Here is a 144,179-nt window from a genome sequence, read left to right as displayed (position 1 = left end):
ACACCAGTGACACACACACTGCAGACAATCCAAAAATACATAGGGTAAATAAACACCCGATCCTGTTAGTTCAATTTGTTAACGAATTAGGAATCTTGCTTCTTGAACTCGTATGCGCCAAGGAGGACACGGTAAGTAGGCAAAGAGCCGAAAAATGTTCATGGATGGTAGCTGGAATGAAGAGATGTTAAGGCCACATGGCTTTGTCCTAGAGGTAGGGAGCAAATGCAAAATAAAAAATACGTGTGAAATGTTAAATCAGGAGATTTAAACCCGAATGCCCTCCGTGGAGGGAAAATGATATCAATAGGAATAGGAACCGTAGATAAGGTGATGGACTGGTGAGCAGTGTTGGAATAGTGAGCGTGAAATGAGGTGGAAAGAGGTGAATAGAAAAGAAGTGAAAGAGAGAAAAAAAGAGAAAGAAGAAAGTGGGGGTGTGTGTAAAAAGAAGAAGAATAAGGAGTGAGGGGGGGATGTGTTGTGTGAGGGGAAAAATTGATAATAGTAAGCCCCGGTGGATAGAGCAATGCTGCCACCCGATGTGGTGTGTGATGGGAGAATAGATCGACGCCTGTATTATATAGTGAGTGCATATCCGGAGTGAGTGAAAGTGGGGGTTGCTTGTGCAAAATTGTGCCAAGTAGGGTAAGGGTCAAAAAGCAAAAAGATGACCAGTGGTGAAAAAAGTGATGCACACAAAAACAAACAAAACTTGTGAGAGGAAGAAAGATATAGCATACCTCCGTGGAGGATTGTGAATAGATGTATTCCGTTCCTTTATTTCTTTATTTCTTGTAAAATCCGGAGAACAGCATATCCTCATTTATCCCATCTGGAGCCAGGGAGGTGAGATCAAAAATCCATTTTGCCTCTAGACGCAGAAGTGCTGGTGTGACATCACCACCTCGTATATTTTGTTGGAACTTATCCAGACCCACGACTCGTAAGCCCATTGGGTTTCCCCGATGGACTTGAAGAAAATGTTTTGCCACTGTGGATAGTTGTTTCCCAGTAGAGGCATCCTGTGCCGCATGGTTGATAGTTGAAACATGCTTTTGAATTCTCTTACGTAATTCTTGGCCAGTCTGCCCCACATACAGTTTTGGACACGGACACATTAGACCATAAATGATATTGCGTGATCGGCAGTTAGTGTACGACCGTAATTGTATCTTTTTGGAGTTTGCAGGATTCACAAATTCTGTCCCACATAGGATGAGGGGACATACAGTACAGTCGCCACATGGGTATGAGCCCACTAGCCGCTGTCCACGGCCCAAGGCTTTGGCTGGTCTCTGGAAATGACTTCTGGTCAGGTTGTCACGTAAATTTTTGGCTCGTCTGGCTATCATCCTGGGCCCAGATGTAATATGTAGCTCCAGTCTCGGGTCACTTTTGAGGATCCCCCAATTCTTGTGTAACAACTTGTAAACGTCCGACCACTGATTGTGGTAAGATGTTATGAGGCAGGGCTTGCCCTCCGAAACTCTGGATTTGGGGATAAAAGTGTCCTTCCTGGGGGTTTTTTTGGCCCGCAAAAAGGCCTTAGATATTACTCTCTTGGGATAAGCTCGTTCCCTGAATCTCCAAGTTAGCTCCTCTGCATGTCGTGCGAATTCCTTTTGTGTCGTACAGTTTCTTTTGATTCGTAGGAATTGTCCAATCGGTATTCCGTCTTTCAAGTGATGGGGGTGGAAACTTTTGTAATGTAACAAACTGTTCGTTGCAGTCTCTTTTCTGTAGAGCGTTGTCTCCACATTCCTCTGATGAACTGATATCCGCAGGTCCAAGAAACAAACTTCTGCTTGAGAGAAGACTGGTGTTAACCGTATCTGCCAAGGGTTGGCATTGAGTTCGTCCACAAAGGCTTGACAGGTCTCGAGTGTGCCCCTCCAGAAAACGAGCACGTCGTCGATATAGCGGAACCAACCGACGACATGTCGCTGGAAGGGCCCGGATGGGTACACGCTGGTCTCCTCCCACCAGCCTAAAAAGAGGTTGGCGTAGGAAGGAGCACAGCGTGCACCCATCGCGGTACCCGAGACCTGTCTATAGTAGGTTCGATCGAAAACAAAGTAATTGTGCCTCAGGACGAAACTCAAAAGATCCAACAAGAACATATGATGTCGTTCATCCCCCACCCGATCTTGTTTTAGAAAGAAAGCCACCGCATTAATACCAACCTCGTGGAGAATGTTGGTATAAAGCGACTCCACATCCATGGAGATGATCCAGATTTCTTCTTCAATGGTCGCCAATTCTAGTTGTTCCAAATGATTGAGTAGATGCGAAGAATCTCGCACGTACGAGGTCAATTTCGTGACGCGTTCCTGAAGAAAAAAATCAATGTAAATACAGGCCTTCTCAGACAAACTGCCGATCCCCGCCACGATGGGTCTACCTGGGGGGTTCTGTAGGGTCTTATGCACCTTTGGTAGCATATAAAAGGTAGGTGTTACTGGGGTTCTCACTGTAAGAAAATCTCTTTGCCGTTTGGAGATGATGCCCTGTCTCCATGCTGCTTCAACGAGACGATGAAATTTGGCCTTAAAAGTGACAGTGGGATCTGAAGGTAAAGGAGAATAGTAACGTTGGTTACATAATTGTCGCTTAGCTTCCAGAATATAAAGATCAGTAGGCCACAACACAACGTTCCCCCCCTTGTCCGCCTCTTTAATAATAAAATTATTATTATTACGTAAGTCCGTAATGGCTTGGCGTTCAGATCTGGTCAGGTTTTCATGTGTCCATGGTTCTTCCTTCAGATCCCGAATATCCCGAACCATACAGTCAAAGAAGATCTGGACTGCTGGGAACAAACGTAGGTTAGGGGTAGCCTGGGAGGGAGTACGAAGTGTGAATTGGGGCCTACCTGTTAAGTCTCCCTGATCTTGTTCGTTTTCTCGGAGTAGATCCATTAAATCCGTAAAAGTCCTCCGGTCCACATCGGAGAGTACATCGATGATTGATGGTTGATGGTAAAGTAATTTAAAACATAACTGCCTGCAATAAAGATAGATGTCTTTGACCAAAGTAAACTTATCCAATCTTTGCATAGGAGAAAAATTTAGACCTTTACTCAAAACGGATCGCTCAACATTGGACAATTGATATGCTGAGAGATTAATAATTTCCAGGTTTTCCTTACCTTCCCTTATTGATTGTTGTGCTTGTGGCGCTGTGGGTCTCTCTTGTAGTTCGGCGACCACCGATTTCGTAAACCCCTTTTTTTGGTATTGGGGGCGTCTCTTCCTGGGTCGCCTTCTGCCTCGCTTATGTCTGAGGATAAAAAATCACTTGAGGACTGTTCCCTATCTGCAGTTTGCGTAGTCATGCGTCTAATGGGTCTCCTCATGTTGCCCCTATGTGTCCACTTGTATACCTTCTTCTTTTCATAATCACTTTTATCTCTACCAAATTTGTCGCGTTTCTTTTGAATAATATCTTTTTCATACTTATCTATAGTGTCTTTCAGTTTGACTTGAAATGGCTGGACTAATGATGCTTGGTCAAATGTAGGTAATTTAATTTCCAATGGCTTATCAGCGCTCACCTCTCCAGCTGAACTAATAGATGTTATACCTGAGTCCTGCCAGGGCATAGCATTAGTTTGTGGTATTGGAGCCCTAATGCACGTTCATATGTGGGATTAGTGTTGGGTTTACATGTGGGCCTCAACCTAAATGCTAGTGTCGCATGTGAATCTGCGCTGTTTTACTGCTGGAAAGCAGGGACTCCTTTTGACTATGTATCCTTATGATGCATGAAGTCCTGTTCCCTGAACTAAGGTTGTTAGCTGATTCACCTTGCTTGTCTGCTTTAACTCCTTATACACATAGGGGCACATTTACTAAGGGCCGTGCACCAGTTTTCTGTTGGACTTTGCATGTTTTTTCTATGGCAAACTACTTGCACAGGTATTTAAGAAGTGTCCGAAAGTGTCACTGAAACGCTGTTAGCTCCTTTTAAGGCGCGTGCAATGAAGTTGAAACAAGTTCTTTTTCTAGGCAAAGATTGACTTTGCAATTAATTGCTGTTAAGCTGCTCACTCTTTATAACATTCTGGCAATGGCAATTCTTTGTGTATGCAAATTGCCATTATAAAACCTGATGCAGGTGTGAGGGAATCTAATCCATTATCTGAATCTGTTCTTCTATCATGTATCTATACAAAGATTTTTGGTTCTATTGATAGAAAAGATCCCTATGAATAGCACCATCCCCCCAAGGACACTGATCATCTTTCAGTTACATCCTGTTGGCTATTGGAATGTGGGTATGGTCAATAGGCTCCTTTGTCTCAAGAACCTATAAAAACTGTCTGCAACCTAAATAAATGGGAATTCTCTCAAACATGTGAAGGTCTGAGTGATTCACCGAGCAGCTCGTACTATACAATGATTTGGACCACCATCACATCGAGATAAAGGGATATTTCCCTGACAAAACATGGCGCTCGAACAGCGACCTGGGTTTGCATGACGCCTACCGGAGAATTTAGGGATAATCCTTTCAGGACAGACAGACCATGCAGCTGCACAAAAAGGTAAGAAGCTTTTTTCTTACAAATTGCTCTGTCGCTCCTAGTTTGGATTTCCCACATCCGGTGAGTTGCATGCCTATATTGCCCAGTCCAAAGAATCTTGTTAGTTTATTTGAAAACTCCATGTGATGTGTGGTAGTGTATATGGGTATTGTGTGAGTTTGAACATGTGTGTTTGATAGCGCTATTGTGATACTGTATTGTACTGGTTTTAAGAACGTGCTGGGAATTGCCCCTACCTAAAGAGTTCCCTAGGCTAGCTGCTTTTTGGAACGTAATTCGCTTGAGACAAAGTAGACTGAGTTTGGACAGTCAGACTTTATAAATTTATTTTGTGTGGTAGGTTCCAGAGCTGCTTCATGGAAGGGGACTGCAGTCATCTCTTGACGGGCAAACGGTTTAAAAAAAAAAAAAAAAAAATTTTAGAATTAGTAGTGGTTAAAACTGCCCTAAGGAAGAGTGGGGGACTGCGAGGGTGTGCCGGCACTAGAGATATAATATAGGAAAATGATGGAAAAAAATTGCTAGGTAGGATGAGAGGCAATTCAGAGGGAAAACCAGACGTACGGATCTTGAATGATAAAATAAAAATAAAAGAAGCTGTAAAATGATGTCAGAAAATTTTGGAAAAGGGATAAGGATATCAAAAGATGGTTGTTTGTATGTTGGTAAATGGAAAGGTTCTTAAAAGAACAAAGGCTGGTTGCATGATGATGATATGATGGAAATTGCAAGTGGATAGAAGAAAGTTACAGAGGAAGTGACCAGAGGAGGTTATAAAGAAACAGCCATAAGAAATTGTGTGTTGTATGAGTGTTATGACGATGACGGACAAAAACGTTGGACAGACAAAAGACAAAATTTCGGCCTCCACCCTAAAATGGTGGATGAATTGATGTATGGAAACAAAGAAACAGACTGGCGGAGACATGTGCATGCAATGTGGTACCTAGACCCAACCCCCACACTGGAATATATCCGGTCAAGACTAGATTTGAAAAAGTGCGGGCTCCAACAGGACAAAGAAGTAGCGTTCAGATGTTTCTCCTGTAGGGGGCAGATGTTTCTCACTTTGATATATTTTAGTAGACCAGTGGTATGGGTAATGATGCATTGCCTAAAGATCTTTGGATTTGCATCTTACAGTCCGCTCAGCTGTATTTAGCTGTATTTGGATATTGTTGTAACTTTAGAAGACAACTAAGATATAGTACCCAGGGAATAATTGTAGGAGACTGTGCCTGCTTATCTAAGAGTCACCTCTCAGAACTTCAAAGTCCAAAAACCCGGGTAGTAACATATTTGTTACGGATTTTGGTCTTCTGTGGGGAGAGCTCCTGGACGGTTGTGCAGTCCCAATTGGATTCCCTGAGCTGACCCTTGCCAGATACTGTAGGTGTTCTATGAGTTTATTCCTTTATATAGTCCTGCAGATTATGGCAGAGATATAAATATGTGTTTTGTCTATATGACGTGTAGTGCTAATGGTATTTCATCAGTTACCAGATGTGAGGAAAGCACAGCACACAATTGTGGACATTGTTCATTGCAGGCTTGGACCTGAGACCTCCTGTGATTTATGTTTAAAAACATCAGAAATGTAGTGTAAAACTTTATAATACACCTAAAGTCTGAAGGGTGTGGTCAAAAGTTTTTGAAATTTGTGTAGGATGATGGAGTGAACTTAGATGTTACAATGGTGTGTTAGATTCTTTCTTTGTTCTCCTGGTATGCTGGGACACTTAGTACTACAGACACCACAGGGAGAAGGAGGGGGCTACCTCCCCCCTTGTCTCAATGAACACAGGAGGGAGAGGGGGGGAGGGGGAGCACATGTTGGAATGTTAAGAGAAGAAAGGAACAATGAGAATGTGTGTTCATGATAAGGTCCTTAGCAGATTTTGGGATTGATTCAGTGCAACATCTGTAATTTTAATGTTTTAACCAGGAGTAAAACCTCCCTTTGATCCCTACACTATTAGTCCTATTCAGCAGCTATGACTGAGATTATTATTAGGAGCTTTTTAGGCAGAAGTTATAACATCCCTAGAAGTCTCCTACGTCACTGTCTCTAGTGATGCTTCTGCCCAGTAACACTGTCTCCCAGTATGTGTCCCCGGTATGTGCCCCCAGCATGTGTCCCCAGTATGACTCTATAGTTTTATATTTATACAGCATTGATACATCGGCATTGGTCCCAATACTGTGTTTTTCTGGAGTATATTGCTCATTTTCTATTGTTCTCATTTAAGTTTAAGCCAAGCACCTCAGAGGAGAGGACACAGGCCGGAAGCTGCTGATCGTGTGTCACATGACAACCTGGATCCTTCTTGGTTTTGTATCCTATTGCTGCCTGTGTATATAAAGCTTCTGTAGTAGTTTTGGACTATCCTGTTATTATTTCACCTCTTCATAACTAGAAACCTTGGTTACAATGTGCCCTCTTTATTACATTGAATCCAGCTCCACTATTTTCGCTAGATTCAAAGGGGGGAGACATGAGGTAGACGGGTTGTATTTAAAATTTTCTATTAACTTAATGATTAATGAACCAGTTACCTTTTAATATATCATTAATCTGCATTTTGAGTCTTTTGTAGATTGCTTTAGAAACCAGGAATGGGGTTAATTCTACATCAGATGTGCAGAGGTCACACAACATGAGGTAACAGAACCAGAACCACTCCTGACCTACCTGTCTGTACAGGAAGCGGAGGTGAAGGCACTGATGGAGGAGTGTAAAGTGGCAGAGGGGAAGAATGTGAGTCTTTTGGGATTCCTTATGATTCCTGACCTCATATAGTAAGTATATCAACAACTATGAGACTTTGAAATAGCTGATAGAGACCTTAGTGTTACATAAAGGTCCATCCTAGAAGGTAAAACCTATAAAGCTCTAACACATGAAGTGACCATACTGGTTACCAGAAAGCCTAGGGGAAAGGAGCCTGGATCAGTACAGTCCGTGACCCTCGCTGGCCCAGTAGGGTTATCTATACTCCTGTCTTTATAGAAACCGGCTTCACAGGTGAGGAAGCAAGACTGGAGTAACACTGGGACCCCATGGATGGAGGGTGGACTATGGCAAAAAGGTGACAAGCAATGTCTGCCAAGGGCCCTTTACCCTATGATGGTTCAGTGCACCCACAGGGTGAGACACCAGGCTAAGACTTTATATGCTCCGTGGTGGATAAGTATTGAGTATCACTTACATTCACTTTTGCTACTGTCCATTTACACAAGTATGTTTATATGTACCTAGTACAATGTAGGAAGAGTAGTGCAGACCCTCATATATACACTCCAAAGCCGCTTTACCCCTTCCAGAGGTTGCAGATTGACTATATACAGCTACCAAAGGTAAGTAGCTATGAACATGTACTTGTGTGTGTGGACCTCTTTTCTGGGTGGCCTGAAGCCTATCCTGTGACAAAAGCCACAGCAAAAAACACAGCACAGAAGTTAATGAGGGAGCTAGTCTGTAGATTTGGGATTCCAGAGACCATAGAGAGTGATAGAGGTTCCCACTTTACAGGGGAGGTGATGAGGGAGGTAATGGGAGCACTTGGGATTGAACAGGCCTTCCATACCCCCTATCATCCACAGAGTAGTGGGAAGGTGGAGAGGTTAAATGGGGCTCTTAAGTTAAAAATTCAGAAAGCCATAGAAGAGACAGGGAAGAACTGGGTTGATTGTCTTCCTTTGGCCTTATTTTCTATAAGGTACACTCCCAACAGGAAAACAGGCCTCACCTTTTGAGATTCTCTTTGGATCTGCTCCTAGAATGGGCTTATATTTTCCACAAGTTTTACATATGTACCATGGAGAATTGAAAGGATACGTCCAAGCCCTGCAAAAACATCTAGCTATGGTGCATAAACAAGTTTTTGCTTCTATTCCAGACCATGATGCAGTAGGAGGATCACATAATCTACAACCTGGAGATTGGGTGGTCTTGAAGCGACACGTGAGAAAAAGCCTTGAGCCACGTTTTGAAGGACCATTTCAAGTCCTTCTGACCACATCTACTTCCATGAAGTTACAAGGGAAGCCTAATTGGATTCACGCCAGCCATTGCAAAAGAGTATTGAATCCAGCTGCTCATGAAGATGAATCTGTATCTCCAAATGTTAATATTACTTAAGATACTATTGATATTACCCCTTGGAAGAACTTTCAACGAGATGTTGAGCGGGGATTGGGATAACTTGCTCATTAAGCATCAACAAGTCCTTTTAAAAGATATGGGAGATGATGTATTACCCAAAGATTGTTGGATTTGCAGGTTTCCTTTCAAATGACACCTTTTTCCAACAGGAAGTGAGTGAAATCCTGAAGGTGAACATGCTAGTCAGATGGGTAGCAGAGCTTTTTAATGGCACTGTCGTTGGAATACCGAAAAACATATATGTTGCATGTGGCCATCAGGCTTATAAATGGCTTCCTAGCAATTTTACAGGAGTTTGTACACTGGCTCGCTTACTCCTGCCACTTTTATTGTCCCCAATACCAATGTAAATGTAAATCTTATTCCCAAGCACACATTACACAAGAGAAAAGCAGATAATCTTCCTAGACCAGACGGACGCCCACATGTGGTGGAGATGGGAACAGCTAACACAATCTTCAGCACACTTTTTATTTATCCTATGATAATGCAGATGTGGGATAAATTGGTAGAAGCCACAGATTATCTAGATCAACAAATTTTTCAGATTTTGGGGGCTGTGAATAAGACAAATGTCATCCAGAGACAGTTAATTGTGGTAACCAACCAACATACATTAGTTTTAGATGACATCACTGCGTCCCAGGGTGGCATGTGTCAAGTCATAGGGCCAACATGTTGTCATTACATCGATCCTCAAGGCAACATGCAAATTAAGACGAATTTAGCAAAAATTGCTGATTTTAGAGATCGATGGCTCAAGGAGCATGATAGTAATAAGGACAGCTGGTGGTCTGACACATTCGCATCCTTAAACCCCGCCAATTGGTTTAAGGGTATTTTTGGGTGGCTCATGGGAGTTTTGCAAGCAATATTTCAAATCATTTTGTTATGTGTATTTGTTTATATCTGCATAAGAGTAGTAATCTGGCTTGTTGTAAAACTGTGGCGAAGGAAACCAAGGATTGTGCGATATCAACCTAGGTATACACCTAATTCTACAGAGGGAGTGGTTATACCTATGTACAAATTTGGCCAAGAGAGTGTAGAGAACCTACCATTAATATTAGGACCGAATTAATTGTGTTGTGATATAATGTTCAGGATGCTCAGGAGGGAAGCAGGTGAAGAGGTCAGATAAGTCCTGGATGTGTGATTAGCACATGTCAATGTACCACCTGAGCAGTACCTGAAATTACTCACAAAAGGGAGGAATTGTGAGGGAATCTAATCCATTATCTGAATCTGTTCTTCTATCATGTATCTATACAAAGATTTTTGGTTCTATTGATAGAAAAGATCCCTATGAATAGCACCATCCCCCCAAGGACACTGATCATCTTTCAGTTACATCCTGTTGGCTATTGGAATGTGGGTATGGTCAATAGGCTCCTTTGTCTCAAGAACCTATAAAAACTGTCTGCAACCTAAATAAATGGGAATTCTCTCAAACATGTGAAGGTCTGAGTGATTCACCGAGCAGCTCGTACTATACAATGATTTGGACCACCATCACATCGAGATAAAGGGATATTTCCCTGACACAGGAGACTTTGTAAAAATTTACTGTACATATACAGGTATTGCAGATCTAGAAATGAATGGCGCTTGGTTGCAGTACCAGGTACAACCCCTGGTCCGATGTGGTGCTGTTTTTGAAAGAAATCAGCCATGTCTTGCAGCCCCCAGACAATCCCTTTAACATTTCTCTACCTGATGCCATATTTACATTGTTAAATTTAAAAAAAGTTCACTTTTATGTACTGCAGTGGCCAAGACAGTTGTTTTTGTAAGATGCGCTATAATCAACATGTCCATATTGAGAGGCATAAAATAGATATGTAATATTTCCATGAAGCAGTAGGTGGGCCCTCATAATCAATTTCACTGGTGGGCCCTAGGCAGCCCACTCCGACACTGCTGATTTATCATGATGGATTTTGTTTTAATATTATCTAGAACAAATTGTTAGAGAATTGTACAGCAGTTTAGCTTTGTTCTGTTCATGTCATGTGCTACATGTAACATTTACCAAGCAAAATCCTGTGCTGATGTCAGAGCACCATGGTTTCATTAAATGTTTAACTGAACACTGTACTCCTGAGCTTAGAGCCTGTTTATGTCAATTGGGAATTGCGCACTGTGGTTATAATCTCGCTTTTAGTGCCCAGTATAAGTCATAACTATTGTACACAATTCAGCAGAAATAAATTGCAATGTACATTCATAAAGAATAAATAAACCCGAGCATTATACAAGAAATGTATAGAAAAATCCTTAACATAATGAAAATCTTTAAAAAAAAAATTTTTTTACAAAGATGAATTTCACAAAAGATATTTAATAATGTCATTTCTAATGGAGAAATCACAGTGGGGAATTCAGTCAATTATTCCCTTTATGGTGACTGACTGAATTGACTCTCCTGTTACGTGACTCTAGAACAGGATAAGATCTTTAATTAGCATTTCATAGACAGCACCTGCTCTCTGCAAGGAGCGTAGGTGAAGGGACCGCATTTTTTATAAGCAAAAAGGATGTGTCCAAAGAGTCTTACATGCATTCAAAGTCTAAAGAGCAAAGTTAATGTAATTTTAATTCTAGAATGTTTTTTTTTTTAGGTTACAAGATAGCTTTAAAGGGAGGTTATCGCATGTTGAACTTTTCCCCTTTTCCCGCAAAGTAAAATACTTTTCTATATTTTATTAAAATTAAGTACTTGGAAATGATTATTGTTAACAAGCTGAATGAATTTTACATTACAAATAAAACTATAAATCATTGGTTCTAAGTGATGGAGGAGGTTAGACTTTCTCAATGGTTCTGTACTTGCTTTAAGATGGAAATCAGCCATTGGCGGTAAGTGTTGCAGTGGTTGAATTTAGTTTACGGTTTAATAAAATCCTAAATATATTCTTTGAAAAAGTTGGTTTATTTTATGTTAAATACTGCTTACACTGCTCAAAAAAATTAATGAAACACTGAAATACCACATCCTAGATCACAATCATTACATACTGGAATGTGTTGAGAACAATAAAACTTAAGTGATTACTGTCCCATGGAGACCTGGATTTGGAATGATACTCAAAATCAAAGTGGAAATTCAAATTTCTGACTGATCCAACATCAGTGGAAATGGCTCAAGATAAGGAGATGCGGCTCAGTAGTGTGTGTGGCCTCCATATGCCTGAATGCGGGATCTCCTTCTAGACCTGGACTAAAGCTACACATAACTTCCCAGATATGCAGGATTGGATTCAGGCCTGGGGAACAGACAGGCCAGTCCACAGCATCAATGCCTTCATCATACAGGGATGGCCGACACCCTACAGCCACGTGAGGACTAGCATTGAGAAAGGACACAGGGTCCACTGCACCTGCATATTGTTTCAAAATGGGTCTGAGGATTTTACCAGGCACCTAATGGTAGTCAGGGTACCTCTGCCATGAACATGAAGTCCTGTATGGCCCTCTAAATAAATGCCCCCCCTCCCCCCCTATTATTACGGACCCAAACCAGTCATGCTGGAGGATTTTGCAGGCAGTAGAATATTCTCCACTGTATCTTCATGCTCTATCAAGTCTGTCAGATGTGCTCAGTGTGAGCCTGCATTGATTCTTGAAGAGCACAGGATGCCAACCTGCTAATCAAGTGTTCTCTGGCAATCGCATGGACATTGGGTGGGTCCTCATACCACCATCATGGAGTCTGCTTTAGGCAGTTTGAGCAGACACATGGGTATTAGAGGTCATTTTCATGGCTCTGGCACTGCTCTACCTGTTACTCTTTGCACAAAGATTAGGTAGTGGTCCTCCTTCTGGCTTGCTGGGCTCTTATGACTTCTTCCACATCTTCTCGTGTACTGGCCTGTCTCCTGGTATCTCCTGGACACTGTTGATAGGCACAGTTAACCTTCTTGCCACACCTTGTGCAACACCTCTGCCAACATATAGGCAAGGTGGTTGTTGCAAATAGCGCCCTCTCCATGTCAGGATGGTGATCCTTTGCAACTCACCCATAAGATAATGCTAGGGTAGCTTAGTGTAAATTGCAGCTGTAGATCCTGCCTGGAAAGGCAACAATTAAATTGGTGTAAGTAATTATCTTATTATGTGGCTGTATTGTTAGCTTAGAGATGTGCTACCACCTGCCCAGGGGGAGTATAAAACCCCTGTGCAAGGGGAGCACATGGTCTGTCTCAGGATTAGGAGTCAGGAGACTCTAGCCTAGAGCTGCAGCTTCCACATTTTGTACACAGCCCCACCTCAACTATCATTTACTATCAGGCTGGTGCCCCATTCTTGCGGACCACTCTCCATGACCACTCCAGTAATCCGAATCTGCTGTTTGATTGTTTTTGGCCCGTTGCCTGCTGTCTGAAGATCAAATAAAGAACTGTAAGTTGATTTGCACAATGTTTCCTCCATCTGATCCCTGGATTTGGCTGCTTACCACCAGGGGCTCCCCAACCATTACCTAGGGACTCATCCTACCGACACTCAGGGGTTTCCACATGGAGAAACCAGTACATCAGCCTCTCCCTCCATATTTCTTGAACACACCACCTGCTGCAGACCTGCCAGGCTGTAGGACAGCACTCCGGCCCCCATACCAAGCACCATGACAACAGCTTGTCCAAGGCACACTAGCCAGCCACTCCGGTATTCTGGACTTCAGCTGCCTCCAGGCCCATAAGAAAAGGCTAGGTCCCAGAGGGGGATGTTGCACTTGTATCCTGGATGAGCTGCAGCAACTTCATTGAGACAAAGGCTGTAACCAACTGAAATGTGCATCAGGCTGGTGTCATCCCCGGGACCAGAGATCATTTACTATGAGTTGTTTAGATTTATTTCAATATGAAGCAATGTTTTTCCCCGGTTTGTAGTTACAGCTTTTAATTTTTAGTCCTCTTCATATATATTTTCAATCTTCATGGCTGTCACGCTAAAGTGTACAAATTAATCCGTATTATCTCCGGATGTTCCCTGTTTGAATTATTCTTGTGTTCATATTAACTGTTGTAATTAATTGTTATTAAATAAAGGATTCTTTATATATGCGCACCCTGCGCGTACCGGAAAAAAAGTGCCTATTGGCGTATAAAACGACTTTTGAAGACAGAAAAATCTTCTGTCTTCTCTGGGGTCGTCTTATACACCGGTAATCGTCTTATACGGCGGCGGCAAAGGCTGCCGATGGCTGCCGGCAGCCTCAAAAAGACATCGGGGCGCATACTCACCTTCCGTTGGCCCCGATGTCCGCGCGGCTCGTCTTCAGTCTTCCGCGACGTCTTATTTCTTCTGCTGGGCGCCGCCATGCTTTTCCCCGGGGCGGCGCCTAGTATGACGTCAGCAGCGGCGCGTCATACTAGGCGCCTGTCGGGGAAGATCAATGGCGGCGCCCGGCAGAAGAAAGAAGACGGCGCGGAACACTGAAGACAAGCCGCGCGGACATCGGGGGAGCAGCGCAGCACATCGGGGCCACCGGAGGGTGAGTATATAAGTTTTTTTTTTTTTATGCTGGGCTGGGCTGTATACTACTGGGGGCTGTGCTGTATACTACTGGGGGCAGTGCTGTATACTACTGGGGGCTGTGCTGTATACTACTGGGGGCTGTGCTGTATACTACTGGCGGCAGTGCTGTATACTACTGGGGGCAGTGCTGTATACTACTGGGGGCTGTGCTGTATACTACTGGGGGCAGTGCTGTATACTACTGGGGGCTGTGCTGTATACTACTGGGGGCTGTGCTGTATACTACTGGGGGCTGTGCTGTAATGGTAATGTTGTTGTTGTATGCCTTATGTTTATGAGCGACAGTTTTCCTGCTATATACCTGCATGTCATAAGAATTTACATTAAAAAAAGGACCATGTTAAATTCAAATCTGTTTTTTTAAAAATTTTTACCGTTGTTTTGTATGCGTTGGAAAAGGGGTAGTCTTATACGGCGAATATATCTTAAACTCTATATTTTAAACAGGAAAGTAGGGGGGTCGTCTTATACACCAGGTCGTCTTATACGCCGGAATATACGGTACTGCAAAAGAGGGTGTTCTTCTATAAAAACCTTTACCAAAGAATGCCAAACCATTAATTTCAGATTATAACAACAAAGTTATCCTAAACCCATTCTAAATAGATCGAGGAAAGTAGCAGACGGTAAGGGCCGACAGATGTAATTATTTACTGACAAAGACTGCAATTTATCTGTGTCTAGTCCCACATTGGTATTTTTTCACCCCTTACAAGATTTTGATGACATTAACCCCTTCCCGACATTTGACGTAATAGTACTGCATGGCGGGAGGTGCGTTCCCGCAAAATGCAGTACTATTACGTCAAGCTTCTGGCGCCGGCTCCTGAACGGAGCCGGCGCCAGAAGCTGCGGGTGTCAGCTATATATTATAGCCGGCACCCGCCTCTAACACCCGCGATCGGAGATTTCTCCGATCGCGGGTGTTAACCCCTAACACGCCGCGGTCGCGCTGACCGCGGCGTGTTAGAGGCATTTAAAAGGCATTGCAAGGGAATCGGACCCCCCCGCGACGCTTACCGGGGGGGTCCGCAGCTCCGATCGCAGCCCCGGGACTGCCGGTGCCCGGGGCTGCGCGATCTTGATCCGGAAGCCGGGTCCGTGCCTCCTGGCAGGACCCGGCTGTAAGACACTGGGCATGCGCAGCATGCTCAGTGTCTTACATTACACAGTGCAATACTTCTGTATTGCACTGTGTAACCTGTATAAGAGCTTGAACAAGTGATCAGAAGATCACTTGTTCAAGCTAAAATGTCAGTTACTGTAAAAAAAAGTTAAAACAATAAATAAAGTTTTTTTTTAATAAAAATAAATAATAAAAGAAAGTGAAAGTCCCCCCAAACACCACATTTCCCTGTACACAAGTATTAAAGTATAAAAAACACTAAATCACAAAAAAACCCCACTTATTTGGTATCGCTGCGTCCGTAACAATCTGTACAATAAATCCTAATCATAATTGGACCCGCTCGGTGAACGTGGTAGAAAAAAACCCCAAAAAACTTGCCAAAAATTAAAACTTTTTATCAAATTGCTTTACAAAAAATGTTCTAAAAAGTGATCCGAAAATGTTACAAGCACAAAAATGATACCACTGAAAAGAACTACTTTTTACGCAAAAAATAAGCTCACAACCAGCTCCGTCAATCAAAAAATACTATAGTTATGCTGCTATAAAAATGGAAATACTAAAACAAATGCAATTTTTTCTATTCTAGTTTTCCTTCAATAAAATTGGACAAATATAAATAAAACTATATAAATGAGGTATCACCGTAATCGTAGTGACCCGTAGAATAAAGATAATATATCATTGTTATGCTACAGTGAACACCCCCCCAAATAAATGCTAAAAATCCAAAACAAGAATTGATGATTTTATTTTCCTCCACATGTAAAAAGTTAATAAAATTGCTTCAATAAACTAAAAACCCACTAAAATGAAGGTTTTTTTTACAGTGCATCTCGTCCCGCAAAAAATAAGCCCTTATTTGTCTAAATTGCTTAAATTCCCAACGCGCGTTGTTATAGAACGGTGCGGCGGGTTGTGACTTGCCAACACTGTTCAGACACAGTGATCGGGGTAAGACTGCGGCTGTTCCTGACAGCCATCCATCCTGCCCCATGGACCAGAATGGTTCCGTCCCCCCCACACCCCCAGTTCATGATCGCTGCTATTGGCTCATCAATTCAGACCAGCCAATAGAAGCGAATTTACTTATGACGTCAGTAATACCGGTCACCATGTCTGTAGACACGGTGATCGGGGCAGGGTGGCGGCTGTTCCTGACTGCCACCAATTTTGCCTTGCGGTCCAGAGGGTTTTGTTGCCCCCTCTGTCCATGTTTGCCGCTATTGGCTGGTCGATTTGGTCCAGCCAAAAGCAGCAATATTCGTCACAATGGGCATCGCTAGGGTGAATAAGAGCAACACTTGGCGATAATTTCCATACGAAAACGAAGATATGGTACAAAAGCGCTGGCCGTGCACATTGTACAGATTACACTGTACAACTCTTACGAGCTGTTCCAATGTGCATGTCCTGCCGTATCATTTCTCCGTTTTCTAGAGGAAGGTATTAGGAAACTAATATTGGGACAAGAAGGACGGGGCCCCAGTACCTCTGGTTTAGATGTTCTAGGACAGCATTTTCCCGGTGAATTCTGCTGCTTCTAATGGTAGGACTCAATAAAGAGTCTGTTCCAAAAGAGGAGTTAGGATGGACACTACATACTACTAAGAGACCCACGACACCTCCTGAGTGACAAAAGTTTAGTTGGTCCCCTGGTATATTCTACCTCCTTATACACAACACATTCACAATTCACGCCCAACCTGTTGTGAATTCATTTAGGTAAAATGAATAATTGTAACAACTGTTAGGTTACGTTGCTCCCTATACCCCTCCATTATTTCATAAGGGGCGCCACATAGCGGGCACTGAACTTTCCAGAAATAATTGCAATTTCCATCTTGGACTCCATTGCACATCATATTTGGAAACCACCTGTATGTTCAAAATGCTCATTTCACCACGTGTATTACCCTACACCACATATTACACCTTGCTAAATTCCCCAAGGGGTGTACATTCAACAATTAGGGTCACTTTTCGGGTTTTCCTCTGTTTTGGTACCACTACAGCTCTCCAAATGTATCCTGACACATGTGAAGGATTTCTTGCAAATTTGGCCACTAAAAGACAAACATCCCTCTTTTCCTCTACTGTGCGCCCATAAAGCATTTTATATGCACATGTGGGGTACTTCTACACTCGGGAGAAATAGTTTTACACCTTTTTCGGGGTTATTTAATGTATTATCCCTTGTGGCTTACAAAAATTAGGGGTAAAGTGACATTTATAGGAAAATTTTCACCTTTTTAATGTTTAGTGCCTAATTGGATCATTCACCTGTAGGGGCAAATACATATATTACACATTGCAAAATTCTCTAAGGGGTGTGCATTCAAAGATTAGGGTCACTTTTCGGATTCTTCTCTGTTTTATACCACTAGGGTTCTCCAAATGCATGTCAAACATTTCTGTCAAATTTGGCTTCTAAAAGGCAAACATCCCCCTTCCCTTTTACTGTGCGCCCATACAACATTTTACATACACATGTGGGGTACTTCTACACTCGAGAGAAATAGGTTTACAGATTTTGGGGGGTTATTACATATTTTTATCCCTTGTGGCTATAAAAAATTAGGAGTAAAATGACCTTTATAAGAAAATGTTCACCTTTTATCTATTTAAGTCCTAATTAAATCAAACAACTTTACGGACAAATACACATATTACACCTTGCTAAATTCTCTAAGGGGTGTACTTTCCAAAATGGTGATACTTGTTGGGGTTGCGCTCTGTTTTGGTACCACTACGGCTCTCTAAATGCATGCTGACACATGTAAAGGATGTCTGTCAAATTTGGCTTCTAAAAGGACAACGCCCCTCTTTCCCTTCTGAGCTTCACTGCGTACCCATACAACATTTTATTTGCATGTGTGGGGCAATTTTATACTCGGGAGAAATGCTAGTACACATTTTTTGGGTTGTTTTATCTTTAATGCCTTATGGGATACAAAAAATAGCCGTAAAAGTGACTTTTTTGGGAAAATGTTCATATTTTTCCTTTTAGGGACCTAATTGAAGCAAACACCTGTAGGGGAAAATACATATATTACACCTTGCTAAATTCTCCAAAGGGTGCACTTTCCAAAATGGTGACACTTGTTGGGGTTCCCCTCTGTTTTGGTACCACTAGGGCTCTCCAAATGCATCCTGACACATGTAAAGGATGATTGTCAAATCTGGCTTCTAAAAGGCCAACGCCCCTCTTTCCCTTCTGAGCCCTACTGTGTACCCATACAACACTTTATATGAAAAAGTGGTGCAGTTCTGTGCTTAGGAGAAATAGTTTTACACATTTATGGGGGTTGTTTCATCTTTTATCCCTTGTGGCTTACAAAAATTTGGGGTAAAAGTGACTTTTTTGAGAAAATTTTCACCTTTTTTCCCTTTTGGGGCCTAATTGAATCAAACACCTGTTGGGGCAACTACACAAATTACACCTTGCTAAACTCTCCAAGGGGTGTACTTTCCAAAATGGTGTCTCTTGTTGGGGCTTTCCTCTGTTTTGGTACCATTATGGCTTTCCAAATGCATCCTGACACATGAAAACGTTTTCAGCCATATTTGCCCTGCAAAAACGAAACAACGCTCTTTCCATTCCAAGTGCCCCCCTGTGCCCGTACAGCAGGGTACAGTGACAAAATGGGTATTGGCATACTCAGGAGGAATTGCCCTCAACATTGTAAAATGCATTTTCCTTTTTAACCCATTGTGAAGGTGCAAATTTTAGTGTTCAATGAATCTATAGTGAGATAAAATTACATTTCTGTGATTTCACTTTCATTTATCTTTCACCCTCATGAAACGCTCATAGGGTTAACAAAATTCCCAAAGGTTGTTTTCAATATTTTGAGGGGTGTAGTTTCTGAAATGGTGTCATTTGTGGGGGTTTTCTGTCATGTAGGCCTTATAAAGTCACTTCTAACTAAATTGACCCTCCAAAAGTAGGTTTTGATGATTTTTGTGAAAATCTGAAAAATTGCACCTAAAGTTATAAGCCTCCTAACATCCAAAATAAAGGAAAAGATGTTTGAAAAATGATGCCAAGTTAAAACAGACATATGGAAAATGTTAGTTATCAAGTTATTTTAGTGATATGACCAACTTTCCAAAAAGTAGAAAATTTAGAATTTGGAAAACATTGTTTTTTTCAAAAATTTTGCCAAATTTCCATTTATTTCATAAATAAATGTTAAATATATTGATTAAATTTCTCAACCAACAGGAAGTACAATGTGTCACGAAAAAACAATCTCAAAATCAACTGGATATGTTAAAGCGTTCCAAAGTTATAACCACTTAAATAGACACATGTCAGATTTTAAAAAATGGGCCGTGTCAGGAAGGTGAAAAGTGGCTTCAGCGTTAAGGGGTTAAAGGGGTTTTCCCACAAAAGAAAATTTTCACATTTGAATCCCCTAGTAATATTAACACAATGAAGATCATTATAACCCCTTACTTTACAATTTTACTCAGTTTTATTGCTGTTTTAGCTCCCATCATCCCCTAGGCTGGTCAGTGCAAAATTACAGGTTGTGAGCAGGGGCTCTCTAAGCATACACATAATGATCTATCTAGTTCTGTGGGGTCACAATGTGGTTAGATTATAAGGGTAGAGGCATATATACACATTCATCTGGCTTCTGACATTGTACCAACACACTGACACATAGAAAGAGGGAGAAGAGACAGATCAGAGATGATGAGATGCATCAGATGCCTGTTACACACATCAGTTCTGCTACATCTCACAGATATGTGCCTGCCTCCCCCTTCCCCTGGATCACTTATCTCCTTGTAGTTTGCAGCTCCTCTCTCCTCACAATGTGCAGGCAGTTAGTGAGACTGCGCATGTCTTCATTCACCTGTTTGTTATCATACCTTCTTTTTAGTATAAAACGTTGTGTTGTGGCAGATAGACCATGACTAAGGACGACATGCCAGTATATGTCCGAAACGTGTAGGTCTGCCGATTCTGTATTTTATAACAGGGAGCATTTCAGCTCATTTTTAACTATGGCATTTTTGCATAAAAGGGATTAAATAAAGAATGTGCAATTTTAATATACCTACAACGAGTGTAGGATCCATCAAACCTTTTTCCTGCATGCTATACCTGAAGATGTACAGGCTTTTTCTCGAGTGTGACACGAGCACTGTGCACATCAAGAAGCAATCTACCTGCTGAACAGGTGAGCTGGAGATCTATTTGCAAAGTATTTTTACTTGTTAGTGAGACTTAGTGAGTGCCTCTGAGCTCCTTACAGGGGGCATGGCTACAGGATCAGAGCAGAGAGAGACACAGAAAATCAGCAAGCAGGGCAAAAATCCAAGATGGCAGCCCAACCCTAAAGTCAGAAGTTACAGGTTGGTTGAGTGTCAGCCCTGATGGTGGACTGACATGGTATCTCTCACTGTGTGTGCTCAGGTAAATGATCTAGATGCTCCTCAGTCAGGAGCTGGATCCCAAGAGCTGCTCATGAGGTGAGAGCTCCGCACTAACTGTCAGCACTAACTGTCACTTCTCCTCAGCCCCTGGTCAGGTGGTCTCACTCTACAATCACACTCCAGTTACAAAGGTGGAACATCATTGGATGACATTAGTAAAACATTAGTAAAACAGATTAACCCTTGCCTATCCAGGCAGTATCTAACGCTGCATATTACCTCTTGGTGTACTGAATGGTACAAGGGGCTTATTCGCAACCACTCCTCTGCCATGCGCATTGGCAGGGATGTTGCACTAGCATCAAACTTCTCCCTTCTGCCTAATTTCAATCTATGGTTTTTTACCTTCAAACGTGCTAAAATGAGTGAAATCCCGAGTGCAGGAATAGATGTACAAGGATTTCAGGAATGAAAGCTCTTCTCAGTATGAAATTTGGTGGGTGGTTTGGGTGGCCATGGGCCCCTTGGAAGGCTTGGGCCCCAAGCTACCACCCCAACCGCCCATTTTATAATCCACTACTGCAGGCTCCTATTCCTGCATTCTCCCTTAAAGTAAGTTCGATCCAGACTCATATCCCTATTTTCTGCCTTAAAGGGTATTCCCATCAGGGCATTTACATTTATGAGAAATTATTTTCACACAGGAACATATTTTTTTAATAACATCCAATTGTAGAAATGTTTACATGTGGCAGATTAATGAAACTGAATGTAAGTGCCCAGATGAGAATACCCCTTTAACACACAGCACTGACACATCAGCCCCATGTGTAGAGTTTTTTTTTTATATGCATTAAATAATTTGGGAATACACGTTGAACACATCATTTTGAATTACTACATCAAGTGCTAATTCCCCCATGGCTCTGTCCATTGGAAATGTTTTAGTTATTGCCTTGGCAGATCATGATGATGTGTTACCTCACTTAGTTTTCTTAATACACCAAGATTTCAGTTTTTCATTTTTCCTATTTTTCAATCATAAAAGCAATATATGATTAAGTATAAAAGATCTGGCTACATCCCAATGGATAAACACAGGTGCAGAGAAAACGCTCTTTTCCCTTAGTAACTCTGCTACATGTAGACCAAATATGATTATTACATGATATGCATGTGTTGAATGAGGCTGCTAATCATTAATGTTTGACTCTCTGATTAAACCGGAAAGATAAGAGACTTGTAGCATTATCTTTCAAAGGCTGATGTAAATAGAAGGAAATATTGTGTTGCCTAAGAGTTGTCTGTAAGCCTGGTAGAGGAATAGGTACACTTTAATTCCCCCCCTTTAATTTATTCATGATTTAAAAGGTTTCACCTTGGAATGTGTATATAAGATGGCGGCCGATGATGGTTCAAGCTGCAGAAATTTTATTCATTAAATTATTTTTTACTGTTCTCTTATAAAGAATCGCTGGACCATTATACAAGCCGTATAAAGGCTCTTGTGTCACCCCTTTATCCTCATAGACCAGTGATGGCTAACCTATGGCACTGGTGCCAGAGGTGGCACTCAGAGCCCTTTCTGTGGGCACTCAGGCCATCACCAGAGAGGACTCCAGGTATCTTCCTGCAGTCCCAGACAGCCCAGGACTTGCTGTGCACAGAGCTATTTTAAAGTGACAGCTGTACCTGGGACTATTTTCTGCTTTATTGGTGTCCTCAGGATGCTGGTATCAATGAAAACTGTGACAGAGAAGGGAGTATAAATCACAAATTAAATTTCTGTGTTGGCACTTTGCGATAAATAAGAGGGTCTTTGTTGTAGTTTGGGCACTCGGTCTCTAAAAGGTTCGCCATCACTGTCATAGACTGTATGCTCTTGTGTCACCCCTCATCTTCATAGACTGTAAGCTCTTGTGTCTTGTCACCCCCTCATCCTCATAGACTGTAAGCTCTTGTGTCACCCCCCTCATTCTCATAGACTGTAAGCTCTTGTGTCACCCCCTCATCCTCATAGACTGTAAGCTCTTGTGTCACTCCCTCATCCTCATAGACTGTAAGCTCTTTTGTCACTCCCTCATCCTCATAGACTGTAAGCTCTTGTGTCACCCCCTCATCCTCATAGACTGTAAGCTCTTATGTCACCCCCTCATCCTAATAGACTGCAAGCTCTTGTGTCACCCCTTCATCCTCATAGACCGTAAGCTCTTGTGTCACCCTCTCATCCTCATAGACTGCAAGCTCTTGTGTCCCCCCTTCATCCTCATAGACTATAAGCTCTTGTGTCACTCCCTTCATCCTCATAGACTGTAAGCTCTTGTGTCACCCCCTCATCCTCATAGACTGTAAGCTCTTATGTCACCCCCTCATCCTCATAGACTGCAAGCTCTTGTGTCCCCCCTTCATCCTCATAGAATGTAAGCTCTTGTGTCACCCCTTCATCCTCATAGACCGTAAGCTCTTGTGTCACCCCTTCATCCTCATAGACCATAAGCTCTTGTGTCACCCTCTCATCCTCATAGACTGCAAGCTCTTGGGTCCCCCCTTCATCCTCATAGACTATAAGCTCTTGTGTCACTCCCTTCATCCTCATAGACTGTAAGCTCTTGTGTCACCCCCTCATCCTCATAGACTGTAAGCTCTTATGTCACCCCCTCATCCTCATAGACTGCAAGCTCTTGTGTCCCCCCTTCATCCTCATAGACTGTAAGCTCTTGTGTCACCCCTTCATCCTCATAGACCGTAAGCTCTTGTGTCACCCCCTCATCCAAATAGACTGTAAGCTCTTGTGTCACCCCCTCATCCTCATAGATTGCAAGCTCTTGTGTCTACCCCTCATCCACATAGACTGTAAGCTCTTGTGTCACCCCCTCATCCTCATAGATTGCAAGTTCTTGTGTCTACCCCTCATCCACATAGACTGTAAGCTCTTGTGTCACCCCCTCATCCACATAGACTGTAAGCTCTTGTGTCACCCCCACTGCTTCTGTGATATTTTTTGTTTGGGAAAATCTAATGGAAACTGCAGACCAATTTTTTTTCTGTCTGAAGTAATGGAATTGGTGTAAACAGACACTAACAGAAGCCATTAAAAGTCCATAGACATCAGTGGACATTTTAATAGATTTGATAATCCTATTAGCATTTTTGTGACAGACGTTTATAGCAGAAGTCCAAATGCAGGTCTTATGGATGTGGAATGGCTATAACTTAGCTACACCATTTGTATGCACCGCCCTGTCATGTAACAGAGGTCTATTTACAATAAATTAATCTGAATCTGCAGCGGGTATAACACATATGTTTTGACTTTGGTCTCTGAGCTCCCCTGTTCCATTAATTCCCTTAAAAGTGTCACAAGTCAACCCTAAGATTTATCAGAAGTGTCTGAGGTAAAATTGTTCCAGTTGCTCATGGAAACCAATCAGCGGCCATCTTTAATTTTATAAACAGCTGCTTGGAAATGAAAGCTGAGCCCTGATTGGTTGCCATAGGCAACTTGAACAGTTCTGCTCTCAGGCACTTCTGATAAATCTCTGCGCCCCATTTTATTGCTGTGCAATTAAAGGGGTTGTCCACTTTCAACAAATAATTGATATGGTTTGTGTAAGGAAAAGTTATACAATTTTCCAATGTACTTTCTGTATCAATTCCTCAAGATCTTTGCCTGCTGTCATTCTATAGGAAGCGTCATTGTTTACTTCCTGTGAATAGAAATCTGTAATGGACATGCAGGTGCACGAGTGGTTAATATCACACGGCTCTGATTACTCTTTATGATAATAACAGCTCGTGTCCATCACATGATCGGGTACAGATTTCTATCCACTATAGAAGTAGCCATAGAAGCTTTCTTTAGAGCAGTGATGGCGAACCTTTTACAGACCGAGTGCCCAAACTAATACAAAAAACCCACTTATATTTCACGAAGTGCCAACATGGTATTTTAAGCTGTAACTTATTGCTACACGTTCTTCCACATCTTTCAACCGTATTAGTCCCTGAGGCCACCAATACAGTTGAAAGAAGGAGGGCAAATTCAGACTATCATTGCAGCGTCTCTCCAGGGTCTGTAGAAGAAGAATGGTGGGTCCCGCAGGATGACTTTCAAAGATAATGCAGCCCTGTCCACAACTTCTCACTTTCCCACCATTCCAAACAGCCAATGAAGTGTTGCTTTAAAATAGCGCTAAAAGCAGCATCTCTTAAGTCGCCTGGGACTGCAGGAAGATTTGTTGGATTTGTTCCTGACTGGTGACCTCTGTCTGTTCTGTGATGGCTTGAGTGCCCACAGAAATGGCTCTGAGTGCCACCTCTGGCACCCGTGCCATAGGTTCGCCACCACTGCTATAGAGGGACAGCAAGCAGATGTATAAAACCATGAGGAAAAAATTGGAAAATTGTATAACTTTTAATTACTGATAGTGGACAACCCCTTTAAATAAAAGAGAATACACCCCAGTCTGCAATTTAGAAAGATTCTGTATTTCTGTATATCAAATCACAAATGTCATATATATATATATATATATATATATATATATATATATATATATATATATATTATACATTATTGACTGTGATATATTCACCACACAAGGCATGAATCAAACACACCCTGCCCTGCTCTTCCCTATTGATTAGTCGATCTGCCTCTGTACATATGCCGTATTTATTTATAGCGCATCGATGTATCAGCCCTTCCTTCTTCGGATCCTCATTGCAGCCAGCTACCTAGCTCCATGAACTTTGCTCCAGGCTTGTAACTGTACAGTTTTCGTCGGGCCATGTAAAGTTCACTGAGAATTGTCTGTCCGTGTTAGTGGCCTGCAGATGACCTACTGTGCACAACAGATATGGTTTCCTGAACGTGTTAATGATGCGAGTGGAGAGCACAGAGCGAGTGTGGGTGGCCAATTTAATCCGCTCTGCATTTGCAGCAGACAAATTGGAGTCTGTGCGTTTATGTGACACGAAAGTCGCCAATTACGGTTATTCGGTATGAAAGTATAGCGACAACGCAGATTGATTAATCGGCGAGATATTCCTTACTAAATTCCAGTCTTCTTGCTGTCTTTTTAATGATTTCTGTAACACCAAAAACCGAGGGCATATTTATCTGTTAACAATCAAACTTTATTGTAATTTGTGCTGAAGTGGTTTACATTGCATTAAGTTTGGGTTTTAGACATTTCACAGTTTGAACTTATAATGGGACATTGGCTCCATAATAGCTTGATCTGAGGTTGCTCAATATTCAGCAAAAGCGTCAAAATGTTGTTGCATTGTTCCAGCATAAACTAAATAGAAACTGTAAAGTTAGTCTTAAAGGACACCTGTCATCAGGTCTGTGTCACTAGTCCTGTCACTACTACCTGTTGGAGCAGCTCACAAGGATCCCATCCCAGCCTTTATCTAGTTATTTCATACATTATTCATATTATGTAAATGAGGCTGGTCAAATGGTCAGAGACAGTGATGCCACCCCTGTTACCCCTTCCCTCCCCTCCCCTCCCCCTGCTCATGTCTGTGTGTAATGTATAGTAAAGCATGGCTAGTGTGTGTGCTGCATCTGCTGACATGCTCTCCCTCCTAATATACAGGTGAGAGACACAGACATCGGCTACACATGAATCTGACATGTTCTGCTGTAACATGGCTGCCTGGAGCTGCTGTATCTCTCTTAAACACACACACATGCACACACAGGCTGCAGGGGGCGCCAGCACCAGGAAGCACATCATTATACAGCCTCACATCATTATACAGGCTGTCAGTCATGCACTGGGGGTGTGGCTGTGCCTCCCACTCATGAATAGAGTGGACAGCTTGAATATGCTAATGCTTCACTGGACATTTCACAGGTCATTTGCATACAGCTTTAGGACCTCATTGCTTAGGTTTACAGGCATGTAGAGGGACAATGAAGGGATAGAGGCAATGCTCTCTAATGGCAGTTTATGAAAATATATTTAGTTTAGGGGGGTTATTTTGCATGACGGGTTCTCTTTAAACTTAGTTAAGATTGTGGCAGGGGGGTATTTACCAAGACTTGAAATCCCCCCCCTTATGCAACTTGGCATAAAGGTGTGTAAATGGGGCCATCCCTAGCTACAACCTGCACCAGGCACATGTTATAGCACAATTCTACAACAAGCAGGACCTTGAGTATAGTTGTCCTACTGGAACCTATGGATATATACGGTATAGTGGGAGGGGTAAGCTTAACTAAAAATGTAGACGCACCATATGCTGATTTATAATGTATCCCCCTGTGTGTTTAACTTAAGTAAGCTGGCGACATCCCCTTTCAGATAGAAGCTACTGTGGCGATGATCAAAGACAAAGAGTGAACCCAGGGTTGAAATTAATGGGAATTAATGTCATTCTTCTTGTCCTAAAGAGGTTGTCAAGAAATTCTGAAAAACCCTACGTGGGCAGGTGATTCCAAAAAAAAGACAAAGTTCCTTAAGTAACTATCAGACTGAGTAATATACAAACTACCAAAAATGTGCCTCTGTAGCGACATGTAACTGCCAATCCTGGGTAAAAAAATTATTCTACTTCATCTGCTGTTAAAAGGGCATACCATCTTCTGTATGTATGACGTTCACAAGATATGTCCTCAATACATAATAAGTGCCGGTCTTACCTCTGGGACATACAACAGTCTGTTAACCCCCTTTAAGTATTACAGCCAAACGGAGAGTTTGCCATATATTTTTCAGGTCTATGAGAGCACAGAAAATTGCTGAGCATTTAGACTCAGCAGTCTCCTAGACATGAATGTAGGGTATAGCAAACTCTCCATCCAGCCGTGCTGGGACCAGTTGACTTCCATTTCCAAAATTGGTATGGGTTACGGGGATGGGGCCTGCACCAATCATTTATCTTTGGAGAGGGGTCCCATTTCCACAGCACGCCAAATTGAGAATTTGCCAGGCATGCACAGCCAATCTTGCATGCCAAACTGTCCATCCATTCAGTAAAAAAGGGGTCAGTAAACCCTCATTCCGAAAATAGGGGTGGGTCAAAGGGGTGGGTCCCAAAACTATCATTTAGAGAGAAGAGGTCACGTTTTAACAGCACACTGCACATGCACAGCCACTCTTGAAACATGCGCAGCAAACTCTCCATCTGGGCGTTCTGTGCATATGTCATAAATACAGAAGATTGGAATGCCCTTTTAAGTTCCTGAATTTCTGCACAATTCTTGTGTGGGAGTCTAAAGACAGGCCAATAATCCTGGATAGGACACAGGGCTGCTTTATACAAGAGTTTCCTTTTGATAGAAAAATGAACAAATATAAAGAAGTAAAAGGGCCTAATGTATAAAAACTAGGGTAGCCTAAAAGCAAAGTGTTTGCCTATAGCGCCCAATCAGGTTTCAGCTTTCGTGGTAGAGGTTATAGATGAGAGGAGTGCTCTGATTGGTACTTTAGAGCTTGTGATCTACTTGTTTGCATATTTATTTTTTTTACTAAACTGCTTTACTGTCTATGTGAGAATTCAGCTGATCACGTTGCCGACTGGTGGATAGATTAACCTTTAGCTGAGGAGAAGCCGTATCCCCTGTGGATGTTGCATCCAGTTCATCACGCTAGGAATACTGAATTGGCCATTGCAGCTGAATATACTGAATATGGAACAGTTTTATATTGAATTCTGATCTCCAAACAACTGAATATCACAGATAATGCTATGTAACCATTATCACCTAGTTAACCTCACTGTAACAAACAAAAATGGGTGTTACCATGACAACTGAAACTTATCACTTCCTCCTGGGCATATGGGCATATACAAAGATTTCAAGTGTACCATGAATATATTTCTGATTCTTATATAGTATGTATACATAATAGGTTATCTTTCCACAACATGGCATCCTATAAGATCCTGGGCAGGAAGGTGTTAACGGGAAATGTAGTAGAATCATTGCACTGAGATGGCCCTAGATTAGAAGTCAGTGCCATTACCAGCAGGTGATAGCATTGACATATAAGTGATACCCTGATTCCATGATGAGAGGTTAACCTCAGGTTTTTAGGAACAAATGCTATCCGGGGGGCTGATGGATTGTCATGGCTGCAGGAGACTTCCGCTAATACAGATAATCAGAGCCTCAAAAGCCATAAAGATGCTTAAGAACTGTAAGAAATTGCAAAAAATATGTAAGTGATTTAGAAAAAAAAATTCTGAAGAGCAGTGATATAATATTCTTGTGTTGGTCCCATTGATCTAAATATATGCCACTTACATATAACAGGGACTTTATTAGTTTTATACTCCCAAATTAGAACTTTAAAAAGTCTCAAACTAGGTGCACATTTTGGACGCATCACTGAAAATAATCTAAAATGTATTTTTTTTACATTTTGACAAGATCTGTAAACTTTTGAATAAAGTTACCCAGTTAAGCTGATGAGCACCAGAATTAAGAGAGTTGACTTGTTAACATGTTAAAACTGTAGCACCAGTATGAATATGGAGTTACATTTTAGGACAGACGTGTTTGACTTAAAGATGTAAAAAATTAACTGAATTGTGTGTAAACCAGACTCCAAAAAAGATGATGTGATGTAGGATAAGGGAACGGACTAGTGACACACACAGAAACTGTGCGTCCTAGACTAAACCACCTTCCCAGCTGTCCCTGCCTAATTGTTCAGCCTACCCTACCCTAGACAACTGGTGGACATTACCTTCCTGCGCCAAACTGCAAACACAGTAACAAAGACAAGACAGTACAAAGAGGAATAGTCCCCAGAAACGAGTTATAACCAAGAGGACAACATTGTACAAAATCACTAGGCAATCAGTCAGGCAACACTCCAGAGAACCATTTATAAAATGCCAGAGCCCCGTTCTGATAGTTGTTTGGATCAGCAATCTGACATCAGGCAGGTTGGCAATCCGAGTGGAGAAAAATAAGCAGCAGGTTAACTGTTAGTGAACCAAAGATAGATGGGTGTGGTACAATTCAATACTGCCAATAAGTTATTAACAAAAGTGAAACAAAATGATATTATCAGCTAGAGATGAGCAAGCACTAAATTGCTCGCGTGCTTGTTACTCGAGTCGAGCTTTTCCCGATGCTCGAGTGAAAGAACACATTGAAAGAACACTGAAGAAGAACACATTGCAGATGTTTGCAGATGTTTTCACTGAAAGAACACATTGAAAGAACACTGAAGAACACATTGCAGATGTTTCCATACATCTACAAAAGTGTTCTTCACACATATTGGGGGTCATTTACTAAGGGCCCGATTCGCGTTTTCCCGACGTGTTACCCGAATATTTCCGATTTGCGCCGCTTGTACATGAATTGCCCCGGGTTTTTGGCGCACGCGATCGGATTGTGGCGCATCGGGGCCGGCATGCGCGCGACAGAAATCGGGGGGCGTGGCCGAACGAAAACCCGACGTATTCGGAAAAACCGCCGCATTTAAAATCCGAAAATGTGTCGCTTGGGGAGCGCTCACCTTCACCTTCTATGGGATGGTGCATTCCGGGGCATTAAGATTATTTTCGGCGCTGCAGCGCCACCTGGTGGACGGCGGAGGAACTACCATCTTAAATCCCAGCCGGACCCGAATCCTGTGCAGAGAACGCGCCGCTGGATCGCGAATGGGCCGGGTAAGTAAATGTGCCCCATTGTTCTTCACATACTATTGTGAAGAACACCGTTCTGCACGTGTGTCTTCGGATAAGTTAGCAGATGTACGGAAACCTCTGCAATGTGTTCTTGACTGTGTTCTTCACTTAAATGATCCTGTGTTCACTGTGTTCACTGTTTTCATTGTATTCTTCACTGTTCTTCACTGTCTTTTCTTAAGTAAATGCTCGATCTCGAGCAGGGGAAATACTCGCTCCTCTCTACTATCAGCACATCTTCAGCAGGACTTTAAATACAGAGGATGACACAAGGATGTTACAGCTGATGTAAATAATGTGTCCTACTTAGTCACTTAGATACAAATAGAAGACTTTTCACCAACTGTAACTCTCTGTATCTTTTAATATGCCTGGATTCTGGCACATTTGGATTTCTTCTCTACACCCCCTCCCTCAGGTTTTCCAGAATTAAATGTAATTATTTTTGGACCCTCTGTGTCATATGAGTGGAGCGAGGTTGTCTGCTAAAGAATTGGACTAGAGATGAGCGAACACTAAAATGCTCGGGTACTCGTTATTCGAGACGAACTTTTCCCGATGCTCGAGTGCTCGTCTCGAATAACGAACCCCATTGAAGTCAATGGGAGACTCGAGCATTTTTCAAGGGGACCAAGGCTCTGCACAGGGAAGCTTGGCCAAACACCTGGGAACCTCAGAAAAGGATGGAAACACCACGGAAATGGACAGGAAACAGCAGGGGCAGCATGCATGGATGCCTCTGAGGCTGCATAATCGCACCATTATGCCAAAATTATGGGCAACAGCATGGCCATGACAGAGTGACAGAATGAAGCTAGATAGCATCTAAAACATCCAATAATTGACCCTGACACTATAGGGGACGGCATGCAGAGGCAGCGGCAGCAGCGGCAGGCATGGCAACATACCCTAAATGGACTCAGGCTTCAAACCAATGGGTAGCAGAGAGGAACCAAAGGAGGTGAGCAAGAAGCGCTCAAATAATATCGGTACATGATAAAAGTTTGCCAGTATATTTTGTGGATTACACAGCAGGGTGGCGACAAAGTTAACATGGAAGCCATGAAAACAACCCAAAATTCTGCCTGACACAGCTCGTTTGATAAGGGGACCATGTATGGAGGCAGTGAACTAGTAGTAGATTAAAGGTGCTGCAGTTAAAACTATGTTAGTTGGATCTTGGCATGGAGCTGGCGCTCCGCTGCCAGGCGAGCTTTCGCCAATCCAAGCCCGTGTCTCTAGGCTACTCCCCAAACAGCACTTCTAAGAACCTTTTGTATAAGATCAAGTGTAGTAGCGTTCTTATAAGTTTAGGATATGCCGGGTGAGGGGAATGTAAACAGATGCGCAAGAAGCGCTGAAATAATATCCCTAAATGGTAAAAGTTTGCAAGTATATTTTGGGGATTACACAGCAGGGTGGCGACAAAGTTAACAACTTTGATGTGGAATGCCCTGTAATAGCTCTTGGGCGGTGTGCCTTTTATCGCCTAGGCTCAGCAGTTTCAGCACCGCCTGCTGTCGCTTAGCGACGGCACTGCTGCTGTGCCTAGAGCTACCGACTGATGGCGCCATGCCCACGGATGGTAATTCGGAGGAAGAGGAGGTGGAGGAGGGGTGGGAGGAGGTATAGTAGGCCTTTGAGACCTGGACCGAGGTAGGCCCCGCAATTCTCTGCGTCGGCAGTATATGACCAGCCCCAGGGTCAGACTCGGTCCCAGCCTGCACCAAGTTAAGTGTAGTAGCGTTCTCATAAGTTTGGGATATGGCGGGTGAGGGGAATGTAAACAGATGCGCAAGAAGCGCATGATGCGCATGGAGCTGGCGTTCCGCTGCCAGGCGAGCTTTCGCCAATCCAAGCCCCTGTCTCTAGGCTACTCCCCAAACAGCACTTCTAAGAACCTTTTGTATAAGATCAAGTGTAGTAGCGTTCTTATAAGTTTAGGATATGCCGGGTGAGGGGAATGTAAACATCTGCGCAAGAAGCGCTGAAATAATATCCGTAAATGGTAAAAGTTTGCCAGTATATTTTGTGGATAACACAGCAGGGTGGCGACAAAGTTAACAACTTTGATGTGGAATCCATGAAAACAACCCAAATTTCTGCCTGACACACCTCGTTTGATAAAGGGACGATGTATGGAGGCAGCTATATGGACGACTTTTGGAGGTAGCAATGGAGACAACGTGTGGAGGCTGCTATGGAGACAATTTAATTTGGATAGTGCCTGTATGTGGCAGTCCCAAACATTTTTCAAACCAGAGGAGCAGGTAGGTGGCCCTCCAGTAAAATGGGATAGATTGAGTGCCTGTATGTGGCAGTCCCAAAAATGTTTCAAACCAGAGGAGCAGGTAGGTGGCCCTGCAGTAAAATGGAATAGATTGAGTGCCTGTATGTGGCAGTCCCAAAAATGTTTCAAACCAGAGGAGCAGGTAGGTGGCCCTGCAGTAAAATGGAATAGATTGAGTGCCTGTATGTGGCAGTCCCAAAAATTGTTCAAACCAGAGGAGCAGGTAGGTGGCCCTGCAGTAAAATGGAATAGATTGAGTGCCTGTATGTGGCAGTCCCAAAAATTGTTCAAACCAGAGGAGCAGGTAGGTGGCCCTGCAGTAAAATGGAATAGATTGAGTGCCTGTATGTGGCAGTCCCAAAAATGTTTCAAACCAGAGGAGCAGGTAGGTGGCCCTCCAGTAAAATGGAATAGATTGAGTGCCTGTATGTGGCAGTCCCAAAAATTGTTCAAACCAGAGGAGCAGGTAGGTGGCCCTCCAGTAAAATGGAATAGATTGAGTGCCTGTATGTGGCAGTCCCAAAAATTGTTCAAACCAGAGGAGCAGGTAGGTGGCCCTGCAGTAAAATGGAATAGATTGAGTGCCTGTATGTGGCAGTCCCAAAAATGTTTCAAACCAGAGGAGCAGGTAGGTGGCCCTCCAGTAAAATGGAATAGATTGAGTGCCTGTATGTGGCAGTCCCAAAAATTGTTCAAACCAGAGGAGCAGGTAGGTGGCCCTGCAGTAAAATGGAATAGATTGAGTGCCTGTATGTGGCACTCACAAAAATTGTTTCAAACAGAGGACCGGGTAGGTGGCCCTCCAGAAAAATTAAATGCATGAAGTACTATAGCAAGAGCCAGTGGGCCCTGTCAAAAAATAGCCAGTTTCCTCTGCTTTACTGTACAAAGAGGAGGAGAAGGAGGAAAATGAGGAGGAGGAGGAGGAGTGGATCAATTATTCAGGTTGAGCTTCCTTCACCTGGTGGAGATTGGAAATTCTGAGAAATCCAGCCTTTATTCATTTTAATAAGCGTCAGCCTGTCAGCGCTGTCAGTCGACAGGCGTGTACGCTTATCGGTGATGATGCCACCAGCTGCACTGAAAACCCGCTCGGACAAGACGCTAGCGGCAGGGCAGGCAAGAACCTCCAAGGCGTACAGCGCCAGTTCGTGCCACATGTCCAGCTTTGAAACCCAGTAGTTGTAGGGAGCTGTGTGATCATTTAGGACGATGGTATGGTCAGCTACGTACTCCCTCACCATCTTTCTGTAAAGATCAGCCCTACTCTGCCGAGACTGGGGACAGGTGACAGTGTCTTGCTGGGGTGACATAAAGCTGGCAAAAGCCTTGTAAAGCGTACCCTTGCCAGTGCTGGACAAGCTGCCTGCTCGCCTACTCTCCCTCGCTACTTGTCCCGCAGAACTACGCACTCTGCCGCTAGCGCTGTCAGAAGGGAAATACTGTTTCAGCTTGTGCACCAGGGCCTGCTGGTATTCATGCATTCTCACACTCCTTTCCTCTCCAGGGATGAGAGTGGGAAGATTTTGCTTGTACCGTGGGTCCAGGAGAGTGAACACCCAGTAATCGGTGCTGGAATAAATTCTTTGAACGCGAGGGTCACGGGATAGGCAGCCTAGCATGAAATCTGCCATATGCGCCAGAGTACCAACGCGTAAGAATTCACTCCCCTCACTGGCCTGACTGTCCATTTCCTCCTCCTCCAACTCCTCCAACTCCTCTTCTTCTGCCCATACACGCTGAACAGTGAAGGACTCAACAATGGTCCCCTCTTGTGTCTCGCCAACATTCTCCTCCTCTTCCTCCTCATCCTCCTCCACCTCCACCTCCTCCGATATGCGCTGAGAAACAGACCTCAGGGTGCTTTGGCTATCAACAAGGGAATATTCTTCCCCCGTCTCTTGTGACGAGCGCAAAGCTTCCGACTTCATGCTGACCAGAGAGTTTTTCAACAGGCCAAGCAGCGGGATGGTGAGGCTGATGATGGCGGCATCGCCACTGACCATCTGTGTTGACTCCTCAAAGTTACTCAGCACCTGACAGATATCAGACATCCACGTCCACTCCTCATTGTAGACTTGAGGAAGCTGACTGACCTGACTACCAGTTCTGGTGGAAGTTGACATCTGGCAGTCTACAATCGCTCTGCGCTGCTGGTAAACTCTGGATAACATGGTCAGTGTTGAATTCCACCTCGTGGGCACGTCGCACAACAGTCGGTGAGCGGGCAGTTGGAGGCGGCGCTGCGCTGCCCTGAGAGTGGCAGCATCTGGGCTGGACTTCCTGAAATGCGCACAGATGCGGCGCACCTTCGTGAGCAAATCAGACAGATTGGGGTATGTCTTGAGGAAACGCTGCACTATCAGATTTAACACATGGGCCAGGCATGGCACATGTGTCAGTCTGCCGAGTTGCAGAGCCGCCACCAGGTTACGGCCGTTGTCACACACAACCATTCCCGGCTTGAGGTTCAGCGGTGCCAGCCACAGATCAGTCTGCGCCGTGATGCCCTGTAATAGCTCTTGGGCGGTGTGCCTTTTGTCGCCTAGGCTCAGCAGTTTGAGCACCGCCTGCTGTCGCTTAGCGACGGCACTGCTGCTGTGCCTAGAGCTACCGACTGATGGCGCCGTGCCCACGGATGGTAGTTCGGAGGAGGAGGTGGAGGAGGGGTGGGAGGAGGAGGAGGCATAGTAGGCCTGAAACACCTGGACCGAGGTAGGCCCCGCAATCCTCGGCGTCGGCAGTATATGAGCAGCCCCAGGGTCAGACTCGGTCCCAGCCTCCACCAAGTTAACCCAATGTGCCGTCAGCGATATATAGTGGCCCTGCCCGGCAGCACTCGTCCACGTTTCCGTGGTCAGGTGGACCTTGTCAGAAACGGCGTTGGTCAGGGCACGGATGATGTTGTCTGACACGTGCTGGTGCAGGGCTGGGACGGCACATCGGGAAAAGTAGTGGCGGCTGGGGACCGAATACCGAGGGGCGGCCGCCGCCATGAGGTTGCGAAAGGCCTCGGTCTCTACTAGCCTATAGGGCAGCATCTCCAGGCTAAGCAATCTGGAGATGTGCACATTAAGGGCTTGGGCGTGCGGGTGGGTTGCACTATATTTGCGTTTCCGCTCCAGCGTCTGGGGTATGGAGAGCTGAACGCTGGTGGATGCTGTGGAGGATCGTGGAGGCGACGATGGGGTTTTTGTGGCAGGGTCCTGGGCAGGGGGCTGACTAGCAGCTGACACAGGGGAAGGAGCAGTGGTGTGCACGGCCGGAGGTGAACGGGCTTGTTGCCACTGAGTGGGGTGCTTAGCATTCATATGCCTGCGCATACTGGTGGTAGTTAAGCTAGTAGTGGTGGAACCCCTGCTGAGCCTGGTTTGGCAAATGTTGCACACCACAGTCCGTCGGTCATCCGGTGTTTCCTTAAAGAACCTCCACACTTCTGAAGATCTAGCCCTCGCCGCAAGAGCCCTCACCACGGGAGCTTCACTAGTTGACAGTGGCGCTGATGCACCAGCTCTGGCCCTGCCTCTCCGTCTGGCCCCACCACTGCCTCTTCCAACCTGTTCAGGTCGAGGACTCTCCTCCGTCTCAGAAGCACTGTGTTCACCCGGCCTCTCAACCCAGCTTGGGTCTGTCACCTCATCATCCTCCGATCCCTCAGTCTGCTCCCCCCTCGGACTTCCTGCCCTGACAACAACTTCCCCACTGTCTGACAACCGTGTCTCCTCATCGTCGGACACCTCTTTACACACTTCCACTACGTCAAGAAGGTCATCATCACCCACAGACTGTGACTGGTGGAAAACCTGGGCATCGGAAAATTGCTCAGCAGCAACCGGACAAGTGGTTTGTGACTGTGGGAAGGGTCCAGAAAACAGTTCCTCAGAGTATGCCGGTTCAAATGCCAAATTTTCCTGGGAGGGGGCAGACTGGGGGGGAGGAGGCTGAGGTGCAGGAGCTGGAGGAGTGGCGATTTCGGTGACATGGGTGGACTGCGTGGAAGACTGACTGGTGGTGGACAAATTGCTCGAAGCATTGTCAGCAATCCACGACATCACCTGTTCGCACTGTTCTGGCCTCAACAGTGCTCTACCACGAGTCCCAGTAACTTCAGACATGAACCTAGGGAGTGTAGCTCTGCGGCGTTCCCCTGCTCCCTCATCAGCAGGTGGTGTCTCACCCCGCCCAGGACCACGGCCTCTGACCCCTGCAGTAGTTGGACGCCCACGTCCCCGCCCTCATCCTCTACCCCTAGCCCTCGGGTTAAACATTTTTAAAATGAGAGTTATAACTTTATTTTTTTTTTTACTTTTTTTTGTTTTTTTTTGTGTTTTTTTTGTTTTTTTTTGTGTTTTTTGTTTTTTTTTGAGTTTTTAAAACCAAACAATGCTATCCTATTGCTATGGCTATTTTCTAGCCAAGTATCAAAGGAAGCACAGTACTATGCCAGATGAGATGACACTGAGTTCTTGCCTAATAGAAATCCAACCCCTACTGAATTTTGCCACTTCAGCCTTTGCTATGGATATGTGCGCCACTAAGCGCAGAACACAGCGGTCGCAAGTCCCACTACAAATTGCTCAGAATTGGCAAGTACATGCACTGCAGAAACTACAGTCACCAGCAGATCAACCAGAAATCAAATATATAGAACGCTACTGTAGGCTTCAAGAAGCTGTTTGTATTCTCCTATGGCTATTTTCTAGCCAAGTATCAAAGGAAGCACAGTACTATGCCAGATGAGATGACACTGAGTTATTGCCTAATAGAAATCCAACCCCTACTGAATTTTGCCACTTCAGCCTTTGCTATGGATATGTGCGCCACTAAGCGCAGAACACAGCGGTCGCAAGTCCCACTACAAATTGCTCAGAATTGGCAAGTACATGCACTGCAGAAACTACAGTCACCAGCAGATCAACCAGAAATCAAATATATAGAACGCTACTGTAGGCTTCAAGAAGCTGTTTGTATTCTCCTATGGCTATTTTCTAGCCAAGTATCAAAGGAAGCACAGTACTATGCCAGATGAGATGACACTGAGTTATTGCCTAATAGAAATCCAACCCCTACTGAATTTTGCCACTTCAGCCTTTGCTATGGATATGTGCGCCACTAAGCGCAGAACACAGCGGTCGCAAGTCTCACTACAAATTGCTCAGAATTGGCAAGTACATGCACTGCAGAAACTACAGTCACCAGCAGATCAACCAGAAATCAAATATATAGAACGCTACTGTAGGCTTCAAGAAGCTGTTTGTATTCTCCTATGGCTATTTTCTAGCCAAGTATCAAAGGAAGCACAGTACTATGCCAGATGAGATGACACTGAGTTATTGCCTAATAGAAATCCAACCCCTACTGAATTTTGCCACTTCAGCCTTTGCTATGGATATGTGCGCCACTAAGCGCAGAACACAGCGGTCGCAAGTCCCACTACAAATTGCTCAGAATTGGCAAGTACATGCACTGCAGAAACTACAGTCACCAGCAGATCAACCAGAAATCAAATATATAGAACGCTACTGTAGGCTTCAAGAAGCTGTTTGTATTCTCCTATGGCTATTTTCTAGCCAAGTATCAAAGGAAGCACAGTACTATGCCAGATGAGATGACACTGAGTTATTGCCTAATAGAAATCCAACCCCTACTGAATTTTGCCACTTCAGCCTTTGCTATGGATATGTGCGCCACTAAGCGCAGAACACAGCGGTCGCAAGTCCCACTACAAATTGCTCAGAATTGGCAAGTACATGCACTGCAGAAACTACAGTCACCAGCAGATCAACCAGAAATCAAATATATAGAACGCTACTGTAGGCTTCAAGAAGCTGTTTGTATTCTCCTATGGCTATTTTCTAGCCAAGTATCAAAGGAAGCACAGTACTATGCCAGATGAGATGACACTGAGTTATTGCCTAATAGAAATCCAACCCCTACTGAATTTTGCCACTTCAGCCTTTGCTATGGATATGTGCGCCACTAAGCGCAGAACACAGCGGTCGCAAGTCTCACTACAAATTGCTCAGAATTGGCAAGTACATGCACTGCAGAAACTACAGTCACCAGCAGATCAACCAGAAATCAAATATATAGAACGCTACTGTAGGCTTCAAGAAGCTGTTTGTATTCTCCTATGGCTATTTTCTAGCCAAGTATCAAAGGAAGCACAGTACTATGCCAGATGAGATGACACTGAGTTATTGCCTAATAGAAATCCAACCCCTACTGAATTTTGCCACTTCAGCCTTTGCTATGGATATGTGCGCCACTAAGCGCAGAACACAGCGGTCGCAAGTCCCACTACAAATTGCTCAGAATTGGCAAGTACATGCACTGCAGAAACTACAGTCACCAGCAGATCAACCAGAAATCAAATATATAGAACGCTACTGTAGGCTTCAAGAAGCTGTTTGTATTCTTCTATGGCTATTTTCTAGCCAAGTATCAAAGGAAGCACAGTACTATGCCAGATGAGATGACACTGAGTTATTGCCTAATAGAAATCCAACCCCTACTGAATTTTCCCACTTCGGTCTTTGCTATGGATATGTGTGCCACTAAGAGCTAAACACAACGGTAGCAAGTCCCCCTGCTAATTCCTCACAAAATGGTAAAAGATGCAAATTAAAATAAAAAAAGTAGAACGTTATTGTAGCCCTAAGAAGGGCTGTTGGGTTCTTTGAGAATCACTCCTGCCTAACAGTAAGCTAATAGAACACCCTAACGCTTTCCCTGAGCAGCAGCAGCTCTCTCCCTAGCGGCATCCAGAGACAGAATGATCCGAGCAGCGCGGCCAGCGGCTAGTCTATCCCAGGGTCACCTGATCTGGCCAGCCAACCACTGCTATCGACGTGTAAGGGTACCACGTCATGCTGGGTGGAGTGCAGAGTCTCCTGGCTTGTGATTGGCTCTGTTTCTGGCCGCCAAAAAGCAAAACGGCGGGAGCTGCCATTTTCTCGAGCGGGCGAAGTATTCGTCCGAGTAACGAGCAGTTTCGAGTACCCTAATGCTCGACCGAGCATCAAGCTCGGACGAGCATGTTCGCTCATCTCTAAATTGGACCCATCCTAATGTAGGAATCTTGGGGAGACACTTAGGCTCAATATGTTCTACCTACATAATAGGAGATTTCTTCTGCTGGAGGATTTTTACATGTTACAAAACTTAAGTAAGAGCATGGAGAGTGGAAGAGGTACATAGGGTTTTATTGAACGTGTGAATAAAAAATCTCACAATAAAGATTTTTCATAGTAAATTTTAAAATAACCCATATACCGATTGTTCAGCTTCCTGCTAAAGGCTCCATTAAGGTTTCATTTTAAGAATCTGTAAAAGGCTCTCTAATAGTTTTCCTATTTTTGTTATTTGCTTGGAGACAAGATGAAGTTGTGCATGATGTTTAGTCCCCCAATGGAGCGTCAAAGGCTCTAAGTCTCCACATGCCTGCAGAGGCGGCCTTTAAGGAGACTTCTTGTTGAATCTTTTAAGGATGGACGATACAATATAGGTGATCTATTTCATAGTTATTCTTTATTAATCATCATTTTGCAAAAGAAACACTGTGTGATAACAAATGTAAAAATAATGTTTCAAGTGTTATACCCTCAATTAGACAGAAATCTAATCAGCTAAGGGTCAACCTAAATCCTCTGCTGCATGAGGTGAGTCATAGAATGATGCCCCCTCTGCCCTATCCAGTAGTAATATATATGGTTAATTTTAAGTAAATGGTTTCTCCATGTAGTGTCACCAATCCTAAAATCAGGTATGAAGAGAAACTATTTTAAGTGACAACTATAACTATGACCCTGATGCTGCCCCTTATCTTTCTGCAAGTAGTGCTGCCTGAGGCAAGAGTCTCAACTCACCTCATTGCTGGTGCATCCCTGCCCCCAGCCCTTCATGCCAGGCTGCATATTGGAAAAGGCTCTGGCCTCTTAGTATATTATGTGCTTGGCTATGTACTGGGCTAATCATACGTAAGGAACTGGTGGACGGTGTAGCTGATGTGCCAGAGCGGCAAATCCCTCCCTCCACCAGCCCACTCCAAGGCTCATCATAGCCCTCTCTCCCCCTACATTTGCCTTCACTGCCCACTCATACGACAGTACAAGCCATGATATATCCCACCATTATATACCAATAGCCTGAAAGATTAATTTTGACTTGTGCTGGCCATGTGGGAATAGAAATTAGACTCCCCACCTGATTTTGCATCCTATAGTGATCAGTCAAGTTTTATGTATTTTTAAAGAAAATAATCTAATTACATCTTTACTAGAGATGAGCGAACATACTCGTCCGAGCTTGATGCTCGTTCGAGCATTAGCGTACTGGAAACTGCTCGTTGCTCGGACGAATACTTCGCCCGCTCGAGAAAATGGCAGCTCCCGCCGTTTTGCTTTTTGGCGGCCAGAAACAGAGCCAATCACAAGCCAGGAGACTCTGCACTCCACCCAGCATGACGTGGTACCCTTACACGTCGATAGCAGTGGTTGGCTGGCCAGATCAGGTGACCCTGGGATAGACTAGCCGCTGCCCGCGCTGCTCGGATCATTCTGTGTCTGGATGCCGCTAGGGAGAGAGCTGCTGCTGGTCAGGGAAAGCGTTAGGGTGTTCTATTAGAATAGTGTTAGGCAGGAGTGATTCAACAAGAACCCAACAGCCCTTCTTAGGGCTACAATAACGTTATACTTTTTTTTTTTTGTTTGCTTGTGGCTGGGCTTGCTGGCACTAGTAGTGCAGCTAGTACCATATTGTGAGGAATTTGCAGGGGGACTTGCTACCGTTGTGTTTAGCTCTTAGTGACACACATATCCACCTCAAACACCAAAGTGGGAAAATTTATTAGGGGTTTGATTTCAATTAGGCACAGTCTGCCATTTACTTTTTATTTTACGTTTATTTTTTTAATAACTCAGCGTCATCTCATCTGGCATAGCAGTGTGCTTTCATACTTGGCTAGAAAATAGCCATAGGAGAATCCAAACGGCTTACTTACGCCTACAGTAGCGTTATATATATTTGATTTCTGGTTGATCTGCTGGTGGCTGTCCTTGCTGCAGTGCATCTACTAGCAAATTGTGAGCAATTTGTAGTGAGACTTGCGACCGCTGTGTTTTGCGCTTAGTGACGCACATATCCATCGCAAAGACCGAAGTGGGAAAATTTATTAGGGGTTGGATTTCAATTAGGCACAGTCTGCCATTTCCTTTTTTATTTTACGTTTATTTTTTTAATAACTCAGCGTCATCTCATCTGGCATAGCAGTGTGCTTTCATACTTGGCTAGAAAATAGCCATAGCAATAGGATAGCATCGTTTGGTTTTAAAAACTAAAAAACACAAAAAAAAAACAAAAAACACAAAAAAAAGTTTAAAAAAAAGTAAAGTTATAACTCTCATTTTCAAAATGTTTAACCCGAGGGCTAGGGGTAGAGGACGAGGGCGGGGACGTGGGCGTCCAACTACTGCAGGGGTCAGAGGCCGTGGTTCCGGGGCGGGGTGGGACACCACCTGCTTATGAGGGAGCAGGGGAACGCCGCAGAGCTACACTCCCTAGGTTCATGTCTGAAGTTACTGGGACTCGTGGTAGAGCACTGTTGAGGCCAGAACAGTGCGAACAGGTGATGTCGTGGATTGCCGACAATGCTTCGAGCAATTTGTCCACCAGTCAGTCTTCCACGCAGTCCACCCATGTCACCGAAATCGGCACTCCTCCAGCTCCTGCACCTCAGCCTCCTCCCCCCCAGTCTGCCCCCTCTCAGGAAAATTTGGCATTTGAACCAGCATACTCTGAGGAACTGTTTTCTGGACCCTTCCCACAGTCACAAACCACTTGTCCGGTTGCTGCTGAGCAATTTTCCGATGCCCAGGTTTTCCACCAGTCGTAGTCTGTGGGTGATGATGACCTTCTTGACGTAGTGGAAGAAGTGTGTAAAGAGGTGTCCGACGATGAGGAGACACGGTTGTCAGACAGTGGGGAAGTTGTTGTCAGGGCAGGAAGTCCGAGGGGGGAGCAGACTGAGGGATCGGAGGATGATGAGGTGACAGACCCAAGCTGGGTTGATAGGCCGGGTGAACACAGTGCTTCTGAGACGGAGGAGAGTCCTCGACCAGAACAGGTTGGAAGAGGCAGTGGTGGGGCCAGACGGAGAGGCAGGGCCAGAGCTGGTGCATCAGCGCCAAATGTGTCAACTAGTGAAGCTCCCGTAGCGAGGGCTCCTGCGGCGAGGGCTAGATTTTCAGAAGTCTGGAGGTTCTTTAAGGAAACACCTGATGACCGACGGACTGTGGTGTGCAACATTTGCCAAACCAGGATCAGCAGGGGTTCCACCACTAATAGCTTAACTACCACCAGTATGCGCAGGCATATGAATGCTAAACACCCCACTCAGTGGCAACAAGCCCGTTCACCTCCGGCCGTGCACACCACTGCTCCTTCCCCTGTGTCAGCTGATAGTCAGCCCCCTGCCCAGGACCCTGCCACAAAAACCCCATCGTCGCCTCCACGATCCTCCACAGCATCCACCAGCGTTCAGCTCTCCATACCCCAGACGCTGGAGCGGAAACGCAAATATAGTGCAACCCACCCGCACGCCCAAGCCCTTAATGTCCACATCTCCAGATTGCTTAGCCTGGAGATGCTGCCCTATAGGCTAGTAGAGACCGAGGCCTTTCGCAACCTCATGGCGGCGGCCGCCCCTCGGTATTCGGTCCCCAGCCGCCACTACTTTTCCCGATGTGCCGTCCCAGCCCTGCACCAGCACGTGTCAGACAACATCATCCGTGCCCTGACCAACGCCGTTTCTGACAAGGTCCACCTGACCACGGACACGTGGACGAGCGCTGCCAGGCAGGGCCACTATATATCGCTGACGGCACATTGGGTTAAGTTGGTGGAGGCTGGGACCGAGTCTGACCCTGCGGCTGGTCATATACTGCCGACGCCGAGGATTGCGGGGCCTACCTCGGTCCAGGTGTTTCAGGCCTACTATGCCTCCTCCTCCTCCCACCCCTCCTCCACCTCCTCCTCCGAACTACCATCCGTGGGCATGGCGCCATCAGTCGGTAGCTCTAGGCACAGCAGCAGTGCCGTCGCTAAGCGACAGCAGGCAGTGCTCAAACTGCTGAGCCTAGGCGATAAAAGGCACACCGCCCAAGAACTATTACAGGGCATCACGGCGCAGACTGATCTGTGGCTGGCACCGCTGAACCTGAAGCCAGGCATGGTTGTGTGTGACAACGGCCGTAACCTGGTGGCGGCTCTGCAACTCGGCAGACTGACACATGTGCCATGCCTAGCCCATGTGTTAAATCTGATAGTTCAGCGTTTCCTCAAGACATACCCCAATCTGTCTGATTTGCTCACGAAGGTGCGCCGCATCTGTGCGCATTTCAGGAAGTCCAGCACAGATGCTGCCACTTTCAGGGCAGCGCAGCGCCGCCTCCAACTGCCCGCTCACCGACTGTTGTGCGACGTGCCCACGAGGTGGAATTCAACACTGACCATGTTATCCAGAGTTTACCAGCAGCGCCGAGCGATTGTAGACTGCCAGATGTCAACTTCCACCAGAACTGGTAGTCAGGTCAGTCAGCTTCCTCAAGTCTACAATGAGGAGTGGACGTGGATGTCTGATATCTGTCAGGTGCTGAGTAACTTTGAGGAGTCAACACAGATGGTCAGTGGCGATGCCGCCATCATCAGCCTCACCATCCCGCTGCTTGGCCTGTTGAAAAACTCTCTGATCAGCATGAAGTCGGAAGCTTTGCGCTCGTCACAAGAGACGGGGGAAGAAGATTCCCTTGTTGATAGCCAAAGCACCCTTAGGTCTGTTTCTCAGCGCATATCGGAGGAGGTGGAGGTGGAGGAGGATGAGGAGGAAGAGGAGGAGAATGTTGGCGAGACACAAGAGGGGACCATTGTTGAGTCCTTCACTGTTCAGCGTGTATGGGCAGAAGAAGAGGAGTTGGAGGAGTTGGAGGAGGAGGAAATGGACAGTCAGGCCAGTGAGGGGAGTGAATTCTTACGCGTTGGTTCTCTGGCGCATATGGCAGATTTCATGCTAGGCTGCCTATCCCGTGACCCTCGCGTTCAAAGAATTTATTCCAGCACCGATTACTGGGTGTTCACTCTCCTGGACCCACGGTACAAGCAAAATCTTTCCACTCTCATCCCTGGAGAGGAAAGGAGTGTGAGAATGCATGAATACCAGCAGGCCCTGGTGCACAAGCTGAAACAGTATTTCCCTTCTGACAGCGCTAGCGGCAGAGTGCGTAGTTCTGCGGGACAAGTAGCGAGGGAGAGTAGGCGAGCAGGCAGCTTGTCCAGCACTGGCAAGGGTACGCTTTACAAGGCTTTTGCCAGCTTTATGTCACCCCAGCAAGACACTGTCACCTGTCCCCAGTCTCGGCAGAGTAGGGCTGATCTTTACAGAAAGATGGTGAGGGAGTACGTAGCTGACCATACCATCGTCCTAAATGATCACACAGCTCCCTACAACTACTGGGTTTCAAAGCTGGACATGTGGCACGAACTGGCGCTGTACGCCTTGGAGGTTCTTGCCTGCCCTGCCGCTAGCGTCTTGTCCGAGCGGGTTTTCAGTGCAGCTGGTGGCATCATCACCGATAAGCGTACACGCCTGTCGACTGACAGCGCTGACAGGCTGACGCTTATTAAGATGAATAAAGCCTGGATTTCTCATAATTTCCAATCTCCACCAGGTGAAGGAAGCTCAACCTGAATAATTTATCCACTCCTCCTCCTCCTCATTTTCCTCCTTCTCCTCCTCTTTGTACAGTAAAGCAGAGGAAACTGGCTATTTTTTGACAGGGCCCACTGGCTCTAGCTATAGTACTTTATGCATTTAATTTTTCTGGAGGGCCACCGACCCGGTCCTCTGTTTTAAACAATTTTTGGGAGTGCCACATACAGGCACTCAATCTATTCAATTTTTCTGGAGGGCCACCTACCTGCTCCTCTGGTTTGAAAACTTTTTTGGACTGCCACATACAGGCACTCAATCTATTCCATTTTTCTGGAGGGCCACCTACCTGCTCCTCTGGTTTGAAAACTTTTTTGGACTGCCACATACAGGCACTCAATCTATTCCATTTTTCTGGAGGGCCACCTACCTGCTCCTCTGGTTTGAAAAGTTTTTTGGATTGCCACATACAGGCACTCAATCTATTCAATTTTTCTGGAGGGCCACCTACCTGCTCCTCTGGTTTGAAAACTTTTTTGGACTGCCACATACAGGCACTCAATCTATTCCATTTTTCTGGAGGGCCACCTACCTGCTCCTCTGGTTTGAAAACTTTTTTGGACTGCCACATACAGGCACTCAATCTATTTCATTTTTCTGGAGGGCCACCTACCTGCTCCTCTGGTTTGAAAACTTTTTTGGACTGCCACATACAGGCACTCAATCTATTCCATTTTTCTGGAGGGCCACCTACCTGCTCCTCTGGTTTGAAAACTTTTTTGGACTGCCACATACAGGCACTCAATCTATTCCATTTTTCTGGAGGGCCACCTACCTGCTCCTCTGGTTTGAAAACTTTTTTGGACTGCCACATACAGGCACTCAATCTATTTCATTTTTCTGGAGGGCCACCTACCTGCTCCTCTGGTTTGAAAACTTTTTTGGACTGCCACATACAGGCACTATCCAAATTAAATTGTCTCCATAGCAGCCTCCACACGTAGTCTCCATTGCTACCTCCAAAAGTCGTCCATATAGCTGCCTCCATACATCGTCCCTTTATCAAACGAGGTGTGTCAGGCAGAAATTTGGGTTGTTTTCATGGATTCCACATCAAAGTTGTTAACTTTGTCGCCACCCTGCTGTGTTATCCACAAAATATACTGGCAAACTTTTATCATTTACCAATATTATTTCAGCGCTTCTTGCGCTTCTGTTTACATTCCCCTCACCCGCCATATCCTAAACTTATAAGAACGCTACTACACTTGATCTTATACAAAAGGTTCTTAGAAGTGCTGTTTGGGAAGTAGCCTAGAGACACGGGCTTGGATTGGCGAAAGCTCGCCTGGCAGCGGAGCGCCAGCTCCATGCCAAGATCCAACTAACATAGTTTTAACTGCAGCACCTTTAATCTACTACTAGTTCACTGCCTCCATACATGGTCCCCTTATCAAACGAGCTGTGTCAGGCAGAATTTTGGGTTGTTTTCATGGCTTCCATGTTAACTTTGTCGCCACCCTGCTGTGTAATCCACAAAATATACTGGCAAACTTTTATCATGTACCGATATTATTTGAGCGCTTCTTGCTCACCTCCTTTGGTTCCTCTCTGCCACCCATTGGTTTGAAGCCTGAGTCCATTTAGGGTATGTCGCCATGCCGCTGCCTCTGCATGCCGTCCCCTATAGTGTCAGGGTCAATTATTGGATGTTTTAGATGCTATCTAGCTTCATTCTGTCACTCTGTCATGGCCATGCTGTTGCCCATAATTTTGGCATAATGGTGCGTTTAAGCAGCCTCAGAGGCATCCATGCATGCTGCCCCTGCTGTTTCCTGTCCATTTCCGTGGTGTTTCCATCCTTTTCTGAGGTTCCCAGGTGTTTGGCCAAGCTTCCCTGTGCAGAGCCTTGGTCCCCTTGAAAAATGCTCGAGTCTCCCATTGACTTCAATGGGGCTCGTTATTCGAGACGAGCACTCGCGCATCGGGAAAAGTTCGTCTCGAATAACGAGTACCCGAGCATTTTAGTGCTCGCTCATCTCTAATCTTTACTAACCATTAATGCTGCTGGGCAGGTCCTAGTGCATGATTGTAGACTTATGTGTATTAGCTTCTCACTGCGGCCTCTAGATTGCAGCAGACAGTAGGAAGTGTGCACCAAAGGAGCAGGAGGGTGGTCATAAGTGCTTTTGGAAACCCCTTATAGCCAGAGACCCCCCAGGGACAAAGATGCTAATAAGAGGGACAAAGATGCTAATAAGCATATTGCTACAATCTCACTGCTGGGAGCTACTTAGCTGCATTAATGGTTAATAAAGATGTAAATAGAATGTAGATATTATTTTAGAAACTTTCCTGTTTTAAGCATTGTTTGCACCATTGCAGTTCGTGGTATTATATATTTAATTTGAGAAAATGCATATTTTTCAGTATCAGGATGATATTTTCTGAATTCCTACTCTATATCCTATCAATTTTTACTTAATGAACTGTACCATATGAATTTTTAGATACATCAGGCGGTATAATATTGCATAGTTTGCCAATTATATGATATCCTAATACATCACAATACATTAAATAACATAATATATTTTATCTTTAATTTTTTCATCATATGTTATATATTTACTGTTTTTCTCCATGGTAGTGCACACTTATACAGTGGGTACAGATAATATTCTATTCAAAACATAAAGTAGATATTTTTGTTAATTTTGTAAGAAAAACTGAAATATCACATGGTCACAATTATTCAGACCCTTTCACACTCATTCCTTCTGATTCTTCTTGAGATGGTTCTACTCCTTCATTGGAGTCCAGCTGTGTTTAATTAAACTGATTGGACTTGATTAGGGAAGGCACACACATGTCTATATAAGACCTCGCAGCTCACAGTGCATGTCACCGCACATGAGAATAAAGCAAATGTTAGACAAAAGCCTTGGTAAGAGAGGTAAATAAGAACCCCAAGATCACTGTGGCTGAGCTCAAGAGATACAGTAGGGAAATGGGATAAAGTTCCACAAAGTTATAGCAGCATGTGCAAACGGAAGTGCAAGACATATGAAAGCCGAATACAGTTTGCAAAAAGCACATGAAGGACTCCCAGACTATGGACCAGGCTCAGCTTATCACCTGCCAAGTACAATCCCACAGTGACACATGGTGGTGGCAGCATCATGCTATGGGGGGCAGGGACAGGACGTCTGGTTGCAATTGAAGGAAAGATGAATGTGGCCAAGTACAGAGATATCCTGGATGAAAACGTCTTCCAGAGTGCTCTGGACCTCAGACTGGGCTGAAGATTTACCTTCCAACAAGACAATGACCCTAAGCACACAGCTAAAATAAGAAAGCAGAGACTTCAGAACATCTCTGTGACCATTCCTGACTGGCCCAGCCAGAGGCCGGACCTAAACCCAATTGAGCATCTCTGGAGAGACTTGAAAATGGCCTCCACCAACGTTCACCATCTAACCTGAGGAAACTGGAGAGGATCTGCAAGGAAGACCCAGAGGATCCCAAATCCAGGGGTGAAAAACTTGTTGCATCGTTCCCAAGGAACTGTACTAGCTTGAAAGCTGCTTCCACTCAATACTGAGCAAAGGGGCAGAATACTTATGACCATGTGATCATTCAGTTTTCTTGTTTAAAAAAATTGCAAAAATATCTACATTTCTGTTTTTTGCTCTCAAGATGGGTGCAGAGTGTAGATTAATGAGCAAAAAAAAGCTTTTTGTATCCTACGAATTGGCTTCAATGAAAAGAGAGTGAAATTTATAGGGGTCTGAATACTTTCTGTACACACTGTATCTACACAACATGCATGCGACGGAAATCGGGGGCGTGGCCGTCGGAAAACCCGATGGATTCGGAAAAAAGCGGAATTTAAAGAAAAAAATGTATCGCTTGACATGCACTTACCTGCACCCAGGATAGCTTGGTGAACTCCAGTGAACTCCAACGGACTTCAGTACAGCAGCGACACCTAGTGGACATCGGGCGCACTACCTTAGTGAATCACCGGAAGACCCGAATCAGCGTCGGAGAACCCGCCACTGGATCGCGAATGGACCGGGTAAGTAAATCTGCCCCAGTGTGCTCACCACACCATGATTGGGTGCCATAGCCCTGTATTGGGGCCGTGATCATGGTTGTTGAAAACCACTTTAGTATTTTAAACATGAAAAGAAAATGTAAAGAAATGAGAAAGAAATGTATTAAGAAAATATATTGTTCATACGTGAAATATTTTTTAAAGGTAGTGTTCTTTTTCCATGGCATTATGTAACTTTATTCTGGCACCAAAGTTTTCCTGTAAATTGACTCTTCCTGTTCTGTAGAGATCACTTCTCGGTAATCATCACTACAGACAGGATTAAAATTCTAAACCATGGTTCACAACTAAGAATAACTAATACTTGTACTGTCACATCACTGTGTGCATTATCATAGTTTGTATTACCTCTGTACTGTACTGTCACATCATTGTGCATATTACACCCTGATATCACTATGTGCACTATTCCTGTACTGTGGTATCACTATGTATATTATCTCTTTAATGTGACATCAGTGTGTGCATTATTCATGCACTGTAACATCACTGGGGGTCATTTACTAAGGGCCCGATTCGCGTTTTCCCGACGTGTTACCCGAATATTTCCGATTTGCGCCGATTTCCCCTGAATTGCCCCGGGATTGTGGCGCACGCGATCGGATTGTGGCGCATTGGCGCCGGCATGTGCGCGACAGAAATTGGGGGGCGTGGCCGAACGAAAACCCGACGTATTCGGAAAAACCGCCGCATTTAAAACCCGAAAAAGTGTCGCTTGGGGACCGCTTACCTTCACCTGGTCCGAGGTGGTGCATTCCGGCGCGATGAGATGACTTTCAGCGCAGCAGCGCCACCTGGTGGACGGCGGAGGAACTACCTTCTTAAATCCCGGCCGGACCCGAATCCAGAGCAGAGAACGCGCCGCTGGATCGCGAATGGGCCGGGTAAGTAAATTTGCCCCACTGTGTTTATTATCCTTGTACTATGACAATACTGTGTGTATTATCCCTGTACTGTGACATCACTGTGTGTATTATCCCTGTACTGTGACATTACTGTGCACATTGTAGTACCCCAGGTTGCATCGTTTTACAATGAGGTGACCTGTTGTCAAAAAGTGTTTTTGAACTAAAGACAACTTCAGATCTCAGACTTGGCATCCTGGGCAGTGTAGTATCACTAGTTATTAGTGATACTAGAATATATTATTATATTCTGACTTTTTTTAATCTGTTGCCTGTTATAGCCAAATGAAACAGTCCCTTTATTGCATTGAAGGCAAGAGGCATAGCTACAACTTCTTACGCTAAAGGCTGGAATATCCAGATGCCAATCTTGTTCTGAACTAAAAAACTAAATAAAAACAAAAAACCTTGAACTACATGAAGAAGCAGCTAAATTGGAGCCAAGAGCTGGCAGTAATATGTGTAGAGTGCATGCAGGAGACGTAATCTATGTGCACCATCCGTAGCCAATATTTACAGAGCCGAGGTTTTGGCAACTTCTCCTCTTCAGCTCAGTAAGTAGTATGTAGCCAGTTCTTTATATGTGAAACAGTTGTTTACATTTTTTTAGCTCATATTAGCGCTCTATACTGTTCTTTACTGCTGAAAAACATACTTTTATCTATAATGGGAGATCTATCCCTATTTCTCTGACTCTCTTTTAGTCAGCTTATCTCTCCCCTCCATTCCCCTCCATTCACCATAGACTTCCTCACTAAAGATGAAGAAGTTTGGGACAGAAATGGCATAGAGCCTAAGAGGGGAAATAATCATTTTTTTCTTATCAAATATTTTTTTTAAATATATGTTTCTTCACTAACCGCTTAACACTTACTGAGCACCATAATAGTGGGTGATGTGTCGTTTTGCTTTTATAGAGAGGGTACATGGATTGAGCCGTCTCCATACAGGGCAGGTGTGTACAGTTTTATACAGCAGACCCCCTCCGCTAACACCTGCAATCAATTTTGGCATTTGGTGTTACCCATTTAAATGCTGTGACATACACGCCACCATATTGAATTTGATTGTTGACACCGCCATAACCTTATTGTGGGGAGGTAATCAATGACAGCTCTCTCAGATTCTCCCATGATTGGTACAGTATCATTTGTATTACACTATTATATCCTATAAAAGGCAGGATATAATACAGAAGGAGCAGCATGCCAGTATAATGCAATACAGTTGTACTGTTGTATATTGGATCAGTGATCAAACCCCCTAGTATGTTTGAATGACTTGAAAATTTTAAAAAGTCAAAATGAAAAAGAATGATCAAGTCATCCTCCCTCTTTTCCTTGAATGCAAGTAAATAAAAATATGTACAGGCGGTCCCCTACTTAAGGACACCTGACTTACAGACAACCCATAGTTACAGACGGACCCCTCTGCCCACTGTCCACATCGTAAAACGATGCAACCTGGGGTACTCTGGTGAAGCTCTCTGGATGTTACTATAGTCCCAGACTGCAATGATCAGCTGTAAGGTGTCTGTAATGAAGCTTTATTGACAATCCTTGGTCCAATTACAGCAAAAATTTTGAAACTTCAATTGTCACTGGGACAAAAGAAAAAAAATTGTCCATAACTTCAATTATAAAATATACAGTTTCGACTTGCATACAAATTCAACTTAAGAACAAACCTCTGGACCCTATCTTGTATGTAACAAGATAGGGTCTGTCTGTAATCTCTGCATACCAAAATGCCCTGTCTGTTGAAATATAATAATAAAAATAATAATTATTAGTAGTATTATTTCATATGGAGAATGTTGTATTTCAAATGACTTTTTTGAAATGACGATTTTTTTAAAATAAAATAACAAGAGATCCTACAGTTCCCAAAATATTTTCACTAAAAATGCAGGTCCTGCAATGAATGACACCTTCATACAGATACAGATAAAAAAAGTTGAATATGGCCATATGGACATTTTTTTCAAGATTTAAAAAAAATTGTAAAGGTATTAAAACATCATTACATTTATGTGAATTTGGTGTCACCTTAATATGTCCGTACATCTCATTAGGACCTCACTGTAACCTGGAAGAAAATGATGCAACGGTGTTTTGTCAGTTTCACATCATTTGGATTTTCTTTACAAGTTCATTGTACTAGTACATGGCATGGAATATTCAATGGTCGCATTAGAAATTATAATTTGCCCCACAGAGAACAAACCACCATAAAGCTCTGTAAATGGAAAATTAAAAAGTTATGGCTATTGGAAGGAATAGAATAAGAATAAAAAAGGAAAAGGCCACGGGTGTTAAAGGAAACCTACCACTTGAAGTGGCAGGTTTCTGATGGAAATACCGGGCACCAGCTCAGGGTGAGCTGGTGCCGGAGCTTATTTTCGTTAGTGTTTTAAACCGCGGTATCGCGGTTTAAAACATTTTTTAAACTTTATAGCCGGCGCAGGCAGGTACGCGCTCGGCGCTTACCGTGCACGCGGCTACATAGGAAGTGAATGAGAGCCGCGCGCATGGTAAGCGCCGATACCGCGGTTTAAAACACTAACGAAAATAAGCTCCGGCACCAGCTCACCCTGAGCTGGTGCCCGGTATTTCCATCAGAAACCTGCCACTACAAGTGGTAGATTTCCTTTAAGGAGTTAAAAAGTGAAACAGCTTTGTTGACCTTTAGTTTTTGCAATAAGAATTTCCATCTTATAATTATTGTTAACTGTATGAAAAATTTCTTGTATAGAGGGGAGACTAGAAGATTTCCAATTTTTAGCTATGAGATTCCTAGTTGCGTTTAAGCAATGAGAAATAATTGTCGCATGATTGAGTGGAATATTTTCCATACCTAGAGACAGTAAGGCAATACCTGGATCCCATGGGATTGGATATGGGATAATAGCTCTTAATTTAAGATATATTGAATTCCACAGTTTTTGCACATTTCTACAATGCCAAAAAATGTGAGTTCCTATCTGCTCATCCATTATGATTAACAATATGGGCTATGTAACTCTTAGCAGCATTTCATTTCATTTTATTACAAAATCTGGAGGAAATTATATGGGCAATATTTTATGTTCTCTGTTACATGTTAATTATTTCTCTGTTATAACATGTATTGCTTGACTTACATCTACATTTTGGAAACTCTGATTTCATATGCCAACATTTGTAACCATTGTAATACATGCATTGTATTTTTGTTACATATTGTTTCAAAAAAAAAAACAATAAAAAGAAAGATACAAAAAAAATAGTGAAACAGCATGTATAGTGTATGGAAAGACATATAATATTCTAAAATCAGAATGAAATAGTTACAGCTTCTGTATGTTATATAATCTGGAGTTTCACTTTAACAAATACTGGAGGACGTGAAAAATTAAGCATAATGGAAGATCAGATGTGATGTCCTGCTGGTATGAATACATAAGGAGGATGATCCACACGCTGTGTACAGGGCACATTCCATTTCCCACTATTAAGAGCCGACGGTAGAGGAACAGAAGGTGAGAATCAGTGTGGGAGATTCCTGGAGAGGTGAAAGTGTCTATTAGGATTTTGCTATTTTTAGCAAGGTCACATTCCATTATTAGAAGACATGCTTGTGGTGTGTTATAAGACATAGCTTCTGGATTACCTAGACTCAACTCACGAAAATGAAATGTTCCAATATACAGAACATTCGGCCTATTAACACCACAGATAGTAATGTGGATCAACAAGGTACAATTGACAAACTGTCTGGGATTTTCTAATCTAAGATTTTTTTCTCTCTATCCATCCTGCTGCTCCTTTAACTCGAACTCTGGTCCCCAGTTATTTTTGAACCCATGGATGGCTGGACCACAATTTTTCAAGGGAGACTTGTGTGTGTGGTGGGGGAAGTTGCCACCTAAAACTCTACTTTGCAGCCAATGTGGACACAGAACCACAGAGGTTGTTGCATTAAAGAATGGTGTATATAGTGACATGAACCAGAAGATCTCCACTAGCTCCTGACTTGCCAGACCATATTGACGAGCCATTCTACATGTGGGAGGATATAGAACCAGCGACTACCCGTGGTCCATGTGTGCTCCTCTTCACCCTTCCCACATCTGGGGAACGTCTGAACACAAACACCAATGTTCATAAAGCTCAGAGCCACCAGTCCCCCTGGATTCAATTGGGATCTTCTAGGTCTGATACATATCGATTTGTCACAATACTCCGCTGACAGATACACCCATAAATATCATAGACAGTGGGGCTTATTTACTTAGGGTCGTGGTTCACACTTTCTTCGGACTCTTCACGAGTTTCGGGATTTGCGCAGGTTTGACAGGTATCTAACTGGGGTTTGCCCTGGGAGCTGCACTGGCTTTCATGCGACAGAAATGGGGGGGGGGGGGCGGGCCATCGGACGTTCCGACTGATTCGGACTGACCGCGGAATTTGATTCGATTTGTGTTGCAAGACAATGCACTTACATACACTAGGAAGAAGAAGGTGAACTCCGGCGGACCTGAGTGGGGAAGCGACAGATGCAGGATATCGGGCGCACAATCTTAGTGAATAGCGGCAAAGTGCATTATCGTCGGACAATGCACTTTCGTAAACTCTGAGGGGCCGGGTAAGTAAATGTGCCCCAGTGTATTCATTGCTGGCCTGGTGCCATATGGATTTAGGATTGTACAATTGATGTTTGTTATTTTGTTTTGTGTTTTTGCTCAGTAAAATTGATTGAACATAAAACTGCCCACCTCCAAATTTCACCCCCTAGTGTCCCCACAAAGTCTTATAACCTACTGTACTGGACCATACACTATATAATGCCCCCCTAAGTGACCTCTACAAAGTGTAATGTACCCTTCCTGTGACAACCCGCTCTGTATTTTTGGCCCTTTTTCTGTATCCTCCTCCTTTTAACACATTCTCTTCTTTGGCTCTTCCCATAATACTCCCCTTTAACTCCCTATGTTAACCCCCTTTTCTGTAAAAAAAAAAACATGTAAAAAATAGCATTACCTTTAGTACTTATACTGTATTTGTACTTAATGTTACCAAGACATAAATATCTGAAATCTATCAAGTTAAAGGGGTTGTACCACATTAGCGAGTTATACCCTATCCACAAGGTAGAGAATAACAAGCTGATAGGTAAGGGTCTGACTGCTGCTCATTGATCACAAGTATGAGACCTCAAGCAATTCAGAGAACATAGGTCCAATTTTTGCTAATGGGTGGAGTAGCAGTCCGAGCATGCGCCCTGATGCTCCATTCAGTTATATGGGACTGTTGGAAACCGCTTGGGGGTGTCTTGGGGGTCCCAGTAGTTGCAGTACTTACAATCAGCTTGTTATCCCCAATACTTTAGATAAGTGTTAAAGAGGACCTGTCACCCCTGAAAAATACCCCCACCAAATATGTTCCCCCTAATCCTGTCCCTAGCCCCTTTATATTTATTCCATTTTTATTAAAAATTGTGTTTGCAAACTTAGTTTTAAACAATCCGACCTCTTACCAAATAAGAGGTCGGATCGTCGTACAGGTCCCCTGGCAGTCGGCCGTATTCATGAGCGGCCGGCCGACACACCCCCTCCAGAGGGGCTTATTCACAGCACCGGTTGAATGTTCGGCCGGTGCTGAGAATAAGCGGGGCGCGGCCGCTGTTGGATTGGTTGCCTCGGGCAGCTAGAACAGTTCTTCTTTCAGACACTACTGATAAACTACCCCCTATATAGACTGAATTGCATTCTCCCTTACTAGGTATATCACAGTGGTTGATGCTGGATGATATATGATGGCGGAGGGTGTATGTGCTATCCTCGTGTTTGTGTGGCACTTTGGTTTCCTCCCACACTAATTGGTGCTTAGAATTTTCCAGATATTTTCTACTTTTTTGCTTCACTGAACTTTTCGTTACGTATTTGTTCCTTAGGCGTATAATTTCTCATTCATTCTCTTAATGTTACAAAATCTGTTATCTATTATACTGTGAGAACTGGTGTCATCACCTGTGGATTTTAATAAAATAAAATTTCTTATTATCTATATACATAAAGAATATACACGCATTTTCATTATCCTCCTCTCTTGCTTGTTTCCCTCCTACACTCCCTCCAGAACAGCTTGATTATGTACTTACTAGAATTTTCTTACTGCCGTCTGACTAATCTCCTGCTCTGACCTAAAAGAAACCTTGGCTTCTTCATGTACATTCACCAGTATTGCTTTACATTCCTGCCTGTAGTCTTATCTCAGAAAAACCTGTTCTCAACATAAAATGTTACACAAAACAAGGTCCGATTACCTCCACAAAAGAAAAAAAAAACTTGCAACCTTTCTGATCGAACAGAACTCCATGTATTTGTTATTCCCTTATTTATTTTCTTAATTTGGGGAAAATTTTTGCCATAAGAAACAAACATGATCCCTTTAAAGGGCTTTAAGCATAAAAACAGAGCTGCTCTTAAAGGGAATCTTTCAGGTTTGTGTAGACCTAGCCGGCTTTCCACTCGGTTTTCTCACTGACCCACTTATGGTGACCTCTTAGTGCCCGCACAAAGAAATATTCCTCACCTTTTGAGATGTATTAATAATTACAACAATGTGTCTATAAGGAGCTCCAGATATAAAATTAACTTTTATATTTATTTAAATCAAACAAAAGTGCTTCAGGGGGTGTTACGAAAGCCCCTCCTGGCTCCAAGGTCTTTGCTATTTCATGCTCCATAAAGCACTAGTGACCCACCTCTCTGAAATCTTGAAGGAGCTCAGAGCTGATACTCACTGTTGCCGCAAGATGCCAGGACGCCTGCCCTATGGCCACCTGCGGTGTGCGGTTCAGAGAAGCCAGAAAACTGGAAGGGAGGAGGTTCAAACGCCGCACTTTCGTGGGGTTTCACGAAATTGCCCCGGGTTTTTGGCGCACGCGATCGGATTGTGGCGCATCGGCGCCGGCTTGCATGAGACAGAAATCGGGGGCCTTGGCCATCAGACAACCTGACGGATTCGGACAAACCGCAGAATTTAAAAAAGGAAATGTGTCGCAAGATCAAGCCAAAACACACTTTGGTCATGACAAATTATGTGAACAACAAGAACACTACCTGGATATAACAGAGGAAGTAATGCTCAAGGAGAAGGCCACTTATTGGCTAAAGCAGGTCCTGTGACCCCCTGGAACTTCTGGCTGGGTATGGAGACCTGCTTTTTTTCCAAACCTGTCCAATCCCCAAAGGGGTAATCATTTATTAACTGTTAGATCTAGAAAAAATTGCTGGATCAGATCAAAATTTAGAATTTTACAGTCTAACTTAAGAAGGTGGACTACCTTACTAAGTTATAGCTAAAAAGTCGAGTATCCATACTACAGATTTATATATTGGATCTATAGTGATAATATTACCATAGGGGGTGTTGTACATGACTGTGTTTCGTCCAAAAAACTCACTCTGTATGTTAACTGGATTTTGTGAGGTAATAATAATAATTCCTTTATTTATATAGCGCACACAGATTACGCAGCGTTACACAGAACTTGCCAAATTGGCTCTTGTCACCAATGGGGCTTACAAGCTAATCAACCTACCAGCATGTTTTGAGGTGTGGGAGCAAACCATAGGACCCGGGGGAAACCCACACAAACACGGAGAGAACATACAAACTCTTTGTAGATGTTGACCTTGGGACTTGAACCCTGGTCCCCAGTGCTGCAAGGCTGTAATGCTAACCACTGAGCCACCGTGCTAAACTGAAGCCTGAGAGCATTTGGAAAATTAAAAAGAAATGCAAGTGAATGTGTTGGATAAAACGTACAAGGACCATATGGCTTTAGTACAGGGGGCCATATTTTTGTGTCATAAACCTGTACACCTTTGAAAGGACTCACAAAAATGAGGTCACCATGAAGTGGTTACTGGGCTTATGTAATTTGATCGAAATGTAACTAAGAACCTTGAGTTTACTTCGTTAATGTAGCTAAGCGGCAAAGATCATTGTATAACGTGTGGATGTGCCGCCCAGTTCTACCTTTCTCCAAATGTTGGTAGAGTAAGAAATAGGGATCAGTGGGAGAAACACCCCGGCTCCAGGGACCACTATAGGTGCCATGAAATAAGGGGTATTAATGGTGCATGAACCATAAATATATCCAGCACCAGAGTCTAAAAAATGAACCAGCATAGAAAAGATAACAACAATTCTGTTCTCCTAAAATCTATATTAGTCTGTTGCTGTAACTTTGTATTCAATTTCGGTCCTGAAATTTCAGGAAATTAGGCTGTTAGCTGACGTACGCCACAATATACCATGAAAGGATAAAAGCTGCAGTCTATGCTTGGAGCTGATTTTTGCTCTAAGGTTTTGCTACTTAATACGAGACCATCAAAGCTATTTTGTGTCTGATCCTGTTCCTGCCCACTCAGGCATTAAAATATGTAATGCATTAGAATATGAAATCCCCCTACTGCCTGCAAGGATTTTTTTTTCTTATACAGAAGCTCCTGTAATGCTTCAAGTTGAGTTACTAAGTGCAATGAGAGCTCTGAATCAACAGCTCTAGTGGGGTAGAGAGGGAGTAGGTTCTTCTTCTTACATGTGTTCTCTCTATTCACTTTGTCTGCAAAGGTACTGCTGAAGATTTTATTTTGTGACTTCCCAGGATCCAAACAGTCGATATTTTCACTCGCAAGAAGACTTTTTACGTTCAACCCTGATATTTCACCTATAAGAACGCAGCATCCTAATTTCCACCTATAGACTGGACCTCATGCTTTTGGATCTAATGTATTTCAGTGACCACCCAGGAATCTGCCTAACTTGAACTCCTCTGTAAGATGAAGGCTATATCATCTGTGCTCATTGTAACTTTTCCTCTGCTGCTTTCTGTGAGTATCTGAATCGTGTAAATCTGTTGGGATGAGGTCTGTACACAAAGCTTCTTCTGCTTGTTGCCATCCAAAGTATTCTTACACATAGGACCCGATTGTAGATTTTATTTTACACTTTCGAAGGGACTTGGTTGTAGATTTTATTTTACACTTTTGGGGGATTATTATAGCATATGCAGGTTACAAATCTTATTTTTATTGATGATCTTTGTTGCTCCGTATCTGTTTTTTTATCTATATTTTTTATTGTATAATTACTTTTGACTACATTGTAGCAATATAGAACTGTACAGCGTTGGTTAAGCTATTATTCTTACTCTATCACTCATATTAGATGTGTTGTCTATTAGTAGACTTAACACTGGATTTGACATTTGACATAGATTTGACATTTCCCTTTTTTTGTATTCCCCATCATCACTAGGATAAATTGAGATAACTTTGTATGTTTATATGTAGCCCTTTGGAAAAACCAAATTGATTAGTTTGTCTAGATACAAACTTGTTTCTGCTACTTTGTTAAAAGATTCTGCACAAGGAGTTCATCCATTCACACTGGTCTCAACAAAACACAACCCTTATTGAATTAAGCTGGATATATGCATACAGTTTTCAGTTCTTTTTTGTTTTTGCAAAGTTTGGTGTAGTTTTTTTGGACATAACAAGACATACAAAGAAGGTTTCACACCTTTAGAATTTGATATAAAAATATCAGTGACTCCCAACATCTGAATGTTGCTAGAAAATCATTTGAAATGTTTAAATCAGATTCTCAATTACAGAAATTTTACATCAAGTTTTCCATGTGCGAATACTTACCACTACTTCTGTGACTAGCATGTGTAAACACAAAATAAATATATCTTTACATTTTCTTGATTAAAAAAGTAAATTTAAAGAGTTTATATGATATATATGTATGTGTATATATACAAAACAATTATGTATGTGTATTTGTAACTTTTTCAAATATATATATATATATATATATATATATATATATATTTATATGTTTATTTTTTTTTTTTTGTTTATTTTTTTTTTACATTGTGGAACCTATTTGAGAAGACCCCCCCTCCCTAACCCCTTTAAAAAAAAAAATTCCCATTACACTCTATGGAAGTTTCCCCCTATGAACAGACCCCGCTTTAAAAAAAAAAAACACTTTCTCTGTACAATTATTACAATTTCTCTGTACATATATTCACTCCTTAACATCACAACTTGTAAAAAGTTGTGAATTGTCCGCAGTTTGTCAAGACTACACATAGAGGGCGCTATTGCACTTCATTGACTAGGACATATAAGTGATTTGGATTTTGGAACTTGCAATATTTTGTGTTTTTTATTGTCTCATTTTTACTCGGATTATAACTTATTATTCCAAAAATACTCTGTGTTTGTCGTACAACACCGCATAAGCAGTTTGTGGTCAGGTATTACATTTAATCACTCGTAAAGTAATATTCTCATAACAAGTGTTACATTTGTACATTCTAACAGTGTTTTAAACAATATTAATAGATTTTTTTTTTCTAAGTGTAGATGTATGAATAGGGGAATTGTTAAAGTTCATTTTGCGCGACTGGAGCTGATTGTTATATTTTCAGTATTTTTTATACCGCCCTTTCTAAGATGTTACTCCACTTTCTATACCTTTTACCTTTTACTTTTAAAAGTGTTGTAGCAAGTTTTACACGTAGCCCAGGATAGGGGATAATTTTATGATTGAAGGGGGTCTGACGGTTGATCTGTAGAAAGAACCACTGCAAGTTGCCCATCCCGTTCTATAGCAGCAGGATAACCTCTAAGCCAATCCAGAAGTCCCTTAGAAGTCTATGGAGCACAGGGCAGAGAAGAGTGCACTCCATTTGACTTCTGTTGGACCACTGATGCCCTGAAAGTCCGCTAGTATTAAGCAGGGCAAGGTGGGCTTATTACTAGGCATCCCCATTATGCAGATTGAGGATGGTCTGTATATCCAGACCAATGCAATTATATTATTAACCACTATTTTCTATATAAGGGATACATTTAATAGATTCTTGATACAACCTCTTTAGTGGTGTAAAAATGCAAAATGTCTTGGCAAAAAGTCTCTAAACCCTATTTTGTGACTTTGTGATGCCAGATAACTGGAGAGCAGCACATGATAAATTCCCCCATTGACTCCTGTTAGTAGTTATCTGAGTGCCTTTCTTAATGTGTGGATCTATCCTCCTCCAGATTGTTATCTTGTTTCTATAGAGCCAGTTGCTGTTATATACATTGTGACAGGTTTACTAAACATAGAATCACCGCGATATGGAAACATTTATGTCTGAAATCCATCCATGAGTCACTGTATGCTCAGGTGCACAAGATATCCCTCTACCCACAGTATATGGCACAGTAGACACTTTTCTTCTATTTGGAGGAGAGCTGCTTTACATGACATTTTATAGAAGTTGTTATTAGATCTGAAGCATTACCAAACCTGTATTGAAGGAAACCAACCAAGAGGAATCTACCATTAGTAGTTTTATTTTAATAAAATGTAAATTACCCACAGAGGCTACTGGGGCGTGGTGTAGCCTTAACTCCCAGTGATGCCCAGGCTGGTACAAGCCACAGTAGCTTCTCCAGTCAATTTACATATTACTCAAATAAAATTAGGATAGGGCTCAGGATTATTAAATTGCAGATGAGAACAGACACAGTCAGGAAGAATCTAACATAAGATGTACTTCAGATTGTAGATTCCTTATGGTTTCCTTTAAAGGAAATCAGGTAGATCCGATGCAGGTTACTCCTTCCGTCCTCAGCCCTAAACTGTCCTTCCTTCACAGAGCTTCGAAGATGCCGGCGGATCGACTATGGCTTGTGCGCGAGCACATGCAAGAGCAGGAGCGCGACAAGGACATGTACGGAAGGCAGCAGATGCTACTGGGGCGTGGCCTTTGCTCCCACATCCCGGACAGGGTAGTAAACGCCCTAAAAGCCTCTGCCAATAATTTTCATACATCTAAGGCTATATTCACACGAACGCATGGGGGGCGTATATTCGGCCGACGGATATGCAGTGTACATACATCCTCCATAGACGGCAATGGGCGCATGGTGCCGTACAGGAGCGGTACAGTGCAGCACACATGCGGCACCATAGCATTCAGTAGCCAGGAGATTGGACATTTCCTATAGTTCGCTGGAATTCCAGCGCCGTATGCCATATATCAGTATATCACCCCCTCCTCCTCTCCCCAGCGCCGACGTGTGCCCACCGTATTATGGTATGGCGGGCACACGTTAGTGTGAATATAGCCTAAGATAAAGTGATGTCAGGTTGGGCAATATACAAGGAGTAGAAGGACAGCTTGGGGTTGAGGATGGATGGAGGAGCTTACCATCAGATAGGTAGATACTTGATGGTAGGTTTCCTTTAAAGTAAAATTAAACTACAGATACTCACCTATCACCTCTATCTGAGATCACTGGAAAAAAAAAAGTTCTAAAAAGCAGCCCGGAGCGCCAGGACGAGCTGCCCCCACATTTAGGGCATTTAATTATTTGTGCCTTTAACACAATGTCACCTACCTCTACAATTAGAGGGAGGTGACATCAAACAAAAGGTGTAAATATTTAACAGCCCGGAGTGCTCGGGCATCATGTCCGCGTTTAATAACTTTTTTTTCCTGTGATCCCGGCAAGTCAACATTAAAGAAGACCAGCATTGGGATCGAGGAGAAGAAGACAATAAATGAGTATTTGTAGTTTAATTTTACTTAAAGGACATCTACCACCAAGATGAAGGATAGTAAACCAAGCACACTGACATACAGGTGTGTGTCCACTCTGGCAGCATCTGTTCTTCTATTAGCTACTTATTACCTGTTTTTTATTAAAAAAATATTTAAAAATTATACAAATAATCCTGAGGGGTTCCAAAGGTTTACAGGCTTAGGAAGCTTAAAGAAGAGAGGATCCTGCCAGAGGGGAAACACACCAATGTCTCAGTGTGCTTGGTGTACAATCCTTCATCCTGGTGGTAGGTGTCCTTCAATAATACTGGTAGATTTCCTTTCATTTCAGTCTATGGGAAAATGTTATGAATGTTGCAAACTGAAATTGCAATTTTTATGAACAAAATAAGAGATTGTACTGTTGATATAAATCCTATACCATCCTACACCTTAATCAAAATCAAGATGTAGCACAGCAGGTTCTGTTGCATGTAGTAGAGCGGTAGGGGGTTTGTTATGTGTTGTTATTACAACAAAGTGTAGGTATAGTAAGCAGGTGTGTGTTATCTCAATAGATTCATGCACTATAATTGTTAGGAGTAGCAGAGCAGAGTATCTTATCTGTTTCTATTATAATACAGTGGTTTAGATATAGGAAGCTAGTGTGTTATCTTATAATGATGATAAACTATAATTTGTTTTGAGTAGCAGAGCAGAGTTTGTTACCTGTTACTCCTATCACAATATAGGGGCACATTTACTTACCCGGTCCCTGCACGATCCCTGATCCGGAATGTCCGACAAGGATGAAGTCTGCCACGATTCACTACGAGCATGCGCCCAATTTCCTTCTTGTGTTACTTCCTTGATCAGGTCCACCGGAGTTCACCTTCTTCTTCCCAGTGCATGTAAGTGCTTGGTTTGCAGCACAATTTTAAATGTTAAATCCCGCTGGTTGGGATCATCCGACGGCCCGCCCCCTGATTTGTGTCAAGCCGGCGCGATTGCGACACAATCTGATCGCGCACGACGCAAACCCTGCGGCAATCCCCAAAAAGTTGTGAAACCCGACGAAAATGCGCCCGCGGGACCTTAGTAAATAAGCCCCATAGTGTTTTCCATATAGTAAAGCAGCATGTGTTATCTGCTTGTGTAATCAGCAGGTGTTAATTCAGATACTACAATGTACAGTAGTTTGTTATATGAAGCAGAGCAGAGTTTGAGGGACATCAATGGCGTCACATGGAGATCACTGTCTATACTGTGATCAGGTCAGGGTTATGATGTTGCTTTAAGATGTATGTTGCTCTATTTCATTTCAGATTTTTATGCAATGAGGGTTGTGATGTAGATAACCTTATCATGATTATCATAATTCTAGAACAAAGTTTATTACATGTAAATTCTAGAATATCGTTTATTAGATGTTGTGTGCTATGATATACAACTAATTAGGAAACATAGCATGTAAGATGCTGAAGAGCGCATCACATAAATGCAATAGGGTGGAGTTGTTTTTCACACTTGACTCCTCACAATACGACAATACAATTTTGTTAGGAGCACAGATGTGTCCACCCTTGAATTTGCTCAGTTTCATTAATCTGCCATATATTAACATTTCTTCAATTAGATGTTATTAAAAAAAATGTTCCTGTGTGAAGATAATTTCTCATAAATGTAGTGATATGGTCCCTTAGAAACAAGACTGTGTCCCTGGATACGGCCACCTCTGCTGGAGGGACTGCACAAGGAAACAAAAAGTTTTGGTACATAAAATGTCCAGGAGTTACTGTATATACTACAGCCGTCCTGTGGTAATGAACACTGAATCCTGGTGGTCCGGCAGGACTCAATAGCGATTTAACAAAAGATTTAACAATGCTACTATACAAATTAGTCATGTTGTGTATTATGTTATTTTATATTGGAGATACACATCCAGTAGAGCATTGGACCTACTTTAATACATTTTAACTTTTACATAGATTTTTCTCGGTATGGATGGAAGTCCTGACTTCAGTGAGTAGCCCGATCTACCTCATACTATAACGACATAGGGGTACATTTACTTACCTGTCCCATCGCGATCCCCGATGTGCGTTGTCCGGCAAGGATTCGGAGCTGCCGCGATTCACTAAGATCGTGCGCCCGATTTCCTGCAGGTGTCAGCTTCCCCCGCTGAGGTCCTCCGGAGTTCACCATCTTCTTCCCGGTGCATGTAAGTGCTGATCTTGCGACACAATTTGCTTTTTAAATTCTGCGGTTTGTCCGAATCAGTCGGGTTGTCCGACGTCCACGCCCCACGATTTGTGTTGCATGCAAGCCGGCGCTGATGCGACACAATCCGATCGTGTGTTGCCAGAAACTTGGGGTAATTCAGCGCAAAACGGAAAAAATCATGAAACCTGATGAAAATGCGGCATTCGGACCCTTAGTAAATGTGCCCCAATGAATTAGAATTTGGGCAGTTTGAAGGTACAAGCAAAACTTTGCAGTTGTATTACCAGAAACAGTAAAATGCTGCATTGCCCTGCTGAAAAGGTCCCACTGACATACAGTAAACTTCTGCCGTGAAGGGATCAAACTGGTTGCTTTGAATGCCTAGGTAACCCTTTTGCCCAAGTGTCCATCTACAGGGGTGGCCCAAAATACATTGTCAAAAGCAACAGGGCTGATTCGGACAGCGGCAAGTGTGGCCATGATCTGGTAGCTCCAATTGCGTCCAAATAACAACTACAAAAGAAGTGTATGGATCCCGGTCATGTTGTGGTCTCATAGCACCTTGACCGAGTCAGACGGCCACGCTGCAAAGTATAGGACATGACCTAAATATCGGCAGATTTGCGGCACAGCCGATCGTCTGCCTATGGAGGGATGAGGGTTGAATAGCGCTCATCCCTCCTCCCTGCCCTGTGCTTGCCGTGATCTGGTCTGGGAAAGCACACGGCTGAATGCAACCTTAATCCATCTCCAACAGCCTGAACTGCTGACACCTGATAGGGAGGGCCCATTAATTCAAGCTGCTCATGCCAAATTCAGCATGGTGCAACAGAAAACTAGATTTGTATGTCCAAACAATATCTTTTCACAAATCACTGTGCTCTGTTGCCTAATTTCCCTTTAGATGTTACTCAGATGGTCATCTGCTAGCACATCATTTTGAAGGAATGACAAGTTGTGTGTTCTGACACGTAAGTTGGAGCACTAATGTTGCTTTTGGCTACAAATAACATAACAGTCTAATTCTTGACATTCTCCTTTGACCCTGTTTATCAACAACATGGTCGGAGAATATTTTTCTTAGATCACACCATTCTCTGTATACTTTCTTAACCATTGTATGAGACCCCACAAGCTTCATAGTTTACTGGTTTCAGCTAGTCCAGGACTGATGACTATTTCTTCTGCCACCCTTTTTCCCCATTTTAAGGTTACTTCACACTGCATCTAATTAACCCAACATGGTTGGGACATGGGCACCATCTTGAAGAGTGCCATATTGGATCAAGGACAACTTTTTTCCAATGGGAAGGTGGTCACGTAGCATATCACGGATAACCACAATCATTTCAGAAATCGATTGCCAAAATCAGATTTGCATGATGGTTCAAAAATCATCAAGATAAAAAATTGCGATACATACGGAAATGTTTCATGTGAGGCACAGCTATTTGACATGTTGTACGTGGTGCTTAACACAGAGCTGAAGGGGACCAGCATGATAATCTATAGAGAATCTCTGTGTTGCTAACTTTTAAACCAGAAGAGATTATGGAAATTACAGCACGGCAATTCGTTTAATGAAGTCAATTGGGGTTGTTATATGACCACCTACCCATTGAAAAAGGTGCCATGATCCAGATATAGCCTATACGCCTATAAGATATGACTTTCACTTCAGAGATCCCTGAGACTTGTCTTAAACTTTACTATATACATATCTATACACATAATATATAAAGCTGAGTGTGCGTATTCCACTAAAGGAATCTACACCGTCGCGTTTACAGTTACCAAATTTTGCACAGCCGCTCTCTGTGACTCAGGGAACGTCATAGACTCGTTTTTGAGGCGAAATTTTCACCCAGCACTTACCAACTTACACTTACACTTATTAACCACCATATACAGGAGACATTGTCTGCTGCTGCTGCAGAGGCAGTTGGATGCTGATTGGTTGCTGTTCTGCCACAGGTCATTAATATGAGCTCTGAGCTGTGATTGGTTACTATAGGCAATGAGTATAAGATGCTTATGTGTGAGCTAATATGGATAGGGATACAGAGATGGGGGAAGATTTATCAGAAATGTCTGAGGCAAAACTGTTCCAGTTGCCTATAAAAACCAATCAGAGATCAGCTGTAATTTTATAGACAGCTGTAAGAAAATGAAACTTGAGCTCTTATTGGTTGCTATGGGCAACCAGAAAAGTTCTGCTCTTAGATGCTTCTAATAAACATCCCCACAGACAAAGTGACAGTCAGATACAAAGACAGTCAAAGTCAGAGACAAATACAGAGACAGTCACAGTCAGAGATACAGACAGACAGTCGGAGACAGACAGAGAAAACTGGAGACAGAGCCAGACAGATACAGACAGAGACAGTCAGAGACACTGAGAGACATAAACGTTTAGAGACAGTCAGAGACAGAGACAGTTAGAGACAGAGAAAGTCAGAGACAGTTGGAGACAATAAGAGACAGAGACAGTCAGAGAAAACCAGAGTCAGAGACAGACAGAGATATACAGAGACAGTTAGAGACAGAAACAGTCAAAGTCACTCAGAGACAGAAACAGACAGAGACAGTCAGAGAAAAATGGAGTCAGAGACACATAGAGATAGTCAGAGACAGAGAAAGTTAGAGACAGGAACAGAGACAGTCGGAGACAGACAGACAGAGACAGTCAGAGACAATCAGAGACAGTTAGATAAAACCAGAGTCAGAGACAGACAGAAACAGAGACAGTCGAAGACAGAGAGAGTCAAAGATAGAAATGGAGACAGTCTGAGACAGAGACAGACTCAGACAGATGGAGACAGTCGGTCAGAGACAGAGAGACAAAGAGACAGTCAGAGAGAGAGAGACAGTCAGAGAGAGATAGATACATATAAAATATTTTTTGTTAACCAATTATATTTTGTTAGCTAAGAGCAATTATTTACTATCTCGGGCAATTCCAGGAGCTACAGGTAGTATATACATATTATGTACTAATATGTGTAAGAGTGTATAAATGTGTGTGTATGAGTGAAGACCTGTATGTTTATGTATATAGGTATATACATGTGTGTGTATATATGAGTGTAATATGTATATTTTTAAGCAAGAAGGGGGTCACATGTCTGATATGGGGCCACGCCTCTCCTAGTTATACACTGCAACAGACCAATGTGTTTCGACATTGGGTCTTATTCATTATCATGAATATGACCTAGTAAGAAAACATGTGGATCTGTTAGTTTTGCTTATGGACCTTGCCGATAGATGTGTAATTTTTAACAAATAAAAAAGTTTATCATATGAAGCCTTTCTTGGAGTGGCGGAGTCTTCCTCTTGTTACGCGTGGATTGTGCCTGAAGTCTCAGACCTATTCTGCGCACTGGACAAAGCAGCTAGAGGAGCAGTGAGCTGGAATGTTTTTGTGCACAAATCTATAGATCCTGAAAAGAAATATTTTGAGTTCAATTTTGAACCATAGCTGCATTAGATAGCTACACATTAGATAGATATTGAGAAAATGATTGTTCAACCATAAGCCATTGCCATCAACCCTCAATATCAATGTACGATCAGTCAAGTATGCATATGTTCTCAATAAGTGGAGGGGAACAGGACACTGTCCAATATATCTCTAACAGATAGGAACAAAGGATCAGGCATGCTACTCTTAATCTTTCCCCCAATGTTGCAAAGTGGCCTGGATCTACTAAGAGACTCCAAAGTCTACTCGGCAAGGCCATGCATTTAGTTTTTATCTTTCACTGTGTGGTGCAGATGACACCTCTCCTTTATTCCTTAGGTCAGCTCTGTCACAAAAATGTATAGGTTTGTTATGTGTTACTTAAAAAAAGCTGTTTCGTAACATTCTGACATCCATATCTCTTACGTACTTCTGTTCGTGGGTTGAACCAACATTGTTATTGCCACCATTCTGGGGACTGCACAACCTTTTGATCTTTCAACCTTTCAATTTTTGATTGGATGGGGAAAAGGTGAAAATCTAACCTTTTTTCTGTTATGCAGTTCACTATATGGGATAGTTATTAAAATATTTAATAGATGGAGTATTGGTACACAGGAACAACTAACATGTTTATGATTTCAGGAGCTGCTCTGCTTCTGTCATGTGGTGTTGGAACATCTGTGCAAAGTAACATGATTTAATACATTTATGTGTAACCATATTTCTTTTACATCTGCCCCCATGTTTCTCTCCCTCCTTATGTTCAGCCCCCATGTTTGCCCCTCTCCTCACATAGTCTCCCATCTTTGCCCCTCTACTCACACAGATCCCCATACTCATCACTTAGCCCTCTCATGTTCTTCCCCCTTTTTATTCAGTTACCCCCTCATGATCACCACTCCCCCATGTTCTTCTCCTCTTTGTTCAGTAAGCACCCAATCTTACCCTCTTCATACAGTGAGCCCCCCTCATGTCCCCCATACAGTGAGCATCCCTTATGTTCCTCCCTCATGTTCTCCTCTTCATTCAGTGAGCCCTCCTCGTGCCGCCCTTCATTCAGTGAGCCCCCCAAAACTGTGTCTGATCCCTGTACGTTGCTTTACCCTCCATGTCATCACAACATCATCACAGCGGCTACAGGGAAATGCAGTGCATCTACTGCACAGGTTGCAAAACACAATGAAACTGGCTCAGTAAGAGCACACAAGAGCACTCCGCCACCCGAGACATATTTCTGCATGCAGGGCACAAATTCTTAAAAAGTGTCAGAGATGGGATTCGTATTTATGCTCACTCTGCCAGAAAAAATTATGGAGCCGACATAGTAAAACGACACAATTTTTTTTCTTTAGTGCAACTTATTCCAAGGCAACTAAAGTAAATTTGGTGTTTTTATGTGATTTACACTAAGTGAATCGTAGCAGACTGCAGATTTGTGATTATATAGACGACTGCACATTTTACTTTTCCAGTAAATAAAAAACAGAAATACAATCAGAACAAACTCATCCCTGAGCCACCAGAGCTGTGTACTCACTATTACATGACATTTCCTTTTACTTAAAGAGTTCTTATCTCAAACAAGAAAAAATACCTGGGGTATTAGTGTGTGTGTAAATACTGTCATTATATCCATAACCACTAGTTAGCCACACACAGGGACATACACATCTGGACTAGAGATGAGCGAACACTAAAATGCTCGGGTACTCGTTATTCGAGACGAACTTTTCCCGATGCTCGAGTGCTCGTCTCGAATAACGAACCCCATTGAAGTCAATGGGAGACTCGAGCATTTTTCAAGGGGACCAAGGCTCTGCACAGGGAAGCTTGGCCAAACACCTGGGAACCTCAGAAAAGGATGGAAACACCACGGAAATGGACAGGAAACAGCAGGGGCAGCATGCATGGATGCCTCTGAGGCTGCTTAAACGCACCATTATGCCAAAATTATGGGCAACAGCATGGCCATGACAGAGTGACAGAATGAAGCTAGATAGCATCTAAAACATCCAATAATTGACCCTGACACTATAGGGGACGGCATGCAGAGGCAGCGGCAGCAGCGGCAGGCTAGAGAGTGGCATGGCGACATACCCTAAATGGACTCAGGCTTCAAACCAATGGGTGGCAGAGAGGAACCAAAGGAGGTGAGCAAGAAGTGCTCAAATAATATCGGTACATGATAAAAGTTTGCCAGTATATTTTGTGGATTACACAGCAGGGTGGCGACAAAGTTAACATGGAAGCCATGAAAACAACCCAAAATTCTGCCTGACACAGCTCGTTTGATAAGGGGACCATGTATGGAGGCAGTGAACTAGTAGTAGATTAAAGGTGCTGCAGTTAAAACTATGTTAGTTGGATCTTGGCATGGAGCTGGCGCTCCGCTGCCAGGCGAGCTTTCGCCAATCCAAGCCCCTGTCTCTAGGCTACTCCCCAAACAGCACTTCTAAGAACCTTTTGTATAAGATCAAGTGTAGTAGCGTTCTTATAAGTTTAGGATATGCCGGGTGAGGGGAATGTAAACAGATGCGCAAGAAGCGCATGATGCGCATGGAGCTGGCGCTCCGCTGCCAGGCGAGCTTTCGCAAATCCAAGCCCCTGTCTCTAGGCTACTCCCCAAACAGCACTTTTGTATAAGATCAAGTGTAGTAGCGTTCTTATAAGTTTAGGATATGGCGGGTGAGGGGAATGTAAACAGATGCGCAAGAAGCGCTGAAATAATATCCCTAAATGGTAAAAGTTTGCAAGTATATTTTGTGGATTACACAGCAGGGTGGCGACAAAGTTAACAACTTTGATGTGGAATCCATGAAAACAACCCAAATTTCTGCCTGACACACCTCGTTTGATAAAGGGACGATGTATGGAGGCAGCTATATGGACGACTTTTGGAGGTAGGAATGGAGACAACGTGTGGAGGCTGCTATGGAGACAATTTAATTTGGATAGTGCCTGTATGTGGCAGTCCCAAACATTTTTCAAACCAGAGGAGCAGGTAGGTGGCCCTCCAGTAAAATGGGATAGATTGAGTGCCTGTATGTGGCAGTCCCAAAAATTGTTCAAACCAGAGGAGCAGGTAGGTGGCCCTCCAGTAAAATGGAATAGATTGAGTGCCTGTATGTGGCAGTCCCAAAAATTGTTCAAACCAGAGGAGCAGGTAGGTGGCCCTGCAGTAAAATGGAATAGATTGAGTGCCTGTATGTGGCAGTCCCAAAAATGTTTCAAACCAGAGGAGCAGGTAGGTGGCCCTCCAGTAAAATGGGATAGATTGAGTGCCTGTATGTGGCAGTCCCAAAAATGTTTCAAACCAGAGGAGCAGGTAGGTGGCCCTCCAGTAAAATGGGATAGATTGAGTGCCTGTATGTGGCAGTCCCAAAAATGTTTCAAACCAGAGGAGCAGGTAGGTGGCCCTCCAGTAAAATGGAATAGATTGAGTGCCTGTATGTGGCAGTCCCAAAAATTCTTCAAACCAGAGGAGCAGGTAGGTGGCCCTCCAGTAAAATGGGATAGATTGAGTGCCTGTATGTGGCAGTCCCAAAAATGTTTCAAACCAGAGGAGCAGGTAGGTGGCCCTCCAGTAAAATGGAATAGATTGAGTGCCTGTATGTGGCAGTCCCAAAAATTCTTCAAACCAGAGGAGCAGGTAGGTGGCCCTCCAGTAAAATGGAATAGATTGAGTGCCTGTATGTGGCAGTCCCAAAAATTGTTCAAACCAGAGGACCGGGTAGGTGGCCCTCCAGAAAAATGGAATAGATTGAGTGCCTGTATGTGGCACTCACAAAAATTGTTTCAAACAGAGGACCGGGTAGGTGGCCCTCCAGAAAAATTAAATGCATGAAGTATAGCAAGAGCCAGTGGGCCCTGTCAAAAAATAGCCATTTTCCTCTGCTTTACTGTACAAAGAGGAGGAGAAGGAGGAAAATGAGGAGGAGGAGGAGGAGTGGATCAATTATTCAGGTTGAGCTTCCTTCACCTGGTGGAGATTGGAAATTCTGAGAAATCCAGCCTTTATTCATTTTAATAAGCGTCAGCCTGTCAGCGCTGTCAGTCGACAGGCGTGTACGCTTATCGGTGATGATGCCACCAGCTGCACTGAAAACCCGCTCGGACAAGACGCTAGCGGCAGGGCAGGCAAGAACCTCCAAGGCGTACAGCGCCAGTTCGTGCCACATGTCCAGCTTTGAAACCCAGTAGTTGTAGGGAGCTGTGTGATCATTTAGGACGATGGTATGGTCAGCTACGTACTCCCTCACCATCTTTCTGTAAAGATCAGCCCTACTCTGCCGAGACTGGGGACAGGTGACAGTGTCTTGCTGGGGTGACATAAAGCTGGCAAAAGCCTTGTAAAGCGTACCCTTGCCAGTGCTGGACAAGCTGCCTGCTCGCCTACTCTCCCTCGCTACTTGTCCCGCAGAACTACGCACTCTGCCGCTAGCGCTGTCAGAAGGGAAATACTGTTTCAGCTTGTGCACCAGGGCCTGCTGGTATTCATGCATTCTCACACTCCTTTCCTCTGCAGGGATGAGAGTGGCAAGATTTTGCTTGTACCGTGGGTCCAGGAGAGTGAACACCCAGTAATCGGTGCTGGAATAAATTCTTTGAACGCGAGGGTCACGGGATAGGCAGCCTAGCATGAAATCTGCCATATGCGCCAGAGTACCAACGCGTAAGAATTCACTCCCCTCACTGGCCTGACTGTCCATTTCCTCCTCCTCCAACTCCTCCAACTCCTCTTCTTCTGCCCATACACGCTGAACAGTGAAGGACTCAACAATGGTCCCCTCTTGTGTCTCGCCAACATTCTCCTCCTCTTCCTCCTCATCCTCCTCCACCTCCACCTCCTCCGATATGCGCTGAGAAACAGACCTCAGGGTGCTTTGGCTATCAACAAGGGAATATTCTTCCCCCGTCTCTTGTGACGAGCGCAAAGCTTCCGACTTCATGCTGACCAGAGAGTTTTTCAACAGGCCAAGCAGCGGGATGGTGAGGCTGATGATGGCGGCATCGCCACTGACCATCTGTGTTGACTCCTCAAAGTTACTCAGCACCTGACAGATATCAGACATCCACGTCCACTCCTCATTGTAGACTTGAGGAAGCTGACTGACCTGACTACCAGTTCTGGTGGAAGTTGACATCTGGCAGTCTACAATCGCTCTGCGCTGCTGGTAAACTCTGGATAACATGGTCAGTGTTGAATTCCACCTCGTGGGCACGTCGCACAACAGTCGGTGAGCGGGCAGTTGGAGGCGGCGCTGCGCTGCCCTGAGAGTGGCAGCATCTGGGCTGGACTTCCTGAAATGCGCACAGATGCGGCGCACCTTCGTGAGCAAATCAGACAGATTGGGGTATGTCTTGAGGAAACGCTGCACTATCAGATTTAACACATGGGCCAGGCATGGCACATGTGTCAGTCTGCCGAGTTGCAGAGCCGCCACCAGGTTACGGCCGTTGTCACACACAACCATTCCCGGCTTGAGGTTCAGCGGTGCCAGCCACAGATCAGTCTGCGCCGTGATGCCCTGTAATAGCTCTTGGGCGGTGTGCCTTTTGTCGCCTAGGCTCAGCAGTTTGAGCACCGCCTGCTGTCGCTTAGCGACGGCACTGCTGCTGTGCCTAGAGCTACCGACTGATGGCGCCGTGCCCACGGATGGTAGTTCGGAGGAGGAGGTGGAGGAGGGGTGGGAGGAGGAGGAGGCATAGTAGGCCTGAAACACCTGGACCGAGGTAGGCCCCGCAATCCTCGGCGTCGGCAGTATATGAGCAGCCCCAGGGTCAGTCTCGGTCCCAGCCTCCACCAAGTTAACCCAATGTGCCGTCAGCGATATATAGTGGCCCTGCCCGGCAGCACTCGTCCACGTGTCCGTGGTCAGGTGGACCTTGTCAGAAACGGCGTTGGTCAGGGCACGGATGATGTTGTCTGACACGTGCTGGTGCAGGGCTGGGACGGCACATCGGGAAAAGTAGTGGCGGCTGGGGACCGAATACCGAGGGGCGGCCGCCGCCATGAGGTTGCGAAAGGCCTCGGTCTCTACTAGCCTATAGGGCAGCATCTCCAGGCTAAGCAATCTGGAGATGTGCACATTAAGGGCTTGGGCGTGCGGGTGGGTTGCACTATATTTGCGTTTCCGCTCCAGCGTCTGGGGTATGGAGAGCTGAACGCTGGTGGATGCTGTGGAGGATCGTGGAGGCGACGATGGGGTTTTTGGGCCAGGGTCCTGGGCAGGGGGCTGACTAGCAGCTGACACAGGGGAAGGAGCAGTGGTGTGCACGGCCGGAGGTGAACGGGCTTGTTGCCACTGAGTGGGGTGCTTAGCATTCATATGCCTGCGCATACTGGTGGTAGTTAAGCTAGTAGTGGTGGAACCCCTGCTGAGCCTGGTTTGGCAAATGTTGCACACCACAGTCCGTTGGTCATCCGGTGTTTCCTTAAAGAACCTCCACACTTCTGAAGATCTAGCCCTCGCCGCAAGAGCCCTCACCACGGGAGCTTCACTAGTTGACAGTGGCGCTGATGCACCAGCTCTGGCCCTGCCTCTCCGTCTGGCCCCACCACTGCCTCTTCCAACCTGTTCAGGTCGAGGACTCTCCTCCGTCTCAGAAGCACTGTGTTCACCCGGCCTCTCAACCCAGCTTGGGTCTGTCACCTCATCATCCTCCGATCCCTCAGTCTGCTCCCCCCTCGGACTTCCTGCCCTGACAACAACTTCCCCACTGTCTGACAACCGTGTCTCCTCATCGTCGGACACCTCTTTACACACTTCCACTACGTCAAGAAGGTCATCATCACCCACAGACTGTGACTGGTGGAAAACCTGGGCATCGGAAAATTGCTCAGCAGCAACCGGACAAGTGGTTTGTGACTGTGGGAAGGGTCCAGAAAACAGTTCCTCAGAGTATGCCGGTTCAAATGGCAAATTTTCCTGGGAGGGGGCAGACTGGGGGGGAGGAGGCTGAGGTGCAGGAGCTGGAGGAGTGGGGATTTCGGTGACATGGGTGGACTGCGTGGAAGACTGACTGGTGGTGGACAAATTGCTCGAAGCATTGTCAGCAATCCACGACATCACCTGTTCGCACTGTTCTGGCCTCAACAGTGCTCTACCACGAGTCCCAGTAACTTCAGACATGAACCTAGGGAGTGTAGCTCTGCGGCGTTCCCCTGCTCCCTCATCAGCAGGTGGTGTCTCACCCCGCCCAGGACCACGGCCTCTGACCCCTGCAGTAGTTGGACGCCCACGTCCCCGCCCTCGTCCTCTACCCCTAGCCCTGGGGTTAAACATTTTTAAAATGAGAGTTATAACTTTTTTTTTTTTTTTACTTTTTTTTTTTTTTTTGTGTGTTTTTTTTGTGTTTTTTGTTTTTTTTTGTGTTTTTTGTTTTTTTTTGAGTTTTTAGAACCAAACAATCCTATCCTATTGCTATGGCTATTTTCTAGCCAAGTATCAAAGGAAGCACACTACTATGCCAGATGAGATGACACTGAGTTATTGCCTAATAGAAATCCAACCCCTACTGAATTTTGCCACTTCAGCCTTTGCTATGGATATGTGCGCCACTAAGCGCAGAACACAGCGGTCGCAAGTCTCACTACAAATTGCTCAGAATTGGCAAGTACATGCACTGCAGAAACTACAGCCACCAGCAGATCAACCAGAAATCAAATATATAGAACGCTACTGTAGGCTTCAAGAAGCTATTTGTATTCTCCTATGGCTATTTTCTAGCCAAGTATCAAAGGAAGCACACTACTATGCCAGATGAGATGACACTGAGTTATTGCCTAATAGAAATCCAACCCCTACTGAATTTTCCCACTTCAGCCTTTGCTATGGATATGTGCGCCACTAAGCGCAGAACACAGCGGTCGCAAGTCTCACTACAAATTGCTCAGAATTGGCAAGTACATGCACTGCAGAAACTACAGCCACCAGCAGATCAACCAGAAATCAAATATATAGAACGCTACTGTAGGCTTCAAGAAGCTATTTGTATTCTCCTATGGCTATTTTCTAGCCAAGTATCAAAGGAAGCACACTACTATGCCAGATGAGATGACACTGAGTTATTGCCTAATAGAAATCCAACCCCTACTGAATTTTCCCACTTCAGCCTTTGCTATGGATATGTGCGCCACTAAGCGCAGAACACAGCGGTCGCAAGTCTCACTACAAATTGCTCAGAATTGGCAAGTACATGCACTGCAGAAACTACAGCCACCAGCAGATCAACCAGAAATCAAATATATAGAACGCTACTGTAGGCTTCAAGAAGCTATTTGTATTCTCCTATGGCTATTTTCTAGCCAAGTATCAAAGGAAGCACACTACTATGCCAGATGAGATGACACTGAGTTATTGCCTAATAGAAATCCAACCCCTACTGAATTTTCCCACTTCAGCCTTTGCTATGGATATGTGCGCCACTAAGCGCAGAACACAGCGGTCGCAAGTCTCACTACAAATTGCTCAGAATTGGCAAGTACATGCACTGCAGAAACTACAGCCACCAGCAGATCAACCAGAAATCAAATATATAGAACGCTACTGTAGGCTTCAAGAAGCTATTTGTATTCTCCTATGGCTATTTTCTAGCCAAGTATCAAAGGAAGCACACTACTATGCCAGATGAGATGACACTGAGTTATTGCCTAATAGAAATCCAACCCCTACTGAATTTTCCCACTTCAGCCTTTGCTATGGATATGTGCGCCACTAAGCGCAGAACACAGCGGTCGCAAGTCTCACTACAAATTGCTCAGAATTGGCAAGTACATGCACTGCAGAAACTACAGCCACCAGCAGATCAACCAGAAATCAAATATATAGAACGCTACTGTAGGCTTCAAGAAGCTATTTGTATTCTCCTATGGCTATTTTCTAGCCAAGTATCAAAGGAAGCACACTACTATGCCAGATGAGATGACACTGAGTTATTGCCTAATAGAAATCCAACCCCTACTGAATTTTCCCACTTCGGTCTTTGCTATGGATATGTGTGCCACTAAGAGCTAAACACAACGGTAGCAAGTCCCCCTGCTAATTCCTCACAAAATGGTAAAAGATGCAAATTAAAATAAAAAAAGTAGAACGTTATTGTAGCCCTAAGAAGGGCTGTTGGGTTCTTTGAGAATCACTCCTGCCTAACAGTAAGCTAATAGAACACCCTAACGCTTTCCCTGACCAGCAGCAGCTCTCTCCCTAGCGGCATCCAGACACAGAATGATCCGAGCAGCGCGGCCAGCGGCTAGTCTATCCCAGGGTCACCTGATCTGGCCAGCCAACCACTGCTATCGACGTGTAAGGGTACCACGTCATGCTGGGTGGAGTGCAGAGTCTCCTGGCTTGTGATTGGCTCTGTTTCTGGCCGCCAAAAAGCAAAACGGCGGGAGCTGCCATTTTCTCGAGCGGGCAAAGTATTCGTCCGAGCAACGAGCAGTTTCGAGTACCCTAATGCTCGACCGAGCATCAAGCTCGGACGAGCATGTTCGCTCATCTCTAATCTGGACATGTGAAGCCAATAGGAAAAGTAGGGAAAGATACATCCTTGAATTCTATGGGTTCAGAAATTAGGATATAATAAAAAAGCTTTACATTTCAAAATAATTTTTACATTTGTTATGACATGTGAGACTTTAATGTGATAGGATAGCTTTATTAATAACGTTATTAATCTTTTTTCCTTGATAAAATTAGCCAATAAATGACTACAAATGTGAAAGAATATGCTTTTTTTTCATTTTTCCGATTACCGTACATTTTTTTAATAAGTAGCAAAACTGATTAAACTTTTGCCAAAATATGTCATGAATATGTACAGCATCATTCCATCCCCTTTTCCCCAAGTTCAGCTACAGGTGCAGAGGATGCATGTACTTCTGCAATGCTGCAAACTGTAAGCTAAGTCTTTCCTGCAGCTTCTTCTACATTCTGCCTTCATCTGACATGCTGGAGAGGGGCACAATTCAAACACCTATATCTCCTGAACCCTGGCACCTAGAAACACTAATCTGATGTCATATTAAACTGAGGACTGCAGACACATTGGAGCACAATTACTAACAACAGTGCAAACTGCACTAAATGTAATTTGCCTGTGTAGTGTGAAAGGGTCCAGATTCAGGATTTATGGCACACGTTCTTCATGAATCTGGTGCTCCCTGCACTGCCCCGACAGAGTGCGCTAATTTTTTGGTGCACCTTTAACATGGGGTGTGCGCGACAAAAGACTTTGTTTGTTAAATCTGATGCACTGTCCGACTGAGCACTGGAACTGGAATGTGCAAAGTTAGACAGAAAACTGACGCACGGCCCTTAGTAAATGTGCCCGATTGTGATAGGGTCGGGAAGTAAGACTTTGCCAATTAAGTTCACCTTGTAGACATGTGGAGACTTATAGCCATTGATGCTCCACTAGGGGATTCTGGGAAAATAAGTTTTCCAGGATGGGGTAAGGAAAACCCTACCTCTTTTAGCTACCTTGTAAGGCAGCTCCCTTGAAATCAAGCATGACCTTCCGGAAACCTAAAGACATGATGTGGGATTAAAACCAAACCAGTATAACTATTCCAGAAGGAACAGATTCCATACTATAGACAGCAATGTAGTTGCATCTCTGCAGTACAGTGTAGGGAACCGATTTGGTGAGCGGATTTTGAAGTAAGCATTCGCCTTACGGAGACTTTGCCAATAAAGGCCACCTTGTAGGCAAAGACTTATTTTGATATTTTCCAAGACACATGTGCTGTATGTCCATATATATGTATATTAATGTGTGTTTATACTGTTTGAATATATAATATGTATATTTTTCAAGGGGGTAGGGGACCCAATTAAGAAATCTGCTATGGGGCCCAATTAAGAAATCTGCTATGGGGCCCAGCCTCTCCTAGTTACTCCCATGGATCCATGTTCTAAATGGCTGCTTGCTTTTTATATGTTTGATGTGTTCCAAAGGACATGTGCTATGTATAGAAGACATTGGGGCACTTTTCCTAATACTCTAAAGCAGATTTCCACTCAATAGTTGTGCATCAATCTGAGTTGCATCAATTGTTTGTAGCTAAATTAATGTAATGTACACACATATAGCTTCACAACATATGGACCCCCTGTTAGATTATTTGGTACAGTGACTGCACACTGGCTTGCTACCATCTGTCTTCTCCCAGGCAACTACTAGTGTCTACTTTTTGCTTTCAATATAAATCTGTAAATCTACGGCCATCATATCATTATCTGGTGGTTCCTTTCTTCTCTTCAGATATAGATCTACAATGTTCCCAGTGTCTTGTATCTTGTTTCTTTCCATCAGACATTTATCAGTGAAGACCTGTCTGCAATATCCAAGATGAAAGCCTCGCAATGTTTCCACAACAAAGTGTAGGGAACGTGCACATGGTGCTGGCTTCACTTAGGATTTTGGACTCTGTCCAATAACTGTAAAATTGTTGATAGATCAAGGACGCAGAAGCTTCTGAGACATTGTAACCCCCTATTGCCTTATCTATAACCATAACCATATATATATCTTTATTTATATACATGTCTTATTTTGTTAGTATTTCACAACCTGTTCTACAAGAACAACTTATATTTATTTCCCCTTTCTATTTTTAAGGTTCATGGTTTTCACCCAGAATGTAAACTACAGCTGGAAATTAAAGATGAACAAAGAAAATGTTTGGCTAAGTTGAGTATACCACCGTCTCCCGAATTTAGAGGTACGTCCAAATATAGGAAGTGTCTAACTGTAATATTTTTGGATTATGTTTACATTGATAATAGAAGTCTTCTCTGACTCATACATCATGTTAATATTTTCATTCCGACCTAATATTGGATGAATTGTCCCCTAAGAGTGCCAAAAAATGTTGGCATCAAATAAAAATTGTATTAAGTGATTATTATTATTAATCTTTTATTTCTGGAGCACCATTAATTCCATGGTGCTGTACCATCCGTAAGGATGTTTACATACATTATATTAAGGCAAGAACAAAGTACAAAACTACAGTGATCAGAAAGAAAGTCTTCCGCTTCTCTAAATCTGAACAGCAGGTAAAAGAGTAGATTGGCACTCAGTGGGTGCAGTAAAATCGTTAGGTGACTTTATTCATCCAATTCACAGGAACCATGCAGGCAGGGTACATTCATATAAAACAAGATGCCATCTCCATCTGACGCGTTTCAGACCATCATGTCTTTAGTCTATGTATTTTTCCATGCATTGCAGAAACGCCTGCGTTTTACATTTTACCATGCATTTGGCTGTTTAGAAAGTGTTAACACAGCTGCATGCACTGAAGAAAAAACGCTTTCAAAGCAGCCAAACGCATAGTAACAAGTAAAATGCATCGCAATCGTCACATGTGATGTCACTCTCATATGTCGTCATCTCTCTGGGGTGTGACTAGAGTGCTTAAAAATGCAAGACACAGCCTCAAATCCAAAATTTACAGTAGTGTCTACTCCTTTACCTAACCCCTTCACATTGTATCCATGTGGAGTTGGGACATTTGAAACAAAAAATCTCCAAAAACAGTTGCACAGGAAAAACTAAACATGTACCCCCAGTAAAAAATACATGAACATACGTAAGGTGCAAAAAGACCTACTAAAAGTCTCAATTATATTTTTATACAAATAACAAACTAAGAAACTTGTCCTGGACTAACCTATTTTGTCACAGTGCCGATCAGGTTAATCCTGCTATTTATCCTATCTGAAGACTATTGTCAGGAGGACCAGTGATGCGGGAGAGTAGGTTGGGGTCCCCCTGAGACAACATACAGCACAGTCCACAGATAGTAAATCAAAGTGTCCTTGATATTAATGGAAATTAGAACCAAAAGGAAAAAGTCCTCATCCAACAGGAAAACTCACAGCTAAATTTGATTAAAAGCTTTATAAGTTTCCATAAATAGGGTCAAGTAAGCTTGACAAAGTACAGTTCTTCACCTTTATGTCCCCAAGCCACTGCCAAACTGACACACACATGCTAATTGGAAAAATTAGAGACATGGTCCCAGCTTTTGTAAGCCTCCACTCTCCCTATAACACTGTGCTCTAAGGCCCTTCTATATTTTAGGCCCTTTCCTGGACCTAATATCAGGGCTTTCCCTCAGACCTTCTTTGTACATTGCGGCCAGACAGGGTGCTTGATCCCTCATCTTCTAAAGGTTTTAGTCCTCATCTTCTCCTTTTTGGATATTTGAGCTGTTTGCCTCAGTGCTGTGGAGCCAACATTGTGGAGATAATAATGCAGCTTCTGGTATCCAACTGACATTATCTTTACTAAAATAAGGGGAGTCTTCTAACTAAGCATAGCCCCTTTGTATTACTATTTGTGGATAAGGACTCCATGACGATAGCCTGACCCCTGGAGATCAATGATGTCTTAGACACTAACACTACAATCCTATTCATATTGCTTTGCCTCTCACCACTTAACTAAACCTTGTCCCAACCAAATACACTTTGTCATGTTCACAGTATTCTCGTGTTGCTCATCAGTCGACCATTTGCTAGATTTTTGGGTGTAGATTATCAGCAACTTATTGCCCCTTCTGAACAGGGATGTGCTGCCGACAATCCCCAGCTGGATGGAGGAGGAACAATCACCATAGTAATCATTCCTCCCCCATGCACTTTGATGTATTTATTATCATTTGGCACCAACTCGTGCCGGCATCTGCAGGTGTAAATGCAACTTTATAGTGTTCAAGAGCAGAAAACTCTAAAATTGTGAAACTTGGCCTTCATAGAGATAGATGCTAAACACAAGGAATTAGAGACGTCCAACACCTGCTGCGATGTGACCTTCACAATGTTGGCAGCGTCAATTTTCTTCTCGAAGACAGATCCTTTAAATCCTAAACCGTTCATTTACCTCCTTTAGTCAGACGTGTGTTTTGGGTTCATTGCCAGCACATAATGATAAATTTAATTCAGCAATTTTGTCTGCACAATATTTTAGAGTCATTTCTCACCTGCTGAAGTGAATTGCAGGTTTATGAAATGTTTTTTTCCCGTCAGATAAATGGGAGGATGTTGAATGTCACCACGGGGAAACATGAACACAGTCATTTAGCCTATAAAAATAAATAAAGCTTGCATCTATAGCCGGACTGGGAAAATAATCATTTTGCTTCCTCGTATTATGTTCTCTTTCTTCATGTGTAGTACAGTGCTTATATCCACCTTCAGCACAGGGAGCGTCCCAAAAAAGATATGTTAAATAATTCCGGAAAAATCACATTGATTGTTCATGGGATGGAGTTGTTTAAGATTCTTTTTAGAATTTGAAACTTAAAATGTACATTTTGGCCCACATTTATCAAAAAAAGCAATTTTTCTTTGTGAATCTGGCACCCTCTCCATTGCTCCGACAGACTGAGCCAACTTTTTTTTGTGCACCTTTAACATAGGGCGTTTTTTTTACTACTAATTTTTGAAAATGGTCTCCAAATATTTGACTACTAAATATTTTAGGCTTTTTGGCTTAATTATGTTTAAATTTTATGTACATAAATACATAATTTTATTAGATATAGAACTTTACTCCACATAGTACGTATGTCCAACATGGAGGAAGTGGAAAATATAGGGCAAAAAACAAATATGTATATATACAGTAATATGTTTACTTATCCCGGGTTTACGTACAAGATATGTTCAGTAGGTTTGTTCTTAAGTTGAATTTGTATGTAAGTCGGAGCTGTATACTTTATAATTGTAACTTAAGGTAGATTTTTTTGGTCTCTGTGACAAGTGGATTTTAAAAATGTTGGGTTGTCTTAAGAACCAGGATTAATAAAAAAAGCTTCCTTGCAGACACCTGTGATAACTGTTATAGCTATTTATTGTAGCCCAAGACTAAAGTGCAGTAAATTACCAACATCCAGAGGCCCGTTTGTAACTAGGGGTCGTCTGTAAGTCGAGTGTTCTTAAGTAGGGGACCGCCTGTAATTGAACTCTGTAAATAACTAGTAAAATGGCTTAAAACATTTTTTGACACTTTAACACCTTTTGACCAGGCTGCTTTTTTAAGTTTCTGTTTTCTCCTGGTACATCATAAGCAACTTTTTTTTTCAGATTACAGAGTTGAGGACTTGTTTCTGTAAGACAAAATGCACTCGCATTTAATATTCTATGCTATGCACCAGACTGCAGAAGCAAAATTCCATGTGCAGTGAAATCAACAAATTAACAGTTTTCTTACTGTCTTTGTTTCTGTGTTTTTTACTATACAGCTCCTTGACACATCCCCTTGATTATTTGGGTCACAACAATCATGGAGATGCAAAATTGATATAGTTTTTGTTATATTAAAAAAGGTGATCTATAAAAAAAAATAAGGAAATTGTCAATATCGCCATATTCAGACACCCATAAGATTTTTTTATTCTTCGGTATTATTCTGTGTAATTTTTTTTAGATCAGCTGATGCTTTAGTTAATAGTAATTTGAAAACTGTACTACTTTTTGTTAATTTTTTGCAAAAATGTTATTTGTGGTGAAATGGTGTTAGAAAAGTGTTTTAGACATTTGGCCATGTTTTTGCTTTACGGTATTCACCTTATGGAATAACTATTTTAATATTTTAAAAGATCAAGCATTTTGGGGCACAAAAGATAAACCTCTTTATGGTTTTGTTATTTTTTTTTAACGTACTAATATTTTTTTGTAGTTTTTTTTGTAGTTTTTTTTCATGCACAGTGTGCCTGTGTTTCTGCTCTTGTGCATATTCGGCATGAGTCACAGATGCACAGCGCATACACCAGAATTCCAGCAACCCAGATGGGAAGCAGGGCACGGTGCACCGTCCTCCCCCCGGGGTCTGACACTTCAGTGTGGGGACAGCCTAGCGCTAGACTTGTCACTCAGGTAGAGGAATCCCCTCAGCCCCCCCCCCCCCGTGTCGAATGATCAGGTCCAGTGGGAGGACGTTACAGGTGGCGAACAGGGTTGACAATGGTGCCGCGAGTCACTAAGATAGTGCGCTGAATATCACGAATGTGTTGCTTCCACCCTTAGGTCCGACAGAGTTCACCATCTTTTAAGCCAGGGCTTGCAACACAATTTGAAAATGAAATCCTGCACTCAGTCCGAATCAGTCAGATCGTTCCGACGGGACACCCCCTAAATTGTGTCGCATGGAAGCCAATGCAGCTGTGCCAAAATCCGATCACGTGCGACACAATCGCAATGCACCTGCTACTTAAATACCTGTGCAAGCCTTTTTCTCATTAAAAAAGGGGCACAGTCCGAAAAAAGTGCGTCGCAGAGCGGCACACAACCTTAGTAAACGTGCCCCAATATCTTAAAATAATTTTCCCCAAAAGCCTGTCATCTAACTTATCATCACAAACATAACTGGAAATGTTCTGCCTAGAGGAAAGGAAGGAAGGAATCTTGATAAAATACATGTCTCAGGAGGTTATATGTATGGCTATAATGTTCTATTAGCTTTGTATTTATGTTACAGCCAGGTTATTTTCTGCTGTCAAGCTAGATTACATTGGATTACAACCCCTGTCCCATGTCACCTTGGAATACATGACATTTCTATTACACCTATATGTCAGTTTACGTAGACTCAGTATTACAGCTATGGGAATGAATTCTGGTGTGTAATATATAATGAACTACTGTAATAATCTGCTTTATCCCTTGTTTATAGGATGTTTGGGAGTTTGGGATAATATTACGTGTTGGGACCAAGCTAAATTTGGAGAAACCGTCACTCAGACGTGCCCTACAGTGCTGAAACATTTCTTCAGCAAGGACGGTAAGTGACGCACAAAGTGATATTATACTAAGAGGCACAAACTCACATGTCACATTTTGTTCATCAACCATATTAGACCTCATAATGACTTTAGGCAAAGCTTGGAATCCTACTGGGAACCCGATATATATATTATTTTGATTCTGTACATATATTGGGAGGAGTTCACTCCGACACTGGTGTTTTACTGCGACAGATCCACCATTGTGCTAAGGAATCTGTCGCAGTTTACAGAGGACCTTTCAGTAGCTCACACATATAGAGATGAACATACCACGGTGACATCACCTAGCTCTCAGGAGCTCTAGCGCAGCCGTGCATAATGCACTGTTATACACTGGCACCAATGCTTCCGGGTTAGTTCACCACGGCTGTGCTATAGACTCCAAGAGCTTGGTGGCGTCACCGGTAAGAGAGCAGGGGAGAGCGGGCAGGGCTGCTTGAGTTACGCTGTGGGCATGAATAATTAGGATAATACCCAAGCGCCAAGCACTCTGTGTGATGAACTGCACTAAATGCAGGTTTCCTGTGTAGTGTGCAGGAGGCGTCAGATTCATCAATAACGGTGCACGTTCTTCGTGAATCTGCACTGCTCTAGAAGTGGGCACAATTATTTTTTTTGGGTGCACTTTGTTCATGTTGCAGAATTGTGGCGCACTTCAGTAATAAATGTGGCACACGGTCAGACTAAGCAGTAACTCGCCCCTTTGGGTGCACATTTTTTCCATCTTGTCGGGCACAGAGCAGCCGTGACACAAAACTGGCGCAGACACTTCATAAATACATGTGCAAGCAGTTTGCAAAGTCAGACAAAAAACTGGCGCCAAACGCTTTAATAAATGTGGACCATGCTTGGAAATGTGAGCTGCGGATAAAGATTCACTTCCAGATCGTATCTGCACCATACAAGTGTCTGGAATTGTCTTTTTTTGTGGTGCATAATGTATGCGGATCATTTATAAATTGTTGGCGCCAGTAAGAATAGTTTCTTCTGACAATCCCGAGTTTTGGCGGAAGTCGGCATGGTCTAACTTTTCCACATCATTTGGCACATTTATGTAGAGTTTATGTAGGGGAGCATTTTTAAGGGTTTAGCACGTGCACCACTGACAGGAGAGGAAACTGCTGAATTTTCTGCAGCCTACATCTTTGATGTCACCTTGAAATAACTTTTCCTGCAGGAAGATCAGAGCCTTAATCCCCAGGGCAAATAAACATTAATTGGACTTGAACAGGTGGAAAACAATACAAAGAATCTTAAGGATCTTAAAGGGAACCTACCACCACGATTCTACCTATAAAGGTAGAACGGGTGGTAGGTGGGTGTATGGGATGTAAAGATAGCCCTTTTTAGAGCTAATCCTCATGTCCCCGCTCGCTATCTTTTTGAAATCTTTATTGCCCTAATATTTACATTTTTAAAGCGGCTACTGGGGCGTGGAGTAGCCAGACATGAGGCTACACATCGCGGCTATGTAACATCTTTACTCCTCCTACCCTGAGATCTTCGCCCCACAGCCGAGGACCTGCATTCTGCGCATGCTTCTCGGACGAGGGTGCACCACTACAAAGAGCTGCGCGCCAAAGATCTCAGGGTAGGAGGAGTAAAGAGGCTACTGGGGTGTGGAGTGGCCGCGACGTGTAGCCTCATGTCCGGCTACTCCACGCCCCAGTAGCCGCCTTACAAAATTTACATATTAGGGCAATAAAGATTTCAAAAAGATAGCGGGGAGGTGAGGATTAGTTCTAAAAAGGACTATCCTCACGTCCCATGCATGCACCTACCACCTGTTCTACCTTTATAGCTAGAATTGTGGTGGTAGGTTCCCTTTAATACAGTAAGACAGTATTCAAAAATATAAGATCAAGGTCCTAGCAGCGTAATTGCTCATGCACAGTTATAGATCACATGACCCTCCATCTGCGGCCATTTTATGGACAGGAATGTTTGGCTGATGAGGTAAAAGACAGGAGGCTTCACTTTACTTATCAGGAAAAGAGAGCAGAACCATTAATAGATGTATATTGGTAAATTACCTCATATCTGCTCCGCAAACTTACACGCATTATAAAATGAGGTAAAGTGGCCAACCCCTTTAAGTTGTGATGCTATGGTGGAAAGAAAATCAAATTCATTTATTCTACGATATATTACCCTTCACACTGTGTTTTCCTCTCATGCTGTCTTGTTTATTTGTATGCTATTTTTAGAAGTGGCCATGTGTTATTATTTCATTGGACATCCTTACTTATGGATTGAACTATTTCAGTACGCAAATATTGTGTCCTTTGATTGTTGTCATATAGCTTGTAGTGGGTGTTTGTATCATGACTCCTTCATGTTTCATACAGTACATTAAATTGACATTGCTTCAATGGTTGTGAAGTCTAGAGAGCCGTGTACTGGCCATCTGGAATGATTAAACAATTGCAGTTGGTGATGTATCAAGAATCAAATTGTGCTTCGTATTTGGTGGCCATCACCTAGGATCTCATGTTTATTTCCACTGTGTTCTTTGCTAAGAATTCTATCTTCTCCCTAATTTTTCCATTTGTGACTGAGCCATGATTACTATAGCCATGACAGATCAATTTCAAAACAGATCTCAACTCTACTTCTGAGAGATCCCATAGACTAACATCAGGATCCGGCAGAGTTTCTTCATGTCTGTTTAATCCCAGGGGTTGGGCTTTAGGTTTGGATACATTTCATAAAACAAGACATGACTTGCCTGTGCTGCTCACTTAGCCCCCACCTTTGTGCTCCTGTATAGCTCCCCCCTCCCCTACTGATGTCAGCTTACTTCCATGTGAGCTCTGTTCTTGTGAAGGAGCACAAAGGTGGGGCTGAGAACTGAGGAGTGAGCAGCACACACAAGTCACATGTTGTTTTTTCTAATTGCATCCAAAACCAAAGTCCTCCCCTGTGCCTTAACAGAGGAGTCTATCCATGTGCAAGGTAAGTTATAACACACAATTATATTGTAATGCAAATGCTTAGAGAAAGCAGGAAAGCAGATGTGCAATGCAGATGTAATGGGCTTCTGTAACCTGTCTTTAGTGAAAATGAGGTCCCTGGTGATAGGTTCCCTTTAACAAATTAGAGGATCCCTCTGACCCCTCATTGAGAGAGACTAGTTTGTCTGAATATGAGTAAATGCTAGCCCAGTCAGAAAGACTAAGAGTGACAATAGATTTCTACCCCAGTGCTAAGATCAGAGGATTGCTGAGAGCAAAATGGGATAGTGTACCTGCCTTCGCATACAAGGCATGAAAAAGTCGCAATTCCTGACGTCTTGGAATTTGTGACATTTCAGCCCTTTTGCATCATGCAGGCCAGTCTTTAAAAGTGGGTGCCACAGGGCTGGCAACAAGGTGGACACACAAATTTACATGTGGCAAAAAATTGTCCGGACCTGGCATAGATTTCAATTTCAGTGCACAATCGCTGCACCAAAATTACTTAGAGTTTGCATGCCCCAGGTGTGCATGTTATGAAGACTCTAGTGATTTTCTGACAAACCAAGACCGTCTGCTAAGGGTGGAAGTGGACTTACATCAATGACGTGTGCTCTTGCCACCAGTGTAACGGCAGTGAACTGTTACCTGTCTCAGGAGTACAATAGTGTGGGCAGCTACTCTATAATGGTGTGGGGATCAATCCCATAATGTAAATTAGTGCTGTACTCTACTAGGGATATGCCACTGTTCCTCCAAGATGTGCCTATAAGGACATTGTCACCACCATTCTAGTTGCCTCACATTTGTTTCTGTAACCGAAAAGCATGTAGCCTCATGTAAGACTGTTCGTTACCACAAGGCTAATTGTCCCTTTTGTTCTAGTTTATCTGTGGCTCGGTATGTTTGCAGCCTCTTAAAGTGGGCCCCAGATATTACACTCACAGGGTCAAAAATACCCAAAATAATTATCCCTCACAAGTCTATTTTTAATCCCCAAGTTGATATTTTGGAAAAGTTTTGACACTTAATGTTGTAAATGCTTCCAGCTTTGGTTAAAGGTCAGTAGATAACTGGTGTCCATGCCCAGTGCTCCACCCTAAAAATGACATGACCCGGTTCTACATGGAAACATGATTTACAGTACTTACACTGCAACATTAGGATCATCAGGATTTTGATATGTTCTATTCAATTATCGTGTTTGTGGTTGGAAAAAATAGTAAAAATAATGGTAGTTTTTGACCCAAACATGTTATCATATTAAACTGAATTTGGGTTTATTTGTGATGGGCCTAAGATACGACCTTTTCTGTGCTACATACTATCTGCAGGAGAACTGTGGGAAGAACCTCAAATTGATGATTATATCTTTCTAAAATATTAAATTCATAATCTTGATTCACACTCCAGAATCCTAAAAGACCCTTTTTTCTCTGCAGGAAACATCAGCAGAACTTGCACCGTGCATGGATGGACTGACACATATCCAGATATTTTCGATGCTTGTTGGCAGAATGAAAACGTGACCCAATTTAATAAGGTAGGATCCTATTATATTATTAACATTTGCAGCATTTGCATTAAATAGTGAACTAATTTTTTTGCTGCTTTAGCTAAATCATCTAGAGATAAAGTTAGCGCTAATTCTTTCATTTTCAGCAATGAAGATTACTATATTTACTGTATGTTTTTTATTTATTGCATTGGTGTTCATTGCTTTTCAGTGACATGTGAATTGTAGCAATAGTAACCAGCAATTCTGCTTCCTCCTCTTATAAGATGCTATAATCAGGGGTGTAATTTCAGTGTTAGCAGTCATAGCAATTGCTAAAGGGCCCATAGTGTCAGGGGGCCCTGGCATCTGCGTTATTGGATGTGTATTGGGAGTGTATGTTCTGTATGTCTGTTTATGGTATTGTATATGTGTGTATATGTGATGTGTTCATGGTGTTTGGTACATATATGCTTTTTAAGGGGGAAGGGGCAGACTTCTGAATGGGGCCCTGCCTCTCCTACTTATGCCTCTAGCTATATAAAGTAGATTTGTTTGTTAGATTAGAAAAGACACTTATTCAATCAATCCAGCTCACCTGGTGTTGCACGGTTCCAAAAGGCTGAAGTGCTGGCAGCACAGTAACAGACAAATTGGCCACATCAGATAGTAGTAGATCCACACATAGTCTGTGATTCAGAGTCACAAGGACTCGAAATGCATAAGATGTGTGGATCTACTACTCTCTGATGTTGCCAATTTGTCTGTTAATGGTTTTATGAGGAAGAAATAAGGAAAACATTTTATTGAGAATTCATCCCTGTGGACTTGATGGTACATTTCAACAAGCTTCTCCTATTGTTTGTAAAAATGCATACTTGTAGAATCGGCTCCAGGTTTCAGTAGGCCCCTGGGCGACAGAGCCTCAATGGGCCTCTTTGCAATGAACTTATGTGGGGGCATTGAAAATTCAGAAACTCCTGTTCCCTAAAATATTCCCTAGTTTATCATACCAAACAATACCCTCATGGTTATTTTATGTAAAGCCCCCTTCTGCCCCTATGGATTCATTATGTACAGCCGAATGTGGGTCCCCCAGAGGCTCTGGGCCCCAGCACCTACCCAGGAATGCCAAGGGCTGGCGCCGGCCCTGCCTCCTTGTGTGAAGGACAACTTGGTCTATGAACAACTTAGATTTAGAGTTCCCTGCCTTTTGACTCCCTTGTGATAACCTTGCCCCACATTTATCAAGGAGACAGTTTCAGACGCTTTGATGACTTAGAATGACAACTTGGTTCAAAAGGGGACGTGGCTTTTTAGAGAAAAGGTGTGTTCATGCCCAAATTATGCAAATTAAGCTGAATCTTGCACTACTGCACCAACACCAAGAAACTAAGACATTCATACAATAATTGAACCTTCAAAGTATTTTAGTGCAGGGCTTGGCCTTCCTCAAGCTGTGATACAGTGGACACAAATATCAGGTGCTTGTACAAAAAAAAGGAAAGGGAAATTTCAGCACAGGGTACAGTATAAGGAACAAATATAATGTAACGAAAAATAAAATGTAGCCTTCGTTGGCTTTTAACCAATGACAAAGTTCAGAAGAGCAATAAGGGGAACCATATGCAACATCCCCCACCGGGGCCTAGCCCTTGAGGTGAGGCCTAGAGACAGTCGGGGCCCGCGGTACCGGAGTGGCTGGCGGTTGCGGCCTGAGCACACTATTGTCACGGTGCTTGGTACGGGGAACCGGAGGGCTGTCCTACAGCCTGGCAGGTCTCCAGCAGGGTGGTGTTGGCAAGAAATGATGAGGGAGAGGCTGCTATAACGGATCTCCCTGGGGCAACCCCTTAATGTCCCGAGTGTGAGTCTCTGGGTGATGGACGGGGTGCCGGTGATGAAGGCAGCCGTATTAGCAGGGACCAGACGGAGACAGAAGTTGAAGAAAACAACTTACAGTTCTTTATTTGGAACAGGCAGGAACCGCAGCAACGTGCCTTTAACAGGTAGATGGAGTGCTGAGATGCTTTTGGAGGGAGCCTCAGGAGATAGTTCACCAGCCTGGATGTATAGGGCAGGCTGGGAGGCAGCTGCGTCCTGATAGGAAGCTTCAGCTTGTCCTGTAGGGCTTCAGGTATCACCTTTAAAGGTAAGATGATACCCCTTTCCTCACTATACTAACTCTAGTCTTATACTCCACTCTTCAGAGGCAGGGGCTAGGCTCTTCCTGCTCTGGTATGGGCTAGACAGAGATTGCTCACTCACTCACTGCTCTCTAGGATTCTCCTACACTGGAATCTCAGAGTGTTCTCCAGAAAGACATACTAGAATCAACTCCAGAACATTCCTGGCCAGGGATTTTATTACTTCCCCTTGGTCAGGTGGTGGCTGCTCCTCCAATCACATCTCAGCTTACAGAGCACAGGATGTAACACAGATCATTGGATAATAGCATCTTGCATCATACAAAATACTTAACTTCTGCCTTGCCAGGCAGGATTCACCACTGCAATATCCCCTATGTCCTATAAGGACCATTTAGTGTGATGTGATTACCTGCAGGTGGGACGTATTCGCAAACACTCCCTCGCCATTGCATCGGCGAGGGTATTGCACATACAAGAATACCAACACCTAGAATCCAGACGCGTCCTTCCCATAAACATAATGGAAAATCCTTTATGACCATACAAACTTACATAAATACCCGTCACTTTCTCCCTTGCATTATGACCCGGTGATTCAGCATACTATTATGGATTGCAAATTTATATTCACAATAAGATACAAAGCTCAATAAATAAAATATAAACTGAATCAGTTAATGGGAGCAAATGATGTGGACTGTGTATAAATCAAGCAATCACGTGTAATGAAAAAGACAATTTAGAAGACAGAATCTAATAATCTGGTAAGAAATGCAATATAAATAATCCAGAGGAGGAAGTTCATCAACAAAATCAGGATTAGACTAAGAGATGGAAGGGGGGTAAAGTTTACGTCCATAGAGAATCTTATTATGTCTACAAATGATAAAGAAAGAAGATACTGTATGTGTATGGACTTATCGTGCTATAAGATCAAAATGCTTCATGAGATAACTGTACTCTGGACAGTATTTACTCATAAAATCTGAAGTCATTGTACAGCAGATATACTTTTCAAATCCTAGAGAATCCCTTTAATTCCAGGACATAGTAGTTGCTGTCAGGATCAGGAGTAGTGGAGCACTGAACCACCGCAAGCGATGACATAAGCCGACACCTGGGAGCGGAGTCAAAGTGGCACCCGGTATTCACGAGAGCCTGCCGCGAAGCAGGTTGGTCTTGCTGCGGCAGGATACCACTAGGTTGCTCCACAGGCGCGACTTGCTTGCAGTAGTGGCCAAGGCGAGGTACAGAACCGGCAGGAAGAATCAGAGTTGTAGTTAGGCATGAGGTCAGGACAGACAGCACAGGATCGGCAGATTAGCAGATGGTCAAGAGAGAGGCAGAGAATCAAGGTCAGGAAACGCATAAAAGCTCACAACGGATAGATCACAATAGTCTCAAAATAATGCTTTCTAATATAATGCAACGGGGCACAAAGATCCAGCAGGGGTCACAGGAAGAGGCAGGCAATATATCAGGGCAGCAATCGGCCGCTGCCAATTAGTGGCGCTCAGGCCCCTTAAATTTCACAGAGTTGGTGCACACGCGCCGGACCACAGGAGCCATCGCTGGACGAAGGACAGGTAAGAATCGTTTTGGGTGCCGCTATACAGGGGCACACCGGTGCGTCGGCGACAAGTGTGATGTAAATTGGTTTTATGAAGTCAAGGAGACGGAGATTTTGACACTGAAGTCAAGCTTTCCCTGCCTTAGAACACCCCCTTTACTGTAATTATCACCATGCATCCAGGAACATCACGACCAGATCTTCTGAAGTCCGGCGCATAATGTCTATCACATGGGAGGAGGTGTTCAGAGGCAGAGAAAGCTTGACTTCAGTGCTGAACCCTCCACCTCCCTGACTTGATACAAACAAATAATATCTCACTTCAAAGTTTATTTTCTGAATGATGCCACCACACTGGGCCTTGAAAGAAACCTGATCCTGAATGTGTTCAGCTGGGCGTTTATTAGGGTAATTTCTGATGACAGGTTCCCTTTAAGGAGGATTCCCCATATACATGTTCCAGAAACGCAGTGTAAAAAGATGCCTTTCTCACATGGAATCTGTGGTTTTGCGGAGTGCGTCTGGGTCTCAAACCTTTGGAGCTCCTTTGCAGTTGCCGAATTCTTTCCATCACTAAGCTTAAATTTTTAAAAAATTCTTTAGACTTGACTTTGGTGAATTCCTTATATCACTGAATGTGATAAGAATTTGTTTAGCGAAATGTTAAAAAAAAAATAACATATATAGAAGAGTATGTCTATAACAGAGTCCGCACTACACCACCCAGTCTCACTTCATTAGCTTTTCTAGTCTGCAAGACTTTCTGAGACTATGAGTCAATGGCCAGGACATACCTTACCCAAATTTGGTGCCTATATTTCTTGGGCATAAATACAATATTTCCATGCAGCCATGAATAGAATGACAAATTAGTCTAAAGGCTCTGCATAGTTTACTGGATTTCAGTCCAAATAATGGACCAGAAGAGCAGTAAGTTACGATTCATCATGCCTGTTCTTGTGAAATGAGTGGCTTCTCCTAACTATGTGTGATAATAGCAAAGATATAATACGTGAAATAACAGTTCTTGTTGAAGAGAAACTGTCGTCAAATAGTTTACGTGCTGTTCATCTGTTTTTCCACCTCAAAATTTACCGTCAACTGGGTTTTACCAAGAGTAGGCCATTACAGGACATTATAGGTCTTTGTACCGGTTATACTCAGGCATCTTTATGTAGGAGAAGGCCCCTTAAAAGGAACCTGTCATCAAGTGTTTACCATTAAGCCTAATGACAGGTTAGCAAGTAGGGGGTAACAATATGGAGGGCTAGAATATTAAAATGTAACTTTTATTAGTTAATCACATAAAAAACCACACTAGATGCGGATTATGGTAAGTATATAAAAAGAAGGGTAACACTAAGTATCATGTGAACAATACCCAAGCGGAAGTATAGGTCTGTATTAACAAAAGCAAGCATAAACACCAATCAGTATGGGAAGGTTACCAAATTAAATGGTCGTCTTCTACCATGGTTCAGGTGTCTCCAGGCTCAACGGGTGGGTAGTGGGGGCATACTGATTGGTGTTTATGCTTGCTTTTGTTAATACAGACCTATACTTCCGCTTGGGTATTGTTCACATGATACTTAGTGTTACCCTTCTTTTTATATACTTACCATAATCCGCATCTAGTGTGGTTTTTTATGTGATTAACTAATAAAAGTTACATTTTAACATTCTAGCCCTCCATATTGTTACCCCCTACTTGCTGTTCTGATTTATATACTGGAGGTTTTTGGTATTAATCTCGATTGCACTTTATTTGCTGAGTTTCTAATGACAGGTTACCACAGAATTCTTGATACTGTGCCTTTATAGGTTTTTTTCTTTTCTTTTTTTTCATATCTTTAATAAACCCATTTAAAAAAAAAAAACTGGCACCCTCCAGAAGACTCACCAATGTATTCTCTTCAGGCAAGTCAATGAGTGACGCACCCAACATCTCCCTTAGCTCCTTCACCCCTCCCCCTCTTCAGCCAATGTTCAAAATGAAAGTCTCACCCTCACCCTAGGCTGGATGATGTCGGCTATAGAAGGGGTAAATGATGGAGCTGAGGGAGAAGAAGCATAAAGCCTTCAATGTGAAACTGTTATTAGATTTAATACCTGATGACAAGTCCCCTGTAACCAGAAGTATGACCAGTTCCAATCTGTCCTTTCAAAGTGGTCATCTTGAACCACTGAACCGATGACAGTGGTGGCAAACCGATGGCATGGGTGCCATAGGCAGCACTAATAGACCTCTCTGTGGGCACCCATGCTTTTTCCTCAGCACAGAGTTTGCCAGAAAGGACTCTAGGTATTCTCCAGTAGGCAACACATCCTTGGCTGCCTGTGATTTCCAGATGAGCGAGATGCAGATAGCAGTGGGTTATGATTGGAGCTAATTTTCAGGCCTGCAAATATTCCCATTTTGACACCCTGGAATGATTCTACAATGAAAATCTAAATTTGTCCTTATTGGTGTAGTAAAGATGTCAATACTATGGAAGAGCAGTTAAAAATAACTTACTGCTTCAATTGCATGATGGCAAAAAGTGGGTTTGGACACTCAGTCTCTAGAAGTTTCACCATCACTGTCCTAGGACATCACTAACCATAGGAAAGACACATGTATGAGAGCGCCATGATGTTCTGCCAAAGGACCTCCACCCTTGGCAAGAAACGCTTAGAGCATTTTCATCCAGATGGTGGTAGGGTCTTTGAAGCCTGGTGGGCTTGCACATCTGCCCAGATTTTCTTCACCCCTATGTCAGTAGTAATATAAAGTCTTAATAGACAAACAATAGATAGTAACAACTCGCAGATAATGCCACGCCAACTCATTACAGTGTTTACTTTCCAAATGCCTTTCAAGACTGAAAGTGAAAATGTATTTATGACTTGTTACTTCATTTTCCCCTAAACAATAATGTTACTGGAGTAACTGTGAATAACATCGCGCCTGAAAGAGTCAGCCGGCCACAATCGTGGAGAGAGAAGAATGGGAAAGGGTGACTCATTCAAGGCTATATTTGGAATATAACAAATGTTGGAATTGAAGAGAAGTCACAGCTGAAATGGAACTATTACATAACGCCGTGCCCTTTGCATTAAGGAAAGCCAAAACCAAACCTTGAATAATAAAGTTATGTACAACACTGCCAGTCACTCTTACATTGCCCATACAGAATACAAATTTTTGTCAGGTAATTGTACTTGTCCATTCTAATTTTTTTTTAAATGACACAACAATTATTGCCAAGATGCAGCACCAGAACCAAGCTTACTATACAGATGAAACAAGTCTCTGACAGGAAGTCAACAAATTCTGGAGACCTTCTGGTTTTATTTCAACTTTGCTGTCCATTATGATATAAAAATACAGGAAAATACAGGCAGTGCCAGACTTAGGAATCCCCAACACAACCCCTTATAAACAGATCAACCCCAAAGTTTAATTACAATTTTGGCCTCTATACCTGCCTCCTATGTACAGACGCCAAGTAAGTTTATGTGGCCAGCAGCAAAGTCATAAAACTATATACTCTTTCAGTGCTCCCACGACATCCTCTTCCACCAGCTCCTCTGGCGGGTCCCTCTGTGAAGGCACGCAGGCGGGGGGATGTCATCACACACCAGCGCAATAGTGATTTGCTGATCTCCCTATCAATGGTAGCTGTGTCTCACTGGCCCAGATGCTATAGAGGATTCTTGTGTGCGATTTGTGAGGCTATGGCGTGCACATCGGAGTCCCACCTTTAACTGATATGGATCAACACTGTCAGTGTGCCAGCTCGATCCACAGCAGGAGACCGGTTGTTACATACAACACGTCGCCTGCTTTGTCTGCCTGGCAGGTAGATCGTTCCTTGCCGGGCTGTTTAACAACTTAACTGCAGAAATCAAGTACAATAGCGGCAGCTAAGGAGAGAGCCAGAGGGAACTCTGTCACTCTTCCAGTCCCCACAGCATCATTGCAGGATGTCGGGGGTTTGCCGCGGAAGGCGGAGGTCTGACAAAGACCTCTGTGTGTGCCATGTATGGTGGCCTATGAGGCCCAGTCCAAGACTGGGTCTCTTCAACAAAAAGTCAGTAAAAGACTGACTGGTGCAAAACATTGCAGTACAGAAGTACCTCAATGTATTGTATGAGAGATCAAGGTATCCCAAGTCTCCTAGTGGGACTGTTAAAAAACTTGGATAAAGTAAAATATATACAAAATAATAAAAACAGACAAAAACCAACCATTTCCCTAGTATATAAAATAAAATAATTAAAATAACGCCCCACAAAGACAAAATCGGTATTGTCACGTCCGTAGCAACCTTGGCCAAGCAGCTATTACAATATTATATACCTGTATTGTCAGGGGTATAAAAATAAAAAAAATTATGAAAAATTGCAATTTTATTGCTTTCTTCCTCCTTAAATATGTAATAGAAAGCGATCAAAAAGTCAGATGTACCCTATAACAGCACCAATCTTACCGTTACATTTTCCTGCAATAAACAAAGCCCTAATTACCCTCTTGTAATTGAGGAATAAAAATGAGTTTTTATTTGCTAAAGTAGTAAAACATAAGAAAACCTGTAAATGTTTGGTATCTCTTTAATCATACTAACCTATAGAATAAATTGATAATGTTTACTATACGATATGGTGAACTGCGTAAAAGTAAAAAAAAAACAAGTGGCAAAATAGATGCTTAATTCTGTACGGTTGCAGGAAAGAGTTAATAAATTTGAATCATCGTGATATTTTTTAACATAAAAGTGAACCCATTGGAAATTACAAAACTTACTGCAAAAAACAAGCCCTCACATGCCCCTGTCAGATAAAAAAATACATTATGGGGCACATTTACTTACCCTGTCCTGTCACGATCCCCGATCCGAACGGTCTGATGAAGTCCGGCGCGATTCACCAAGATGGTGTGCCCGAAATCCTGCATGTGTCGCTTCCCTGCTGAGGTCTGCCGGAGTTCACCTTCTTCTTCCTGGTGCATGTAAGTGCATTGTCTTGGGACACAACTTAAATGTTAAGTCCGAATCTGTCAGATCGCCTCCCCCCCCTCCCCGATTTTGGTCGCATGAAAGCCAGCACGGATGCGCCAAAATCCGACCCCGTGCACCACAATCTCCTTTTAAATGCGGCGCCAAATGGTAATCGTCGGAATATCCAACGTTTGTGCGGTCTGCAGACCCTTAGTAAATGAGCCCCTATGTCTTTTGCAATTTAAGCAGGAAAATATCCTGAAGGCCATTTCAGGCTGTGTCCTTAAGGTGTTAATCTGGCCGTGGCGTCAATAATCATCTCTAAGAGTTATCATCATTGTCTGCAATTAAACTTTGTTGTTAATCCTTGTTCCAATGACAACCCAAAATTTTTTAAATACAATTTAAAGAAAGATATTTGTCTGTATTTACACTTACAAAATTTACCTGTGGCGTCTTACAAATTAAACTTAAAGAGAACCCGTCATGCAAAATAACCCCCCTAAACTAAATATATTTTCATAAACTGCCATTAGAGAGCATTGCCTCTATCCCTTCATTGTCCCTCTACATGCCTGTAAACCTAAGCAATGAGGTCCTAAAGCTGTATGCAAATGACCTGTGAAATGTCCAATGAAGCATTAGCATATTCAAGCTGTCCGGCTTATTCATGAGTGGGAGGCACAGCCACACCCCCAGTGCATGACTGACAGCCTGTATAATGATGTGAGGCTGTATAATGATGTGAGGCTGTATAATGATGTGCTTCCTGGTGCTGGTGGCCACGCCCCCTGCAGCCTGTGTGTGAATGTGTGTGTGTTTAGGAGAGATACAACAGCTCCAGGCAGCCATGTTACCACAGATTCATGTGTAGCTGATGTCTGTGTATCACACATGTGTATTAGGAGGATGCAGCATGTCAGCAGATGCACTAACTATGCTTTACTATACATTACACACAGACATGAGCAGGGGGAGGAGAGGGGAGGGGGACCAGGAGTGACATCACTGCCTCTGACCATGTGACCAGCCTCATTTACATAATAAAAAATAGATGATTTTACAATGATTAATGTATGAAATAACTAGATAAAGGCTGGGATGGGATCCTTGTGAGCTGCTCCAACAGGTAGAGGTGACAGGACAAGTGACACAGACCTGATGACAGGTGTCCTTTAAGAAGAAATCTCCAGAACTTAAATTGTTTGTAACCTGGGGACTTCCGGTATGCCACATGTATAAGCAATGGTGTAACAAGACACCAGTGGGCCATGGTGCAAGCTTTGAAGCGGGCCCCCATATACCTCATCTCTGTCACCATGCCCCATACATTAAATTTGAGAGTAGATATATGCTACATAGACATGTAGTCACGGCACTATAGTCATATACCAGCCGCCCCTCATGAAATGTCGAGCAGCATCCTAACCATAATAATGAAACATGTGGCAGCCTCCTCTTAATAATGAAATGTCCAGCAGCCTCACCTTAAACATGAAATGTCCAGAAGCCTCCCCTTAATAATGAAATGTCCAGCAACAGCCTGTCCTCACTAAGGAAGTGTCCAGCAGCATCCCCCTCACTAATAAAGTATCCAGTAGCAGCCCCCCCTCACTAAGGAAGTGTTCAGCAGCAGCCTCCCCTTAATGAAATGTCCAGCAGCAGCCCCTATAATGAAAACCTCACCTCACTAGCAGCAGCCTCCCCTTCATAAAATGTTCAGCAGAAGCATCCCTTTAATATTGTCCCCAGAGGTCCCCTAGTAACTTAAAAAAAAAATCACATTACTTACCTCCAGTGATCCCTGCAGCATCTTGTGAGCACATGCAGAGAGCAAAGTCATGTCTTTGCCTGCGCCGCTGTTGTAATCAATAGTATGTGTAGCTTGGCCTGCTGACACTTGTTCTTTAGTCGTCAAGTAGGCAGGGAAATTTTGAGGGTTTAACATTAGGGCTCATTATCCCTTTCCTATACTGTCCTTACTATAGTATTAAGCAGTTCCCATGTTTACAGGACAAAAGTAGTAGTAATGTGCAGGGACCATATATACATGATGAGAGTAGTAGTGCAGTGTCCATGTACATGTACACAGGACAAGACAAGAAATGGTGTGTAGTCCTCATATATGCAGGATAAGAGTAGTGGTTACTTGTAGTGACCATAGATGCTGGATAAGGGTAATTTAGCGGTAAATTCCCCATATATGTAGGATAAACATAGGAGTACTGTGCGGTGCCAATCCACTACTGTATAAGTCTCCCCTGACAGAAGATATTCAGAGAAAATGGATGAGGAATGTATGCTGTTACAGCCTGTAATATTGCCCATGCTGTTATTGGTCTTGTATTGTACATTCAGTCTGCAATGATATGTTCATACTCATGTTATGCATGCTGCCACCCAGTGGTCAAAGTTTTTATTGTTGGATAATTTGCTTGCTGTATCTTTAAGCTAGCTATCCCATCATGCACTGTTACCCAGCTTCTCCTCCTCTTTCTGTGACATCACTTCCTTCTTCTTCATGCTGTCCTCCATTTGTGACTGTAGCAGACATGTTCATCTTCACTGTGCAGTAGCAATGTGTTTTGACCGCATGGCATGTCATTTCTAAGGTAAAGGCATTAAACTGAACCTAAAGCACATCCATTGCATCCTCCCTTCATGCAAATGGCAACGCTGTGGAATGAATGTCAGTGAGTTCTACTATCTACCATCCAGTTTATACGGAGACTGCACTCACAACCTATCAGGGTCTTCTCCAGCGTATATCTGTGGCAGAATAGTCAAAACACAGCTGAATCTGCAGTTCCTGCAAGATCCACACATAGTCTGCAAGCAAGCAAATAGAGCTGCCGCCATCTTAGCAGCACGTGGCTTCCTCACCATTGTGAACAAGCTGCAACCCCATCTTAAAGAGACAGTACCACATTGACAAGGATTAACATGTCTACAAAAGGCTCTATAAAATCCTCTGTCACTGCACCTAGCAAAGTGCACCCTGTTACCAGACCCACAGATGTGCAAGATACAGAGTTTGTGTTCCAGGAAGAACAAATTGTACGATCTAAGCGTGTTACCAAACCCACACAAAAGATCAGAGAGAACTTTGAAGTAATTAAGGAAGAGTTCTGTGATAATCTTGATGATTTATGGCAAAGAATTGAACACTGTGTAGCAGCCATCTCACGCTATGACAGTGACGCAGCCAAATTAGGCACAACATTAAATCGCTTATCTACCACCTATGATCGCTACCAGCGGCTGTGTGCAAAGTACATCACATTCCTGAGTAACACCGAATTTGATGATGCCACAGCAGAGCTAGCCAAGAGAGAGACTTTACTTCATACACAGGATACCATAGTGAAAGATGCCAAAAATAAGGCAGAAGTTCGCATTGCACACTTGCAAGAAGTAAGATCTCAACGGTCCACTTCAACCAAACATACACTATCATCTTCCAGAACCTCCCGCTCCAGTAGGTCTGCATTACACGACAAGATTATAGAAATCCGTGCTGATGCAGAGGAAGCTAGTGTCAGAAGTTCATTTGCCAAGAAAGAAGCAGAAATGGTGAAAAGACAAGCGGAGGCAGAAGCCCAACTGAAAATTCTCCAAATGGAAAAGGAGGAAGCAGCCGCCTTAGCCAAGCTAAAAGTTCTTGAGCAAGCATTAGTCCAAGTTACTGACCATGACTGCTCCATCCCTGCAGAAGTGGAAGACCCAGATGACCGCACTGCCAACTATGTGCTAAAACAATCATCTCCAGCACAATTTCAAACCTACCACACGGCCATGCCTGTAAAGTATGAGATGACGCCAGCTACCCAGAACAAGGTAATTTCTAGCATCACTCGAGTGGATCATCCTGAGACTAAAGTGCCGCTTAACCCTTATGCTACCTCATTTCATCCTGATTCATCTCAGCCCCATATGGCAGAGAATCTACATGCCCCAGGGATATGGCAAGGTAATCTGGTGACACAAGGTGGGAGATCAGATATGTCGGACTTTGCCAGATATATGATGCGCAGAGAACTGATAAACATTAGTCTCTCAAAATTTGACGACCATGCGGAAAACTATAGAGCCTGGAAATCCACCTTTGAAGCAGTTATCAATGATCTTAACCTCACTGCCAAGGAAGAGCTCGACTTGCTAGTTAAGTGGCTAGGCCCAGATTCTGCAGAACGTGTAAAGACATTGAGAGCAGTTCATGTGGGCCACTCGCAGGAAGGTCTTGCTGCAGCATGGGAAAGACTTGAGCAAACTTATGGCAGTTCTGAAGCCATAGAAAGTGCCTTATTTAAGAGACTTCATATCTTCCCAAAGATTACCAACAAGGACAACCGCAAGCTTCAAGACCTAAGCGACCTATTAAAGGAATTGGAGTTAGCCAAAACAGATCCACGTCTGTCAGGACTGAGTTACCTTGATACGGCTCACGGTGTTAACCCAATAGTGTCCAAGCTACCATATGGCATGCAAGAAAAATGGGCAGATCTGGGCTCCAGGTACAAAAGAGAACACAATGTGTCTTTTCCACCCTTCTCCTACTTTTCCAGATTCATCAGCGACCAAGCTCGGAAGAAGAATGATCCCAGCTTTGACTTCACAGAATCTACTCTACCAGCTTCATCATCATGCTCAAGGTATGAAAACCAAACAAGCAAACGTAGAGACTTAAGAGGAACAGTGTCTGTTAGGAAGACAGACGTACCATTGACTGCATCCTACAACACTAGACATGACACTCCTGTCCATAAAGACAAAGACCCTAACCGTATGTGCCCCATACACAAAAGACCTCATCCACTGAAAGAATGTCGTGGGCTTAGGGCAAAGACTTTGCAAGAACGCAGAGACATGCTCAAGGAACTAGGAGTATGTTACAAGTGTTGTGCTTCTTCAAACCATTTCGCTAAAGACTGTAAGGCTGTCATCAAGTGTACTGAATGCGGTAGCGACAAACATGTTGTAGCCATGCATCCTACCCCTTCTCCTGACATCCCACAAATTCAAGCAGCATCTAAGGCCGTCACAGTGCATGGCGGGGAGCCACCAGCTCAAGTTTCAGCTACTACCACTGTCTCCTCCTCCTGCATGGAAGTATGTGGCAAGGAAAATGGTTCCAAGTGCTGTGCCAAAGTGTGTCTGGTGAGCGTCTACCCAGAAGGGCAACCTGAAAGGGCCTTCAGGATGTATGCCATAATAGACGAACAAAGCAACAGGTCTCTAGCAAAACCCAAGTTCTTTGAAATCTTCGGTATAAAGGGAGAAGCAATTCCATACACCCTTAACACTTGTTCTGGACAAGTAGAGACCCTCGGCAGAAGAGCCACTGGATACATTATTTCTCCAATTAACAGGAATATCCACATATCCCTACCAACGTTAATTGAATGTGACCAGATACCTGATGACAGAGAGGAAATTCCTACTCCTGAAGCTGCTTATCATCATTCCCACTTGAGACACCTGGCTAAAGAGATCCATCCGATGGACTTGAATGCTGACATCCTTCTCTTGCTCGGGAGAGACATTCTGAGAGTTCATAAGGTACGTCAACAATGCAATGGCCCAGATGATGCCCCATATGCACAAAGACTTGATCTAGGCTGGGTAATCATTGGCAATGTGTGTTCGGATAAGAATCTTAGACCATCTCAAGTGAACTCCTTCAAAACCTTTGTGCTCAATAATGGTCGCACAACTCACTTTAGGCCATGTCCTCATCATTATGAGGTAAAGGAGCATCTTTCTAACTTTCATAAGGCACCAGACATCATTCTTACACCTTATGATGACTTAGGAGGATCAGTGTTTCGCACAACACAAGATGACAACAGAGTAGCTTCGTCCATAGAAGATAAAGAGTTTATCAAAATAATGGACAGTGAATGCTTCAAGGATCAATCTAACCATTGGGTTGCACCCTTACCCTTTCGGGCTGAAAGAGCCAGGCTTCCTAACAATCGGGAACAAGCATTATCCAGATTCATCTCCTTGCAACGTACGTTAAGGAACAAGCCTGAGATGAAAAGTCACTTTGTTGCCTTTATGGAAAGGATATTTTGCAAGGACCACGCAGAGCCAGCTCCACCTTTGCAAGAACATGAAGAATGCTGGTATCTTCCTTCTTTTGGAGTATATCACCCACGAAAACCGAACCAGATCAGGGTGGTATTTGACTCCAGTGCCAAGCATCATGGTATGTCCCTGAATGACGTTCTCCTAACGGGTCCAAACCTGACCAACAACTTGGTAGGAGTGCTTATGCGATTCAGAAAGGAATCAGTTGCCATTACTGCTGACATTGAGCAAATGTTCCATTGTTTCATTGTACGAGAAGACCACAGAAATTACCTCAGGTTTCTATGGCACAGAGACAATGACACTAGCAAAGAAATGATTGAATACCGTATGAAGGTGCACGTGTTCGGTAACAGTCCTTCACCTGCTGTTGCTACATATGGCCTACGAAGGACTGCTTCTGATGGTGAGTCAGAGTTTGGCAAAGACGCTCGTGACTTTGTCGAGAGAGACTTCTACGTGGACAACGCGCTCAAGTCCTTGCCCACAGCAGAAGTGGCCGTAGATCTGCTAAAAAGGACACAAGGTATGTTATCTAAAGCTTGTTTGAGGTTACACAAAATTGCCTCCAACAGTACTGCTGTCATGAAAGCCTTTCAGCCCAGTGATCATGCAACAGATTTCAGAGACTTGAACCTAGGCATAGACATCCCTCCAGTTCAGAGAAGTCTGGGTTTGAGATGGGACTTGTTAAATGATTCTCTTGGCTTCCAGGTCAATTGTACAGACAAACCGTTCACTAAACGTGGAGTCCTCTCAGTGGTGAACAGCCTATATGATCCACTGGGATTTGTTGCACCCTTGACTGTACAGGGAAAATTCCTACTAAGACAGCTCTCAGAGACTACCAAGGACTGGGATGCTCCACTGCCCCATGACAAGCAGAGAAAGTGGGAGTCCTGGAAAGAATCCCTTCATGCCTTAGACAGGGTTCACATACCACGTTGCTACACTAAAGCATCTCTCATCACAAGCCAGAGAAGGGAAGTCCACATATTCTCAGATGCATCGACTGAGGCCATCGCAGCTGTTGCCTACCTGAAGGTAATTGACAATTCCAATAACGTTCATGTTGGATTTCTGTTCGGAAAAGCTAAACTAGCCCCTAAACCTGAGCACACCATCCCAAGACTTGAACTGTGTGGCGCAGTACTTGCTGCAGAAATTGCAGACTTTATACATCATGAGCTTGATATTCATGTGGATGACGTTCAGTTCTACACTGACAGCAAAGTTGTCCTAGGTTATATAAACAATCAGACTAAACGCTTCTATGTCTATGTCAGTAACCGCATAGAAAGGATTAGAAAATCCTCCAACACTGAACAATGGCACTATGTGTCATCTAACCTCAACCCTGCAGATTGTGCCACCAGACCATCGTCTGTTAGCGCCTTTGCCAAGTCTTCTTGGTTGACAGGTCCAGAGTTCTTGCTGAAGGAGAATAAAAAAGCATCTGACGAAGACGTCTTCAGTCTCCAAGATCCTGACAACGATCCTGAGATACGTTCTGAAGTGAGTACCCTCATCACCAAGACTGAAAGGAGGTCCGGCTTGAACTGTCACCGATTTGAGCGCTTTTCCAGATGGCTAAAACTTGTACGCACCATTGCAAGGTTAGTTCACATTGCACAGTGTTTTCATACCAGTAACGATAGCACTGAATGTCGTGGTTGGCACATGTGTCGCAAGCCTCTCTCTGCAGAAGACATTACACTAAGTGAGATGTTAGTGATACGTAATGTACAGGAGAGTGCTTTTCATAATGAACTGAAATGTCTTCGTGACAGACAGGACATTCCAAAAAGCAGCCCACTCATCAACATGAAACCAGTGGTTGATGATCATGGTATGCTGAGGGTTGGTGGCCGCCTGAACAAGGCCAAGTTAGGAGTGTGTGAAAAGAATCCTCTTATTCTTCCTGGCCATCACCATGTTACTACATTGCTCATACGGCATCATCACGAAAGGGTCAAGCACCAGGGCAGACATTTTACCGAGGGTGCTTTAAGAGCCGCAGGCCTGTGGATATTAGGAGCGAAAAGGCGGATTGCTCACATAATTCACAACTGTGTTCCATGTCGCAAGTCAAGAGGGAAATTGCAACAACAGCAAATGTCGGACTTGCCAGTTGACAGGACGAGCACTGAGCCACCGTTTACCTATGTTGGTCTGGATGTTTTTGGGCCATGGGCAGTGTCTGCACGCCGAACCAGAGGTGGTCATGCTGAGAGCAAACGATGGGCAGTGTTGTTTACATGCATGAGTGTACGTGCTATACACATTGAAGTTATAGAGTCCATGGACACTTCCAGTTTTATCAATGCTTTAAGACGTTTTCTTGCCATCAGAGGACCAGTAAAACAACTGAGATCTGACTGTGGGACCAACTTTACCGGTGCCTGCCGAGAATTGCAGATAGATTCTAAGCCAGTTCAAAATTACTTGGCCAACAACGGTTGTACGTGGGTCTTTAACCCTCCACACGCCTCTCATATGGGTGGTTCATGGGAAAGAATGATAGGCATCACCCGTAATATATTGGACTCCATGTTCAGAGACTTAAACTCCTCAAGACTCACCCATGAAACCTTAACCACCTTCCTGGCTGAGGTGTCAGCTATTGTCAACTCCAGGCCTCTTGTCCCTTTATCTACAGACCCTGAATCTCCTGTTCTTCTCACTCCAGCAACTCTCCTCACTCAGAAACTCGGATCTGTTCCTAGTCCACCTGAAGAGTTTTCATCTGGTAACATCTATCAGAAACGGTGGAAACATGTTCAGCATTTGGCCAATTGCTTCTGGAACAGATGGAAAAAGGAGTATTTGGCTCTTCTTCAAGGACGAAGAAAGTGGCAGCAGGTCAAACCAAACTTGCAAGTGGGAGATCTTGTCCTGATGAAGGACCAGAAAGTGGAAAGGAATTCTTGGCCCATGGGGCTCATCTCTAAAATCTTTCCTAGTGAGGATGGTAAGGTTCGTAAGGTGGAAGTTACCACCATACGTCAAGGAGTCCCCAAGACATTCATTAGGCCTATATCTGAGACTGTCCTCTTGATACCAGGAATAAGTCAAGCAGAAGGGACAATGCAAGTACATTGACTCAGTCGCTCAACGCAGAACTATGCCAGGGACAGCGGCTTGCTGCGAGCTGGATTATCTACCATTGAACTGTTCCTGATCAGCAGTTTTCCAGTTATTGTTGTTTGATTATTTGCATTTTGTTTGCAGGGTTCAGAATCATCATTCTAAACCAAAGGACATTTACATAATGTTTGATCTATATATGTAGTGAAATCCAGGGATTTCAGACGGGGAGTATGCTGTTACAGCCTGTAATATTGCCCATGCTGTTATTGGTCTTGTATTGTACATTCAGTCTGCAATGATATGTTCATACTCATGTTATGCATGCTGCCACCCAGTGGTCAAAGTTTTTATTGTTGGATAATTTGCTTGCTGTATCTTTAAGCTAGCTATCCCATCATGCACTGTTACCCAGCTTCTCCTCCTCTTTCTGTGACATCACTTCCTCCTTCTTCATGCTGTCCTCCATTTGTGACTGTAGCAGACATGTTCATCTTCACTGTGCAGTAGCAATGTGTTTTGACCGCATGGCATGTCATTTCTAAGGTAAAGGCATTAAACTGAACCTAAAGCACATCCATTGCATCCTCCCTTCATGCAAATGGCAACGCTGTGGAATGAATGTCAGTGAGTTCTACTATCTACCATCCAGTTTATACGGAGACTGCACTCACAACCTATCAGGGTCTTCTCCAGCGTATATCTGTGGCAGAATAGAATGCCTAATTTTAAAATGCCATATTCTTTAGTTATCGGGGGAAATAAGGTGTCTATATACATGCTGTGATATCACTATATACATTATACATGTATTTGAACCTCATTGTGTGTATTATTCCTGTAACGTGACATGACAGTGTATTCCTGTACTGTGCTATCACTGTGTGTATTATCTCTATACTGTGACATCACTGTGTGTATTATCCCTGCACTGTGACATCACTGTGTGTATAATCCCTGTAGTATGACATCACTGTGTGCATTATCTCTGTAGTGTGACATCAATGTGTGTATTATCCCTGTACTGTGACATCACTTTGTGTATTATCCCTGCACTGTGACATCACTGTGTGTATTATCTCTGTACTGTGACATCACTGTGTGTATTATCTCTGTACTGTGACATCAATTTGTGTATTATCCCTGTACTGTGACATCACTGTCTGTATTATCTCTGTACTGTGACATCACTGTGTGCATTATCCCTGTACTGTGACATCACTGTGTGTATTATCCCAGTACCGTGACATCACTGTGTGTATTATCCCTGCACTGTGACATCACTGTGTGTATTATCCCTGTACTGTGACATCACTATGTGTATTATCCCTGTACAGTGACATCACTGTGTGTATTATCCCTGTACTGTGATATCACTATGTGTATTATCCCTGTACTGTGACATCTCTGTGTGTATTATCTCTGTACTGTGACATCTCTGTGTGTATTATCCCTGTACTGTGACATCACTATGTGTATTATCCCTGTACTGTGACATCTCTGTGTGTATTATCTCCGTACTGTGACATCTCTGTGTGTATTATCTCTGTACTGTGACATCTCTGTGTGTATTATCCCTGTACTGTGACATCACTATGTGTATTATCCCTGTACTGTGACATCTCTGTGTGTATTATCTCCGTACTGTGACATCACTGTGTGTATTATCTCTGTGCTGTGACATCAATTTGTGTAATATACTTTTATCGTGATATCATTTTATTCTTCTACAGTGAAATTACTGTATAATATCTGACTGTGCATAGGTGGGAAACACACGGTACCAATTACAGAAGAAATAACCCTGGTAACATCCTACACAGTTTGACCTCTGATGTTGAGATATTCCTAATCTTAATGTTATGAATAATCCACAGAAGACTAAAATTCTGACTGCACAAGTCACTACATTACCTTTCTTCTGCAGATCTTTTATGTTTAATGCTAGCCTGAACATTTCAGCTCTAAGTAGGTCTGAATTATGGACTGCAAAGTTTTTACTTGTTGGTTTATATTATTATCTTTCTCAGCAGTGGCTACAGACATTTCTACTATGCCTTAAAGTGACAAGTGTAGCTTCATATCTGGGCTCTCTGCCAGGGGATCTTTCATTGTGTGTCTGATAAAGGAGAAAAGAGGTCACCTTCACTTTTCCAAACACAGATGACAGGAAGCTGTATTTTCTTTACATGCCTTCAGTGATGAGAGGCTTCATTGCAGAAGTTATTATATTCTTATGCTCTTTTGCAAGTATTTTAATTAGTTCCTCTAAAGTTTTTAAAGAAAAGCATATAAAACATTCCTGTTTATTGTATTTTTTATTTTTTTGTGACTTTCTCCATACACTGTTCAACAATTCCCCTTAAAAAACAAGTAGCTTCATAAACAGATAGATGCAGTACAGTGCAGTTTTAGCAATGTTAAGAAAAAAACTGGAAATGATAAATGCACTTAAAAAATAATGAGTTACTGTTTGTTTCAGGATCGGAATCAAAATAATAATTTGTGCAACCTCTATTTGCCTTCAAAAGATCATCAATTCTTCTTAATATTGTAACATCCGTACCAAAGTCTTCCTCTGTTCGCAGAGTGCAGCTTTAGTGGCTTTAATTTTCATTTGTGTCTTGCATGTGTGAACTGTGACTTAGGTTGTAGCAAGGGTTACTAGAGTGAGGGACGGCCAATCTACTAAGTTGGCGTCCAGGAACTAGTCTCGTTGTACCTGTTCCCTGTAATTTCACATTATCATTTGCTATTCTGTGTATCCAACCTCTGCTACGTTTACTCAACCTCTCTCTGGCAATTCGATTCTCTACTTTTGCCATCATCTTGGTTTTGATACTGTTCTATCTTGTTTGTCTGTATTTGTTGTTTGTCCCTCCGTGTCTTGTCATCTTTCCTGTACACATTCCCGTTCATCTTTCCTGTAGGGATTGTTGACCAGAAGTCTCTAACCAACAGGGTTTGCAAGGGTTGTTAGGTAGGTGACAGGGGTTATGGTGCGTTTAGGGCCTGCACTCCTGTCTCTATCATGACAGGTATACCTGCACACAGGTTTTTAAAGAACGCAGCAGACAGTTTATCTAAAACATTCTGGAAAACTAACCAAAGATCTTTTGAGGATCTAGGCTGTGTAGCTGTGTACAGCGTAGCGAGTACTGTCTTGGGTTTGGTGGCCAAGGTTGTGCCTTACCATCTATTGAGGGCAAGTAGTCCTACATCTGCATATTAAGGGTTAACCAAAAATTGTAGATTTCTATTAATAAAGAATGAGGTGACCATGTTTTATGTATTATTCAGCTGCATGATCTGTATATTAATATAGAAACCTGCAGTGATTGCTCGGTAGACGTCATGCATATTCTGCCTCGCACCTGTACCATTACTTGTACCAAGCACTTAGTACCCATTTTACCCTCTTAATGTAAATGATAATTTAATGAAATTATTTATAATGGAGAAATACTATTTTAGCAAAGTGAATTTAATGAGCTTATTCTTAGCAATATTAATTATCTATTGCAAAGGCAGAACAGTGTTAAATTCATATCGGGGACGCGTTTTGCATTATAAGTAAATGGAGATGAGCAAATCATTAAAGATTCGATTTGTAGAAGCTTTTGTGAATTTTTTAAAAAGTTTAGATTCGAGTCCAAATGGAATTGGTCTAATTGGTCTGATGTTGCTCCAGTTCTCCTGGAAATTGTTATATAGGAGGGAGTTATTATTCAGGGCTTCTGCGCAGGGAACCCTGAAATAATCGCACATGCTAGCTTATTGCCATGCCATTATATCCCCCTTTCTGCCACTGCCACGCCAGTGGGGTGTACAGGGGTATAAAGGGGGGTGCGGATAACCTGGGAGAGGGCCTGTGCACACTGGCTACAGACAACAACTTCTTCATCCTGCACTTTTTTTTAAAGCTGCGCTTATTTCTATGCCTGGTCCCAAATAAAACACTGTGCAGGGTCTCTTGATGTATCCAGCTATGCCCGTAAGGTTAGCAGGGCTATCAAATGCTGGCACTGGGTATTTTATAAAATTAGTCCAAAGTGAAGCAGAAATGATTCAGCTTCGATTTGGTGTCAGAAAAATAGCAGATTCAATCCCAATCTATGAACGAACAAATAGATTCACTCATTTCTACATGTACGGCAATATAAGACAACCTAAGTAAAGACCAACAAAAACTCTTGCTCGGGGGAGTTGTTCCCATTAAATTAGTATTTTTGTCAGCATCCTCTGTTAGGATTCAGGCTGCTCAATTCTAAGATTGCTGATCTTGCCAAGTTCTACTCTGCTGAGTGATTTTTGTTTGATTGCTTGGGCTCAGTTGGGTTTTTAAAAACTGGGTGGTGTCATTGTTTAAGCTCTGTGTGTTTCTCAGCTTGGGTTTGAGTAATGCAGGGATTAGCCAGTCAGTTGCTGGGGGCGACATCCAGGGACTGGATAAATTGCTGATGTTCAGTTTACTAAGGGCTGGTTACCATTTCTTCTGTTTTCTGTATACCCGCCTGAACCAAAATCCTACGTACCCTCAGCCTGAGCCGGAACCCTGTGTGGTCTCTGGCCAGAACCTTGTATTCCACCAACTTGTATCTGAGCCTTAATCCTGTCTGTGCTCCTGCCTGTTCCTGGAACCTGCCTGTACCAGTCCTGAGCCCTGTGCTGCAGTCATCTGGATCCAGTGTTCGTTCCTCAAAGTCAGAGTGGGGAATGTCGACCAGAAGTCCCTGACTTTTAGGAATTGAGAGGCTTGTTAGGTAGGTGACATGAATGTGGTTGAGTTTAGGCAACTGTGCCAATTTTCCCTACCACTTATAGCAGACAACTTCTCTTTACAAAATTACATTGATTCCATCATATTTGAAGACTTTTGGGAGCAAACTAGCAAAAAACATTTCACTCGTCAGTCTGCGATCCGAAACTCAAGTACAATTAGGTTATGCAGAAAAACAATTATCATTTTGAACACTTCACTTGCCTATGAGAGAAACTGGGTCAAAAGCAGCAAACCGAAGGATTTTAATGCAAATTATGTAGAAGAGAAAGGAAGGGAACATGTCATGCTCCTTACTGTGGGCATCATGAAGTAGTGACAGACATGCTGATTTCACGTTGTGAGAGAAAATTAATTTTCAAGAACGTTCAGTCTCATTTTTTACAGTCGCAGCAAAGGAAATTCGGGAATATTCATGAGTCGCTCCTGCCCCCACTATGATTGACAGATTTCCTGCTATGCTTTGTTATTTGGAGGAAGTTATCAATGATAAAAGGTTTGCGAGTATTGGACTAGTTCATGACTATTTAGGATGCATCTCTGCTGTGGCTCAGAAGATAAGACAAGGTTTTTGGAAATTAATCATCTTCTGCAGACAAATGACACACCACTGATGCTCCGTTCTCAATACTGCCTTGTCCTCTATCTTGCCCCAGAGCAAATGATGTGCCTGTTTACCTGTGTAAAGTCTATCCCATAGTTCCTGGCACCTGCTTTTGAGTTTGCAATGCTCCAGGTGCAAAGGTGTCCTGCATGTGGTGGCCATGGTGGCATTAAAAGGAAAAGAGAAAGAGTGAATGTTCTAGGTGTAACCCCCGGTGATTAAACTGTCCGTATGAACAATTATATCACATGGGACCTCCCTGAGCTTACACTCAGTGGAGGCTGGGGACGGATGCAGCTCTATGCATCTGTCCCTTTTAGGCTCAAATAGCCTGCACTGAGCATACCTGTCACTTAGCAGAAGGGAGCAGCATGGAAAGGATTTATCATGTTTCCGCCCTGTGTTTCCCACTGTATATGTGCCTCCATTTGCCAGTATATGTCTATGGATATACTCTGTATATACGCTGTGAGATTTGCTGGCATATACCCAGCATATGGGCGGAACGGTGGCTGAGTGGGTAGCACTTCTGCCTTGCAGCACTCGAGTCCTGGGTTCAAATCCCACCCAGGTGAACATCTGCAAAGAGTTTGTATGTTCTCTCCGTGTTTGCGTGGGTACTCCGGTTTCCTCCCACACACCAAAACATACTGTTAGGTTGTTTAGATTGTGAGCCCCTTGGGGACAGGGACCAATGTGAAATGCTTTGTGCAGCGCTCCATAATCTGTGTGCGCTATATAAATAAAGAACACAAAAAACGCAATGTGAATGTAGCCTAATTATGGTCATCTAACAGTCAAGCTTACCAGAATTGATACAAGCGATCAAGGTGCCACAATTTTAGGGTCCCCATGCGGGTAAATTCTGTGAGACCCACATAAATACTAAATGTTTCCAACCTACACCACAAATAATATTGAAACTTTTAATTTTTTTTTTTTTTAATTTTTGATAAACCTCCAACATATTGTTGGACCATGGGTGCACGATGTGACTACAGTTGGCTATTAGCAAGCCTTGGCTCTTTCACAGGAATCCAATGGGCTAAGGTGTGAGTTTCTAAGGTCACATGATGCTCTGTAAAGTATCTCTCACTGTATTTCTCATATCAATTTCTTCCAATTTCTAACATGAATTTGTTACGTTATACAGTATATTGACTTCTAAAATTAACCTGAAATGTAATAACTTAATTGAAAACTTTTTAACACCTTGCTTAAAATTTAAAGATGACCTGTCACCAAGTGCGTAGATCAGGGTACTTTAATAAGGTATGTCATGAAGCACTTTGTACTTGGTGACAGGTCCTCTTTAAAGGTCCACTTCCAGATTGACCTCAGTCACTCCATCTTTCAACTCGGTAAAGTTTGTTTTCCTATGTCACCCATTATACTACATATAAAAGCATATGATTCTCCCTGATATACAGATGCTTTCCTAGTCTAAAGTAAGAGGTAAGCTGAGATTTGTCACAGATTGATGAGTAGGCTTTAATATTGTGTTGCTTTATATGAGACTAATGCAGGATCTAATGGCGCCTAATTAAACCATGTAAACATTGGAGACGACAAGGCGCCATGCAACACTAAATAGTGCACACAAAGAAAACGCACTATAAAAGTATATGGTAATCTTCCTGCAATTATTCTTCCATGAGCGATGGTTTGCCCTGGGCATCTAGTGCCATAAATGAGTTTCTGTCATTCTAAGAATGTACTGAAATAAATATGGAAATTCCATTCTAATAATAACACCGCTGATTACTCCTCAGCTTGATAGTTGAAATCTTACCACAAGGAAAGATATTTTCTGGTCTATAAATAAGGGATTGAGTATCCTGTCAATTATGTCCTTATATTTTACATTCCATGCTAAAGGAAACTCTGAGTTTAACCCCTTTAGCAACCTGCCAAATTTTTTCTTTCCTTTCATTTTCCAAGAGTCATAACTTTTTTATTTTTCTTTCCACAAGCTATGTGAGGGCATTGGGGCAGATTTACTTACCCGGCCCATTCGCGATCCAGCGGCGCGTTCTCTGCGCTGGATTCGGGTCCGGCCGGGATTTATGATGGTAGTTCCTCCGCCGTCCACCAGGTGGCGCTGCTGCGCTGAAGTCCGCTGGAATGCCTCAAAATACACCGGCCTATCCTGGATGAAGGTGAGTGAAATTTTCGCGACACAATTTTTTTTTTAAATTCAGCGTTTTTTCCTAATCCGTCGGGTTTTCGCTCGGCCACGCCCCCCGATTTCCGTCGCGCGCATGCCGGCGCCGATGCGCCACAATACGATCACGTGCGCCAAAATCCCGGGGCAATTCAGGTACAATCGGCGCAAATCGGAAATATTCGGGTAACACGCCGGGAAAACGCGAATCGGGCCCTTAGTAAATGACCCCCATTGTCTCTACATTGTATTCACAGTGGTGACTAAGAAAAACTGGGTACCATAGAGAGTGGCGTGACTAGAAGAGTCAAGGCGTAACTAGAAGAGCACGGCGGGCACACGGCAGTGGGCAGGGAGAGGAGGAGGGGTTGAGCGCTGCTCACCCCCGTCCCTCTCCATAGGGATGTATGGCTCACGGCGCAATAATACGGGAAAAGATAGGACATGTCCTATCTTTTTCCGGGGTATGAACGGTACGGTGCCACATGTGTGCTGCACCGTACCACTCCTGTATGGCACCGTGCGCCCATTGCCGTCTGTGGGGGACGTATATCAGCCGTATATACGTCGGCCATATATATGTCCCCCTTGCGGCAGTGTGAATGTAGCCATAGTGCTTGGATCTACTGCTATGCCCATTACCCTGCCAGCTATACTATACCAAACACTGCTATAAAAGTCACTTAGGTTTAGGTACCGTATAAAATATTGTAGAAGAAAATAAAATGTAACACCTGTCATCTTCATTACCCACTATTTACACTGTATTGTCTCTCCTGTCACTGTCTGTCATACTGACAAGTTCTATCAGTCACTGTCACAGTCACTTATGGTTAGGAGGCATAAATGGAAGAAGCAGAGCAGACGGTATAATTGTCAGTACACATTAAAATGTTCTCCACAGATTTAAATAAAGCTCTATAAAAAGAGTTTCAAAAATGTAAAAAGGAAAAATACCTCTGGTTTATAGCTGTGTTCCGGGTAGCTCCCAGCAGGGTAAATACAGATACAGAAGGAGCTGTGCTACTGTAGTTTGTTACAAATTAAAGGGATATTCCCACAAAGACAAGATTCTTAAATATACTTAGGATAACAAAATAACACACTCTCTATTTCACTGTTATTAACAAAAATACAGAATTTCACAGATATAAGTCCAACCTGCCTCTATTAGTCCTGGTGTTTACAATTTTCGGAGCCCCTGGAAATGACCGTAAATCTTCTCACTATGGTCAGATTCTTCTCATGAATAGCTTCTCTTGTCTGTACACTGCAGTGCTCTCTGTCTCCTGCCCCTCCCCCTGCATTACAAGACCAGATCAGACACAGGCACTTCCTGCCGGTAAGCAGCAGTGTGTAGAGACTTACTCTACAAGCTACAGACAAGATAAGTTCTTTATCCAGGGTAGGGGGAAGGAGGTATATAGCAGAGATGACTATGCGTGTGTTATAGGTGAATTACCAGTGCTGAGAATGTAATTGTGTTTTACATCCATCTCATGGATCTCATCATTACTCATCTCTGATCTGTCTCATCTCTCCTTTTCTATGTGTCAGATACTAGTACAATGTCCAGAAGCTAAATGAAAGTGTATATAAACCTGAACCGTGATAATCTAAGCACATTGTCGGCACACAGTATCTCATAGCACAGTGGAATCATGAAGTGTCTGCTTAGAGAATCCCCGCCCACACACTGGGATCACACTGACATCACTTAGTTATAGGAGCTAAAACAGCAATAAAACTAAGTAAAATTGTAAAGTAAGTGGGTTAAAAATTATCTTTATTGTGTAAACATCACTAGGGGATAAAGATGTGACAACTTTCTTTCATGGGCAAACCCCTTTAACGTTAACTCTTTAAGCAAATGAAGTGAAAAGGCTCCGGGGGGGGGGGGGGGGCATCACCATAGCTCCTCTGGTCTACAGGGCTCTGGCTCTATTCCCTTTCCTTTCTGCCACCTCTGCACTCTCCCCCTCCCTCTGCCTGCTGTAATCTTGCTGGAGCACAGAGTATTTGCTACCTATGCTGCTGCAAGATTACAGTATCAAAACTTATGTTCGTCCTAACCATTGATCAGTCACACACAAACTCAGTAGGGGCATCATACAACATCACCACTAATAGGCTGTGCTAACCCAGGTAGACCGAGGGTGCATTCCGGGCCAGCATATGTTTGCCTGCTTCTTGCGAGCAGGGCCCTCACTCCTATTGTTCCATATGAATGTTTGTACTCTGTAATGTAATATTATGTCTGTATATGTCCCCTATGATTTGTAAAGCGCTACAGAATATGATGGCGGCATGTAAATAAATATTATTATTATTATTATTATTATTATTATTATGAGGCCTTATTTAGTTTTTATTTTGTATGTGCTGCCAAAAAGGCAAAGCCAAAATTGTTATGGTAAAGGTAAAAGAAGAACAATAGACTAAAAAAATACCTAAAAGCAATAAGTATTACACAATGTATGACATAGATCAGTTCTGCCAATTCCCATTCTGGTTCATTCAATTTCCTTGCGATAACCAAATCTATTTTCTTGCATTTACAGCTTTCGTTCTATGTAATAGTAAAGGCCATCTATACGCTCGGGCACAGCGCCTCGCTGATAGCTCTCACAATTGGAAGTGCAATTCTTTGTCTATTTCGGTAAGTACCCAACATTGTAATTTGGAGAGATAACATGGGGAATCAATGGGCTTCATTTTTGGTAATTGACCCGTATCTTTGCAGTAGCATGGCACAACCTATGGATGAGTTCTGGATAATACACCCATGCATTGCATATTGGTTTTAACATGGTGACCTTGTCATGTGACACATCAGTTGACCCCTGTCGTTACATATTGACCCACATTTATGAGAGCCACCAGTTTTTACTGACTTTGCACGTTCTTTCCAGTGTAAACTGCTAGCACATTGGGGCACATTTACTTAGGCGTCCGTTGGAGTTCACCAAAAGTACATTGTCCGACAATAATGCACTGTGCCGCGATTCACTAAGATTGTGCGCCCGATATCCTGCATGTGTCGCTTCCCCGCTCAGGTCCAACAGAGTTCACCATCTTTTAAGTGGTGCATGTAAGTGCATTGTCTTGCAACACATTTTGAAAGTTAAATCCCGCGCTGAGTCTGAATCAGTCGGATCATCCCACGGCACGCCCCCCAATTTGGGCCAAAAACCGATTGCGTGCGCCAAAATCTCACGCAATATAATACCTTTCCAAGCTCTAGAATTCCCTGAAAAAGGTGCACAGTCCTACGAGAGCGAGCAGTGCGACCCTGAGTAAATGAGCCCCAAAGTGTCCACAACACATTCATGTCATGGTTGGACTATACAGAAGCGACACAAAATTGTGCACTGAAATGGGTGTTCCGGTGCTCAGTCGGACCTGCGCCACATCAGTCATGCAATGTCCGACAGAATATTGTTGCACGCTCCATGTTAAAGGTTCCCCAGTAAAAAGTTGTTGCACTCTGTTGGGGCACTGCAGGGGGTGCCAGATTCCTGAAGAATGTGCGCCACAATTTATGAATCTGGTGCCCCCTACACACTACACAGGCAAACTGCAACTAGTGCACTTTGCACTGTTATTGATAAATGTCAAACAATAGTGGTGCATGTGGCATCTAGACCCATAAAGGACCTTTATACAGGTTTGCACAGGCTGACATGCCAAGGAGGGGCATTTTATGATACAGGGTAGCAAATGCACAAAATACAAATGCATTCTGAAAGAATTTTAAGTGTGGTGCATTGTGTATAAAAACACAAACCCTGGCTCAGTTTAGCCCCATGTATGTGCTATTATGGACATGTTGGTAGCTGTTAAGCAAAAATTACTCGGCGTGGAAAATATTAGTGTGTTTTGAATGATCTTTTATGTCCTTCAAGGTTGAAAAGAGACAGACATGCTGAGAAGTAATAAACCTTAGGCAAGTTAACAATTGAATATTTTACACCATCTGAACAACAGTAATATCAGTGGCTGAGCTCAGGAGAGCTTTCCCCTTTATTTTCCAAATGTCAAATTCATTTTTGTGAAATTTAGAAGTTGGTAATTATATACTGCAATAAATCCTGCCTGATTATTATGTTACGGAAAATGTTTCACATTTGAATTATTCGCATTCATTCTCTCTCTCGTTTTAAGCAGATTAGGTCATGCAAGTTCGGCACTGACTGCATTTTAAAGGAACACTTTCATCTTCAAGTGTTTGTTGGGAAGGAAATCCCATATTTAGCCTTTATAGTTTGTGTCTATTCAGGCTGAATATTGCTTAGTACTGTATGTAGAGGTTGCCTCTACATATTTATACATCTCTGACCAATGAGTTTTGAAAGGTTCTTTTTCTTTTAACAGTTGATACTTGATGGTATTTTAATAGCACTATCTTCTCATAGAACAGTTTTTCTGTCTCTGCTCAGCAATTCTCTATTTAGCAGCGAACTTGATAGACATGTTGAGCAGGGATTTCTAACTGTTCTCTTAGAATTATAGAATATTAATGGAAGTCAGAGAGCAGAAAAGATTAAAACTCCCTGGTCAGATGTATAAACAAAAGTAAAGTAGTCTATCCTGCATGCAGCTGTGCGTTGTCATGCTGAATGGACACTGAGACTAAATATTGGATCTGCTTCCCAACAGAAAGGAACCATGCTCTAAGTGTGGACACTTTTTACATTTATTTTTTACAAAGTAAGCCCCTCCTTGACACAATAATAAAAATGAGAAAAGGAAATCTACTATCAAATTCAAGCATGATAAACCAGGGACACTTACTCATAAATCCAGGCACCGTGACTGTTGTAATCTTCTTATATTTGCTATCTATTGCCTTCTTCCTTCAAAAATCAACTTTTATAATCATGCTAATAAGCCTAGAGGGCTCTGGGGGTATTTCCAGGTTGCCCATCCCCTGCAATTACTGCTGTTGATAGGTTACATAGGCAGATGGAGGAGGGAGAGAGTAGTGGGTAGGTGAGACATGTTCTGCACATTGTATAGCCAGTGAATCTGCAGCATGGAGGGACTCCGGTGACACCCCAAAGCCCTTTAGGCTGATTAGCATAGTTTTAAAAGTTGATTTTAGAAGGAAGGAGGCCATAGATAAAAAATATAAGATACAAGTCACGGTGTCTGGATCTATGAGTAAGTGTCCCTGGTTTATCATGAGCGATTTTGATGGTGGATTTTCTATAAGGAAAAAGACAGATATCAGGATGTTGTCTGAGGCAGTGTGGACGGTTATTGCAATGGTTAGAGTTAGGTAACTCTATCCAATAGGACCTTGTAAGGAATTTTTATCAAAAAAGTAAAAAAAAGGTATAGGGGTTGTTTATTATTGACTTTTTCGGTGCAAAAAAGCGGCAAAATAATTATTTTTTAAGAGTCAAAATATTTCAAGGGCTTTTAGAAGTAGTGGCTTAAACATAGAAACACTAGTACTGCGAACCAAGATTTATAACCACAAAAAAAATTACAAGGTCACTCCCCTACAAAAATTGTTCTGGGTACCTGAACGCTATAGGTAATTCCCTCTAAACTGAATTAATGTGTTGTTACCTTTTTCATACATATTACTGGATAATGCAGTGAGATACTTGAAAAAAATTTTTTTGTTCTCTTCTTTTCAATCTAGAAAACTTCATTGTACGAGAAACTACATCCATCTGAACTTGTTCCTCTCTTTCATTTTGAAAGCTATCTCAGTATTAATGAAGGACGATTTCCTCTATTCCGATTATTATCCTTGTCCAGAATCTCTGGTAATTACATTTTGTTCATAGTTACATGATGTGTGTATTGTACATCCAGTCATTAGTCTACTGCAATATACTGACTCAAAGTCACCGAGATGTTAGCCTACACGGACACTTGATGTGATCTTATAAATCAGCACAAACAATAGATCATCATTAGATGTAGATTGACAAATCCATTAGATCCATTAGATTGACAAATGCGTCAATTGCATTAGGATCTGCCAATCATGTTATGTATATAGGGGCCGTCTGATTCTCCCCTTCGGGCTCTTTCACGCTGGCGTGCTATGCATCCATGATTTTCACTGAAGGTTTACTGAGCCATTGTTTTTTTTGGGTGTTGGCTTTTTCTTCACTGATCCATCGAAAAAATAGAAGGCAAAAAAACCCTTGTAATAGGTCAGCCCGGGGAACCAGATGTTGTGTTTTCTAACCAATGTTAAAACTTCAGTTTTTTTGTGAACTTGGAGACAAAATGGAGACAACCCACAATGGACATGCAACACACACACACCAGCGTGAATCCAACCTTATACAGTTGGAATTTAAGCAGTAACTTCCTCCCCATTAAGTACACATTCATACTTAGCCAAACCATGTATGCAAGTGTAGGGGATTTGGGAGAGAGGTTTAAATTTCCAGCTATTTAAAGTGTAGGACCAGCATAGGAACATAATATGATACAATATATCACATTTTATGGGAACATAATTGGGTCTAATCACTGACTAATTGACCAATTAGTGGACAGCTATACAAAACCTGTCCGCTCAGTTCCAGCACTGCTGTTCCATGCCAGCTCCTTCAGCTTTTATCCAATGAGCTGCCATATTATTGGCTATAACGATGACCTTAACACAAATGGCATGTCAATGTGGAGGTAATAATATATTAGAACAGCCAAATAGGAGATGGCAAAGACGATACCAGACCGCTGGTGCTAGAACAGAAGGTTTACGGAAGCGTCATTTCCTTACTGTAAGACAACTTTTTAATCAGCTTTGTGTTGGACAAGCCCTTGAAATGGGAAGAAGTTGCAGACAATTTTAAGTTGATATATTGGCTATTTCTAATTCTGGTGTAATTACATTTCTTGTGTTGCAGACGGGGTGTAAGATCATGTTAGCCTTTGTTCATTACTGTATAACAGCAAACTTCTACTGGCTATTGGTTGAAGGCGTTTATCTGCACACCCTACTAGTGGTTATATTTTCTCCAAACAGACATTTTATTGTATATGTCTTCATTGGTTGGGGTAAGTTTTTCTCATTATCCTGTTCATTAATTGAAAAGTTCCCTGTTAGGTTTCCCTGAAACACAATCATAAGAATGTCTTAACCCTGTTGTACATTCTGTTCTTTTTCACAAACTACTCATAACTAATATTAGTACTATTTTTATATCAAAGTGATGGACACTTTGGCAGACACCCCATTATAAGCCAGTAGGGTCTGTGGGTTACCATTAGAATTTGTTGTATCATGGCATACTACATACGTAATGGCTACCCTATGACACATGTGTCAGAGGTGACATGCAGAGACTTCTTTGCTGACACACGACAAGCTGACAGCATCTGAAGGCGGGACAACTCTTCTGCTAAGAGTGCAGAGAATTGCCGTTCAAAGAGGTAGAATAGCCACTTAGTTGGAGAGTTGTCCCACCTCCGGATGCTCATACTGTCTGATTGTTCTTCTTACTTCACTACCCGACCGCGACAGCATTGGGAGACGGAGAAATTCTCCTGCAGAGAGTGTGGCCTGAAAGGCAGCTATCTTTCCTACAGCTCCTTCCGACACTTATACAATTTATTGTGTACTTACACTTATATAGCTGGAAACACTAGAACTATTTCTCACAGTTGCCCTCTCAGTGGCAAACAACTGGACCAAGGTCCATTTCAGTGACTATAGGGGGAAGGGAAAATCATCTCAGACGTGCACTCTCCTGCTGCCAGTGTACCTACCACAGTTACTGCACTACTGAGGGAAGAAAACACCCAATTAATGACATTTTACCTTGCCAATATCTCAATGTGCTGACACTGTACCCCAACAAAATTATGGATTTTTCTAGAAGCAACACATCGCCCAAGTTATGCTCATTTTTTTATTAGCAAAAGGTTGGTCATCACTGTAATAGATATTGTATTGTGCAACAAAACCCCACAACACAGATAAAACTGCCAATAGCAAACAATAAAAGGACAACATTAAAGGAAATCTACTATTAAAATCCAGAATGATAAATATTATGGACTCTTATTCATATATCCAGGCACTGTGACTGTGATAATCCATGGTGTTCTTTCTTCTAAAATCAACTTTTAAAATGATGCCAATAAGCCAGGTGGGCTCTGGGTGGGGGAAAGGGGGGTGTTATCAGAGCACCTCAGCCTTAAGTGCTACTGTAGCTCCTCTATGATGTGGCTTTACAGATTGTTACAAACTGTCTCACCCAACACCCTACGCCATTAGCACTGTGATTACAGCAGTGAAACAGTGTAACAGCCTGTAAAACCAAATTACAGAGGCACTAGGATAGCCCCTCTGGCTTACTAACATCATTTCAAAAATTGATTTTATCATGCTTTATTTTTATGGTATATTTCCTTTATCTAATACATAAAAGCTGTGCCTTCAATGGTTGCTTTGAGTATCAAATTTTTCTCTTAATAATTTAAAATAATTTAATACTCTGAGATTTTTTTTTCATCCAACTGTACATGAAACACTCTAGTTTTATTAAGTTAATGCTTTATATTCCCTTCTTCACCAGGTATTCCTACGATATGTATTATTGTATGGATATTCACAAGGATTTACTTGGAAGATACTGGGTATGTAAAACGAAAATCCATGACTCTATGAGAAATGTGTGTATGTTCGCTCTGTGGTTTACCTCTTTATCTTTATGATTTTCTTGATATGCTTCTCGTTGCAGATGTTGGGATACCAATGAGCAGAGCATTCCTTGGTGGGTCATAAGGATCCCAATTATTATTTCCATTATCGTGAGTACATTCCCATGTAGCTCTTTGTATATGATTATATCCCTGAATCCCATTCTTATGTTCTTAACTACCTATAATAGAATGAAATATTGCTAAAGGGTAAGGACTACACTAGAAATATCTAGTGCTCCATTGCAGACCAATATCTATGAATGAAAGTATATAGTGGTGGAACTGATTCTGCTGGACTGGTGCAGTCCTGTACATAAGTTGCCCCCCATTTATCACTTTGCTAAGAGCAAAGTTGCCAAATTCACCTTTTGAACATAAACAGGTGTGCAGACTTGAACTTTCAGTTCAGGGCTGTCCCGCATGACCCACACATATTGCCAGATTGACCCCTCTAGCCATGGCTGGGATTGGCCAGGGAAACATAGCTGTGGCTAATAACTAGCGACGGCCTTGCAGGTAATCAGGCAAAATGTCAGGGTTGTGTGGGACATACTTGGAGCCGAACTGAAAATTTGGGTCCGCTCATCTCTAGCCATGAATACATAAAATAAGAATAAATATATATATATAAAGTTATCATATTCTTCAGCACTTTACAGATACATATCCAAACAAAATAACACATTACAGAGCAATAACCTGGTCAGATGGAACAATAGGAATAAGGGTCATGTTTGTAAAAGCTTACAATCTCCTGCCATTTAGTATCCACAACTCCTACACAGTCCTGTGTGTCTCCATGGTTACAGACTACAAACACATTTCTGTTGTCTGAGTAGCATTCCCCAAAATCATTTCCCTATGCTTCATGTAATCCTCCAAAATATATACAGGCAGTCCCCGGGTTACATACAGGATAGGATCTGTAGGTTTGATCTTAAGTTGAATTTGTATGTAAGTCGGAACTGTATATTTTATAACTGTAACCCCAGGCAAAATTCTTTTTGGTCTGTGTGACAATTGGATTTTAAAAATGTTGGGTTGTCATAAGTACATGAATAACAATAAAGCTTAGCTGCAAATTCCTATAAGAACAGTTACAGATGATTACCAACATCCAGAGGTCCATTGGCAACTAGGGGTCGTCTGTAAGTCGGGTGTTCTTAAGTATTGTATTAATAAGTTGGTTTTACCTAAAATGGAGAAAAATTTATAAATAGAGACTTAACTTGTTACAAAAGTAAATGTTCTGCATAAAGTATCCTACCTGTGTGTAACTAAAGCTTCCATGTAGATTTCTGTGTCTCATTGTAAATAAAGCTTTAGGCTGCATTCACACGAACGTGTGGTTTCTCCAGTCCGGTATTTCTGCGCAGTATCAGACCGTATATTCTTGAAATGTTTCATCCGTATGTAGCACGTATGTAACCATAGAGCTCATAGGGCATATGGGACTGAAATACGGGAGAAAATAGGTCATGCTCTATATTTTTAAACGGCTCCTATACAGTACAGTGTAAACAACGGCAATGTAAATGGTAAGAAATGAATGTGGCCGTATGTAACCCGTAAAACAACGGTACTGTACGGGCAGCATATGGTCATTTTTATACATTCGTGTGAATGCAGCCTAATTCTGTGGCCAGATATATGTAGCCCCCTAACTACTAGCCGTGGCTGGCATTAGCCAGGGAGACATAGCCATAGCTACTAGCTAGCCTGCTCTCCATCCAGCTCTCTTCTACTCTTTGTATATAAAAGTCTATCACATTAAAAAGTACATTTAGTAATGCACTTGTGTGTCTTTTTTGTAGGTTAACTTCTGTTTATTTATTAACATCATACGGATTTTGCTGCAAAAGCTCAGGTCTCCTGATGTTGGTGGCAATGACCAGTCACAATTCAAGTATGTGTTACTACAAATATCACGTTAAATTTTCTTGGTAGTTGTCATGTCATGTCCTTGACATCCACTCCTAACACAGCCTGATGTCATATTTCTGAAAACCGCCTCATGCAGTTATGTCTCACATGGATATTTAAATAATTGCAGGTGTCTTATTAGATACATGAGTATAAGCTACGTTTGGGAAGCATACCTTCTGGACATACCCCTACAGCATAATGAAATTAAAGACAATCTATATAAACATCAACATCCTTACTGGAAGGATGGCATTAACTACATACATCATACATCTTGTTTGAAAAAAGAATCTGTTAACCATTGTGGGTGGTGGATAATAGACACCTCCGATGGCTCATTCTAGTGAATTTCTCAAAATTTCTCAAGATTTGAAAGACTTGTATCTGAGTCGAATCTGTCTGAACCATGAGTATGTAGAAGTTCTAACCAGCCTCCTGAACCTTTTCTGGCATGGCCTGGTAGCCTACCATGATTGTGGCAGAATTTCTGTCAAGATAGGGAGGCTTTCAAAGGTAGCTGTCTTCCAGGAGCTCTGCCTCAGCCTGTGGGGAGCAAGTGGTGCAGAACCAGAGCAGCAGTCACTAAGGAGCTTCTACCAGGTGGCACACTTAGGGGCAGGAAGACCCATTCCCCCAAGTTGAATCAGGACTCCAGGAGGGCTGCAACCTGGGACGTAAAATAGGGCTTCCACAACTAGTGTTGCCACAGAGCCCTGGACCCCCTGCTCCCTCAGGCTATGTCAAGGCTCCAGGAGGGCAGCTATTTGCTAAGAGCTTCCCGATCATGGGGCAAGGCCATGCCAAAAAGGCTTCAGTAAGCCAGTCTCAGCTTCCATGACCTCCCAGTTGTTGATCATGAACACCAGCAAAAAAACTATTTGTGCCAAATTGAATTTTTCATGAAATTTGGATCAAATTCCACTTTGTCAAATTAGATTTAACCTAGTAATCAGTATGTAAGTCTTAGATAACCCAAATCTCTTACAATATATGTTTATGAGTTATTTTAGATGTGGTAATATAGCTAACATAATCTGGGGTCAATGGAGAGGAATTTAACAAAACTTGAAGTCCTGAATACAGGCATTAAAATTTTGATAAATATTGGCTTTGCAACGATCCTCTCCATTTTTTGTCTTCATAACGATTCTCTTTGCTTTATAACAGACGACTCACAAAATCAACCCTTTTGCTTATACCACTGTTTGGAGTCCATTATATGGTGTTTGCTGTTTTCCCGATATCAAGTTTTAGTGAATGTCAAATATGGTTTGAACTTTGCATCGGATCATTCCAGGTAACTTAAAAGGAAAATACAGGCAGTCCCCGGGTTACATACAAGATAAGGTCTGTAGGTTTGTTCTTAAGTTGAGTTTGTATGTAAGCCAGAACCGTATACTTTATTATTGTAACCCCAGTCAAAAAATTTTTGGTCTCTGTGACAATTGGATTTTAAAATTGTTGGATTGTTATAAGAACCAGGATAAACAATAAATCTTAATTACAGACACCTGTGATAACTGTTATAGCTGTTTATTGTAGCCTAGGACTAAAGTACAGTAAATTACCAAAATCCAGAGGTCCATTTGTAACTAGGGGTCGTATGTAAGTCGGGTGTTCTTAAGTAGGGGACCGCCTGTATATTGCATATAACTACCTTTATCTTATGTGTATACATTCATTCTGGAAATTCTTTATTTTATAGGGTTTGGTGGTAGCAATTCTATACTGTTTCTTGAACACAGAAGTAAGTACAATTTCTGTTGAAACATAAATAAAATGATGTTAAATCTCTAGTCCCTGTAACTAGAACTTGCAGTCACACTTTAGTTATGTGATTAGACTTGATGTTTTAGGATTTCTTCTACTTCATGTATGTTTAACGAGGAACTATAACTAGCAATGAGCACACCTAAACCCACAATTGGTCATCAAGAAGTTTGAGTTCGGTATTCTGCTCACCCCAACACCCCACCCCGCCGTTAAAGCCAGGATGCACACCACAATTTACAAACCGGCAGCACAAGCCGGAGTCCTTTAAAAGGTGACACCTGTGATGGGTTTTAAAACTGGAGGTAGGCATATGGGTTTGGTACCCATACCTATCAACTTTTTCCCCATTAAATTAGAATTCTGTTCCAGATTTTGGTACCTATGTTTTTTGTTCTTAATATTCATTAATACATAGACAACAGAGTGTTACATTCTTCTTGCCAAAGTGTGATCTAAGTATGGGGTATAGCCATAAAGCATTACTCACTGCACACAATACACATCAATCAGAATGTCCTAGTCTAAGGCTACCCTTTGGTATTCATTATTGTTTTGGTATTCATTATTGTTCTAGTTGCCCATAAAAACCAATCAGAGCTCACCTTTAGTTTTATAAACAGTTGTGGGAAAATGAAAGCTGAGCTCTGATTGGTTGCAATGGTCAACTAGAACAGTTGGGCTCTTAGACACTTCTGATAAATCTCCCAAAATGAACGGGACAGTAACCCCAAGATAAGAGTCTATGGCATTTAGGGCCAGTCAAGCATAGAAGCATAGTTACTCAAACTGTAAACCAGGAATTCTCAGCAGAAAAGCAGTAAGAGTGTGGATAAAACCAAGACAAGAGAAAGATCCATGTAACTAGCCTAAGGGTAAGTGAATCAAGGCTCAGGGATGGTGAAAACAAACATCTAGCCAAGTACTTAGACAACAGCCAACAAAGATCATGACCAGATTTTAGTATTCCACCCAGGGATAGGATTGGACAGGCCGAGTTTGTAACAACTGAGCACACAACAGTGAATTGCAGTTGCAAATCTTCTTCCAATTGATTCAATAAGTTATTGGAGTAATAACAGAAAATGACCCTGTTTGCGTCTTTGTATTGCATTTTGAAAATACAATGGGGCAAAAGTTTTCTACCGCTTAGTAATTCTCATATGGCAGCTGCTAGTCCTGGTATGGCATGGATGTCAGGTATTGCTTGCACCAGTTTTCTGGCACAGGTAATAGTAAATTTGGCTGACCAAGACATCCCTGACCTTGCCTGCCTTGTTACCCATCATGTACCAAAAATTGTAACTTTTTTAGGCTTTGCACAACATAAAACAAGGTATGATACCTAAACCCTAATACATCCTGCTTTTTCCCATCTATTATGGTGCTACATGGTACGTTATGAACCTAATACATAGTTTATTTAATCCTCTTCTAGGTTCAAGGAGAATTAAAACGAAAATGGGGAAGCCTTTATATGAACAGATACTTAAGCCGAGACTACCGCCTACACAGCCTATCTATCTCCCGTAACGGCTCTGAATGTGTATCTCAGTTTAAGCGAAACTCAAGGGCGCCGTCCATTATGCAAACTGAAACGTCAGTCATTTAACACCTTAACACCTCATAGGCAACCAGTGATGGTGCAAAGGACTAAATCCAGCAAGCAGCTACACATGTACAGTGAGTAAGGGCTACTACAGCCCACATGACCAATGGACTTCTAAATGAACTTTAGGACTTCAGTATAGCACTTTCTGCTCTCAAGGCTTTTACTACCATCCATTTATTTTCTTCTAATTTATTATAACATTGTATTTTTTTATGTTTTGTGGATGTATTCAGATTATATAAGCATTAAAGATTGTTGGGATTGGTGAAAAGCTGGTAAAGAACTATATATTTCTGTACATTTCTGTAAAATTCTAAACATTTCCAAAAAAAAACAAATGTATTTTGTCACTTATTTAAAGTGTAAAACAATAGTTTAGCTAAGATGTGTATTGTAAATAGGGGAAAGTTGTCACATTTGTGAAAAGACTGCGCATGTCTTGAATATACTATATTCATATTTAGTATTTCATCACCTTTAAAAAGGACCTATCCCCTTTCTATGCTTTTCAGTCACATAATTTCAGAATTCTTGTACCTGCAGTTTTTAAAATGATCTAGAATAAACCCTTTACCCTTGGACCTCTCGGATATAAAGGGGTTTTCAGCCTAAAATAGTTAACTACTCAGTTAATAGATCCTTCACTATCTCTTTAGCCATTGATACTATTCGATTACTTAATTTACCCTGTAACTGCTATAGTAAAATGGGATATTTCGTGCCCAAATTATATGAATTAATCATATATCGGGCCAGATGTATTGGGGCTTGTATGCCTAACAACTTGCATAGAATCCCTAAAATAGGCACAATTCCTGATGCTATTCTCCCCGTTACACCACCTCCTGGCCAAGAGGGTAGTGAACGGTGGGGGACCTGGTGGCCTGCCCTATGCCTCCTTACTAGCTAGGGTCAGTGTCCGTTCAGGTGCAGGCTATTGTGCAATTGTAATCAAGACCAGATATGGCATAGAACCGCCCTGCTAGTGCATCGCTATTGCTTGGTAGTACAGTAAAAGTAATCATAATTCCACAGTAGAAACTTAATGAAGGCGAAAATTGATCTCTTTTTTATTTTACTCTGCCGAGTGCAACATGCAAACTCGATCCTTCTGAGGCACTATATCTGTTTTGTTCTGATGCTGGTACCTCTTTCACAGGAAAAGGAGCAAAAATGTTGTAATCCAGTTTCCATTTAAAATGACCTGATGAGTTTTCCACATATTTTACTTTAGAAACAAATTAATTGGATAAAACAGGCCTTGAATATTAAAAGAAACTTTAAAGGAAATCTACCATTTAAAAAAATAAAAACCGTGTGCAAATACTCACTTTCGCTCCCCTTGTTGTTGATCCTGGTGCTGTCCTCCGCTAAACTTCACGTGCCGGGATCACCTAGAAAAAAACTTATAATTAGTAGCCTGGATTGCAGGGACAAGATGTCCGATGCTCCAGCCTGCTAATTATGCACGCCTCCTGTGTGACATCATCTGTCATATGTTGGAGAGGGAGGTATCTATCACACAGGAGACATACATTCACGCCTCTCGCGGGATGTCGCCTTCCTCTCCCATGTTCCCAGTGTCGGAAGTCCCTTCCCCGCGCTCCGACCTGCTAATTATAAGGTTTCTTTCTAGAAGATCCCAGCGTGACAAGCTTAGTGAAAGACAGCACCGGGCCGTCAAAATCAAGAGGAGCGGAGGTGAGTATTTATATATGGTGTTTATTTTTTTATATGGTAGATTTCCTTTAAAATTACCAACTCCTACATTTATACACGGAGCGGTGCGGCTACTCATATCATCATCCGACTTGAGTTTTGACCTGATTGGCAGCTTCGGGGGCATAGCCAAAACCCTCAGTACTCTTTTATATAGTGTTAATTCCTCTATAATAGTACAAAACTGAGTGTTAATGTTACAATAAAACAACTGCTAAAGCTCAAAACAATATTGCATTACTTCTTAACATGCATAAAGCCAAACAAAAAATTCCAAATTCCAAAAAATTCCATGAAATTGATTTAAAAATTTTCATTTTAGACATAGTGACCAATTAAAATACACATTCCCGCTAATTAGTTTTTAATTACTAAATCATTTCTTTCTTAAAAAAATTCGATTAAAAATTTGCATGTAGACCAGATAGAAAAACAATATATTTTACATAAAAACTCGTTTAAAAACATTTTTATTTTCTGCTGACACCTTCTCTTTAAGCCACTGTAAATAACAAAAGAAAACAAAGGGGAAAAGTTCTTTTTACATTTTGGGATGTGATGAGTTTAGTGTTTGTGTTACTGCTTTGTGCCTGCCATGACATCAAAGGGTTTGTATGAAGTTAAATATTTATTCCCTATCTACAGAAGAGGGGATTAGTGTTTCATCGTGAGGGGTGTGACAGTCAACCCGTGGCATCTGTGGATTGCAAGTTCCGTGAGTGCCACAGAAGTCCGATGTCCAATATTTTCAGGTTATTTGGAGTCTCAGCTGCCAGGCCCCCCATGATTGTACATTTTATAAATTTCAAACTCTATACAACCCCTTTAAGCAATGTATTGTATATGTGTATATATCTGATCCTGGAGACACAGGTGGTACAGTGTTACGCTGCACTACTGGTAAACTGATCTGTAGCTCATTTGTTCACCGTTTCTTCCGCCATATTGTACAGTCAACCCTATACATGTCCTTGTTCTCTTCTTATTCTATTGTTGATACATTACTGTTTATATACTGGTTGTTACTGCATAAATGTTCCCACTGAAAAAAAGCACAGCTAATCTATAGGTACATAGTATAATTTATTGTTGCCTAATTTGCTTCACATGCATGAAAACTAATCAGAATGATAGTTTTGACCCAGTGTCGTATGTGCATTTTAAATAGATGTCTTTCAAGACAGAACATTTTTTAGGTCCATTTTCTGATAACCTTGTAATATTTACTTATCATCATTGGGATAAATGGACAACCATACAATACATATATAGGATACAAGTGCCAGACATAATATTTACTACCCTGCATCAGCTTATAGAGGTGAGTCCTGAGCTCCCTCTACACTATCCACATATCTCCTCCCTTATATGGTTTACAAAAAAAGTGTTGTTTCAGTCAGACAAACCTGATAACACAGAGAAGTCTCCTAGTATAACTAAAAAGTTATCAAACAATGTTTAAATATATTTTTCAAGCACTCAAAACCTGTATATTTACAGCAGTCACAATGCAGTTAAAAAATGGCAAATTTTGTGGTCAGTACATTCACTGAAATATCAAAATTTATTATATCTGATTAGTTTTGAAAAAAAAAATATTTCATAAAACCATATTTTAACATCTAAAACTTTTAAAGTTTTCCATTTCAGCAGCTGTCCAGGCATTTGGGGGCTTGGTTTATGCCAGACAAGCTGTACGTTTAATTTGGGGCATATACTCTGTATGTTCTAATATATTTAACCCATTATATATCCCACCGTGTAAGAAATAAAGATAATGTTTTTCTTGTTCGGGGATAACAATGCATATCCCACTACACATGAACCAAAAAATGACTTTATATTTAACTTTATTAGGTTACTGGTACTAGGTTTTTTTTCATCATTAATTTTTGGCATTACAGTTTTCCCAAAGCAATGACCACTGTGCCGTGATACTCGATGTGATGTAATCTGTGATATATAACTTTATGGTGGTACTATGCGCTCTTTGCTTACAGGAAGTTTGTTACACATGACATTAACCTCACTGTTCAATAATTGCATGCTAGACCACAATAAATTCTTTTGCAGAACAGCTTTATCGTTCAATAGCTTATATACAAGTACATTAGGCATAGGTACTTCACCCCTCTTCGGTTGCAGTATGCCGTAGTGGTATTGTACAGTCCACACTCAATCTTCTATGGCTCCACTGAGACAAAAGAATTTATTGTGGTCTAGCATGCAATTATTGAATGTTGATTAGAAGGAAGGTGAGAGACTCCTTACGATAGACCCGTGTACACACTCAGGAGAAAAGAAGGAGCGATACATGTTTTAAAGTTGTGACTATTAACCTCACTGTCTCATTGCCTCTGGGTGGGGAGTAATATACAATGTAATTTGAGTTGTATGTGAATAGTTTAGAGGCTTCTAGTAAATATGGCCACCCACTGTAAGTAACCAGGGATGAGCGGACCCATTGAGATTCTCAGCTGAACCCAAACCTGGCTGGCACCGATCATGGCCGTCGGTGCCTGCCAGCAGGTCGGCCACCTATTTTCCCAAATATCAATGCTTCCTGTGATGTCATTGGGGAACAATGGTCGTAGAGTAAATGCCGGCAGCATTAACATAGTTAGCATCTGCAATCAATCTAAGCAGCCATCATGGATGTTACTAGTAGGGGTGAGCCAAAACCTGAATTTCTGGCTTAAGCCCAGGTTTAGAGACCCAAATATTGTGGTTCTGATCCACTCATCACTATTCATGAAATACCCACAGAATATCTCAGAAATACATGATAGACGCAGACCCACCTGTTGAAAATGGAGCGCATGCGCAGGAACCTTCCATTGAGGTCTATGTGGGCACCAAAATGCCAAGCGTATAGACTACTTATAGGGCATTTATATACTTGAATGGAGAGTGGCCGCACATGCGCAGAAAACTCTTTCTTCAGTTTGACCACAGGAAGGAGGTCAGTGAAACCCTCGTGGGATAGGTGAAGCTACCAGAGGTAGGGCCGAATCTTTAATGTATTTACAACATAATAATACTAAACTTCAAGAGACTTTTTAATATCTGTCCCTGAGCAGAACTGTAAAAATATGTACGGTACATTCCTTTATACAGGCAGTCCCCGGGTTACGTATAAGATACGTTTTGTAGGTTTGTTCTTAAGTTGAATTTGTATGTAAGTCGGAACTGTATATTTTATCATTGTAACCCCAGCCAAAATTTATTTGGTCCCTTTGACAACTGGATTTTAAAAATGTTGGGTTGTCATAAGAACCAGGATGAACTATTAAGCCTAATTGCAGACACCTTTGATAACTGTTACAGCTGTTTATTGTAGCCTAAGAATAAAGTACATTAAATTACCAATATCCAGGGGTCCGTTTGTAACTAGGGGTCATCTGTAAGTCGGGTGTTCTTAAGTAGGGGACCGCCTGTAGTAGCGGCCATACTGTTGTGTGGTGACCTCTGAACTGTTCTTGTACAATGAAGCATTATTCCACAAGGAATCTAGTTTAAGGTAACAGGATCTTCTGACGCTATAAGAAATTCTGCTTTTAACCCTCATAATGCAAATCAAATCAAATGTAAAACATATCAGAATGCAACATGTATGAAAGTCAGATGAGCATTTGCATGTACATGTTCTGAGTCGTTATTGTAATGTGTGTTCTTCTATAGGACAATGAATTGGGGCCTGATTCTACAAACTTTTTTGCCAATAGCAACCAATCAGAGTTGAGTTTTTATTTTCCTGAAAAATAAGAGCTGTACTGTGATTGGTGAATAGACACAACAAAGCATCTGCTTTCCAGTTGCGATCAATGAGACTGACCCCAATTTCATTTTGTAAATATGTATATAATATGCAAAAAATGGGTAAAAATGCAAATGCATAATATGAGAACTCGGCATCCTCCTTGTTATTTAAAATAAGTCAATTTCTTCTATTGTTTAAGAAAGCATGGAGATGATGTAATTTTAATAAACTGGTTTTTAAAGAAAATGTCCTGCTGTGTTATTTACCACGATCATCCATACTAGACTAGAAAGCCTCGGGTTATTCTAAAGGGAACGGAGGGCATCCATATGTCTAGAGGAGACGGATCATGTTCTAAAGACTCTTCATAAGCAAGTCTATTATTAGGCTTTCCCCATATTAGAAATGTATAAACATTTTTGGATGGAATGAATGGAAAATTTTTATAAATTGCTCCACATCCCGGATTGCCTCGTGTTCCTCAGTTTTGGTCATGTAGCAATTATCAGAGCTATGCGGCTCCCTGCATACAGTAAGAGACACTTGTGTTTGACAACTGGCTGCTCTGATCTCTACCACTTCACCACTAAACATATACATCCATGACATTAGAACCATTACTAAATGCTATTATTGTATAGGTTACCCTCGCTCCACCAAAACAGTTGTGACCCTATGATAAATGGGCCCTAAATAGACTCTGAAGGTGATCTATGAGATTTGTCAATGAGACACTAAACCAGGAGGCGAATCCACCGTGGGCCGCTGAACTAGGTAACCAACCAGAATCCTTCCTCCCTATGTTCCACCTTCTCCACCAAGCTGTGAGGCCCCAATGACCTTGCTGCTCTGCTGCATCAAAGATTAAAGGGAACCTGTCATCAGCAACCACTACCGGTATATTGTCAAACAGCATAACACCTTCTAGTTTTTGTTTCTTTCATGGTCCAGTGTGATGGCATCAACCAGAAAATCAACTTTGAAATGGGATGTAATCTGGTTGGGGTTCCAGTGTCACCGGAAATGTCAGGGGTCGAATGTCAATTATAATCTTGCTGAAGCCACTGATGTGCTGCAGTGGTCCTGTGACAGCCAACCCCTTTAAGCCAGCAAGTGCTGCAACGCTGAATTGTAGTGCTCCAGCAAAGAAAGCGTACTTTATTTTGAGTGTATTTTTTCTAAATAACCATAAAAACACTCCAAAGGAAATATAGGGGACAAATTTATACTGTTTAAAAGTTATCAGTAAACCTAATGTCAAAATTAAGAACTATGCAAGTCCTACTGAAGAGTCATTTAGAGAAGTGAAGGTATCATAGAAGGGGATTCTTGATTATTAGAGTAGTGAGGCCATTGATTTCTCTAGCAGGGGAAATTATTTTTCTGAATTCCTACAAGAAGTTCAAGAACGGTGTATTTTCCTAACTTAAAAGGGTTTTCTCAGGAAACAAGATAGGCCCTATACACAAGATAAGGCCTAATTTGCTGATCAGTGTGGGTCTCCGCTATGAGACCCCCACAGTTCATGAGAGCTGGGGTCCGATGTACCTCCATCGGACCCCTCATCGCTCCTGGAGATGAACAGAGCAGACGGCCGAACATGTCCATTCTGCTCCTTTCTCTAAGGAGCTGACAGAGATTGTCTAGTGTGGTGCTCGGCATATGGGATTATTGAAGAAAACCCGGTGGCCACCTCATTCTGGGCTTTATATTCATCTGGAATTCTTCAGGGAACTCCTTTTGCATCAATGTAGACTATTGGGTCAAAGCTATTCTTTGGGCTGCGTTTTTCCCTTTTGAACCTCTGATCTTCCTGGGGGTCCAAAGGGACCACACTAAAGGGCATCAAGACTTTGGCCAGTGCGCATTGACCCTTCCATTTTCGAGGTAGGTTTGCCCTAACCTCCACATATCCAGTAAACATCATACATTCCCAGGCTTAAGTTGTCCTTGTCTAGATTGAACACGTGGTTGTGCAGAATTCAGTAGTGAAATTCCTTAAGTCTTTCCCCTTAGGACCACCGTGCACGCATGTGTAATTTCCCCGGTACACAGTGATCTCTAAATCGAGTCGTGAGGGGGTGTGATTAATTAGGGGCTTATATCCTTGGCAGTCTTCCCCTGTAGATGTTTGACCCCTTATTAAGAAAAGGAGACAAGCTAGTTGTGACTCCTCAATGTCTAGGGGAATGGTTCCTAGGTAGGGTCTGACCACTGCACAGACTAGGCACCCGGTGGAGTAATTCAGATTCCGAGTAGTATATTTTACCCATTCCACCCATACATTTTTCTTTACATCAGTACCTGCCTCTACTGCTAGGGGATCATCGAATGATAACCCAGGGAATTGAATCACCTCCCTTATGACCGGGGGCTTGACAGTTGGTCGGGTAGCATAATCTCGCAATATAACTTTTCCCTGAATAACTTTACGCTTGGTCTGGTATACCCCTATTACAAAATGTTTCAGGTTGCATTTAACAGGGTCTTCTAGGTTTAACGTGATGGTCTTACAGTTCCTTCCTGGGTAGTCTATGAGATAGTGGCACACTCCTGAAATGAAAAGGTGTGATGTTAAAGTTATTCTTCCCCGTTGGCTCTTCCTATTGTTAGTGCACCGTCGTTCGAGGAGCCAGAGTCAGGGCTTCCTGGGTGGGTGACGCACATATAGAAGGCTATATAATTACTTTGACATGAGTCCCAGGTCACATCCAGACAGTTTATAACCTCACATATGGAGAATTGCCAAGTGTTGACAGGTTGGTCCATATGTACCCATAGAATAATAGCCCCTTGGACCTTTTCTACATGCGTGCCACTTCCCCCCTGGTATTGTCCCAGCAATATAATAGCAAGTAGAGACACTAGACCACCTTTTTGCAATGTGAGGCATGTATCCATGCTGACCTTCCTTTGAATTTCATGGCAGTGGGAGTTACCAGAGTTACCAAGTAGGGTCCAGTATATCTGACCTCCAAACCATGTTTCCTCACGTACTTCTTTACGTAGACTCGATCTCCTGATAAGATGGTGTGAGTTTGACTGGCATCAGCTTCTGGAATGGAAGAGGAGACTATCAAGTGGAGGTTGATTCACTCTTTACATAATTGTATAACATATTTAACCTGTTGGTCGTGTAACTGTGACACGTCAGTCAGTCTAGGGGATCGGGCCTGAATGGGGGTCCCGAACAGTATCTCAAAAGGCGTAAGTTTGGTTTTCACCTATGGGGTATGACGCAGGTGGACAGGTCTGGCCATTTCCCGTCCTGAGTCATTTTTAGTAGAACATTTTTTAGGGTTTGATTGGCTCTCTCAACTTTCCCACTACTGGTAAGGTGTATGCAGGCCCTGTTTGGCACCCAAACTCTGGAGTGCCATTTTAAATAGTTCTGATGTAAATGCTGGGCCTTGATCACTCTCTACTACCTCAGGGATTCCGAATCTGCTAAATAGTTCAGTCACCAGTTTCTTTGCTGTACTCGCTGCTGTTTGGTTTGTCATTGGATATGCTTCTATCCATCCGGAGAACATATTCAGCACTGTCAAAATGTATTCATATCTGCCCTCTATGGGCAGTTGCATGTGGTCTATTTGGATCCTTTGAAACGAGTATTCTGGTCTAGCCAGATGTTGGGGAGGTGGATTCTCCGGTTTTCTTGGATTGCTCGTTTGGCATACTTCACAAGCCTTGTTTATGGCCATTAGGGTACTTCTAATTCCCGGAGCATAGTAGAATTTCTGAATGAGCATTGATGCTTGGTTATGTCCCCTGTGAGTCACCCCATGTGCCCATGTGGCCACAGCATTGTAGAGATGCCGGGGTAAGCAAGGTCTATCTCCTTTCATCCAGAGTCCATTTTCTCTATTCTTCTGACTTTGACTTTGTTGTGTGCTTTTACTTTGATCACGGCTGCTGTCATCAGGAGGGTTAATGATGCAAGCAGGCTTTTGATGGTCTCCGCATGTTTTACTGGAGTCCCTGCTGCTGTAATAAATCCTCATTGGGCCCAGATCGTTTCAAAGTCATGTGCCACTCCAAAGGCATATGCACTGTCCGTGTAGATGTTTACCCGTTTCCCTTCTGCCACTTTGCCGGCTCTTTCAAGTGCTATAAACTCAACCTCCTGAGCCGAAATGTTGTAAGGTAAGGCTTTAGCTTCAATTACTTCTGAGTGAGTGGTTACTGCATAACCCGTGTGGAAACGTCCATACCTGTCTACAAACCTTGAGCCATCGGTGAACAAAGACAGATCAGGTCTTGGAGTGGTGTTTGTCGAATCTTTGGGTCTGCACCTTGTCTTTCCATCTCCCTCTTGCAATCATGTGTTGCATGTTTAGTCTCCTCAGCACTATTAAAAAACAATTAAAAATATTAGAATACAAGAATCAAAATAATTTGTGATCCCAGACAACAGTAGTGAGAACACATGACCTTCCAATTAGGTTTTGATGTCCTAAGCTTTATCCACACAATGTACAAGACAATCAGTATTCATTTAATTCCTCTTAATTTATTTTATTTTATAAAAAATTTCAAGCTCAGGCTATTTCTGGAAAGTGGAGGTAAACACTCTGATGTCACTGGAGTAGTTCATCCTTTCAACCTCTGTCTTTCTCAACCTGAGGGTACGAGTACAGTCATAGTTTGTATATTCGTAGAAATATAAAGGTTGACAATCTTTGCTATGAAGATCCTGAATTGTCAAAATATGTTGTTGACTTTTACATGATTCCTTGCAAGGTCATTCCAGGAAACAGAGACGTATTATATACAGAGAAATGGCTAGGACTATAATGTCCAATACCTAAAACCATGACAATGACACATGGACCAATAAAAAAATAAGAACATTGCTCAAGCAGGATATAAACGGAAAAGGTTTTCAGTCTCTGAATCATGGATATTATTTGATGAGTTGCTGGTGCAAGGAAGTCAACCTCATTTTACCTTGGAAACAACCTGATTTCACCTCAGCTGTCAAGGCAGGAGAAACGCACCACTAGTCTCCATCACATTTCTCATTGACAAATGCAGACTTTTTATTTAATTCTTTCAAGACAAAGTTTTTCTTTTTTTTTTTTGCAATTTTGGTGTTCTTATGGGTGTGGAAAACTGATCTTATACTGATCTTATGCATATATTTTCTACAGAAATACAGAAATTTTGCATGTATTTATATGCAGGGTGGCTTTAGTGGGCTGCAAACTCGGCATTGGTCTACGGTCTCCTATCCTAAATGGGCCCCTACATGTGGACTTTTGTGGGCAGAGGATGTCTTGCTCTTTTAATACTCCATGGTTGAAAGTCCGCATGAAGATGCTTCTCATCTATCTCCTATCTATCTATCTAAGATCAGGAAAAGGCAGCACTCCGTAGATAGTGTCAAATAAAGTGGGTGTCTTTATTCCATAAGCGACGTTTCAGCTCCTTACGAGCCTTTATCAAGCATGGTAAATGTGGCCAGCACACAAACATATATAGGCCAACGGTACATTTCATTGGTTCAAATTGCGAGTAAATGACAAATGGTTACTAATTATACACGTGTCAATCCAAAATATATATACAAGTGCAATAAGAAGGCTAGTATGATATGCATACAGTGAAAATTCATAGTGAAAAGTGCATAAAAATGCATGTGAATTTCATACATAAAAACAATAGTCCACCAATCGGCTTACGGATCCTCCCACGTCTCGGAGTCGGCACTTTCATTCATAAAACTCGGTGTGATGGTGTCTCCTGCTGTGTTCAGGCGCGAAGTCTGTCGCTCCCTGCAGGAAACACATGGTGTTCTACAATTGATGCTCCGGACTACACGGAAGTCTTGTGTGTGCTATTGTGTTGCCGTCATCTGAGAATTGGCGCATGCGCCCAAAGGCTTTGTGAGCCGGCGGCCATCTTGGTTGAGGGATAATGTTACTCCGGACCACGTCGATGCCTTTGACGTGTATAAGGACATCTGGGGTGCCATGGAAACCACAGCAACAGAGGTAAGTAGCGTATCGCCTCTCCAAGATCCAGGAGTGCCGGTGGACCTAAGTGGTTAACTCACCGCTCAAGTCTCCGTGCGCGGACTCACAAGCTCTGTCGCGGCGCTGTCCATAGGACTGTCACCCTCATTGCTCGGTGTCCTCCTGGTCCATACGGAGATATGGCTTCGCCAGGTTAAACCTCTGCCCGTCCTGCGTCTGGGCTATCATGCATGGTACTGTGAAATAGGAGTAAAAACGTAATAAATGTGAGAAAAAGACCTACATATAGCACAAAGAAGGTGTGAACACTGTACATTCATGCTGCGCACGAGACTTGTGGGAATTCAGATCCTGGCCGATGGGGTTTGCATATCGTTATTAGATCTAGAGAAAAAGAAACAAAGAAGTTCAATAAACTTATATAGTGAATCACATTATAATAACTTGCCACAGGAGTGTTCTCTCCTTACCAGCATCACTCTATTAGTTGGATTTACAGGAGGGTTATGTAGAAGAGTGCAGAGTTTAACCACTACCTGAACACACATTTATAACCTATAAAATGCTTCCAAGGTTATATTCAATGTTTAGACCCTTGGGTTGTAATGTCCCTAGTGTCTGTATCCATCGCAATTCTTTTTTGCGTAAAATGGCTTCCCTATTACCTCCTCTTCTGAGGGGGGGGGATATGGTCGATGATTCTAAATTTCAAGTCACTTTCTTTGTGTCCTGCCTCAGAGAAATGCCTGCTCACTGGTAGGTCATTCCTTCTTTTTCGGATGGTGTACCTGTGTTGTGTGAATCTTGTTCTAAAGTCTAGCGATGTTTCTCCAACGTATTTGAGGTCACATGGACATGTAAGTAGGTAGATGACGAAGTCGCTGTTACAGTCTAAATAATACCGAATCCTATACTGTTTCCCGTTGTGGGTAAAGGTATCTCCTTTGATGGCGTGGGAACAATTAATACAGGATCGGCAGGGATAACTCCCTTTGCCTGTGGGTCCACAGATACCCCTCTGTGTAAAAGTTTTTGACGGGCCTATATCGGTCTTGACTAACCGATCTCTGATGTTTCTGGCCCTCCTGTAAGAGAAAATAGGAGGATTACGAAATTCAGGTACCCCTGCGGGGTCACTCGTAAGTATTTTCCAATGTTTCCTAATTATCCTAGAAATTTTGTTGCTTGTGTCACAATAGGTGGAAATGAATGGAATTCTCTGCTGCTGATCCGACCAGGGCTTGGGGACTAGTAGTTCCTCTCTGTTTTTTGTGTCAAGAGTCTGTTTATTTTTCAAGAGGACTCTTTGTGGGTAGCCTCTTTGTTTAAATTTCGACAACATCTGGCTCGTATTTTTCTCTAATTTTTTGTGGTCACTTGATATACGTTTGACTCTGTATAGTTGACTCAATGGAAGAGAATTTATCATTGGGCGTGGATGATTGCTATTAAAGTGCAGTATGGTATTTCTGTCGGTGGCTTTAACAAAAACATCTGTAGAATTTCATTTGGTGTATTTTCAACCAATACATCGAGAAATTGTAAGGTGTGTTGTGAGTGTACCATGGTGAACTTGATGTCGTTCAGTCTGTCAATTGTTCAAGACTACCTGTCCATAAGAGGAAGACGTCGTCTATGTATCGCCACCACCTCATTACCTGTAAGAAGTGGTGGGACACATAGACGAAGTCCTCCTCAAGTGTGGTCATAACAATGTTGGCATATGTGGGGGCCATGTTGGCCCCCATTGCCACACCCTTCAGTTGTATAAAGAAATCGTTTCCGAACAGAAAGTAGTTATTGTGTAGAACTAACTCCAAGAGTTCAAGAATGAACGCTGTTTCCTGTGTGGTGAAGCTTGAGTTCTGTAGTTGTTTTTCTACACATTTGAGACCCATCTGGTGATTGATGGAAGTATAAAGTGAAACTACGTCGAATGAGACTAATGTCACTTGAGAGGTATCAGAGAGATGAATTTGACGTAGTTTGCACAAAAAGTCAGTCGTGTCTCGAATATGTGATTGTCCCCTGGTGGAGAGCTCTCTAAGGGCCTAATCTAAAAAGATGGCTATACTAGATGTAATAGAGTCCCTGCCCGACACTATTGGTCTCCCAGGAGGGTTTTCCAAATTTTTGTGTATTTTGGGCAGCGTGTACAGAATAGGGGTACGGGGATTCAAGACTGTGAGATATTTGTGCATATTGTCACTAATGATACCTCTGGCTTTTGCCGAGTCAAGGATACTTGAAATGCGACGTTTCAATTCAAATTTAGGATCAGAATTAACATGTTTATAAACTGTGACATCATTCAATTGACGCTTAATTTCAGTGATGTAGGTTGACGTGTCCATAACAACGACCGCACCGCCCTTGTCTGCGGGCCGTATGGTGAGGCTGTCGTCACGTGCAAGTTGGCTAAGTGCAGTGATCTCATCAGAACTGAGATTGGCGTGTGTGAGTATATCTCCACTGTTTTGTTTCAATGTCTCAATGTCATGTTTAACAGCATTCATAAAGGCCAAAATGGCCGGACTTTCTATGTTTGGACAGAAATTACTCTTGTTGGATTAATTAAATTGTTAGTCAAGATCGATATAGGCCCGTCAAAAACTTTTACACAGAGGGGTATCTGTGGACCCACACGCAAAGGGAGTTATCCCTGCCGATCCTGTATTAATTGTTCCCACGCCATCAAAGGAGATACCTTTACCCACAACGGGAAACAGTATAGGATTCGGTATTATTTAGACTGTAACAGCGACTTCGTCATCTACCTACTTACATGTCCATGTGACCTCAAATACGTTGGAGAAACAACGCTAGACTTTAAAACAAGATTCACACAACACAGGTACAACATCCGAAAAAGAAGGAATGACCTACCAGTGAGCAGGCATTTTTCTGAGGCAGGACACAAAGAAAGTGACTTGAAATTTAGAATCATCGACCATATCCCCCCCCTCAGAAGAGGAGGTAATAGGGAAGCCATTTTACGCAAAAAAGAATTGCGATGGATACAGACACTAGGGACATTACAACCCAAGGGTCTAAACATTGAATATAACCTTGGAAGCATTTTATAGGTTATAAATGTGTGTTCAGGTAGTGGTTAAACTCTGTACTCTTCTACATAACCCTCCTGTAAATCCAACTAATAGGATGATGCTGGTAAGGAGAGAACACTCCTGTGGCAAGTTATTATAATGTGATTCACTATATAAGTTTATTGAACTTCTTTGTTTCTTTTTCTCTAGATCTAATAACGATATGCAAACCCCATCGGCCAGGATCTGAATTCCCACAAGTC

General features: G+C 42.6%; 1 protein-coding gene across 2 annotated transcripts; it reads left to right on the top strand.

The window, feature by feature from the left end:
• The first annotated feature begins 58,817 nt into the window (after positions 1-58,817).
• Positions 58,818-133,154, top strand: VIPR2 (vasoactive intestinal peptide receptor 2). 2 transcript variants are annotated; one of them, XM_072153974.1, is made up of 13 exons: positions 58,818-59,337; positions 80,371-80,473; positions 85,435-85,542; positions 89,943-90,043; positions 117,984-118,081; positions 121,076-121,202; positions 122,304-122,454; positions 123,978-124,038; positions 124,143-124,212; positions 125,919-126,010; positions 127,198-127,327; positions 127,736-127,777; positions 129,239-133,154. In XM_072153974.1, exons 1-13 carry the CDS (start codon positions 59,287-59,289, stop codon positions 129,410-129,412), a joined length of 1,308 nt encoding a protein of 435 aa, XP_072010075.1. In that variant the 5' UTR covers positions 58,818-59,286; the 3' UTR covers positions 129,413-133,154. The 2 variants fall into 2 exon arrangements, 1 of the variants encoding a protein (XP_072010075.1); XR_011855931.1 differs by lacking the exons at positions 58,818-59,337; positions 80,371-80,473; positions 85,435-85,542; ... (7 more) ...; positions 127,736-127,777; positions 129,239-133,154 and adding an exon at positions 105,294-108,420.
• Positions 133,155-144,179: the final 11,025 nt, after the last annotated feature.

Source organism: Engystomops pustulosus, chromosome 5, assembly GCF_040894005.1.
Source record: "Engystomops pustulosus chromosome 5, aEngPut4.maternal, whole genome shotgun sequence".
NCBI classification, from domain to species: Eukaryota; Metazoa; Chordata; class Amphibia; order Anura; family Leptodactylidae; genus Engystomops; species Engystomops pustulosus.
The sequence above is the reverse complement of the archived record's forward strand: the minus strand, read 5'-3'. Positions and strand labels throughout refer to the sequence as shown.

Coding starts and splice junctions, on each gene's coding strand:
- VIPR2 (XM_072153974.1), top strand. CDS start 59,287: ATGAAGGCTATATCATCTGTGCTCATTGTAACTTTTCCTCTGCTGCTT. Junction 85,543..89,942: donor ACATTTCTTCAGCAAGGACG/GTAAGTGACGCA, acceptor TTTTCTCTGCAG/GAAACATCAGCAGAACTTGC. Junction 124,213..125,918: donor CAATTATTATTTCCATTATC/GTGAGTACATTC, acceptor TCTTTTTTGTAG/GTTAACTTCTGTTTATTTAT.